This window comes from Fundulus heteroclitus, unplaced genomic scaffold, assembly GCF_011125445.2.
Source record: "Fundulus heteroclitus isolate FHET01 unplaced genomic scaffold, MU-UCD_Fhet_4.1 scaffold_241, whole genome shotgun sequence".
Taxonomy (NCBI): Eukaryota; Metazoa; Chordata; class Actinopteri; order Cyprinodontiformes; family Fundulidae; genus Fundulus; species Fundulus heteroclitus.
In genome coordinates, this window is record NW_023396652.1 from 20,483 (window position 1) to 164,661 (window position 144,179).

The window sequence follows — 144,179 nt, forward strand, 5'->3', positions numbered from 1 at the left end:
ACGCATTAATAACGAGTTAAAACGGACAGCCCTAATTTATATACATTTTTAAAAATCCATAATATTACTTATTCAGACCAGGGGGGGGGGGATGTATCCCCCCCAGGGATAAAACATGAATGACCAGAGGGGGGGTGGGGACGTCACAAACATAGGGGGGGTAAATCCCCCCCATCCCCCCTCAGCAAATCGCACCCAGGGTATGCGGTTCTGTGCTATAGAGGTGTAGTGTTGTTCTTACTTCTCTAGCAGGATGCAACAGATGGATGCCAACAGCAGGGGTTTTCCATCCACGTCAATTAGGAGGAGTTGGATGGAGGGTGTCAGAGCATTAACTCACCTAGAGCGGTGCCTGACCAGACCTTAGCTCCAAGTCACTCCATGGTTCCTTGTTCTTCTTAGCTAATGCTTCTTGTTCTTCTCTCAGGTACATAATCAATTAGGTCTGGCTTCCCTGTGACTCTATCAGAAGATTGTTCACTCTATGGGTCTGTTATGTGTTCCAGGAGCCTTACTGGTGCTCCAGTCGACTGATAAGCCAACGGTCCCACTGGCGTCCTTGGCTTCAGCCACCAGTGGGCCTGTCCACCCTCTAACATTGAGGATCCATCCAGCTCCAGACCACACCTCCATTCAAACCACTAGTAGCACCAGCTACCTATCTCATCACCTCCAGCTGTCCACTCTTCATCCTTCCCGCAAGTCAGCTTCTGCCTCACCATCTTTTGCCTCCCTCCTTGTTGTCGGTACTCACCTATATCTTTCACTTCCCTACAGTCTGTGACCAGACCTCTCTTCTCCATCACTCCCATCATCCAAACCTCCAATAAACCTTTTTTTCACTACAACTGTTGTCTCTGTGTTTGCTGCTTCTGGGTCGATCATGGGAAATATAAACTTGAAAGTCTTCTGAAACAAGACACCTTTTCAAGTTGGGGAAACTGCAGATTAAACTCAAAGTGGGAATCGCTCCATGGTTTAAAATTAATTTCTTTAACATACTTTTGTTCTGAAATATATTTCTTAGTTATAGTATGTTCTGGAAAGAATTGAAAAAAAAAAAAAAAAAACGTGCGCAAAAGCAGATTCAACACTTTGTGTAGTTTGTCACAGTAAATCTTTATTTTTAGTGCAGACAACAGTGCTCAAAAAGGTATTCCCTTTATTTGTAAGGGTGTACATCTGACTTCTTCTGTTACAAAACATTACAACACGGATAAGAAACAAAAGCAAAGCCAAAAATGAAAAAATGACCTCATAATCAGACAGAACCTGTAAGATGATTCCTGGCCATTGTCAAGGAAGACTGAGCTGTTGAAACATGGGTATACAATACATTACATGTCAAGAGTCATCAACATCAAGTCAACCATGCTGTTATTTGATGACTACAACAATGCTGACATCATACAGGGTTATGCAAACAAACATGTGAAAATGTTTAACCTAAAATATTTAACGGTGTTCTGCATCAGATTAACAATTATGTACTTTTACTTTTTATCCAAAGAGCCACAGAACATTACAGACCTGTTGAAGTTTTTAAATATCTGTCACATTGAATGGGTTAAAACAGGCAAGCGTAGAAAACATGTAGGGCAGTGAACTCCAAGGAAAAGACTGATTTTAAGATGTTTTCATCAAATTCACTTCAACAGACATTTTAGTCAGTGGGGCCAATGTTTTTTCATGGGGGCACAGAACAAAAGATTGGGAAAAAAATAAACATGTCAATATTTTATCGTTTAAAATATTAAGTGAGCCAATTGTGGCTCTTGAATTGCAGGTTTTTGACCCCTGATCCTATCTCAATATGGCTGGAGCTAAACATGAAACAGCTTCATTTTAAAATTATTGTTAGAGTAAAACTGTAAAGGTAAAAATACAATTGGTCCAATGACCAGTCAGTTACGGTATCTTTGTCAGCATACATCATCGTCAGAACTTTATTTAATATCATGTCTTTAGAACAGGGGCCCCGTTGGCCCCTGTCTAGAACCGCCCCTGATTTTAACGCCTTAAATTATACCAAGTTCAGACAGTCACTAGATTTATTTTCTGTTACTCTGGATACAAAAGATAAGGAAATTCAAAATTCAAGTGTTGATCTTAATTGGATATTTTAACACCACCTAGATTTAATTGCATGAGAACATTGCTGGACTGAAGACCAGAATTTGTAGTTGGTTATATGAAGATGAGACAGATTTACAAAAACACATTTGACTTAATGATGCATAGCTGTGCTAATCATGCATTTTCAGAGCTCTTTAAAATGTTGCTGATGATATTCTAAAACCTGAGTAAAAGTTTGTATTATGCTACAAACTTGAAATCTCTCATTGATAATGTGTTTACTGTAGCTGTAGCACATCAATTTGGCACTATAAAAACCTTGTGCTTGATAGCATATTGCACTTTTTAAACATCTCACCACACAAGGGGTCCTATAATGCACAGTAGTGCAATAACAGTCAAAATTCAGTTTGACCTTGTTTGGAAGCATAAGGTGTCACTTAAGAAAAATATTCATAGGCTTGTATAAGTACAACTTCATACAAAATGTATATACTTCTGTTAGGGTGGATCCAGAGTAATAAGCAAATATTACACAAACACACACCACAATTGTGTCTACTTAATCATGCACTGTTCACATATTGAACATACGCACGTGCTTTAAAACATTTCAGAGCGGTTTATGAGTGATCACACATTTTTAAAAGACTGTGTTAGAAAAAAGAAATAACAAATATAGACTTAAAATGTGTAAATCTCACAATTTAAATGGTGCAAAGCTTCACAAATGCTGGATCCAGACAATTCCAAATTTAAAAAAAATCTGAAATCACCACCTTCAGCAACGTAATATGTTTGAATAAAACTTTTTAAATCCTATTTAACCATCTCTTCAACAGATTAAAAAAATAATGTTTTCTTGTTTTCAGTTTTGCCCTTTTATATATTACTTTGCAGAGGAAATCAATATCTATCCTTTATACCTGCTTAGCTGTACAGGGTCATGGGGTGTTGGTGTTTGCCTATCCCAAGCGGTCGGAAATAAATAACTGATCATTTTTAAAATTATCTGAAAAGTACGGATTTCTTTAAGATATATTGGAGTACCTCTTATTTAGTAAATGTTGCCAATTGACAGGAGGTGAAAATATAAAAAATTTCTTTTTAACGGCACCCATACATAGACAAGAGATTGCGAACCCTTAACAGGTTAAGGAGGATCCTTTCCCAGCTGACAAGGTGTTGGATCTAAACAAAGTTATTGAAAGCTTTTTTATGCACATGAACTTATGGTATACAGCTCAAGACCCTTATGTCTATTCTTTTGTCGAAATTCAAAGGCAGTTGAGTCAAGGTAAGTTTTGTAATGGGTCTTTGCTCTGATGCAATGTTTTTTTTCTTATTAGAGTAAACTAAAATAACTGACACAAACAAAGATGAACCTATATGATTAAAACTGAGTATCCTTTTATTTTACATTGCTAACTGATGAGCCAATATGACCCTGAGATTTCATGCGATATAGCGTGCAGCTTTAAAGCATAAAGTGTATTCCACTAAGGATGAGCTTGTTTCTTGACAAAATATAACTGAGAAAAACACACATTTGACAAGTTATTTTTATCCTAAGCTATGTGGATCCTAAGTGATGTGGAGACTCTTTGAGGTTGTTTTAGGGTACAGCTGTTAGCATGAAGACCCAAACTTATACAGGTCATCTGTAAAGTGGGTGGAAGATTGCTAAAATGGCATCACAGCTAAACTGTAGTTTCATTCTTCCAAGGTCCAGTCCGTATATTTCCTGTATCATCTGAACCAAAAAGACCATCTTCTTGCAGACTTCTGTTTCGACCAATGACTCCTCTGCGGCTTACAGTAGAATGCTGCCGAGGTAGGGTATTTCTTGGGAAGCCTCTCTGCTCCACGTCCAGAGAATGGATCTCCTTCTCTTCACCTTCTGTCTTTAATGTGCAGCTGAATGGTTTGGGGTCTTGATTATATTGCATTGTACATGGATCAGGGTTTTCACAACAGGCTGCAGTAGAAGATGGATTGACTGAACCATACATGTGCCACTGGGAGGAATGGACCCCTTGAGAAGGCAGGAGGAGGCTGTGACAGGAAGTCATACTGTCATGCATGTTTCGGACATGGCCATAACAAGATGTCACTGAGTCTTGTACACTCTGGCAGGAGTTTTGGCGTTGTAAAGTGTGGCAGGAAGCCATCTGCTTATCCAAGTGGGGGCTAGAACAAGGAAGTTGAAGTCCAGGGAGTGGGCTGTTGGAAATCAACAGTATTCCTTCAAGATGATGTGCTGGCAGAGCACTGTCCCTTTGCGAGTGGTGCACGCCTCCATCCATACTCAGGGAAGTCATATGTGAGCGGTAGTCTTGTAGACAAGGACGTGGACGGTTAAAGGAGTGGGACTTTGCTCTTTCAGTAAGGCATCTCTGCAGTGGAAGAGTTGGACGAGGGAGCTCATCAGGAAGTGAATGTGGACGTGGTGAGGGCACTGGCTCAATGAGAGATGGAACGGGGGATGTTGGACTCATTACAGCCACACAACATGGGCCTGTGTTACTTGGAGTTGGACTATTAGGAGGTGGTGTCATTTTGTCAAAAGAAGTCTGCAAAACATGTGAAGAAAGCAGTGGGTGCTTGCCTGAACATGGAAAGCTAAAATGGCAGTGTGGCTTCTGCCTCTGACATTGGCCATTAGTATTCCCATCCTCTGTGTTTGACTTGGAATGGCAACAAACCCACCAACGATTCCATACATCATCCCGTTTGGCACAGTGTTGGATGAGAAGGAAGAGGCCCAGAGTGACACAAAATGCCCCATATAGGCAGCTGAATATCATATCAAGAAAATATCCCTGTGATACAGCCAATGCTCCTAAAGCCCAGCTTGCTAGGAGCAGAAACAGTGTGAAAATGGTGGCCCGGAGCTGGGATTTAAAAGAATGTTCATTAGCCAGTTCAGATACACCAGTAGAAAAAGGCAACAGGTCTCCAGAAGACCCTGAAGCTCCACCACTGTCACTTTGAGAATGATGGTTTGACTCACAGGATGACAGCATCTGCTGATCCTCACTCAGACGGTGCAATTCATATTTCCTCTCTGGGTGGCGCTTCAACTGAATGTAGGCTTTCAAAAAGTATATAGACATGACTAAGACCAAAAGACCCACTGGGGCATAAAAACCTCCCAGGCTAGGTTCCCATGCCATCCAGCAACTGCAAATGATAGATGGGGAAGTAAGACTCTTTTACCAGACAAACATAAAGTTATCAATGTAATGTACACTAAATCCATACTTACTACAAAGCCCCGTCCCTGCTGCCGTAGTTATCCATACTAAACATAGCCATAACACTGACAATTATGAGAGGTACGCCATCACTCAAGAGATAATATCTGCAGAAAAGAGTAAAAGGTTACTAAATAAATATTTAAAATAATTTTGACATCTGTTTATACACACACACACACACACACACACACACACACACACACACACACACACACACACACACACACACACACACACACATTATTTTGCTTATGTTTTTGTGAAAAAATAATAATAATAATTTACACAGCAAAATGTGATGCAAGAAGAGACATAATGTTTAAGACTCCCTCTTAAGGTTCTACCAGAAGAAAATTTCTATTGGTTTAAATTTAGGGAAAATCTGGTGTGTATAAAACTCAATGAATTATTCTCAATCATTAACTTGTATAGCCCTGTCAACGTTCACAATAATGGTGACCAAAGTTCTTTAAAAAAATTGTTTAACAAAAAATTTATAAAAAAAAAATTTTAATGCATAATTATGTATAATACACACCAGCTACACAATAGCTGTGCTGACTACCAACAAAGTATTAAGAAATTTTATTTTTAGTAACATTTAAAATTGCACCACAGTAAAAGTTTTGCTAAGCTGAGTAAACTGAATGACTTTGATCCTGTAAGCAAAAAGGTTGATTTATCACAAAAACAGGCATTACTAAATCGGCCTTTAGGTCCCCTCACATTTACATATAGCAGCGAGATTAGTCTGTTGTTTAGTTGTGTAGCGACACAAAGGCTTGGCTGGAGGATCACTTGAAATATATATCAAAATATAAGAAGTTGACTCAACACAAGTTATCTCTGAATCTGGTGAAAGATCCAGAGACCCAAAGAAAATAGTTTACATTATTTCAAACTCTTTCAATCACTTTCAGTCATTTAGTTCTTACAAATACTGTAAAACTATACCTCAGGATGGTTGGTTTGGAATGTTTCTGGGCTGGACCGCTCCTGTCCTGGGCTCGAATTGGATCTTTGCACACATCTTTATAAAGGTTTCTAGCAGTAAATGCCAGCCACAGCATGGTTGACAACGAAGCATAATGAAGCATAATGCCAACCTATCACATCAAAGAAGGAAACAAAGTTAAAAAGCTAGTCTTTTAATTTACAGGTCTTAGTAAAAACCACATCCCCAGAAGAATCTCAGTTCTGAAACATTTGCTTGATATTGCTCAGTGAGAGGTGATAATGTTCTGAAAATAGATTGTTTTACAAGACATTCACTGAACCACAAGGTAAACTTTGCTGCATTGAATTAATTAAACCTGTTTTGATTAGACTAAGAATGGGCTTAAGGAGGACTTGCTTGCTCACTGCTATAATAACTAAACTTAAATCCGTATTTTTCCATTAACACTTGTCAAGGTTGTATCCTTCATAAGTTTCAAAATAATATTTATATTATTTCTTGCAAACTTCTGGATGGGAAGTGGGCAATTTCCCCATTTTAGCACTGTGCTGTCATTGGTTAAAGAGACATTTTGACCACCATTACCACTTGTATTTATGCTCAGTAGGTTTAACATCTTATCGACATAAGAGCATCAATGCAGGTGAGTGGTGGTCTAGTGGTTAGGGACACATAAACTGCCACTCTGGGTCCATGAGCAAGTCCCTTAGCCCCAGAATGCTCTGTGGGCAGCACAAAGTGGCAGCCAACTGCTCCCTGAGGGATGGGTTAAATACAGAGTATGAATTTCATTGGAATGTATGTCCATCCATCCATCCATACATCCATCCATCCATCTTCTTCCGCTTATCCGGGGTCAGGTCGTGTAGCAGCCTTAGTAGGGAGGCCCACACTTCCCTCTCCCTAGCCACTTGTTCTAGCTCCTCCGGGGGATCCCCAAGGCTTTGCCAGACCAGCCAACCAATATAGTCCTTCCAGCGTGTTTGATCTAATATTATAATCATTATAGTTGTCTCAACACAGTCTGTTTCATTTCAGTGATGCATTATAATGTATGAAAAAATAGAGAAACTCATGAATATTTTCCTACAGAATTATTAGTGTGACAGAGAAAATAAAACAAAATATTTAATAACTGAGTACATTTATTATGTGGGGAAAAATCCACATTAGGAAATAGCTATTTTAACAGTCAGCAGGCACGTGCACAGACATTTCTGGGGACAGGTGCTCAAACCAACAATGGGCACCCATCCCCAAAATCCTTCATAAAAAACGTAAGTTTATATTTCTCTTATAGAAATGTTTTTGTTAACACAAACATTGCAAGTCTGATCAAACAGAATACTTCAAATTATTAAAATTACTAAACAAATAGTAGCAAAAACAGAGAAAAATCATATTTGTTTGTAAATTTCTCCAAGGGGCCTCCCATCTCTAAACTTTGGGTATTTGTCAAGTTTTACTTGGCAAAACAAAGAGGGTCCACGCATTTGCAGTGACCATTTAAAAAAAAAACTGCTGGCAGCTGTAGGGGGGGGGGGGGGGGGGGGTTTACAGGCTTCTTCATAGCTTGGATGAAGGATTCACGCATCTGAACTTGAGTCCGCTAACTTCAGACTGCTGTCTTATATCATGTCTCACTGTATAAAGAGGCAAGCGTTTTCAGCAGGTGTGATGCCTAGACCCCCTCCTCCCTACACAGTAAGTTCAAAAGTAAGCCTCCTTCTCTACATGTTCTGTTCAGACTCAAAACACAAATGGTTGTTTAAAGATGCAGTATTAAAAATAAATAAATTATAGCAATCCAAAAAGGTAACATTCATAAGTTACAGCAGTGTGAAAAAGTGTTTGCCCCTTTTTGATTTCTTGTTTTTTGCTTGTTTGTCACACTGAAGGTTTCAGAAGATCAAACAAATTGAAATATTATTCAAAGACATGACAAATAAACACAAAATTCAGTTTTTAATGAAGATATTTACTAAGGGGAGGAAAAAATCCTGTGTGACAAAGTGATTGATGCCTCCGTTTAAACATAACTCTGACCTGAGTTCACCTTTTCTAGCCTGACCTTGCTCTGTTCTCAATCAAGAAATCACTTAAATATGCCTGTCTGACAAAGTGGAGTACACCAAAAAGCTAGACATCATGCAGACATAATCCAAAGAAATTCAGGAATAAATGGGAAAGAAAGTCCTTGAGATCTATCAGTTGGCAAAGGGTTACTTTTTTGTGACCAGTCTGGATATTTGGCAATAATTATTGTTATCTTAATCCCAAAAAGAGTAAAACAGATTTTACTTTCACAAGTGGAGCCTTACTGCTTTCGCCATAGTGTTCCCATTAATTTATATATGCAAGAAGCTTTATTATTTATTCTGGGACTATTTCATGTTAAATGGAAAATGAAACAGGAAGGTAAGAGAGGAAATAAAGCAGAAAAAGAGATGAGCCTGTAGTGGAAAGTCCTATGTATGTAACTCTGATCATATCTTGTCTGGATGTACCTGCATAACCTTACAGTGTCAAAGAAGCTCACATGATTACAGATTTACTATTGTGTTTCCACATCCAAGGTCACAGCGAGGAGTTGAGTTAGATAGGAACTGGATCGTACCAGTGGCTGCACTCCTCTGAAGATTACTCCCACTTTCTATGTTAACCCAGAATGTAAAAAGGTTTAGTGTGCCCTTTTCCTCTTGCTCTGTTTCCTGACTGCGTTGGGGGACAGAGACATTAAAATGCTTCTCGCCTTTGAATTAAATAACTTACAAAGACAAAGATGCATCTTTTCTTTTCATGAGTTGTGTGCTCATTTAATTAATAATTATTGATGTCCACCACAGGGCAAAAAGCTAAAAGGGAGAAAAGGTGAAAGACAAAGTGGAGAAGAAAGAAAGAGAGCAATATAACATCAACTGAGTCTGCTTCTACACCTGTAAAGAGAGATATAAAAAGAACAATAAAACCAGCCGATAAGGTATTACAGGTACAAACAACCAATGCCTTGATACCATCCAGGAGAATTTACAATATGATATAATCCAAAATGTATAAAGTGACAGCTAAAGATAATAATATGGGTTTTCTGTATAGAAGTAAATGTGTAAGTACTTGAATCCAAGCACCTGTAGGTGTTTGTGAGAGTGCACTTGTGTATGTAAGGTTTTTCCATAAACATTTTTTTAATAGTGGTTGTGAAGAGCCAAAGACCCACACCCCAGAGCACTCCAACGCAGACTCCAAGTGAACCAAAACCCCAGATGCCCAAAGGGACCCCCGAGCAAAGGTGCCCAAGAGGGGCCAACACAGGGAAAGCTACCTCCCCCATCTAAAGGAAGAGCAGAGATGAGCCCTAAGAAACCCCCCAAAAGCCACGAAGAAATATTTTATTAAACCCACCCCAACATTAACATTCAAACAACTCCAACACCACATACGACAACAGACACCCAGGCTGGGCACACACAAACCCCCATCCCTCCAAGGTCTTCCAGTACACCACAGGCCCCGGGTATAGCCAGAGGGTTTCAAAGCCATTTCTACAGATCTGGGACTCCAGCAAACCACTTTTACATTCACTATGCACAAATGGTGACAACATGGAACAGTGGTGAACCTTCCCAGGAGATGGACCAGTGACAGAGAAGTTAAAGAAGCTTCAATTTCTTCAGACAGCAAGCTTGGATTTTGAATCGGAAGATAAGGAAATGCTTCTTAGAGACCAAGTTCAAGTGTAAGTTGTGTTGTAACTTTTTATTTCCAGTATCCTTACAGTACGTGTCTGCTATTTCAGAAAGAGGGCTCATGAATATAATACGAAATAATGCTGATCTTGTAATCAGAAAACTATGCAATGAATTTCTTAACCCCTCGCCGTCTTTCTCACACCACAATTGCAATCTGGAGTTTGGAGGACAAGTTGTTGGGAAGTTTCCTGGGGCTCCTCTCCACTCTTTCCTGGCATGGGGGGACAGCTGTGTCAGTCCCTATTTAGTACCTTTGCTCAGGGTGTTCCTTCAGGCATCTGCCTCAGCATTCTAGGGGGTGGGTCTTTGTCTCTTCACAACAACTATTGAGTATTTTACTTGTGTAAACACCCTTCTGTGGGCTGCCACCTAATCATGGTGGAGGGGTTTGAGTGTCCCATTGACCCTAGGAGCTGTCAGGGGCTTTATGCCCCAACTAGGGTCACACAAGGCAAACAGGTCCTAGGTGAGGGACCAGACAAACAGCAGCCCAAAGACAGCTTATGATGATTGAAATAAATTGACGCAATTCTCCCTTCGTCCGGACGCGGGTCACCGGGGTTCCACTCTGGAGCCAGGCCTGGAAGTGGGGCATGCTGGCGAGCGCAGGTGGGGCACGCTGGAGAGCGCCTGGTGGTCGGGCTTTTACCCATGGAGCCGGGTCGGGCACAGCCTGAAGGGGAAACATGGGTCCTCCTTACAATGAGTTCACCACCTGTCGGAGGGGCCAAAGGGGTCATGTGCGTTATGTGATAGGTGTCAGTTGAGGGCGGTGACCTTGGTGTTCTGATCCTCGGCTGAAGAAGCTGGCTCTTGGGACATGGAATGTCACCTCTCTGGTGGGAAAGGAACCTAAGCTTGTGCGTGAGGTTAAGAAGTTCCAGCTAGAGATAGTTGGACTCACCTTGATGCATGGCTCTGGCTCTGGAACCAGTCTTCTTGAGAGGGGTTCGACATTCTTGCACTCTGGAGTTGCCCCTGATGAGAGGCACCGAGCGGGAGTGGCCATACTTGTTACCCCTCATCCTGGTTGCTGAATGTTGGAGGTTACCCCAGTTAATGAGAGGGTGGCCGCCCTCCGCATATGAGTGGGGGGACGAGTTTTGACCGCTGTTTGTGCTTATGTGCCAAACAGCAGTTAAGTTTACCCACCCTTTTTGGATTCCTTTGAGAGGCAACTGAAGAGTGCCCCTCCTAGGGACTCCCTTGTACTGCTGGGGGCTTTGAACACGGGGGACATTGAGTCTGAGTGGACCATGTTCTGTGCCTCTAATGTCGAAGCGGAGAGTCGGAGCTGTGGCCACAAGGTTGTCGGTGCATGTCACTGTGACAACCCTCGAACGAGCTGTCCAGCAGCACGTTTGAGGTGAGGGAAGCTGTTAAGCTGAAAAAGAATCCTATCAGGATTTACTGGAATGTGGGACTCTGGAAGCAGCTGATATGTAGTGGCAGTCAAAGTGGCAGACGGCTCAGCTGGTTGCTGATGCAAAAACTCAGGCATGGGAATAGTTCGGAGAGGCCACCAACACATCTTGCATTGAGGAAGCAGAGCCCAGGGACTTCGGGTCGGGTTCTCCCATCACTGGTGCATGGTATTGCATTGACATCGGGTGCAGTTCCCCTGGATTGGTAGACTGGGGTGGTGGTCCACCTATTTAAAAAGGGGGCCGAAGGCAGTGTTCCAACTATAGAGGAATCACCCTCTTAAGCCTCCCTGGTAAACTCTATTCCGGGGTTCTGGAAATCTCAGATTCAGGAAGAGCAGTCCCCATCTTGGGACTTCTCAGGTCTCCACTAAGTATGGAACCCATCCTGCTCCCCTCCGTTGGCTGGTGCATTGGTGGTCCTCAGTGTCCGGGTCTAGGTGCTTGGGTGTGTGCCGGCTCACTACTGGCGGATTTGTTGGTCAAATCCAGAAAGGGGACATCAGGGCTGAGTGGAAAAAAATGGGAGGTGGATGCAGTCTGGACCAGTGTCTGGTGGTTTTGGGTTCTCTCTGGGAGTTAAAGGGGAGTCCACTTTTTGTCCTGTTGAAATCTGGAGTGAATCCTCCTGTAGTTCTGATGTAGTCTCTTTCTGTATGATCTTTCTGGCTATCTTTATCTTGGATTGTTTGGGCTGTGCTGGGCTTATGATTTGATTTTGTACTCGCTGTACTTTGTTTTGGGACAAAGCTGATGGTGCATGCTTCACTGAATAGAAGATGTTGGAAATGAGGTGCTTCACACCTGACCCATTTAGAGAGAAACAGTCTCTATTGAGCATATGTCTTCTCTCCCAAAATAGGTTAAAGTTGTCTATGAAGGTTGCAGCTGTTTGTTCGCATATTTTTTTAGCCATTTGCTAAGCATCAGAACTATTGATCTCAAAATCAATATTTCATCTCCACAATTAATAGGCACATGAGGAAACATTTTGATATCTAGATCCTCAACTGAATTTATCACACAAATGTAATCCTCCTTTAATACTTCTGATTTTCTTATCCTGACAACGTCACCCTATGCTTCAGTTTTTCCATAGTCAGGTGCTCTTTCATGATCCTTGGAAGCATGTCTCATACATTAGACACCAGGCCATAGTTTAAAGACTTATAGATCAACACCTCTATGCTCTTCTTGTTATATAAATGTTTAATCCCATTCACAGATCCATTGCACTATATTAAGGTATGTGGCTTTATTTTTTCTCTGGTAGCTTAGAATGAAGATTTATGACATACCTTCCTGGGTGTAATGTTAAGGGGGGGGGGGGGGGGGGGAGGTAGGTTTGTTTCATTTCCATATCCATATGGATTTTCAGCTCCATAATAGCTATTTTCTGTATAGGCTTGTCAAAGTCCTGTGTTGTGAAGGGAGGACTCCTGTGCTGATTAGTTGGATTAGAGTAGTTCTTCTCCATACTCACTTCATGTTGAATTCTTTCTATAACAGCGTTTTTCCTGAGAGGTCTTTCTAACTGCTCTGGGTTTAAACTTGTGTGGCAACTTGTGTGGATCTGCTGAAAACTAAAATAGTCCACACGGGAATAAATAAATAAATCATACTTTCTGTAGTTTTGGTTAGGAGATGAAAAGTTAATCGAAACAAGCAGGGAGCAGAGGAGCAGAGGAAAAAGCGTACGATCAGGCGGAGAGCAAGTTTAGAACAATCTAGAAGAAACTTAAGAATCTAAAGGGCACTGTAGGCAGATGATCGACCTTAAATGATGTATCAGTAGGGCTGAACAATAATTCAATAACAATATATATTGATCGATAGACGTGATGCTACAGTCACTACTTCCTCCCAACCAATCACAATTGCGGACCCAGGCACACTATCACAAAGTGCCACCCTCTCCAACTAGAACACAGAGCACATAAAGATATCACAGCAAGGAGAGGCAGAGGAAGAGGAAATTATCTCAAAAAAGGGATTTAGTAGTTCGCCAGCTTGGCAATATTTAGGTTATAGCAAGTCAGACAAAAAGCAAACCACAGTCATTTGTAAATGACTTTTGGAAATCGGTAAAAACAAAGCCTGGTAACACAACCAACTTATTTTATCACTTAAACCGCTCACATCCGCAAGGAGCACGAGCTGTGTCGGCCCAAGCGTGTCTCCACTTCGTCGGAAGAATCTTTGGGAACTTCTGGCAAAACAAGCTATTATAAAGCCACAAGTATTTATCTAACACAACGCTACCTAATTTGTACAATAAGTGTAGGGAATTAGTGCAAAATGAGATCCACTACAACGTCGGACCTCTGGTCATGTCGCACTTCGGGGCCCTACCTCAGCTTCTCAATTCACTACATAGACAGAGAATGCAACCTGAGAAAGAAATGTCTAGAAACAGCTTACTTTCTGGACAACCATACAGCACAGATGATTGCACAAGGCTTGGCAGAATTAGGGGAGTCATGGGGTCTGAATAAAGACAAACCAGTATGCATCACAACGGATAGCGGCTGTTATGGCTGTAAGTGTTTTCTCCTAGTGGTGCAGACTGGACTCCACACTTACTGGGAGGGCATGTTGCTCCCCAGTCCTTTCCTTCCCATCCCCGAACACCTCCCTCTGCCTTCTCCATCACGCTACCACACATGTAGGACCTTGGGTGGCAGGATTTTCCAGCCCTGCTGTCTGGTGACGTCCTGGACCCCTATTTTATAATACATCTTAGACACTTTCATTCATTTCGTGAATTTCTCCAACGTGAGATCAATAAAGCCTATCTTATCTAATCTTATCATAACACTGTCACAACACACATATATGTAAGGCATCAGTTGGGGTGGGGGGGGGGTAAGACATCTGGGAGGTTATTGTGTAGGCCTCACCCCTGGTGGCTTCTTCTGCCTCCATTAGCATTTAGACATTGAGGGTTTTGGGTAGGGTGCAAGGGGTGCGCTGGGGCGTGGACTGTGCCAGGTACCCCCCTCTTGGCCCTTTCAGTTTTAAATGCACTTGAGAACAACATGCAAAAACACAACATTTGAGCAGATGGAGGCAGGCTCGGGGTCTTTCTCAGACCCCTGTTCTCCAATTGCCACCCGGAGTCCAAGGCCTGGAGGAGGAGCGGGCCACCTGGTCGGGTTTTGGCTGGGGTGGACGTTGGGTCTCGGGGATCGACTGGGGCTGCCTCTTTTGCAATGTGATTTTCTGTTTGTCTATTTGTAAGGTTGGGTTTGAACTGCCACCTCTCCTGGGACATCTAAGGTCTCCACTAAAGGTGGAGCCCATACCCCCGTCCTGCTCTCCTCCATTGGATGGTGTCTTGGTGGTGCATTGGAGGTCCTTGGTGTCTGGGTGCTTGGGAGGACAAGGCTCATTCCTGGTGGCTGCTTCGTGGGGCCCGGCCTCCCATGACTTTGTCAGGGTCCCCTGACAGAGACTCTGTCAGGGACCCCTGATTTCTTGTGGCCGATCTCTGCTCTTTGCTCGGATGGGTGAGGCAGCTTTCCATGTGTTGGTCCCACTTGCACACCTTTACTCGGGGGTCCCTTCGGGCATCTGGGGTTCTGGGGGGGGGGGGGGTCTTTTGCTCCTCACAACCTCTAGCATGGAGAAAACCTTACATACAGAAGTGCACTCTCACAAACACCTACAGGTGCTTGGATTCAGGAACTTAAAGTTTCACTTCTATACAGAAGACCCCTATTATTATCTTTAGCTGTCACTTTATACATTTCGTACTAAGTCATACATTATATTCTTCAGTGATGGTATCAATGCATTGGTTGTTTGTACCTAAAAATGCTTCATCGGTAGTGTGAGGGACCGAGTCGCAAAATCAGAGAAGCATATAAAGTCTTTGAGGAAAAAATAGTAACAAATTTATTTACCACCAAACACCTAAGAACCATGACAATCAGTACCATACCAAATCAGCAAAATATGAGGAAAAGGACTTAAATAATTAAACTTTCCAAATATAAATACATAACAACAAAACTAAATAGATAACCCAAAATCCTTCCTGCACATCTTCTAAAACCAATTGGAAGAGTCCAACTAGGCCTCAGTGCCATTGAGGAGATCCTTTTGCAGCCGGGGACTCCTTTCCTTTACTGGCCTGGCCACAGCCACATGGCAGCCTAGGAATGGCAACTCAGATGAAAAGTGTATTAATTTAAAGTTAACCAAACAAGCAAGAAATGACAAAACGAGTCAATTAAATGTGTGCACCCAAATAATTAACCCATGCCAAATCCCCTAAGTAAAATAGTTAAATACAGTACAGTGAAATGTAAAAGATTTAAATAAACAAAAAGAGTTACCAGACAATTCACTGTGTGGCTGCACATGCTGCCATCACAGGTTAGTTTCGCTTTTCTTTTTATATCTCTCTTTGCAGTTGTAGAAGTATACTCAGAGGAAATAATATTGCTCTCTCCCTTTCCTCATTTTCTTTCACCATTTCTTTCTTTTGGCATTTTGTCTCATCTGTTTTTCTCCTTTTTAACTTCCCATTTCAGTGTCATGAAATAGTCCCATCATAAAATCTAGTAAAGCTTCTTGCATATTGTCATGATTTGTTCTTGGATGAACCTGGACAGAACACGCACACACAGAGCTAAAATAGAGAGTATATTGTAAGAAAGATGAATAATGGCAGGTGGAGCCAGAGATGCAGGACTGAACTGGAGCAGAGGTGTAGATGTGTGCAGGAGCTGGCAAGCAGGACCAGAAACACGGCAGAGAGTGTACTTGGAGACCAGAGTACAGCAGTTGGATCCACAGCACGGCAGAGAGGGAACCAGGCACAGTAGCAGGATCCACAGCACAGCAGAGAGGGAACCAGAGCACAGTAGCAGGATCCACAGCATGGCAGAGAAGGAACCAGAGCACAGTAGCAGGATCCACAGCTTGGCAAGAAGACTACTTGCTACTTGGATGAATACTTGCTGGTCAGAGTCACAACAGGATGGTCAGAGTCACAACAGGATATATAGCTTGGCTGGATGAATACTTGCTGGTCAGAGTCACAACGGGATATATAGCTTGGCTGGACGAATACTTGTAGGCCAGGATGACAGCAGGATAGCACCTAGGCAGGATGAATACTTGTAGGCCAGAATGACAGCAGGATAACAGCTGGGCAGGATGAATACTTGTAAGCCAGAATGACAGCAGGATAACAGCTGGGCAGGATGAATACTAGTAGACCAGAAACACAGCAGGATAGCAGCAAGGCATGGTGAATACTTGCAGGTAGAGTCACAACAGGATTAGAAGCTCCTCCTGAGGTTGAGAGGGGAGACGAGATAGATCCAGCAGAGGGCAGAGACTAACATCGTAAAACTGAGGCAGGAAACAAACAGCTAGCAAACCAGGCAGACAGGCGAGGAGTGAGTGTTGTCTGATGACGGACTGGCAGAGGAGTGAAAGCTGAGGAAGGCTTAAGTAGGAAGGCTGGCAGGTGAAGTGAGTCTGACTGATTAATGACCAACAGGTGTGACTGACTGCAGAGGGAGTGAAGGAGAGCTGAGTGAGGGGGAGGAGGAAACTGAAAACTAACAATAATTGAGGCCAGGGGCGTTTCCAGCTTTGAAGGACATCCAGGGCTTAGCCCAGACCATTTTATGTAAATGCAGGATCACTCAAAGTGTTTTTTTATTATTATTAAAGTAACAATTTACTTTCAGTCAAAATACATCTTTAACATTATGCACAAACACATACACACTCTCTCTCTCAGCACAGCAGGACTCTCAATACACACACACACAGTCAACATGCACTATTCACCTCTTGCTGTCTATCTGGTGTGTCCTTCTATATTTGTTATATTACTCTCATCACTTGCTGTTCTCTCTCTCTCATCACTTGCTGGGTATCATTAAAGGGTATTTTCTTGGTTTGAGCATTGCAAATCGGTTCATGACACTATTATGGTCTGTGACACCCACAATTCCCCTCTCAATGGACGTCTGCTGTGCATGTTCAGTGTTTTCTTATTACATTTTTTTAGAATTGTAATTTAAAGGACGATTAAATAAAATGATGCAGACAAAATAAAAATGTGGCACACTGCTTATGACTTGCGTGACAACAAAGCTTCACATTCTTCACAGCTTTACAAAATGCGGGACAGATTGTCTCCGTTTGATAATATTTAGCGAGTTTTTGATTTACACACTGTTTAATGTTTGATGATAATCATGTTATTTTATATTTGAGTGAGTGAGCAATCTTCTATCACTTGTTTCACCTTCTTCTTCTCCTGTGTTTTTATCCGGAGGAGATTCTGTATTAGAAGATGCCAGTACAAGTGCTAACGTATAACGTTAGCCTGTATGGTAATAATAACTAGCTAGTTAAACAAATAGGCCTACAGTGAATGATGATGATGATCTTCAGACTTTAAGGATATAAAAAATTAATTCTTGACTTACCCACTGACTTCTTTCCAAAAAATCCCCAAAGTCTTGTTTGCTTCATTTTCTATATTTCCTTCTTTCCTGCTCGCTCTGTCTCCGTTGTTAACTCACACTCATTCATACATCTGTTGACTGTAGCTGTAGCAGCAGCTCACACTGTAGCGCTTGACTGTGCTAGCTCCTCCCCTACCTGCTGCTGCTGCATATTTAACAGAGTGGAAGAAACGGAGTAGCCCATAGGCAAGGCAAGGCAAATTTATTTATATAGCACAATTCAGTACAGAGACAATGCAAAGTCCTTTACATGATTAAAATATAGCAATAAAAGCAAGTAGGGATAGAATGTAGAAACAAAAAAAGAACATTTGAAAACAGTAAAACAGTTTAACTTGAACATTCAAAGGCAATTTTAAACAAATGTGTTTTTAATCTCGATTTAAAGGAACTCAGGCTTTCAGCACTTTTACAGTTTTCTGGAAGTTTGTTCCAGATAAGTGGAGCATTGGAACTAAATGCTGCTTCTCCGTGTTTGGTTCGTGTTCTAGATATGCAGAGAAGGCTGGAGCCAGAAGACCTGAGTGGTCTGGAGGGTTTATACGCTGATAACAAGTCTGTGATGTATTTAGAGGTGCTAAGCCATTTAGGGATTTATAGACTAACAGAAGTATTTTAAAGTCTATTCTCTGAGATACAGGGAGCCAGTGTAATGACTTTAGAACTGGGGTGATGTGCTCTACTTTCTTAGTCTTAGTGAGGACGCGGGCAGCAGCGTTCTGGATCAGCTGCAGCTGTCTGATCCACTTTTTAGGCAGACCTGTGAAAACACCGTTGCAGTAATCAATTCTACTAAAAATAAACGCATGGATTAGTTTTTCCAGATCCTGCCGAGACAGTCCTTAAATCCTGTAAATGTTCCTCAGGTGATAAAAAGCCGACCTTGTAATTGTCTTTAGATGCTTTTGAAGGTTCAGGTCTAAGTCCATCACTACACCCAGGTTTAGGGCCTGATTAGTGGTTTTTAGCTGAAGCGACTGAAGCTGTGTGCTAACTTTTGATCTCTCCCATATTGGTCCAAAAATTATCACTTCTGTTTTGTTTTTATTCAACTGAAGAAAATTTTGGCACATCCACGTACTGATTTCTTCTAGGCATTTACTCAGTGCTTGAACTGGTTTATAGTCACCTGGTGACATGGTGATGTAAAGCTGTGTGTCGTCTGCATAGTTATGGTAGCTGATGTTGTTATTTTTTATTATCTGAGCTAGGGGGAGCATGTAGATATTGAAGAGGAGGGGACCCAGGTTGGACCCTTGGGGAACCCCACATGTGATTTTTGTCGTCTGGGATGTAAAGTTACCTACTGACACAAAAAAGTCCCTGTCCTTTAAGTAGGATTTAAACCAGTGGAGTGCTGTACCAGAGAGGCCGACCCAGTTCTCCAGGCGCTCTAACAGAATGGAGTGATCGACAGTATCAAATGCTGCACTAAGGTCCAATAGTACCAGCACGGTGGTCTTCCACAGTCTGTATTTATATGGATGTCATTAAACACCTTAATAAGGGCGGTCTCTGTACTGTGGTGAGCACGGAAGCCAGACTGGAATACGTCAAAGCGGCTGGTCGTTGTTAGGAAGGTGTTTAATTGTTGAAATACAGCTTTTTCAATAATCTTACCGATTAAGGGGAGGTTTGAGATGGGCCTGTAGTTCTGGAGTAGTAGTTTGTCTAAATTGTTCTTTTTCAGCAGTGGTTTGATAATTGCTGTTTTTAGGGACTGGGGGAAAACACCTGACAGAATTAACGTGTTTATTATCTGGGTCAAATCAGATGCTATGCCAGGTAAAACTTTTTTAAAGAAAGCTGTGGGTAGAACATCAAGGCAGCTGGAGGAGGAACTTAGCTGCTGAATGATCTGCTCTAAGCTTTTATGGTTTATTTCGCTGAAATGGGACATTTTGTCAGAAATAGTTCCAGCTGAATAAAGCATTGGTTCTGGTGTTGATATGGTAGTACAAAGTGATTCTCTAATTTTTAGGATTTTTTCAGTAAAGAAGTTAGCAAATTCATTGCAGGCCCTGGTGGAGTGGAGTTCTGAAGCCACGGACACAGGAGGATTTGTTAGCCTGTCAACTGTGGAAAATAAGACACGAGCATTATTAATGTTTTTCTTGATGATCTCTGAGAAGAAAGATTCCCTTGCATTTTTCAATTGTAAGTTATAACTGTTAAGTCTCTCTTTAAAGATGTCGTAGTGAACCTGGAGTCTGTTCTTTCTCCACCTGCGTTCAGCTTTCCGACATTCCCTTTTTTCACCTCCAACTGCTGGAGCATTTCTCCAAGGAGATTTATTCTTCCCGGAAAGAACTTTCACTTTAACTGGAGCAATGCAGTTAATGATGTCTGAGACTTTACAATGAAAGTTATCTACTAGCTCATCTACTGAGTTGCAGCCCAAGGTTGAAGTATCAGAGTAAGCTTGAATAAAAGTTTCCGCGGCATTGTCCTTAAAGGTGCGTTTTCTTACGATGTTCCTTTGGCTAAATGAGTCACTGGAAATGATGCTTTCAAAGGTAAAAGAAAAGTGATCAGATAGGGCAACATCAGTTACATTGACCTGTGAAATTTTTAGACCTTTAGTGATGATCAAGTCTAAAATATGTCCCTGTTTGTGTGTTGGCTGTTTAACATGTTGAGTTAAACCAAAGTTTCTAAGTGTGTCACACAGTTCTTTTGCACTTCTGTCTTCAGGGTTGTCAACATGAAAGTTGAAGTCTCCCACAATAATTAAACAGTCATAATCAACACATATCACAGACAGCAGGTCACTAAAATCATTTAAAAAGTTTGATGTTGACTTAGGAGGCCTGTACACATTCAGAAACATAGTTCGTACCGGGCTCTTTACCTGGAGAGCCAAATGTTCAAAAGAGTCAAATTTTCCCAAAAACACCTTTTTACATTTTAGTGAATCATTAAACAATGTTGCTACTCCTCCACCTTTCCTTTGCTGTCTGCTCTCACAAAGAAAATTGTAGTTTGGAGGTGTTAACTCCATCAGTATAGCTGCTTCACTAAATTCATGCAGCCATGTTTCTGTTAAAAACATTACATCAAGATTATTGTCAATAATGAAGTCATTAATTAAAAGGGATTTTGCTGACAGAGATCTAATATTTAATAAACCCAGTTTATATTACTTAGTGGTTGATGATGTCTCTGTGACAGGTTGCATCTGACAGTTTATGATTTTTAAGTATTTGTTCCTGTTTATCCATAGGCTACCAACAGCAAATAAATGTATTCTTTAGGCTAGATTATTTTTAAGATCTATTTTTACAGGCTGTATGCAGTATATGCAAAGCCAAAGCGCAATGAAATAAAGCAACTTATAATTCTGGGGTTTACATAGGCTATTGTCTAGAGGTGTGCGATACCGGGAATTTTTAATCGATCCGATACCAAGTAAATACAGGGGCAGTATCGCCAATATCGATCCGATACTGATAGTTTTAACATTTAAGCTTGATGTATCATGAAACTGTTGACCTTCAGGGTTTTGTGAATTTTATTTTATTATTACAATTAAATAATAATAATAATAATAATAATAATAATGTTATGTTCAGTGTTTTTTCCTAATCCACCTCTTATATCTTTCAATCCTTATGTAATTTTGTCTGTATTGTGTGCACCTGCCTGTTGCTATAATTTTCCCCGTCGTGGGACAAATAAAGGATTAGCTAATGTTATCTTAAATAACACTCTTTAATAGGATATATGTACCGGGTTCTTTCAAGGTCTCAATTACATTTTCTGTGTGGGCTCCAGTAACATATGACAAATAATATCTACTTTGAAATTTAACATGAACTGCTGCTGAAGAGGACCGCTCTGATCTATCTGGATGTTCTCTGGAGGACTGAAACGCCTCAGTCAGCGAAGTCAGTCTGTAGGTCTGGTCTGTCGGGGCAATGAGAGAAGTTTCCTGTCGCTCGACGTTTTTCACGTGCTTAGTTAAATTTGTAGTGTTTCCACTGAATTTAACCGGCTTTTTACAAACCATGCAGCTTAATTTAATTTACGGTATTAAAATATAGCCAAACAGGGCTTATTTCTCTCTTAATGTTTTTTTTTCTCTCTGCAGAGTGGGTGGGCCAGGCTGAGCCTGGTTGCTGATTGGCTGGCGTCGCTGAGCCATGTACGATAGGGGAGGGGGAGCAGCAGCCAGCAGAGTGCCGACACAGAAGGGGAGACTGGTGAATCTCTGCTGCAGTCAGCGCGCATGGGAGAGAATAAAAAGGATCGATCCTGTTAAAAGAATATTGTTCAATATCAATACCCACGTTGGAATCGATAGTATCTATCCTAGGATCGATCCGCCCACCTCTACTATTGTCCAGTTTCATACTTGCTCAGTGACAGTCCTTACATTTGGGGCTTGACTCAAAACATTCGAGGCTGAAGCCCCGGCAAAATCGGCTGGCGACGCCTTTGATTGAGGCCAGAACATAACTAAACCCTGACAAGGAGGAAGAACTGAAATAGTAGTGAACAAAAACCCGATCAAAACTGAACCTTGGCATGGTTCCGGTAATGGCGGCTTGCTGAGAGGACGCGCTCGCTTTGGCTCCGCTACTGTTCTGTATAATCCTGTAAAATACACGTTATAGGTGACACTGAACAATGTTTATAACAACTATGATGCCTCTCTCACAAAGGAAGCCCAGCAAAATCTCCGGCAAGTCGACTCAATCAAAGTTATCTAACTTCACTTCTAAGGTGAGCTCTGAAGCGAGCGGCGAAAGCAGCGAAGCTAGCAACAACACATGCGAACCAATGGAGGAGGAAAACTGTGAGTCGAACGAGAAGAATAAGATGGTTGACGCTGGTTCAGAGGCAATACTGGCCGCAATTGCAAATCTGAAATCCGATTTCTCCTCCAAACTGGATGGCATTCTGTCAGCAATAGAGGAGGTTAAAAAAGATATTAATGAGTGCGCAGAGCGGGTCGGTGAGGCGGAAGTGCGGATATCTGCAGCGGAGGATAACATCACCAGTCTACAAGCTAGGGTCCAAATCCTCGAAAATAAAAATAAAGAACTCGAAGGAAGAGCGTTGGACTTGGAGACCAGATCGCGACGATCTAACCTAAGACTTTTTAACCTTCCCGAGGGTGAGGAGGGAGAGGACGCCTGCGCCTTTCTGGAAAAGTGGCTACCTGAGGCTCTGAACCTGGCACTGCTTCGCACAACTCTGACCCTGGAGAAAGCGCACCGGCTTGGCCAGAAAAGCACAGCAAACACCGCTGCACCAAGAACTCTTATTATGAAGTTCTTAAACTACAGGGATAAAGTAAAGGTGATAAGAGCCGCCAGAGCAAAGGGACAAATTTTGTTCAAGAATCATCCAGTGAGATTTTATGAGGACCTCGCAGCCGATGTGCACAAAAAACAGAAAGAGTTTGATGGTGTGAGACGACAACTCCGTGCCAAGAGGATACGATATGGTATGATTCCTCCCACCCGACTGCTGGTGACACACAACGGTCAGTCCCGCATCTTTAACCAACCAGCTGAAGCAGAGAACTTTATAAGGACTCTGAATGCAGAAAGCGGATCTGGGTGAGACAATGAAGACACCATTGCATCGCAACATCTTAACAGGGAGCAACGAATATGGTACCTAAAGATGAGTAATATAAGTGAGAGATATAAATAAAAAATAAAAATGTGGTCATTATAGCCTATGTTTGCTATCCTGAAAGCTCATAACCAACAACCTAATTTTAATTTTATTGTTTGGACGCAATCAGTGACGAGTTTTTCAAGTAGTGGGGTGAGATAAGAGGAAAAATACTCAGACACAGTCGGCTGATCCCCACTTTGGTGTGGAACAACCTTTAGCTGTTAGATGGGTACGAGAGTATTAAAGGGGGAGGGGGTGGGCAACAAAGCTCAAAAGGGGTTTATTGTTCAGTGTTTATTGTTATTATGGATGTTGCTTCTGACATCCAGATGTTATTGGTTTCCATGTCTTTAAACAATTCGAAAATATTAGGAAGCCCATTAAGTGTTGCACGATATGTCGGGTGGGTTAAAAATTAAGGTGTCTTCGTGGAACTGCAGGGGATTACAGAAACAAAAAAAAGTTAAACAGATAATGAATAGGGTGAAATCTTTGCACTCTGATGTTGTGCTGTTTCAGGAAACTCACCTGTTGTCTGGTCAGGGGGTGAGGATTGGCAGGAGGTGGCAGGGCAGCGTATATTCGGCACCCTTTACCTCCCAGGCTAGAGAGGTTATGATTTTGATTCATAAATCCACACCATTCCATGTGACAAAGGTTATTAAAGACAAGGCTGGGAGGTACATTATCCTACAGGGCACACTTATCTCAGAAGAAATAAACCTGATAAATATTTATGCCCCAAATGTTGATGACCCAAAGTTTTTCCAAAATCTCTGTCTTACAATTTCATCTTTGGCTGGCAGCTATATTATAGCAGGAGATTTTAACTGCACAATGAACCCAGAACTGGACAGAAGCTCAGGTAGTGACATCTCTCACTCTAAAAGTAGAAAAACAATTCAATACTTTATGAAGGAGCTTAATTTGATGGATATTTGGAGAGATATGAATCCCAAAAGTCTAAAATACTCATGTTATTCAAATACACATAAATCATATTCACGTATTGATTACTTTCTAATTTCTACCAATTTGAGGCACAAAATAAGAGACTGTCAGTATGATAGCACCGTAGTTTCAGATCATGCCCCAAATTCACTCATCTATGAAGACGTAAAATTAAGGAGAGACCCTCCTGCGTGGAGATTTAAACAAAAATGGCTCACAGACCCAGAATTTATATTTTTTGTAGATGATCAAATTAACATTTACTTCGAAACAAATACGGATGAAACGTCACCCTCTTCAAGGTGGGAAGCCTTTAAGGCGTATATAAGGGGTCAAATAATTAGCTTTACGAGTTACAAGGCAAAGAAAACCTATCAAAAAACAAAAGAATTGGCAGCTGAGATTGAGCTGCTTGAGAGGGATTGCTATCAAACGCTATGTCCAAACACCCATAAAAAAGTTTTGATACTAAGAACGCAGTATAATGAACTTTCTGCATCCAAGGCTGCCTCACAACTCTTACGTCTTAAGCAATCATTTTATGATCAAGGGGAAAAGCCTGGGAAATTACTAGCCTGGCAACTTAAACAATTACAAAATGAGAAAAATATCACTTCACTCGAAAATAATAAGGGACAGATTACTACAGATCCATTAGAAATCAATGAGATTCTTAAGGGCTTTTTTGAAAAATTATACAGCTCGGACATGATGCATAAGGAACAAGAGTTAAATGTCTTCTTAGAATCCCTTCATATAACCAATATCTCAGCTTCAATGAGTACAGGTCTCAGTGCAGCTATTACTAAGGAGGAAATCTCTATAGCAATAGATCACCTGAAAAAAGGTAAAGCTCCAGGGCCAGATGGGCTGCCAACAGAATTCTATAAGAAATTTAAAGCTAAATTGATAAACCCCCTTTTTGACATGTATCTAGACTCGTTTGAAAAGGAAATTCTTCCCACCTCACTAAGAGGAGCCCTGATTACTTTACTGCCCAAACCTGGCAAACCTTGCAACAAATGTGAAAATCTAAGGCCAATAAGTCTTCTTAATGTTGATTTAAAGATTCTCTGTAAAATCCTGGCTCGAAGACTGGAGAGAATTTTGCCCGAAATAATTACCTGTGACCAAAACGGGTTTATTGTAGGAAGACAGGGATTTCACAATGTGAGACGAGTACTGGATATCATTTATAATATGGAAGAAAAGCCAGACACTGCTCTGTTATCATTGGACGCAGAAAAAGCCTTTGATAGAGTTGAATGGCCCTATCTATTTGAGATACTGAAAAGGTATAGCTGTGGGGACAACTTTTGTCGATAGGTTAACATTTTATACAACAAGCCTTATGCAGAAATTGTAACAAATGGAGTTAGATCTAAACCATTCCAAATTAAACGGGGTTGTAGGCAGGGGTGTCCCCTTTCCCCTTTATTATTTATTTTAGCAATAGAACCATTTGCCATTGCGGTGCGGTCTCATAAAAACATAACTGGCTTGACACTAGGTCAACAAGAACATAGAATTGCCTTATTTGCTGATGACGTCATTCTTTTTATGGAAAAACTGAAAGACACTATTCAAGCCTTGTCAGATCTAATAAACACATTTGGAAAAATATCAGGTTATAAAGTAAATAAAAATAAGTCTTCGTTAATGTTACTTAATTCAGCAGAAAGAAACAAGGCTGGAATTTCCAATTCAAAAAGGTAGACTGCTTTACATATTTGGGGGTCAAGATAGTACCACGTATAAATGACACTGTCGCGATTAATTATAACCCCATGATGGACTCAATTGCTGCCTCTGTCGATAGATGGAATTATCTGCCTTTGTCACTCATAGCACGAATCAATGTCCTGAAATCCAATATCATGCTCAAACTTCTGTATTTGTTTCAGAACATCCCACTGCCACCTCCTGCCGGTTTATTTTCGACCCTAAAAAATATTTTCACACGATTTCTTTGGAATAATAGACGACCAAGGCTCCGTTTAACACTTCTATATCTACCGTATGATAGAGGAGGCCTCAGGTGCCCCAACCCACTTTGGTACTAGTGGGCTGCTCAACTGAGGACTATGATGTACTATTTTACAGATAAATGTCTCTTGCCTTGGGTAAATATTGAAAACTGTTCGATACCTCTCCCTCTACCCCATTATATTTACTCAACAAATATCAGAATGCTGGAAAAAAAAGACAAAAAACCCTATTGTCAGAAATATGATCATGGTCTGGTATCAGGTTAAGAAATATTTAGGCGATCCCTCCTCTTTAACACGCTTCAGCCCGATATGGGGAAACCAGTCCTTCCCACCAGGCAGAGCAGATTCTGGTTTTAGGAAATGGGCTGAAAAAGGTTTAAAGACAATAGGAGACCTTGTGGATTCAGAGAAGGGGGTCTGGATGTTATTTGAAGAGTTGAAGGCCAGGTATGATATCCCAAATAAACATTATTTTAAATATCTACAGGTAAGACATTTTATTAGATCATCTCAAAATCAACGTGAATTCATCCCTCCACTATCCACTTTGGAAACTGAAATAAGGAATAATTGCTTTGGAAAGGGAATCATCTCCAAACTATACAATATGTTGGTGAAGGGATCTTCTGAGTCTTCTTTGCGGAAGCTTAATGCCTGGAGGGAGGATTTACAGGAAAATGTATCTTCAGAGGATTGGGAGAAGGCGTGTACTGTAGCACAAACACAAACTATCAATACATGCCTCAAAGTACTGCAATATATTTGGCTGATGAGAACATATGTGACGCCAGAAAAGCTTAATAAGTACAATGGGGCCATCCCAGACCTTTGTAATAGATGTGGGGAAGAGAAGGGAACATTTATTCATTGTATCTGGAAATGCAAGAAGGTGGCACAATCTTGGAAGGAGATTAAACAAGCTCTAGAAACTATACTAGGTATAAAACTAGCTTTTGATCCCAAATTGTTTATTCTAGGATTATACCCAAATAGACATCATATATCCAGGAAAATTATCAATGCCATGGATCTATGTCTATTACTTGCAAAAAGAGTTACAGCACTTTCATGGAAGAGTACCAGTAAACCAAAATTCATTAATTGGATTAAAGAAATATCCATAACTTTGCCAATGGAAAAGATTACTTTCAATTGTCGCTATTTCAAAACATTTGGGGTCCTTTTTTGGAATATATAAAAAACATGGATAAGAGGGATTTTGAGGGTGGATTATAGTTGCAGTTGATCTCCTGGAGTGTCCTGAAATAACTTTCGTTATTTGTATACCCGACTATTCTACTCTGAATTATACATTTGAGTTTATATTTTCTGTAGACTACTGAAACAATTTGGGCTAATCTTTTGGAAATTAGAGAAACCATTATTGTTGGAACCTTTTTCTGTTTTTCTTTTAGGGGATTTGGGGTTGGGGGAGTGTTTCTGTTTTTTTTCTGTTTTCTTTTTTACATGCTCTGTATGTAATAAGTGTTGCTTTAAAACATCCCGTAACGATCTTACATGCAAGAAGAGTCAAGCTGAATGTTGGACAATAGTCAACTACCCTGACCTTTTCCCTTAATGTGAGAGCACACTTATGTTCTGTATATTGCTGGAAGTATTGTTAAAAGAAATAAATAAAGATAATGTTGGAAAAAAAACTGAACCTTGGCAAAAGCAGTAAGGCTCCACTTGTGAAAGTAAAAGCCATTGTTTTTTTGTTTTTTTTGGCATTAAGACAACAATTGTTATTGCCATATTGCCAGACAGGACTGAAAAAAGTAATCCACTTTAAATTGCCTGATACCATCCTAACTTTCCCTGCTCATGTCTACCAAACCTCTGTCTTTATGTCTGGTAGTGATGACAAGGGATCCAAGGTGAAAGTAGTTCAGGCTGGCGGCTAGCTGAGGGTGAAAGCCCTCGTTTCAGAACCAGGCCTGGGTGAGGTTTACACGGGTCTTCGGTGGGTTGATCTTGGCCTTTGGAGTGTGGGGATCTCTGCACGGACTGCAGGAGTGTGGCTCTGCTTCCGGGTCAGCTTTATCTTGTATATCTTAGGCAAATAGAGAGATTGGCCCAGGTGGCACCCTGCTATCAGGACAGTTTCTCAGGGAGAGTCTTCCATATTTCTTGTGGCTTCACCCTTACTTTTATTGTCCTCTTGGCTGATTTCCCAACAGTGTGTGTTCAATTACATCTCGTGTAAAGGTAAAACGGCATTTCAGAAAAAGTACATCATACCCTCAGTAAAATATGGTGGAGGTAGTGTAATGATCTGGGGCTGTTTTGCTGCTGCAGGACCTGGAAGACATGCTGTGATGAATAGACCTATGGATTCTGCTCTTCACCAAAAGATCCTGAAGGAGAATGTCGGACCATCTATTTGTGCCCTCAAGCTGAAACGTACTTGGGTTCAGCAGCAGGACAATCATCCAAAACACACTTGCAGGTCCACCTCTGAATGGCTGCAGAAAAAATAAAACAAAGACTTTGGAGCGGTCTAGTCAAAATCCTGAGCCGGTAAAGTGGCATGACCTTATAAAGGCCACTCATACTGGTAAACCCTCCAATGTGACAGAATGACAACAATTTTGCAAAGATGAGTGGACAAACATCCCTCCACAGCACTGGAAAAGACTTTTTGCAAGTTATTATAAATACTTGATTGCAGTTGTTACTACTAAGTAGTGATGGGTAGATGAGGCGTCATGAAGCATTTCGACATGTTGCCAAACTGTATTGATACTGTGTCACTGAATACTGACACCTGCTGGATCTTATAACACTGATTTGATGACCTAGTATACACAATAATACAATTTCAATCATTGCGTGTTGCATTGTATCATTTCATATTTTGATTTAAATTTAAAATATCTATCATATTTTTAGATACAGTTAATATATAATGTGAACCTGTATCATAAAGCAATAACCTCTAAGTGATGTTGTGAATTAGGATGCTTGTGGACTGGTATTTCATTTTTACAAATTTTTATTCAAAAAATTAGTTGTTCCAACATTTTGAAATTGAGTCTGTTATGCTTTTTTGATACCAATCCTCCAGCTGTAGAAAACACCCGCTAACACGGCAGAGCTGAGGCTGGAGTGCAGATAAATTGTAATGAAAGGCAGAAGAGGTATGGATAGATTGTCTTTTGGTTTTTCTAGTATATCATAAGATCCTGGGACCTAGCAATATTGCCCTCTGCCAAGTATCTGTGCACCTCATGGATAGCATCTGCTGTGGCACTTTTGGTCTGTCTGCCCACTTTGATGTCAAGATGTTGCCAAAGGTTTTTGTTTTTTTTGCCCGGGTTGACTGCGTCGAGGACTAAGGCCTCCGTATATGGGTCGCGCTACCTGCTGCGCCACAAGCGTGCCCAAGATGTTGCCAAAGGTTATCTATAAAGAACAAATTGGTATTTTAGTACATGATTTACAAACAACATACAAATAATGCTGAATAACATGCCTGAAGTGGGGGCAGACAGCTGTTGTGAAGATGGTCCTAGCTGGAGCTCATTTGTGCTTCCGATTACAGATGCACATTCTGACCGCAGTATGCTGATGGCCTCATTGCACTTGGAGGAACTGCTGAACCCAAGTGATTTAAATCTGGGGTCTTTGCAACCTTCCAGCGGCGCCCCTGGCGGCAGCAGCCGAACACAGCTCCTGTACCAACTCGCGGACTTTTTGCATAAAAATGCCGCCAAACTCGCTGGAAACCACTCATCTACCCAGCCGATCAGTACTTGACCGCGAGCGCCTGTTGGAGTTACAATCAAGTTGTGTTTTTGGACTTTTAAATACCACGCTCCACTGTTTACGTGACTGTGGCGTCCTACGGAGACCAGCCCCGGAGGCCTGTGAAGCGGCGGCCTCGACGAGCAGCTCACGCCGGAGGAGAGCGACGCGGAAGCGGTGTAGCCGGCTGAAGAAGCGCGGGTGCCGAGGAGGCTTAGCAGCGAGGCTAAAGGCTAACCCATTCAGACCGCCGCTACCATCCATCTGGCTTTCCAACGTTCGCTCACTGGACAACAAAATGGACCATTTACAACTCGAGCTCTCTGCAAAGAGGGAGCTCAGGGACTGCTGTGCTCTCATTCTGACCGAAACATGGCTCACCTCAACAATCCCAGACAACGCCGTTAGCCTGGAGGGGCTAGCTACTTTCCGCGCCGACAGACAGACAGAACTCTGCGGTAAGTCCCGAGGAGGCGGACTCTGCGTTTACACCAATAACACCTGGTGTAAAAATGCTAGATTAGTCACAAGTCTCTGCTCTCCGGACATTGAGCTTTTGATTATTAGCTGCAGACCTTTTTATCTCCCTAGAGAGTTCACTGTTGTTATCATCGCAGCGGTTTATGTTCCTCCCAGCGCTAATACTAAAGATGCTATGAGTGTTCTCTATCGGACTATCTCTGAGCTGCAATCTGCACACACAGAGGGTGTTTTCATCATTGCTGGGGATTTTAACCAGGCAAATATGAAAACTGTTCTCCCTCATTTCTACCAACACGTGGATTTTGCAACTCGGGGAGAGAACACTCTAGACTTAGTCTACACAAACATTAAAGGAGCATTCAGGGCAGCCCCCCGCCCCCACCTGGGCTCTTCAGACCACCTTTCTGTGATGCTAATTCCTGCATACAGGCCCCTGCTGATCAGAGCAAAACCAACAGCGAGGCAGGTGAGGGTGTGGACTGAGGGAGCAATGGAGGCGCTCCAGGACTGTTTTGAGTGCTCTGACTGGAACATGTTCAAAGCTGCTGCAACTTATGAGGACAAGATCAACATTGATGAGTACGCCATGACTGTGTCAGCCTACATCAACAAATGCATTGAGGACGTCAGCACCACCAAGACCATCATCACCCGAGCCAACCAACGACCCTGGATTACTGCGGAGGTCCGTCAAGCGCTAAAAGCACGGAACTCAGCCTTCAAGTCTGGTGACAAGGAGGCATTGAGGACAGCGAGAGCCAACCTGAACCGTGCCATCAGGCTAGCAAAGCGGAACCACAGTCAGAAAATCCAGGAGCTTTTCCACGACGCCAGCAACACCAGGAGCATGTGGAAAGGCATCCGGGCGATCACTGAATACAACACGCCCTCCCCCCCGGTGGGTGAAGTTGATGCTGACTTCCTCATTGGACTAAATAACTTCTTTGGGAGGTTTGAGGCACTAAACAGCACTCCAGCAGTGAAAGCTGTTCCCCATCAGGAAGAGGAGGTCCTCTGCCTTGACACCGCCGACGTGTGGAAGACTCTGAGGAGAGTCAACCCGCGGCAGGCCCCAGGCCCCGACAACATACCTGGGCGGGTGCTCAAGGAGTGTGCAGGTCAGCTGGCTGGTGTCCTCACGGACATTTTTAACACCTCGCTGGACCAAGCCATAGTGCCAGCACGCTTCAAGTCTGCCTCTATCATTCCGGTGCCAAAGAAACCTCAAGTCACCTGTTTCAACGACTACCGGCCTGTTGCACTGACTCCCATCATGATGAAGTGCTTTGAAAGGCTGGTAAAGGAACACATTGTCTCCAGTCTCCCCCCAACACTCGACCCGTTCCAGTTTGCCTACCGACGGAACCGCTCCACTGAGGACGCCATCTCCTCTGCTCTTCACCTGAGCCTGGCACACCTGGAGGAGAAGAACACGCACGTGCGGATGCTGTTCCTGGACTTCAGTTCAGCGTTCAACACCATCATCCCACAACATCTGGTGGGAAAACTGGAGCATCTGGGCTTCAACACACCCCTACGAAACTGGCTGCTAGACTTCCTCACCAACAGACCTCAGTTGGTCCGGGTCGGACAGAACACCTCTGATGTCATCACCCTCAGCACGGGCTCCCCTCAGGGCTGCGTCCTGAGCCCCCTGCTGTTCACCCTGATGACACACGACTGCGTCCCCAGGTTCACCACCAATCACATCGTGAAGTTTGCAGACGACACAACGGTGGTGGGCCTGATCAGAGACGACCACGACCAGGACTACAGAGAGGAGGTGGAGCAGCTGGTGGACTGGTGCAGAGACAACAGCCTGATCCTGAACGTGGAGAAGACGAAGGAGATCATCGTCGACTTCAAGAAAAACCGGCCTCACCATGCTCCACTGCTCATCAACAACTCAGCGGTGGAGGTGGTCAGCAGCACCAAGTTCCTGGGGGTGCACATCACGGACAACCTCACCTGCACTGTGAACACCACGTCACTGGTGAAGAGGGCACAGAAGCGACTGTACTTTCTGCGGAGGATGAGGAGAGCCCGCCTGCCCCCACCCATCCTCACGACCTTCTACAGAAGCACCATAGAGAGTATTCTGACCAGCTGTCTCTCTGTGTGGTGTGGAGGCTGCAGTGCCTCCGACTGGAAGAACGTGAGGAAAGTGGTGAGGACAGCAGAAGGGATCATCGGGGCTCCTCTTCCCTCCATTAAAGACATTTCATCGCAGCGCTGTGTGTCTTGAGCCCGTAACATCATCAGGGACCCCTCACACCCACACCATAGACTATTCTCCCTGCTGCCCTCTGGAAAGAGGTTCCGCAGCATCCGCTGCAGGTCCATCAGGTCCAGCAAAAGCTTTTTCCCTGCTGCCATCAGACTGTTGAACTGCTAAACTGCTGAAGTATAAAAACGGACTGTGTACCACACTCGACTCGCTGATTTGCACATTTGCACATTTGTATCGTATCCTGCAAAACTGCTGCTGCACCTTACCCAGAAACGTACTGCAAAACTGTTTACAATGCAACTGTCTACTTTTAAATCACTGCTGCACCTTACTGCATATTTGTTTACATTTGTTTTACATTGTTTACATTTCAACTGCCTACTGTTCACTGCTGCACTTTATCCGGAAGTCAATTGAAACTTATCCTGTAAGTGACTGCGATTTATCACTGCACTTTATCCTGTACTGTAATTCACTGTCAGGTATCCTGTAGAGTTACTGCAATCTTTCTGAGCTGTGTGAAAACGAAATTTCGTTCTGTATGCACTCTGTGTATACAAAATGACAATAAAGAAAGTCTAAGTCTAAGTCTAAGTCTAGAGGTGTTACCAGGGTCAACACACTAAATGACTCCAGATTGGAAGCAGTGTCTGTGACTTGACCCTTCATATGTTAATGTAGGTGTATTGCTGCCTCTCTGTGCAAGGTTGAAGCATTGCGCTTTAGTGCAATATAGAACATTTTCATCATTTGGATGACCTTTGACCCAGACACGCGCCTCTCTTCAGACAACTCCACTGTAGCTTGAGCAAGCTTCTCCTTGGCTGTAAATGCTTGATCTGAATTATGTGATAATGTGCCTGGCTTTGTGTTTCATGGATGTAAGAGTGGGGATCTGATCACATGATTTTCTAACAAATAAATTGAGACTATGTGCAATGCAAATTGAGTGCCGAATTATGTTTGGTGCTACGTCGGTCACAAGACTACTTTATTAGTTATGGCCCAGTCCTCCATCATGGAGCGTTTTACTTGGGCCTATTCCTCTTAGTACTTTTTGGCCAACATTTGTTTGATGGCCTGAAAACCACACCTAGTCAAACCAAAAGCAAGGCAATAAATTTAAATTAAAGATAAAATAAATTGGATGAATAAACTACTACTTTAGATAATTTCCACACAAATCTTTCTGTTTGGCAAATTATATGAGGGCTGAGGGACCTATACCAGTTCCCTGAACCCCCCCATTCTCCGCAATGCTGAGGGGCTGGCAGTCCTTGAGGATGAAATTCAGCAGAGCGTCATCCAGTTTGGCCCTATAATTTCTCAGCAATGAGGAGGTGCTTTTTTTTAAACAAGAAATGTTGTTTAAACAAGAAAGTTCTGTTTAAAGAAAGTTTCTGTTTAAGTTCTGCATTTATCCTGCAGAAAATAATCCAAACGGTAAACTAAAAGTCACTTTGAAATCAATTTCAATTCAGATAGATCAAGTGGATGCTTGAGATAGGCACCAGCAACCCCCGCGACCCCATAAGGGATTAAGCGAGTTAGAAAGTGAATGGATGGATGGATAGATCAAGTGGAAACTTTGAGAGGAACAGGATGACACGACAAGTAAATTAACACAAATGCCTTATTTTCCGATACACGATCAAAATGGTCCCATACGGCTTAAACCTTTCGTTTGGTTTGAGGAAGCGCCATAATTCTTGATGAATTTGATTAACCACTAAAGTTCAAAGATTCTTTTGGCAGATGCATCCCATTGACAGATACCCTTCCTTATAAACACAGTTTGGCACGTCACAGTTCCTGTATTGGTCACATGACTTTCTGATAGTAATACGCACATTGACATGGGTTTTGCTGTATGAGCTCAACGCATGCGCCAACGCATTGGTGTTGCCAGACCCATCACTTCTACTAAGGGTGGCCCAAGCAGTTATTTGGCTTAAGGAGTAATCACCATGTATGTAGGTAAAAACCTTCATTTAAAGACTGCAGTGTGTGTTTATATGTGTTGCCTTTGAGTAATAGTTGAATTTGTTGATGTTCTGAAACACTTGAGTGTCACGAACATGCAAAAAATGTTTGGTCAAAATTAATTAGAGAGCAGACACTTTTTAAACACCACGTTTTTTAAACAATATGTGTAACATGTTACATTATGTAAACTAAACTACATAATGAGTACATAATCTACTCAAAGTAGAACATACATACATACATACTATTTTGTGAATACAGTTCTTAATAACTGAAATATTAATACTGATAATCTGACAAAAGATGAGAATCAAGGAAAGCTCCAGGATGAGGCTTTGTGTTATATTTTAAACCCCTAAAATGAACATCCTTTTCTCTAAATAAAGTATAGTAAATAATAATAGTGTGTTAATGGCTCAGGAGAACAGCAGACAATGTTGTTAAATGTTTTGTTTAATATTTTTGCAATAGTTTCTTTGTAACTGGAACGAGGGCTTGGAAAGACGCAGTAAAACAAAACAGGTTCATAAAAGAAGAAATATGTTTAGAGAATCAATTTTAATCAAATGTAAGCGTTGTGCCATTAAGCCATGAGGAAAAATCGGAACCGAGTTGAAACATGACACTGCCTCCCTCAGCAGGGTGCTCTGCTATGAAGCCAGGCTACACCTCATTTATCTTTTTTCTTGCCTGTGGACTCACAAAGAGAGGGTTCGCACTGGGGAGACCAGCCACCCATGTGGGCCGCCTGTGACTCAAAGACTCACAAGCATCTGCAGGGTCGACCAAGCTGAGTGAAATGGGCTTTCTGTGAAACTCATTTCCTGCTGTTTCATTGAAAATGCAAAGGGGAAATTCTCTTTGTCCAGAGGACCTGACTGGGCTCGGAGAACTGCAGGCTGGATCGCAGCTTAGTCTGCAGTCTAACTTCTGCGTAACCAGACGCCGAAGTAAAAGAATGAGACGGCCTGGAGCGGTCTCCTTTCCTCACCAGGCCAAGCTGAAATGAGGGGCTGATCTCAATTCGCCCGCTGCAGCCTTTAGTTTCAGAGGGCGGATTCCAGATGCCCACCAATGTCCTGTCAGGAAAAAAAAAAGAAAACAACCCGGCCAGGGCGGGCGGAGGAGGTCTAGGACGGAGGTAACAAAGTCAACACGGAGTTCGGAGGGTAACCCCGGGGCAGCAGAGCCAGAGGCGGGCGTTGCGGTGGGCGACCCTTGCGGCGGGGCAGCAGAGCCAGCGGCAGGCATCGTGGAGGGTGCGAAGGCCGGCCGCAGGACCTTGGGGCCTCCTCTGAGGCACACTGGAGAGCGCTGGAGGACTCTAGTGGCTTGAGAACACTGGAGAACTCTAGAGGCTTGAGAACGCTGGAGAACTCTGGAAGCTTGAGAACGCTGGAGAATTCTGGAGGCTTGAGAACACTGGAGAATTCTGGAGGCTTGAGAACACTGGAGAATTCTGGAGGCTTGAGAACGCTGGAGAATTCTGGAGGCTTGAGAACGCTGGAGAATTCCGGAGGCTTGAGAATGCTGGAGAACTCTGGAGGCTTGAGAACGCTGGAGAACTCTGGAGGCTTGAGAACGCTGGAGAACTCTGGAGGCTTGAATGGAGGTGGGTCCCCTTGGGCCCGTTCCCCTACTCTTCCCTCCGCTTTTCCGTCTCTGTCTAAGACTCCCCCTTTCTCCTGCTTTCTGTGTCAGATGTTTAGTTATTCCTCTGCCTCCTTTAGTGATAATGGTAGATGTAATAAATGTTGTGTTTTTGTAGCTTTGGAGGCGAGGGTGTCTGAAGTCGACCCTGATTATTGGGAGCTCTATAGTCAGAAATGTGGCACTAGAGACACCAGGGATCATAGTCAAATACCTGCCAGGGGCCAGAATGGGCGACATCGAATCCTACCTGAAACTGCTGGCTAAGGGTAAGCGGAAATACAGTAAGATTGTTATTCACGCTGGCGGTAATGACACCTGGTCACGCCGATCGGAGGTCACTAAAGTTGGTCCCCTGCCTGATTTGACCAGTGAAGACATGTTTAGCTGCATGTCATCATTCAACCTGGAAAACCTGGTCTGATCCGGAGAGACTGCATCCATCCCACTTTGGATGGTGCAGCTCTTCTTTCTAGGAATCTGGACGGATTTATTAGTTCTCTGAAATCCTGACAACCTGGAGTCCAGACCAGGAAGCAGAGCTGTAATTTAACACACGTCTCTGCTGCTTCTGTACTGTTACCCACCCATTACTCTATTGAGACAGTGTCTTTCTCATGGCCAAAACTGAATAGATCAAAAACTGATCTAAAAGGAACAAATCATAAAAATCTGATAAAAATAAATACGGCTCACCTTGAAACAAAAAATTAAACAATTAAATGTGGTCTATTAAATACAAGGTCTCTCCCTCCAAAGACTTTGTTAGTTAATTAATTGATTTTCGATAATCATATTGATTTATTTTGTCTCACAGAAACCTGGCTGCAAGAGGACTACGTTAGTATAAATGAGTCAACTCCCTCCAATTATTAAAATTTACACATTCCCAGATCTGTGGGAAGAAGAGAAAGAGAGGCAACCATCTTTCAAGTCTGATTTATTTATTAGTTCCAGGCCAATTAATAACTACAGTTCTTTTGAAAATTTAAAATTTGGATCAGTTGTCAGACTTATTATTTGATTTGGTAATAAACACTGACAAGGTTATTATAGTGGGGATTTCAACTTTCATGTTGACACAGAATGTGATAACCTTAGTGTAGCCATTAAAACTATCCTAGATTAAATTGGTTTTGCTCACAATGTGCATAAAGCGATGCACTCTTGGCTCAATACTTTAGACCTTGTGCTGACATATGGCATCGATTGTGAAGAATTAACAGTATTTCCTCACAACCCTGTTTTATCTGATAATTTTTTAATAACATTTAAGTTTAATCTAACTGAGTTCTCCACCCCCAAAAGAGGGTTCCATTACAGTAGATCTTTATTGGATAATGCTGCATCAAACTTTAAAGAATCTGTCCCCCTTTTAATATCCACCAGCACCCCCGGCGGCAGCGGCTGCGTACAGCGTACAGCTCCGACCAACTGTCGGCATTTTTCACAAAAAATGCCGTCAAACCCGCTAGAAATCTCTCATCTACCCAGCCAATCAGTACTTGATCGCGATTGCCTGTTGGAGTTACGATCATGTAGTGTTTTTGGACTTCTAAATACTGCTACGCTCGACTGTTTACGTGGCTGCGGCGTTCTACGGAGACTAGCCCCGGAGGCCTGTAAAAGCAGTGGCCTCGACGAGCAGCTCACGCCAGTGGAGAGCGACGCGGAAGCGGTGTAGCCGGAGAGCGACGCGGAAGCAGTGTAGCCGGCCGAAGAAGCGCGGCTGCCATGGAGGGTTGGCAGCGAAGCTAAAGGCAAACCCATTCAGATCGCCGCTCCCGTCCATCTGGCTTTCCAACGTCCGCTCACTGGACAACAAAAGAGACCATTTACAACTTGTGCTCTGTGCAAAGAGAGAGTTCAGGGACTGCTGCGCTCTCATCCTTACCGAGACATGGCAAACACAAAAGAGGCTATGAGTGTTCTCTATCGGACAATCTCTGAGATCAGCCTGATCCTGAACGTGGAGAAGACGAAGGAGATCATCGTCGACTTCAGGAAGAACCAGCCTCACCACGCTCCACTGCTCATCAACAGCTCAGCTGTGGAGGTGGTCAGCAGCACCAAGTTCCTTGGGGTGCACATCACGGACAATCTCAGCTGGTCTGAGAACACCACATCACTGGTGAAGAGGGCACAGAAACGCTTGTACTTCCTGCGGAGGATGAGGAGAGCCCACCTGCCCCCGCCCATCCTCACGACATTCAACAGAAGCACTATAGAGAGAATTCTGACCAGCTGTCTCTCTGTGTAGTGTGGAGGTTGCAGCGCCTCCGACCGGAGGAACGTGAGGAGAGTGGTGAGGACAGCAGAAGGGATTATCGGGGCTCCTCTCCCCTCCATTAAGGACATTTCATCCCAGCACTGCATGTCCCGAGCCCATAACATCATCAGAGACCCTCACACCCCCACCATGGACTGTTCTTCCTGCTGCCTTCTGGGAAGAGGTTTCACAGCATCCGCTGCAGGTCCACCAGGTTCTGCTAAAGATTTTTCCCTGCTGCCAACAGACTGTTGAACTGCTGTTGAACGGCTGAACTACAACCCATAAACTCTGCACAACATTTGCATATTTGCACACTTTGCATCATTGCATCTCCATCTAGCATTATAAATGCTACCGAACTCTTAGACCTTAAAAGCATCCTTGCACAAATGCCCTTGCACAACCCAATTCTGCACATTCAATGGTTTGTATACTGTGACCTTCTTCTGCATTGTTTACATTTCAATTGTTTTTATAGAGTATTTTAAATCTATGTTTACTTTTAAATCTCTGCTGCACCTAAAACTGTAATCTAACTTTCACTGCAATTTACAAAGCTGTATGCAACAAAATTTCATTCTGTACGCACTCTGTGCATACAAAATGACAAATAAAGTTGTCTAAGTCTAAGTCTCTAATATCTTCTGTATTGCAGAAATACCCTGCAGATAGCAGCAATGTTATCAATATTAGTGCTGTCAGTTAAACGCGTTATTAACGGCGTTAACGCAAACCCATTTTAACGCCGACAATTTTTTTGTCGCCGTTAACGCGCGTCGCGTCAAAACACACACACTGTTCCCTAATGTTTTTTCCCCCGCCGCGCTCTCCGGACTGTGTTTCCTCGGCGCTTTCCGTAGTTTCAAGAGTGCTAGAAAACTGTAGCAAAACCAGTGTTGTAGTACTCGAGTCCGAGACTCGAACTCGAGTCCGAGACATTAGCTAAATTTAGAGACTCGTGACTTGACTTGGACTTGAGCACTGATGACTCGAACTTGGACTCGGACTCCTACATTCAGATCATTCTGACTCGGAAATTGAGAAAAAGACTTGACTTTTTTTTATATCATTAGGCTATAACTTTAATATGTCATTAGAATATTATTTGGTGTATGATTTTAATATCTAAATGTCGTGCCGCGCACGTGACGTCACCATCTCATGAGCAACGCCCCATGCCGCTAAGGTTGGGCAAACAGTGTGAGAGCGCACGTAGCAACCAGCCATTACACATGCAACAGACACAACGATATGACCGACTTTTCCGCTGTTAAACTTACACAAGAGGATGTCCAGGCGCCCATTTTACTGGTAGAACTGTGGAACAACATACCAACGTTCAGCTCAAACAATGGCTTGAGTGTCGAGGGCTCGGAAAGACTGGGAAACTGGCCAAGTTGATAGAAAAGTAAGTCGTTGTTTTTCTCCTGCTCGGCGTTCATAGCGTCATCGGCCGTTTTTTTTTTTCTGTTTGTAGTCACCGTCCAGGAATCGGTATAAATTTTCCGGCCCGCCGAACAATTTAGTCCGGTCCGGTGGCCAAATGCATTATCATTATCCAACGGCTGTATCTCCTCGCTGCATCGACCGATCCACACCAGATTTGTTGTGAGTCATGGGGGAGGGCTGCCGAACGCGTTTGTGTGAATCGCCCGGTGGACGGGCGAGGAAAATGCGTAACAGCATCTGCGGTGGCGGGCGGACCCCGCCCGCCGGCCGGCACCGCGGCGGTGCGCGAACACCGCCCGCCGGCCGGCACCGCGGCGGTGGCCAATAGGCCGGAGTGCGCTTGGCTGCGAGGATCCGATCGACGCCGCTTGCGGCTTTAACATCCTTCATATGCCGCCTATCAGCGTACCTCGAGTCGCTGTTGCACGTTCCATAACAACAATGTTTAAAAACCATGGTTAGGAGACGTCTTAGACTTGGAAAAAGCGGTAGTTTTACCGAGTAAAACCAAGGGTAACTACAGCGAAAGAGTTATTAGTGCAATGGAATGTTACTGCTTCATGTCATACATCACACGTCAATAGTGACTCGACTCGGACTTGACTCGGATGAGTAGTGGACTCGACTCTGACTCGACTCGGATTTTTTTTTTAATGACTTGGACTTGACTCGGACTTGAACACTGGTGACTCGAACCTGGACTCGGACTCGAGGCATAGTGACTTGACTACAACACTGAGCAAAACACACCCGCCCTGAAGGGTTTCTTTTACCCTCGGACACATGCGACTTTGGGCTTCTTTTTTCTAAAAGCGCTTCTTCTAATGTATAAAGCCCTTAATAATCAAACTCCATCATATATCAGAGCTCTGATTACCTTGTATGTTCCTAACAGAGCACTTCGCTCTAAGACTGCAGGTCTGCTGGTGGTTCATAGAGTCTCTAAAAGTAGAATGGGAGGCAGATCCTTTAGCTATCAGGCTCCTCTCCTGTGGAACCAACTCCCAGTTTTGGTCCGTGAGGCAGACACCCTCTCTACTTTTAAGACTAGGCTTAAAACTTTTCTTTTTGACAAAAATTATAACTAGTGGCTTTTGTTACTCTGAGCTACCTTTATAGTTTTACTGCTATAGGCTTAGGCTACTGGAGTATATCAGGATCTAATTCTACTGTTCTTCAATTATGCATTATGTGTTGTCATTTCTGCTTTAACTTTCTCTTCTCTCTCTTATCTTCATAGTAGGTACACCTGGTCTGGCGTTCTGTTAACTGTGACATCATCCAGAGAAGACGGCTCACCCGCTACTACCATCTAATGTAGAACAGATTACTAGATCAATGTGTGCTTCTGTGCTTTTTTGTTTCTCTTGTTGTGTCTCTGTTCTGTCTTCTGTAACCCCAGTCGGTCGAGGCAGATGACCGTTCATACTGAGCCCGGTTCTGCCGGAGGTTTTTCCTTCCCGCTAATGGGTGGTTTTTCTTCCCACTGTCGCTTCATGCTTGCTCAGTATGAGGGATTGCAGCAAAGCCATGTACAATGCAGATGACTCTTCCTGTGGCTCTACGCTTCCCCAGGAGTGAATGCTGCTTGTCGGGACTTTGATGCAATCAACTGGTTTCCTTATATAGGACATTTTTGACCAATCTGTATAATCTGACCCAATCTGTATAATATGATTGAACTTGACTTTGTAAAGTGCCTTGAGATGACATGTTTCATAAATTGGCGCTATATAAATAAAATTGAATTGAACTGAATTGAATCACACAGATAAAACATTATCTCTGTGATCAAAAGGGTGGAATGTTATGTTATTCTGAAGTCACTATGGCTTCACGCCACTCGGACATGTGAGCACGGACCTGCTGATTAAAAGGCCAAATGCTGCCTAGCTATTATGCGGGATGATGATTGTCTAGGATAGACTGTCTTTTTTTGTCTCATGCCAAGGCCACTATCGAGTATTAGGGAGATGTGAAAGCGAGGAAGGACAGAAACAGGCAGACGCAGACTGCAGCGGGACCACGGTGCGATTACTTTCCATCTTTGTGATCTCTGCTCTGTTTCTCAATAAAATTACTGGAACTTCATCACTCCACTGTTTCCTTATTCAATAACTCTAGGAAGTCAGTTATTGTTTAGAATTCCGACCACAACTTGTCACTTAAATTGAATGTTTATCATTATTTTCCAATGTGAAGAGGGGCTAAGGGAAAAAGGCCTCTGTCTAACATTATGGATACTTCAAGGAAAGTTACTTGACATTTTTTAAGATTAAAGAGGGTATGCACAAACAATGCACACAACAGGCCATTATTACTGTGCTCAATAGCAAATATGTGAATAAATATTACCAACTTACAATCTGACAACCCAAAGGAAAGTGGATCTGATTGATGCCTCCAGCAAACACCCCAAAAGTCAGTCCTGTGTGAAAGAGGAAATTGAGGAGTGTGTGCCATCCCCTTCTGCTGATGCGGATGACACTGGAAACAGTCAATAAAGAAAGTTATTATGAAGCTGTACAGCTGGTTAAACAGCAGAGGTTTATGGAAAAGAACACAGTAATCTCAACATTTAATGTATGTTTGGTGATGTTTCCAAAAGAAAATCTGCATGCAACAGACAGTCCTTCAATTCTGATGAGCAACAATGAGATTCATACTTTCTGAATGGAGTTTGCATGTTTTCCCTATGTATGCATGGGTTTCTCTCCGGGTACTCCAGCTTCTTCCCACAGTCCAAAAACATGACTGTTAGGTTAATTGGCCTCTCTTAATTCTCCTTAGGTGTGTGTGTGTGCGAGAATGGTTGTTTGTCCTGTTTGTCTCTGTGTTGCCCTGCGATAGACTGGCGACCTGTCCAGGCTGTACCCCGCCTCTCAGCCATTTACAGCTGGAGATAGGCACCAACACCCCTCACGACCCCACAAGGGATAGACATGTTAGAAAATGACAGTACAACTTCCTGCAGGAACAGGCATATGATGTCAGATTATAAGTCCACATTATTTTGGGCATTTTGAGGCTTGGTAATTATTTTTTTACCAATACTATTAACAATATTTAAGTATTGCATGTGCTAACATTTTTCTCAGTTAATATATTTCTATTATTTGTATTGACGAGAAATGTACACCAGATGAGAACAGCAACCTATGAAATGCACACATAAAGAAATCAAAACAGTATGTGTAATGAAATTAAATAGTACAGGGAATAGGCATTAGACATAATGTACAAAATGGCATAGAAACCAGCTGAAATTGGTCAGTATTTAGAACGAATCCCAGCTGCAGAAGGGATAATTATTAGCTTGTTTAAAAATAACTGATGGACTACAAATAGGTTTCTCATTAACAAAGTTTTGCAGAGGGGTACAATTGGTAAAAGCCAGCATATCTTCACAAGAAAGTCTTCCTGTGGCAAAATGTACCGATGGCAATAGTTACAGCTGTAACTGTTGACCTTAAAATGATCCTGTGATGCTGTTAGTGCCAAAATCCTAGTTTGGATTAGTGTTATTTGACTCTAAACCAGCCACTGCCATCAATCGATTTCTGACTAAATGGGTCAAAAGCATAAGCAAACAAGAGCCAACAATCACAGACTGCTCCAACAAAACAGGAAATAATAGGTACAGGTTGTCTTATCAAAACAACAAATATTGCACTTAATTTCAAGACCAGTGCTTCTGTGGGTTTTGTGTATGCTCAGACTTCTCAAAACCACAGTTAGTTTTGGCAGATGTTTGCTCATACTAAGCAAGTGTCTTGAGAGCTGTTGTGATCTGACATTATATAAATAAATTTAATTGGACCCGAATGGTCTCAATGCACACTTACTGTGCAAAACTATACTGCTGCAGAAAGACAACTTTGAATTTTGTTGATGAAGATTTGGACAATCCAATTAAATGTTGAAAGATGTGACCAAAGTTTAATTATCTGAAAGCCATCGTCACACACCCCGTTAGGAGGAAGAATATTTCTGCACATCACTTCAAACCCACTATGGCAAAAGTGAAGATTGCATGTAAGAATATTGAGGTGTGACCTGTCTCAAAGCACATGATACTCGTAGACTTCATATAACTGAAGGATGAGTGAAGAAATGGACTGGGACATACTTGATAAGATTCCGAAGATGAAAGGAGTGTCCATTTCCAAGCAACACATTAGTCCCCAAAACACAGCCAAGGAAACACGTAATTGGTTACAGAGAAAGAAATTAAAAGCGCTATAAAGGCTACTATTTTCAAAGATGAAAATCTATGAAAAACAACTGAAGATTGGAAGAAAGAAAGAAATCATTATTTGTTATTGCAAATGTACATTCCAACAAAATTTGTTATATGCGTTTAATAGTGGGCAGCTGTACAATGCCCTGGGAGCAATCTGGGGCTAAAGGCCTTGCTCAGTGACCTATAGTGGCAATTTGCGGGGTTCGAACGGGGGAGTTGGTGCTTTCTCAGAATGCAAGAGCGCTGCCACTTGGCCACCACTCCACACAAGACAGTTTGTATGGAAAAATGGGTCAAAATCACATGTCAGCAATGCATGAAATATATTTCTCCAGACAGGATATGCCTTGAAGTTGACATTACCAAAAAATGTGTATCCAAAAAGTACTTAATAAAGTTGTATATGTGTATAAAGTACTTATTCCCTGTGTCATTCCAATTAGATTGATCGATCAATAGATAGATATTTTTTATTTTTTTAACTGAGATTAAGACAGTATAAAAGCTCAAAATTTATTTGGAAGCTTTTTTATCAAGAATTTGAGATATGGCAGAGGAATTAGATCTAAGTCAATAATTGATAAGGGTGTCTGGATTGGGAGTATGTTTTTTCATTAAAGCTTTAATCATAGCAACTTTAAAAGTCTGTGGGACATATCTTTCACACAGAATCAAAAATCTTCGTTCTCATCATGTAACCATAAGGAAAGTTTGGTGAGACACGGGCTCAGAATTCACAGAGATTAACACATAACACACTGACACAACAAAGCTCAACAACTATTTGAACAAATGTTCAAATAGTTGAACAACACGTTCTGGGAAGCTACAAGTGTGAAAATACTTCTTAGGATCTGATAAGCTTTAAACGTTTTAGTCAAAAAAGATAGCGCACTCACTTTACACAACCATGTAAAATACTGTACAATTGCATGAAAATATAGGATACACATTCCCAGAAAAGCCACAAGCATGCAAATAATCCTTAGCATCTGGTAAGATTTATTTCCAAATCAGAACAGACAGATAGCAGTCACAACATGAACAAAACACTAGAATAAATATAATGAGCCAAGAGCCTCGGGCATCTGCGGGCCCCCACGCCGCCACCTTGGATCTATAAGAATAGACTAATCATAACAAGAATTGGGCTGTAATCAAATGGAACACTTCCTTAAATAGTTTTGGGATGGGGTTTATTATATAGTTTGAAGGGTTAGATGAAGCCAAAACATTTAATAATTCAGAAAGTTTAATTGGATAAAAAATCTTTAGATTGATCCTCTTACCTGTGGTGTACAATGTAAGTCATGATGGAGACAAGCAAACAGAGCAGCATAACTGCAGTGCAGGCATACACCACAGGATGTAGATAATCCCCAGGGTACGGAGGGAAGGATACTCTCTTTAGATCCTGGTAAATATACAAATAGAAAAATTCACACTTGCAATAAATTCATTGGTTGTCTGTTTTTTTTATGAAAAAAGAAGCTTGAAGAAAAAAAACATAAGGAAACGTTAACTTTTCGGTAATAATTTGAGTACATTGTCCAGGAACAGTGATTTGGAGGACAGATGGACATAAGAGCTTCTTATTTGTTGATAGTAAAGTCTCAACACCCAGTTTAGAAAAATACAGTTTAAACAAGTAGAATTAGCTATAAGAATGGTGAGTGATTCTATTTGGTAGAATCACCAAATATTGCCACAAAAGACTTGGTGTTGGGTCTGCATCTTCGCAACAATGGAACTGACAACATCACATGCATTGTTGGCAACAGCTGAGGGTGCAATGTAAACAACCACCAAAACAGCACTGGTGAAGTGAAGAAATAATATGGATGAAAACTAACTGCCAATAGTTCAATGTCTTCACTGCAGAGATGACACTTCACAGTAATGTGGGTAACACTTTATTTGAAGGGGTGTACATAAGACTGACATTACACTGTCATAAACATGACATAACACCTGTTATGAACAAATGACTCATTATGAATGTTTAGGACTGTTGTCATTAATCGTCATTCGGTAAATTATGACACTATTAAAGCAAAGTTGACATTGTTTAACATGTCTTTGTTATGACAAGCCCTTAACTTAACAAAACCCCAAACCAGGCCCTTAATTTAACCAAATCCCAAATCAAGCCCTTAATTTAACCTAATCCCAAAAAAGACCTTAATTTAACCTAATCCCAAATAAAGTCCTTAATTTAACCTAATCCCAAATCAAGCCCTAAAATTACCCTTGTCTCTGTTAATGTCAAGTTGTCATAACAAAGACATTTTAAACAATGCCAATTTTGCTTTAATAGTGTCATAATTTACCGAATGACAATTAATGACAACATTCATAAAGAGTCATTTATGTTCATAACAGTTGTTATTTCAAGTTTATGACAGTGTAATGTCAGTCTTATGGACACCCCTTCAAATAAGGTGTAACCGTAATGTGTGCTGGGTGACACCATCTGTTGTTGACAAACATTTAACATCCTTTCATTTTCCTGCTACTCTTTAAATCACTGTCTGTTCGTATAGTCATGAAGTCCAGCAGGGAGACGTTGGAGTCGGCAGTATGATCCTGCAGCCATGTCCCAATAAAAAAAACACATATTACTGCATTCCCGATTCTCTTGCTGAGTCCTTGTCAGGGATTGAAGTTCATCCAACTCTTTAGCTAACAATCTCACATTGTCCATGATATGGTTGGCAGAGATAATTTGAAAAAAAAATTCAATCAAAGTTACAGAGCTACATCAACAGGCTGCCACCCTGAGCAGCACAATTGCAGAATAGAGAGTTGCAATTCTATAAAAGGTCTAATATAGTGCTAGTTCACAAGATCTCAATGAACTTTACAAAAGTTTGTTCTATCAAATGATACAGACAGATTGGTTAAAAAGTTTTCTAAGGAAACCCAACAGAGGTTTGGTGACAGTAGAAACAGCAACAACTACAATAGCTGTGTGAGGCAAATGTTCGCGATGTCAGAACTTATTTGGTAAATGCGTTGCCATCTCCCGTTTTATGCATTAACTCCTTTTTGGCAAAGCCAAAAACCACCTCAAGGGAGAATAAAAACCTTTAAGTGAAATTTTGGAAGTATTACATTTCAGCATTTCCATCAACCTTTTCTGTTGCAATACTTCACATAAAAAACTGATGGAAATGGGGGTTTTTTTTAGGCTACAACTGTTTTAGGAAGAATTTATTTCAGTTTGCGCTTAGTTTTCACAAATGGTGCATTATTATTAAAATGAAATGAAGACTGTTACTGCTGCATCCTCGATGCTCAGAGAAGCGCTTCCACAGAATATTCTTCTCAGATGCTGTTAGACTTTATAATCTCTAATTCCACCCTCTTTCTGGCCTCAAGTTAATAAATGAACATCAACCAAACACAACAAAAGATACTGGCACAGGCTACTAAACACAAACCAAAATGGATAACCATAAACTTCAACGAGCCACTCCACTAAGCACAAATGCATCCGCTAACTAACAATTTCACACGAGGCACACAAGTCAACTGGCTGTGACAAGCTGCCTACTTAGTAGAAATGAGAAAGAAAAAGGGGGAAACATAAATGTGACGGCAACAGCCGTGATACTCCCCCCATAAAAACAAACTCCCCAGTTTGTAAATTTGAAAAGTCTAGACTTAACCACCCCTTTTTTTATTCATGAGTGCAGTCTAGATAAGGCATCTGCAATAACGTTTTCTGAACCTTTCTTATGATGCATCTCCAGATTGTATTCTTGTACAATTAACGCCCACCTCATGAGCCTCTGATTATGGTTATACATTCGAGACAAGAACACAAGTGGGTTGTGGTCTGTGTAAACCACCACTGGCAAAGAGCTGGAACCAACATGGACCTCACAATGCTGTAAGGCCAACAACAGAGCAAGGGTTTCTTTTTCGATGGTCGAATAGTTAAGCTGATGGTGGTTATACTTCTTTGAGAAGTAACATACAGGATGGTCTATACCCTCTACATCTTCCAGCAAAAGCACGGCACCAGCTCCTTTGTTGGGCTTGCTTAGCAAGTCCCTCCACTTTAGACAGACTAATCTTCAAGCTTTTGTTGTCCTCTTGCAGTCCAGCCAATCCTGCTTTCAGTTCCCTCATCTCCTCTGATTCCTGACTGTAGTTTCGGCGCTCCGACTCCAGCATGCTCTGAAGAAGCAGGAGCTCCTTCTCCTGCTAGGACTTCTCTCCATCTGCTGCCCGGCTCCTCTCCTGCAGGTCATGGTTCAAAGTCTCCAGCTGGCTCATTGACTTTGCCATTTCCGTGTGGCTCTTATTAGGGGGTTCTTTTTTCACAAAACCAACACCTTTAGTCTGTTGTGAATTTGGCTGTGTTTTGCGTTTTAAAGCTAAACAATCAGCAATGACATGTCTAGGTTTGTGACAATAGAAACATAAACGGCTTTCTTTTGAAACAGTGGTTGCAGCTGTAAAATGTATAAAATGCATGAAAATAGAGCATAAGATTAGTCTTTACGCGGATGATGTATTACTTTATCTCCAGCATTCAAATAATTCTCTTTCACAAGTAATTAGAATACTAGAATCTGTCTCTAAAGTATCAGATTACTCTTTAAACTGGTCTAAGTCTACAGTACTGTCATTTAATTGCTCTCTCGAAAACTCCCTAGATTTACAAATGCAATCAGGAAATATTAAATATTTAGGTATTACTGTGTCATCTAAATTAACGGATTTACTAAAACTTAACCACACCACACTTTTAAACAGGATAGAAGAGGACCTTAAAAGATGGAAATCGCTTCCAATTTCACTTATGGGTAGGGTAGCTTCAATAAAAATGATGGTCCTACCCAGAAATAATTATTTATTTTCAATGATCCCCAATAAACCATCATCCGACTGGTTTAAATCTCTAGACTCTGCCATTTCTGAATTTCTTTGGAAAGATAAACCCCCACGTATTAGCTTAAACACAATACAGAAGACTAAAGACGAAGGAGGATTAGATTTGCCTAACTTCCATAACTATTACAGGCTACAATACATCTCTAAATGGATAAAAAATAGTCATCTAGATGAGACTTGGTTAGATATAGAACAGGAAATGTGCAATAATATCATGATTTCAGATTTGCCGTTTATTAGCTCAAATATAAAACGGCATACATGCTTCAAAAATATCAACATTAGTTTTACTCTGACAGCATGGTGGGAGTTCCTTAAAATGACAAAGTCATCCCTTATCCCATGCAGTCGTACACCTATCTGGAATAACCCTGATATCCTACAAAATAATAAAATGATAAACTTTACATACTGGAAGAATAAAGGTATTAAATATCTGGAATATCTACTTGACGGAACAGAGTTCATCAATTTTGCTAAACTAAATATGCAATATGGCATTAGTAAAAATATATTCTTGGAATATGAACAACTTAAATCTATAATTAGAAATAAATTTAAGCATATTAAAAGGTGGTTTACAAATCCCAACTAATATATTAGAGTTCCTAGATTTAACCCCCACCCCCACCCCCAAAAGTACTTTCTAAATCATACAGGACACTGACTAAAATAGATGATTCAATATCTCTTCCTATTATGAAATGGGAAGAGGATTTATCAGTCAGCTTTGAACAAAACTTCTGGGCTCAGATATGTCTAAGAACTTTCAAATTGACTAGAAACACCAACTTACAACTAATACAATACAAAATCCTTCACAGAGTACACTACACAGGACAAAGATTATTAAAGATGGGTTTGGCACAATCTAATATCTGTCCACACTGCATAGGCAATCATCCTGATAATTACATTCATGCGTTATGGTTATGCACACCAGTCCAGAGGTTCTGGACACAGATATGTAAGGACTTATCAAAGTGCTTGAGTTGTAAAATTTCACCTTCCCCATCAGTTTGCTTGCTTGGTAATTTTGAGGAAAGCCCTCTGGGGAATAAAATAGTTTACATGGTTTTCACTGCATTATGTATCGCAAAGAAAACTATCCTCATGAATTGGAAAAGTAAGGAGAATCTCAGTATCAATCAGTATAGAGATCTTAGTTTGGATCATATTAATCTTGAGACAGCATCTGCTTCCACATCTGATCGATCTCTTTGGGCTCCTTTGATTAGCACCATCACTTAGTGTAATGGGGGGCGGTGGGTTGCGTCCTGCAGGGCGCGGTGGCTGGGTGGAGGGGTTCCTGGGGCTCTGGGGGCACTCGGAGTGGGGCGCTTGGTGGGTCTGACTCCAGGGTCTGTTGCCCCCATCTGGGAGGAGCTTGGGAGGCCTACGGGTGGCCTACAGCGCCGCTTGCGTCGCTCTTGGGGAGCTACGCGGTGACGGACGTGGGTTACTGACCTGGTAGCTGTGCTGTCGCTGGGTGGGTCCTGGGTGGGTCTGGGGGCCTGGGGTCCCTGGGGCACGCCGCCCTCGGGCGGGGGCCCCGGCGGGGCCTTGGGGGTTCAGGTTCCGGGGGGTGTGCCGTTTGGGGTCTGGGCCGACGTGCGCCCGGGTGTCTGCCCCTGCACGGGGCCTCTGGTGCGCTGGGGGGCCTCGGGGTAGTTGCTTGGAGGGGGGGCGCTGGCACCAGCTTCCTTCCGGAGGGGGGGGTGGGCTGTGCTGTGCACCCCCTTCGGTGCTCCCAGTTTTAAACACACCTGAGATCAACATGCAACAACACAACATCTGAGCGGGCGTAGGGAGGATCGGGGGTCTTTTGCACACCCCCGATCTCCGATCGCGGCACAGAGTCTGGGGCCTGGAGGAGGTGCGGACCACTGGGTCCGGGGTCTTGGCGGGGGGCTGCTGCGGGTAGCCGGCGGCTTGCCGGGTCTGGGGCTGACGCCTCTGCTCTCCCCAGGAAGGGATGGGGGGCAGGGGTGGCTAGGATAAGGTCAGGGTGGGAGGGGGTTTATTAGGTATATAGTGGGTGAGGGGGGGTTCTGGTCGGGTGGCCCGTATGGGTCATGTTGGCCCCCCCTCTTTGGGGGCCTGATCCGGGGGGCGTCTGGTCCAGGGGCGGGGCCGGGGGTTGGGCACAGGCAGTCGTATAGTTGATTTGTGGTGACCCCCCACTTGGGATTTTTGGATGTGAATGTTATGTGGGAATGTGTGTACAGCATCCTTTTTTTTGTCTGTGTGTGGTGAGTGGGGCACTAAGGAGGGATGGTGTGAATGAGATTTATTATTTTTTTTCCAGGTTCGGGTCCGGTCCGCTCCCTCTCCCTGGGCCAGAGGCCCCCAGGGCCCATGTCTCCGCATCTCTATACTGATTGATACTGAGATTCATCTCTATATTGATTGATACTGAGATTCCTGAACAGAAGAAACAATCAGATGCATTTTGTTTTTAATATATTACATTTTCGATACTGGCTATCCGTTTTTTTTGCAATAAGCAGGGATGCAATAAGGAATTTTTATTTTAAAAGGAAACCACAATATCGCCTGCTTACGATTGCATTCTCTACACGAAACAAGATCGCATCTCAGGGCCCATGTCTCCGCATCCCATGGCCAGGACCACTTCAGCGCGGCTGGCTCCCGGCGGAGCCCACGGGCTCGTCCCCGCGGCTCTTGGGGACGTCTGCATTGCGGTGGCTGGGGGATTTCCTCGGGGTCGTCTCTCCTCTTTCCTGGGGGGGGGGGGGTTGCAGATTTCCTGTGATGGCCCCTCTCGGGCGCACTGCTTTGGGGGCCCCTTTGGGAGTCCGGGGTTATGGGTCCCCTGACCCCTGCCTCTGTGCTCGGGGAAGGCGGGTCTTTGGTTCTCCACAACCACTATCGAGCTATTTCCTTCTGTATAATTTTCACCTAAACTAGTGCACTCTCACAAACTCCCAGAGGTGCTGGGTCCCAGGTATTAAATGTTCACTTATATACAGAAAGCCTATAATTTATTTATTTTCTTTCACTTTCTTTTTTAAGGTATCACATTACACATGTCAGCTTAAATAATAATACATATGATTTAGCAATGGTATCAAGGTGTTACTCGATTGTATCTGTTGCTTTATGTCCGTTGGTTGTGCTGTTCTTTTTGCGTCTCTTTCCAGGTGATTGAGCAGACAGAGGACGTTTTATCATTCTCTTCCTTTTATCTCTTCTTTCTTTCACCTCTTCTCTTTCTTTTTTTCTCTCTTCTTGTTCTTCCTTTACTCTCCCACTTTCCCATTGTAGTGTCCATATAATTTGAAATTCTCCCTGCAGGAATCACAATAAAGCTATTTACATGAACAAATCAAGCGGAGCATTATGGCGAAAGCTGTTTGCTCCACTTGTGAAAGCAAAATCTGTCGAGCTCTATTTGGCATTAAGACATCAATTCTTAGTGCCACATTGCCAGACAGGACACTGGGAAAAAAAAAAAAAGAAGGAGTGCATATCTGCTTACTGTGATTACATTTCTAAGTTGAAGCATAAAGATCGCTCCTCCTCTCAATCTCTCATGCCTTTTATCTAGCAAGCAGTCGTAATAATATTATTCTCTCAGCTCGTCATGTTTCCGGCGGTTCTAATTCTGCTGCTCATGCTCTTTCCCATTTCAAATTGCTATGTTTAGTTTTGTTCAAAAGGCACAAAATGTCCTCGCATTCCAAAGCTCTTTTCATTACACCAGAGGGTTTTCCCATGTTAGCACACTGGTTTCAAAAACATCTAAGAGAACTGTTAGAATAATGTGGCCTTCCATCTAGCCATTATTCCAGCAATTCCTTCAGGATAGGAGCAGCCACAACAGAAGCTGTTTGTGGAGTCTCAGTTGCTTCTCTCCAACAACTGGGCCGATGACAATCATCAGGCTATGCCTTATATATCCGTCCTGAGCATTCACTCATCCTAGCTGTTCAACGCTCTCTCAGCCTTTAGAGTAAGCTATCTGCGAATATTGGTGGTGGATTTGAAACTCATTCATATCTCTCGCCAGACCCTGTATGCTTGACTCTTTCAATTTTGTGTTTTATAAATCATCCTCACATCACCCATCACACTCCTGTAACTTCTCAGCTTTTGCATTGCAAAACTAGAGAACAGTAGAACTCAGTAGAGTGGCCACTAAGTTGAGATCTTTTGGTACGGGATCAGCACCACCTGCTGGTTTGGAGCTGATCCATTAATGACATCTGGGACCAATGCTGGAGCTGATGCTGGTGAAGAGCCAATGCTGGAGCTGATGCTGGTGTAGAGTTGAGAAGGAGAGGGAGCTGTGTTCGAGCTGAGAAATTCCATCGAGAATAGCCTGCTTACCTTGTCAGCCAAGGAACTCTTCGAGGTCGCCAAAAATGTGGGTCCAGCTCCAGGACAGAACCAGCCCGAGCTCGAGGAGGGAGACCAGGAGGGTTGCTTTGACTACATCAGTTCTTTCATGTATAGTAAGCATTTACTCGAGTCAGAGGACAGTGGGATGGATGAGTTATTGATTCTAAAGGATGGTATTGATGCTGTAATTAAGGACAGAGATGTATCACCGGTGTCTGATGATGGAGCAGATTTAGATTTACCGACCATCCATGTTCCCAATCAAACATTGTACACATCCCACAACACAGTTGTAACAGTTACTGGTCCCCCAGAAACTATCCAAGTAACCAACACTGATAATGCAACCAGGCCACCACAGGCTGCAGGTGTAGTCAGTCACCCTTTGCCTAGACAGTCTAACACCTCTGTAGCTCGCTCCATGAGTCCAGGCAAGGCTGTATCTGACACCACAAATGACCCGGGAAGGGGTCATCTCTTTAAGAGATCTTTCTTATCTGCAGAGGAGAGAGTTCAAAATACAAGAGGGGCAAGTTGGAGATCATTCCTCAGACATAAGCTACAATAACATATGCAAGCAGGTTGATGAAGGACTCAGAGAAGGCCTCCATGACACTGAGGTAGTTCGAGGTTTGCTCAGAATAATCAGGCCAGGGACTTTTAAAGATATGCTTATGAATAAGGATAACCTGACTGTAACAGAACTAAAAGGATTCATTCAAGCCCACCTAAGAGAGAAAAACAGCACTGAGTTATTTCAGGAGCTAATGTGTGCCAGACAGGATGAGAACGAGACACCACAACAATTCCTCTGTCGTGTAATTGGCTTAAAGCAGCATGTTCTATTCACATCCAAACTTCCAGACACAGGCATACAGTATAGTCCGGCTACTGTTCAGGATGTTTTTCAGCACACAATTTATCAGGACCTTGGAAATAAGTAGAGTGACATACGAAGGGAACTGAAACCGCTCCTGTCAAGTGGTAAAGTAATTGATGAGACAATACTGCGTCACGTGATGAGGATCACTAATGAGGAAAATGAGAGGCCGCTGGAGTCAGCTTTATCTAAAGGTCTAAAGTATGGAGCCAAGAGTGTGTCGGTTTATGCACATTTTGAGCAAAACCAATGGGACTGGGACTGGAACTAATTAATAAATCAGACTGAAAGATGGTTGCCACTCCTCCTCCTCTTCCCACAGATCTGGGAATGTGGAAATGTGAATAATTGGAGGGAGTTGACTCATTTATACTAATGTAGTCGTCTTGTAGCCAGGTTTCTGTGAGACAAAATAAATCAATCTGTTTATCAGAAATCTATTCATTAACTAACAAAGTCTTTGGAGGGAGAGACCTTATATTTAATAGACCACATTTAATTGTTTTATTCTTTGGTTCAAGGTGAACCGTATTGATTTTTCTTAGATTTTTATGATTTGTTCCTTTTAGATCAGTTTTTGATCTGTTAAGGTTTGGCCGCAAGAAAGACACAGTCTCAATAGGATAATGGGTGGGTAACAGCACAGAAGCTGCAGAGAGGTGTGTTAAACTATGGCTCTGCTTCCTGGTCTGGACCCTGGGTTGTCAGCATTTAGGAGAAGTAATAAATCCGGCCAGATTCCTAGAAAGAAGAGCTGCACCATCCAAAGTAGGATGGATGCCATCTCTCCGGATCAGACCAGGTTTTCCTCAGAAAGTTCGCCGGTTATCAATGTAGCCCATGTCGTTTTCAGGACACCACCTAGACAACCAGCGGTTGAATGATGACATGCGGCTAAACATGTCATCACTGGTCAGATCAGGCAGGGGACCAGAGAAAATTACGGTGTCCGACATTGTTTTAGCAAACTCACACACCGAAGCAACACCAACTTTAGTGACCTCCGATCGGCGTGACCGGGTGTCATTACCACCAGCGTGAATAACAATCTTACTGTATTTCGCTTATCCTTAGACAGCAGTTTCAGGCAAGATTCTATGTCGCCCGTTCTGGCCCCTGGCAGGCATTTAACTATGGTCCCTGGTGTCTCTAGTGCCACGTTTTTGACTATTGAGCTCCCAATCACCAGGATCGCCTTCTCAGCGGGTGTGTCGCTAAGTGGGGAAAATTTGTTAGAAACGCAGACGGGTTGGTGGTGAACTGGGGGCTGAAATCTAGAGCTATGCTTCCTACGAACTGTCACCCAGCCTGGTTACTCGGCTGCTCGGGTGCTTCTGGAGACCACTAAGTGAAGTAACGCTAGGTCTATGTGGCTCCGTGCTAGCAAAGGGGGGGGGGGGGGGGGCTATCAGCTGGTTTTTCCATAGCACGGAGCCGGGTCTCTAATTCTGACACCCTCGCCTCCAAAGCTACAAAAACACTACATTTATTACAAGTACCATTATCACTAAAGGAGGCAGAGGAATAGCTAAACATCTGACACAGAGAGCAGGAGATAGGGGAGACTTAGTCAGAGATGGAGAAGCTGAAGTAATAGTAGGAGAGGAAGCCATTGTGGAGCTAAAGCTCGGCTAGGCTAAAGTTAGGCTAGCGCCCTTTTACCACGCCAAGAGAGCAAACCGTGAAACACGAGGAGTTCCCAAGCGCGATGTACAGCAACAGAAAATGTTTGAAAAGTGCTAATGTGTTAGAAACAGATGTTACACCAAAGAGATTAAAGATAAAAGCGAGAGAATCTTGAGCAACAGACCGTTGCTCACACTGTGAAAACAGGAAGTGACACAATACGCCTTACCACAAACAGGAAGTGACGTCAGCAGATAACAGGCAGTTAGATAACAAGAATGCTGGGAAACTCTTACCAGACAGGTGAATGAGAAAATACGTTCTAGAGTTTGTGATGTTATTTTATTTCTCACATCGATTTCGTTCATGTTATTTTGCTTTGCACATTGATATGCTAGGAACGGTCTCTGTTTTGGAAACATGTTTTGGGAAATGGATCGGCTGTGGGGAGAGAAAATGGCCATTCTTTCGCCACACCTGGCCCTTTGTTTGTAAGTATATAAAGGGGAGACTTCCCTCAGTCTGGTGAAGTCTGCCGTGGGTTTTGTGCGGACACCCGGCCGCGTTGATGATGCTCTAACTGGACTGACCGGCTTCCCAGTCCTGTGCCATGGTAAGAGATCTGTTGAACATCACGCATGTTTGAAAGCTTGTCAGCTTTAATGCTTGCTACTTTGTGTGTGCAAAGTGCTTCCTGTTTGTTTGTTTGTTGTATTCTGTGGGGAATAATAAATATGGGCACTATTATTCTAGCAGAAACAGTGTTTGTGTTTTTATTCATGTTTTTGCCGATCTATTCCGAACCTGAATAAAAAATTTCATAAAACAATTATTAACGTGTTCTCCTCGCCACCACCATAGCTGAGACAAAAGATCTCATATAAAGGTGTACATATTAACTCTGTGACAGAAAACATTCGTAAGAAGGACCTGTCTGTCCCTGGCACCTACAGCGGATAGGAAACTCGAGCTCGGTTAATGCCTGCTGCCCTCATTGGTGCCCACATTCTGTGAGTCACGCAAAATTGAACTGATAAAAATGATTTCACTATGGTTAAAATCTTGTTTATTAATGTTTTCTTCGAGCCACCATCATAGCTGAGACAAAAGATCTCATATAAAGGTGTAAATATTAACTCTGTCACTGAAAAAAGCCTAGAAGGGGCGGTTTGCCCTGGGAACCTGCAGCTCAGTTTTAAAGGCATACTATGCAAGATTTTTCAGTTAATTAATGTGTTCCATACCGTTTCGGATGATTAAATTAGTCATTTCAGGTCGAACTAAAGTTTTCTCGGCCGCCTTGGTGGTCTGTGGGGGAAATACCGCACTTGCAATTGCAAGAGCCCTCGGCCCGCACACACAGGCTCAGAAGTCTCGTGCAAGACCACGAGAGTCGGTCTTGCTTTACGGCGAGAACTGTTTTTGCCCTGCCATTCACTATATGCACGCGCGAAAGCAACAACAAAGAACCGCGTGTTAATGTCAAATAAACATGCAAGCATATCGAGTTTTAATATTATTATTATTATTATTTTTTTTTGCGAGACGCTACCGCGGTGGCGGCGGTGGCAGCGGTGGCGGCTGCGGCGGCTGTGGCTTGGCGAGGCGGCGGCCGCGGCTTGGCGAGGCGGTGGCCGCAGCTTGGCGAGGCGGCGGCCGTGGCGGTAGCGTCTCGTCAACATAAAAATAATAATAATAAAACTGGTGAGGCCGCGTCAGCTTGGCGAGGCCGCGGCGGCGGCTTGGCGAGGCCGCGGCGGCCGCCTCGCCAAGCCGCGGCCGCCGCCTCGCCAAGCCATTTGGCAAACTAGCCAAATGGTTCAAACTTAGTTTGAACCATTTGTTTCTTTGATTTGGGATATCCCACATTTGTTTTCCGCTCTCAGTACTTTTAGTGCCTGTTTGAACACAGTAAGCACCAAGTCTCACTTTCACTATTACAAAAGTCTGATATGTAGCACTCACATGTACGAGTTTAGGATTCACTTCCAATTGCTAATAAAAGACTGTCACATGGGTACAATCAGAAAAGATTACATTTCAGGTCCTTAATGTAATACTTAGAAACAGAGGTGGATAATCCAGGTTCAGCAAGTAAAAACCCTGTACCTTTTGCATTTCTAGCTCCACGGCATAGACAGGACTGTCTTAAATATGAGGATATGTCGCATGCATAGCTGTCTTCTTGTGAGGAGAGTAATCTCATCATTAGACACATCTAACAGTCTTACAACTGTTAGATGTGTCTTTGCTTCAACACACCTGACTCCAGTATAAGTTTATTAGCAGAACTCTGCAAAGCTAGATTACATGATGAGGGGTAGTTTAGTCATTTGTTTCTGGTTTATAGGGCAAGGGACATCTAAAAGTTGCAGGACACTGGCCCTTGATGATTTAAATTTGAGACGTCTGGTTTAAAATCACCTGTTAATTAAAAGTGAATAGGATAAAGGAATTTTTTTCTGAAGCCAAATTTACACACCTCTACTTGGAAATTATTAATTGCTGAATGATTGTATGACTAAATATGTAACTCTAATAAAGACAGTTTTTTTTCACCTAATGTCCTTAAATATACAATTTTGTGTGTTTTTTCCTGTTTTCCTGGATTCTGGAGCTTTACTCTGCATCAGAACCAGTTAAATCAAGCCAAGAAAGCAACTGATGGTTTGATTTGCAACTTTTTAATTTGACTTATTAAGAAACTGGTGTTCACATTCTGATGCTATGCCTGTGTTTGGAGAGAATATTTTTTCCTCTATATAAGGAATATGATCAACATTCTACTGACATTTTACTGACTAGAAAAAAACAACACAGAGATACTTACCATCAGCTTTAGTATAGTTGCATTTCAGCTGTGAACTGAGAACCACAGGACCACACCCTTCCCTAATCTACATGTGCCAGATCCATGGATCACGAGAGTCTCAGCAGCGAGTTGGTGTTCTGTCTCCTGATGATGAAGATGAAACACAGGATTCTCTGATCACAGACGCCTGTCGTTGTTTGTCCAGTGCCACTGCTCCGGGAGCTGCTTGCTACATCGGCCTTGTTCTCCCGACTTCATCCGGATCTGATCAGGGCAGAACATCCATGCCCAGTTTACATCTTCTATCGAGCTTTGCGTGACACACGAGCGTGGGTGGATAGTTGAGCGGATGTTCACGCTCAGAAAACATGCTTTAAAACCAAAGTGGTTTCTGGTTAAAAATAGCTGCGGGATAATAAGCACCAGTATAGTTGTTTGCAGCTTTTTGCTTTTCTTATTTCTATTTAGGCTACGTTACCTAAAATGTGGCTATTTAACCCTATGTATTCCAATTATCTGCAAAACGAGCATGGCTTTCGCCCATGTGATCAGATGCCACTATTAAAGATCCTGCTTTTAAAGTGTAAACAAAGACGGGATTTACCTGCGGTCGTGTCTTCCCCTCTCAGTTGAGCACCCCTTCATCCAGGTCAGGATTGTAGTTCCGCTCACTTCTGTGAGAAGTGACGCAGAGCACCGAGGAGCGGGTTGAGAGCTGAGGATATATATATATATATATATATATATATATATATACATAAAATAAAGAGTTGTGAGGAGTTTCATCTCAGCGACAGCTCCGCCCCCTCTAAGCAAGTGTTCCTTGCGACTCGCGCAAACCACGTTTTCAGTCGTCATTTAATTTGCATTCCACAAATATAAAGATGTTGTGGTGTAGTACGAGACTGATCAATCCGTCTTTCATGCATGTTACCTAAACACAAAAAGTGTCCACATTGTAAATGTTCTTCCTAAGTATTAGTCTCCCTGGTTGGGAATTTATTTCATTAAAAAAAGGAAGAAAACAAAATTAGCTGTGCTACATGTAGAAAAAAATAGCAAATATTAAACAAAAAGAATACACTGATCATTATTTCTTCCTTATTTGAAGGACTTCCCCTTTAAGGAAGAACATCGCCAATTCGACAGCCCGTTGCCACGACGACCGTAATGTCAACATGTCCGGCGAAGTAGCACAGCTTAAGGAAATTAGACAGCTAAAAGTCAACAAGGTCAATATTTGTGCATGTGCTGATTAGTTGCTTATTTATGTCACTTTTGTCTCAAAAAGTTTGTCTTTCTCACAGAAACAAGAAGCAGGGTTCCTGCAGGACATGTTGCCACTGCATCTAATTCGGGAGCTGCAGAAACACAGTGCTGAGGAGCTTCTGCAGTAAGTGACGTTCCTCACAGCCTGCCAGAGGTCACCCATACACACAGCCTTTTCATGTTAACCTCTCATGATAACAGAAATTATTCAAGAAAATGTGCCCATGAATTGTCAAATCAATTACAGTTATTGTATTGCATTATATTATTATTTTACAAAAAATATATAGTCAGTGCGACAAAATCAACAGTATAATTTCTATTGACTTAATATTTTTGCAGTAACCAACATGCTGTCTGTATATGCTACTAACATTAAGATCAATGCACACTTTACTTTGCATTTATGATAGGTGACTTGCAGTTTTGATCAAACCCTGGTTTTCCATGGTATAAATGTTTATAGTTCAGTAGTCAATGGGGGGGGGGGGGGCGTTTACTTCATGCCTAAGGGGCATCAAAACCCGGCTTAACGCTGTGCAATATTTGACCTTCTTAAGCCCAGCACTCACTAAGACTCCATTTGTCAGGCTAGAGAGGATGTGCTGCATGCATACGTGTCAAATGAATTCACATTTAATACTCCGGTAGAAGTATAGATACCAGGGTTCAAACATAAAATTAAAAAATAATGATGTATCAACTTAAACTTTTTACTCAAGTAAAAGTATAAAAGTAGCAGTTTCCAAAACACTTAAAGTAGGCCTTTAAAATTAAAAAGTAATTTAAGGAGACTTGCAATGAATGTTCACTAAAATGTACATTGTAAAATGTGCAGTTGACTAAAATTGAGCACGAAAACACGCAACGCCCGCACCACAACGGCCTGTAGTGCACTAACCCACCTGCCCAAAAAATATATTTTTAAAGGCCTTAATGATTGTAACGTTACATAAAGATGTTAATGTTGCAAAATCTGTGATAGGCCAGCGCTGTCACTCAAATAAATATATCCATTCATTGTCTTCTGTTTATCTAAGATCAGGTTGCAAGAGCAACAGTTCCAGGAGAGAAACCCAGGCATCCTTTTCTCTAATGACATCCTCCATCTTATTCTGGGGGACCCCAAGGCAGTTCTATGGATATACTATAGTCCCTCCAGCAAGTTCCCCGCGGCTTGGCGAGGCGGCGGCCGTGACGGTAGCGTCTCGTCAACATAAAAATAATAATAATAATAATAAAACTGGTGAGGCGACGGCGGCTTGGCTAGGCCGCGGGGTCTCCTCCTAGTGGGATGCACCTGGATGCCCAAATTACATCAACTGGCTAATCTTGATGTTTAGAAGAAGATAAGATAGACTTTATTGATCTCACAGTGGAGAAATTCACATGTCTCATCGGCTCAATAATCAAAAGATGGTGCCAAAAGGAGGAAAAGGTGCATGAGGTATATAAAGTGCGTCCACATATATACAGTGGATTGAGAGAAAAAAATAAAGCAGAGATTTAAGATGACTTATGTACATTTAAGGTGACTTATATACATATGGATTTGACATTGTACATTAAAGTGGTACCAGCTAAAGAACAACAAGCCACCACAGAATCATAAAAGGTTTAAGCAGGGGTCTCCTCAGGAGGTGGAGGGCTTCCTCACTGATCGCTCTCAGTGGCCCTTCTTGTACAGAGCTTCGGTGTTATGAGTCCAGTCCAGTTTATTATTAATTTGAACACCCAGGTATTTGAAACTTTCCACAGTTTCAATATCCTGCCCCTGGATGTTCACCGGAGAGTGAAGTGGGGGACTTCTCCTGAAGTCGATCACCATCTCCTTGGTCTTACTGGTGTTTAGACACAGATGGTTCTTTTCACACCAGTCCACATGATGACCAACCAGTACTCCAGCTTGTTCCCCTCAGATACACAGCCCACAATGGCTGAGTCATCGGAGAACTTCTGAAGATGGTAGCTGTCCGTGTTGTAGGTGAAGTCCGAGGTGTAGAGGGTAAAGAGAAATGGAGACAGAACGGTGCCCTGGGGGGCCCCGGTGCTGCAGACTGCCACCTCTGACTGACAGCTGTGCAACCGCATGAGAGCGGTCAGTGAGGTAGTTGATGGTCCAGGTCCAGGTGAGTGCCCACCCCACCCTGGTCCATGGTGGGGCCCACCACGGTGCGTAGGTGTGCAAGGATGAGGCGCACTGTGGTCTTCATCAGATGGGAGGTCATGATGACTGGTATAAAGTGGGCTGGTTCCCTGGCGTGCGGCGTTTTCGGAACCGGTACCACACAGGAGGTCTTCCACAGGGTGGGGACCACCCCCAGGCTGAGGCTCAGGTTGTAGATGTAGCTGAGGACCTCACAGAGCTCATCAGCACAGGTCCTCAGCAGCCTTGTGGGGATGCCGTCCGGTCCTGAAGCTTTCCTCTGTTTCAGCCTCATCAGCTGGCCTCTCACCTGCATTGAAGTGACTGTGAAGGGGGAGGAAGGAAGGACTGAGGGTGTGGATGGGTTGGTGGTTGGTGAGAGTGGCGGCGGGGGGAGGGTAGGTCTCTGGTGGGCTGGGGGTTGGAGATGTGTGGAGAGTTGAGGGCAGGGAGGGGGCCAGTGTGGGGGGAGTCAAACCGTGTGAAGAACCTGTTTAGCTCATCTGTAAAGTTGGTGTCCCCGTCTATAGCCCTGCGGGTCCTCTGCCCAAAGCCGGAGATGTTCTTGAGACCTCTCCATACATCTCTGATGTTGTTCTGCGCCAGCTGCTCCTTCATCTTCCTCCCATAGTCTTTCTTTGCCACCCTGATCCTCCACTGGAGCTCCTGCTGAACTCTACGTTGCTCCTCTCTGTCTCCTGAGTTGAAAGACCTTTTCTCCTGGTTCAGGAGGACTTTCAGCTCAGGGGTCACCCAGGGTGGGGTTGTTTGGAAAGCACTGTAGCCTTCGTGTAGGCACAATGCACTCTACACAGAAGGTAATTTAGCCAGTGATACATTCAGTCAGGCTGTTGATGTCATCACCATCAGAGCTTTGGAACATGCTCCAATCGGTGTCCCTTGTTGTACTGTACTGAAGAGAAATCTAGGATTATTCTTATTCTCCTCAATTAATGATGAAAAATATGCTGCTCTAACTCTGCGAAGGGTCTTGTTATACAACAATGGACTGCCCCTCCAGATTAGGTAGGATTCCTCTTGGTGTGTAGAGCGCCATTTTCTCTCCAATTTCCTAACATTGTGCTTCAAGGTACGCAGCTCTGAATTAAACCAAGGAGCCAGCTTCCTGTGAATAATCACCTTCTTTTTCAAGGGAGCTACATTGTCTAATGCAGAACGCAATGACAAAGTCATACCGTTTACAAAGACATCTATTTGTGAATTGGAAGAAACAAGATTGCTGCCATCTACAGGGCATTTCTGCAATACGGAGGATATTAAAAAGGGGACAGACTCTTTAAGTTTTGATACAGCATTATCCGATAAAGATCTACTATAATGGAACCCTCTTTTGGGGGTGGAGAACTCAGTTAGATTAAACTCAAATGTTATTAAAAAATTATCAGATAGGACAGGGTTGTGAGGAAATACTGTTAATTCTTCACAATCAATGACATATGTCAGCACAAGGTCTAAAGTATGGAGCCAAGAGTGCGTTGGTTTATGCACATTTTGAGCAAAACCAATTGAATCTAGGATAGTTTTAAAGGCTACACTAAGGTTATCACATTCTGTGTCAACATGGATGTTAAAATCACCCACTATAATAACCTTATCAGTATTTAACACCAAATCAGATAAGAAATCTGACAACTCATCCAAAAACTGAGTGTAAGGGCCTGGTGGACGATACAAAACAACAAACAGAAGAGGTTTTATTGCTTTGCAGTTTGGATGAGGGAAACTGAGGGTTAAATGTTCAAAAGAACTGTAGTTATTAATTGGCCTGGGACTAATTAATAAATCAGACTGAAAGATGATTGCCACTCCTCCTCCTCTTCCCACAGATCTGGGAATGTGGAAATTTGAATAATTGGAGGGAGTTGACTCATTTATACTAACGTAGTCCTCTTGTAGCCAGGTTTCTGTGAGACAAAACAAATCAATCTGTTTTTCAGAAATCAATTCGTTAACCAACAAAGTCTTTCACTGACCTCTTCTGCGGCATTGGCCTTCTCACCATTGGTATGTAATGGGGGAGCAGGTAGACAAGGTTGTGATCTGAACGTCCAAGTGGGGGGAGGGGGGTGGAGGTGTAGGCGTCCTTAACATTCGCGTAGAAAAGGTTTTATTGTCCCTTGTTGACATACTGGGTGAGCGTGGAACAAAGGGAGGTTCGACTGAAATCTCCTGTGATGAGCAGGAGAGCGCGGGGGTGCTGTGTCTGCAGCCTGGTCACCACGCCGTGGACCCGCTCGCACGCAGCAGTGGCGTCTGCGGAGAGAAGGATGTAAACACAGAGCACGAGCACGTGACCAAACTCTCCTGGAAGATAGTACGATCTGATGCTTACCGCCAGTAGCTCCACATCTGAGGAGCATATCTACTCCCTCATGTGAGCAGGGATGTCTGATTTCTCAGCGTGGTGGGGAGCCACGGGACAACAGTGCATAGAGTCCCGAAGTCCGAGGAGCTGGTTCCGGGTGTAAACAATGGGACGTCCAGAGTCGAGGACAAAGAGGTCTCCCCTTGCAGCATCAAAAAGTGCCGAAAATAAGAGAAAGCTCACCACTACAGTCCCAAAAGTTGGCTTCCTCTGTGCACATATGTTCAGAATACCAGATACGGTGTTCACTAACAGAAAAACATTCCAGAATACACTATAAAGAAGAGAAAGTAGGGAAAGAGAAGACAGAGCCGATGTCACAGGCAGCTGCGTGTGCAGCGCCATCTTGGAGCCCTACTTTGAGCTCCCCCTGAATAACAGAACTCTTCACCCTATCTCTAAGGGTGAGCCTGGTTACCCTATGTAGGAAGGTAACTTTGGCCGCTTTTGTTGCATTAATGCTTTCCATGTGAGGACCCAGAGGCAACAAACACAGTGTTCTGCCATCAGGCCATGGGCAGGGATCGGATTGTAACGTGGAGAAATTATAATGGGTTGTAAGCAGGGGAATTTCGCAAATCCACTGTCGTGCTGTTATACACTGTTTAAAAGTTATTTAATGTTTAATAAATAACTCTCTGCCTGTTAGGTATTGTCTGGTGAATATCAGCTCTATGATGATGATCAACCACTTTTGTTTTGTCTTTTGTGTTCTTTCACATGTACATAGTTCCTTAGCTTAGCTTCTTTTTATCTTCATTTGGCTTAGTAGTTTTAGTTAAGTTTCACTACCCTAGTAGAGAGGATTTGTTGATTGAAATATAGTGTTAATTTAGATAAACAGCATTCTATAGTGATGTTCTCTGGATGTTAATTTTATTTCTGTTATTAAATTCTTGAACTTGAGAAGTGTTCACTCATTTATTCTACATGTGTGCAGAGTTTGCTGTTAAAAGAACGGCAGTGCTCAAATCATCCCTTTCAACTACTATCCTGATATCAGCTCTTGGGCTGATATTCACCAGACAATACCTAACAGACAGAGAGTTATTTATTAAACATTAAATAACTTTAAAACAGTGTGTAATTGCACAACAACGGACACAGTGAGACAGTTTAAATTATTTATTGACTGGATTCCTGGAGCAATTTGTGTGCTCTGCCTTTTTCTGTCTCTGCTCTGTCTTCTCAAACCTACAGTCGGTCGAGGCAGATGGCTAGTCACACTGAGCCTGGATCTGCTGGAGGTTTTATCTTCTTGTTAAAGGAGAGTTTTTTCCTCCACTGTCGCTTCATTCATGCTCGGTATGAGTGATTGCTGCAAAACCAACGACAATCCAGACGACTGCCCACCATGGCTACACGCTCTTTCAGGAGTGAATGCTGCTTGTCAAGACTCGATGGAATCTGCTGGGTTTCCTTAGATAGGAAACTATTTGACCAGATCCACTGTGGAGGCTGGATCGGAAAGGTAGTGAATAGAGGACACCAGCGGAATGGAGGAGCAATGGTTGACTGGAATTCCCAAAAGGCTCTATGGATTTGGAAGGCCAATTAGATTGGATGTTGTTGATCAAGGAGAATCTTGAGAGACATGGATTGGTGAGCTAATGCTCTGACACCTTCCATCTGTCTTAAGTCACCTTAAGTACTCCTCCTAATCAGCCTAAATGGAAAACACCTGCGACTGGCATCCACCGGCTGCTCTGTAGGTTGAGTGACTTCTTTTTTGGGGGTTGCAAATATTTTAATTATCCATTAATATCCCACACTACAGCTTTAAATGAGCTGCCAGATTCTGTCTCTCTCCATCTTTCTTTTATTTATCCATCTTTCTGTTCCTCTTTTTATGTTTTTGTCTGACTCCATCATGTAGTTTTATAACGTTATATTTTAAAAAATACCTTCCTTCCTTCTTATACTTCATGATTGATACTCTTTACATTTAGATCTGCTAGAGATAATTTTGAGCGTAATCAGTGTTTATTTTTTACATTTGGGCTCTGTTTCAAATTATCTATTCATGGGGTCTATCTAGCAACAAAAATGCACTTTCCAAGGACAAAGCTGCCATTTCTTTTCAGCGATGTGCTCAGGAAGGTGGATTTTTGTTTCCAACAGAGAGACCTTTGGTGATGTGCAACAATCAAAGCAAATGCTATTTTTGTAGGACAACTGGAGATGACTACACAAAATAGGTCCTGTTTACTTGTTGAGAATGTGCTCTATTGTGCATTAATGTTTAAACAAACACAATCATCCTCGTATTTGTATTACGCAAACATTCTCAGTATCTTCGAATAATTATGTTCGGTAACACATGAAAACCAGAAGCACATCCTTTTCTGTTGTAACGCACAACAAAAAAGACACATTTATCCTGCTGTATCCTGCTCTCATGACACATAACTTCTTAGTCATTTAAAGCAGCACTGTGTAATGTTGGCCACTAGGGGCGCTAGATCTGTAACTTCTAGGTTTACCGCCCATGAAGGCCACTGGCAACACTGCATTGTTGCAAAGTTAAACAGCCTTCCTCCATCTTTTGGAATCTGATAGCGGACCAATTTGGATCAGCAGATTGAGAAGTCATGGAGTTACTTGTAAAGACTAAGCCACATTCAACCATCTAGATTAAATTCTATATCAGAGAACCAAAAATATGTCTGATCAGGTAAGTGTCATATCTGCGGTTTTGTTGTTACCAGACTAATGTAACAAAGAATGAACAGTAAGTATTCAAGTGTTTACTATCTAAAGGTGGACATATTATATGAGCAGACCACATTTAGTTGATCTGATCACAGACTCGCCATAGGTCCGTTTTACGAAGCAAGTTTAATGAAAACTCTAAAGGTGGGCATACACTGTGCTAGTTTTTCAGTCGTGGTATTTATATACATCTCAAACTGTACGACGGAACCACGGGGTTTAAAAGTTCCCCGCTCACGATATGTGTTCTCACACTGTACGGCCCGACGCTCTGAAACGACCGCAGTGCTCACACAATACGTATGAAAACCACACGTCGGACTCAGCCCCATAAAGAGAAGGCGCTAATCGACTTCATCTACCTGGAAGCCAAACGTAAACAGAAGAAGAAGAAAAAGGCGGAAGTGTCGATGCTCACTGTTAAATATGAGACTTACTAGAACAAAATGCGCTGCTTTGGAAATTCTAACAGTTGCTCCTCCGTAGTTTGACTCCATGTCACACGCACCGCCATCATGCTTCTCTCCGCTCCTATGTTTTTGTTTGAGTAGACGAAGAAGAATCTACCTGTTTGTGCGTGCGCAATGTGCGAGGTTGGGGGAAATTTGCTCGTAGCTCTGCTTCAACAGCAGGACGCGCTCACCATCACTCAACTGAATTTCAAACATGTTTTATTTTCAACTGACCGTCCGACTCGTGATTGGGAGGTGGTCGTGAGAGGCCAATCGCCCCTCGTTACCCCCTGTACACTACACGACGCAGGACGCACGATCAAGCTGAAATTCAGAATCCAAAAATTACTCGCGCGACTGAAGAATCGGCCCGAAAAGGGCAAAAACTCATACAGTGTATGCCCGGCTTTAGTCTGTTAACTATGAAATCAGGGAAACTCTGAGTTTTCCTTTTCACAAAGATGGGTCAATCAACCACTGTGTCTGTTACCATTCTCCCTAGGACTAACCTGTTTCAAAGCATTACTCTCTCCTGCTCTCTGTGTCTATTTAGGTGCAATCCTACAGGGGAGAAGCGCACATGGCAGCAGGTGACTGATAAAGACTTCTGGATAGCTGTCGAAATATTTTCAGAAAGAACTGAATGAAAGTCCAGTTGCCTCTGATTAAAGCCTGTTTGCTGTAACGTCCTTAGACTTCATCTTCACCTGTTGCACTGTGCATTTCAACCCCATAGGATTGCACCTAAATAGACTAAATACATTAATACACTACCATTCAAGCAGAAAACTAGTTTTCCCTAGTAACTACATATAAACTTACGCATTAACTCGAACAGCAATCCTCTCCCACTCCATCTCTCTCTTTCCTTTGCAGCTTTAGCGCTGTTGCTCTTTCTTTTAAAAACGTGCTCCAACTCACCATATGCCTGTAATAAAATCTTTTGCTCCAGTGGTGTGACATAGTAGGACCTCCTCTAGCGTGTTTATTGATTATGGCTTTTTATAGCTGTTACTCACACGATTGACTCTGAGTGAACGTACTGAGAGTTGATTAAACTAACCAAAAATATACCTTCACTAAACTGTTTTTCAGTCTTTCAATCAAAAAAAAGAAATTTCACGTATTGCTCTTTTTATCCTTCCATCTCTGTCTAAGTCTCCCCCTCTCTCTTGCTCTCTGTGTCTGATGTTTAGTTAATACTCTACCTCCTTTAGTGATTATGGTACATGTAAAAAATGTAGTGTTTTTGTAGCTTTGGAGGCAATGGTGTCAGAATTGGAGGCCGGCTCCGTGCTGTTGAAAAACCAGCTTCAGTTCTCTGTAGCTAGCGCGGAGCTACAGAGCTTCATGTAGTGGTCCCCGAGCAGCACCTGAGCAGCCGGGTAACCAGGCCCAAGGTCACCACCAGCCCGTCTACATTTCTAACAGATTTTCGCCACTCAGCGAGACTCCTACTGAGAAGCCGACTCTGGTAATTGGCAGTTTCATAGTCAGAAACGTGACACTAGAGACACCAATGACCATAGTCAAATGCCTGCCAGGGGACAGAACTGGTGACATCAAATCCTACCAGAAACTGCTGGCTAAGGATAAGCATAAATACAGTAAGATTGTTATTCACACTGGCGGTAATGACACCCAATTACACCTGTCGGATTTCACTAAAGTTAATATTGCTTCGATGTATAAATTTGCTAAAACAATGTGGGACTCTGTAATTTAGCAGATTGCACTGTGTCATGCTTGTACTTTTGTCTACTTAGTAAAATTGGATCTCAGTGCTTAATTTATACAGTTGATCACAATATTCTCCTAGAAAGACTGAACATACTTTAAGGATTAAGAGAAAAGCATTAGGCTGGTTTAAATCTTATCTGTCAGACAGATTCCTGTTTGTTCATGTTAATAATAAATCTTTAAACTCTAGGGTCACTCGTGGAGTACCACAGGGTTCAGTCCTTGGGCCAATTCTCTTTACTATATATATGCTTCCGATTTTCAAAATTATCAGAAAGCATGGGATTAATTTCCACTGTTATGCTGATGACGCTCAGCTATATTTATCCATAATTCCTGGTGAATCCAATTAATTAATTCGACTAGAAGCATGTCTTGATGACATCAAAAGCTAGATGTCATCAAGGCATGCATTACATTTCCTGCATTTAAATTCTAACAGAAGTTGTAATCTTTGGACCAGAGTCCTCAAAAAATAAGCTTCTTAATCAATCACTTAATCTGGTTGGCATTAACTTGGCCTCTGGTAATGAAGTAAAAAATATTGGTGTTATTTTTTATCAAGACGTGTCATTTAAATCCCATATTAAACAGGTTTCCAGGGTTTCCTTTTTTCACCTCCGGAATATTGCCAAAATTAGAAATATTCTGTCCAGGGGTGATGCTGAAAGAGTAGTCCATGCATTTGTTACTGCAAGACTGGACTATTGTAATTCTTTACTATCTGTCATGGTTTTTATATGTCTTGCCCACATGCAGACACAATACGGAAGACAGAGTGCAGTTTAAAGGTGTTTATTAAAGGGTTCAGGTACAGGGATCGCACGGGTGTGGAGACCCGTCGAGGTCTGAACGTCAATGCTGGAGGAACTCTGGGAAGAGGAGGAGAGTGTTTACGAAACACTAAACCAGATAGAAAATCACAGAAGCCGAGCCGCTTACCGTTTAGTTGGGCGAACCTAACCGGGGAGGGGAAGGTGAGGGAAACTCTGAGGCCGAGTGTTCACGAGGATGGCCGGTGGTTAGCAGCTGGAGGGCAGACTGATGGCAAGGCGGCGAGGGATCCGGAGCGAGCCACAACAGACAGGGGAGACAGACGGTTTGACCACAGATCAGAGGGAACCAGCAGAATCCAGGGAAGGGAAACCTCGAGCCCAGCTGGGTAACATCCAGAGAGTTCGAGGGGAAATGCCAGAGCAACATCTGAGCTTCGGGGATTCTTGGAAGCTGGTTCGTCGAGCAAGACGTCAAGACGGGTGAGTAATCCAAACACAAAACTACAAGAAAGGCAGGAGATCCAAAATTAGTCAGGTTCCAAAGATACGAAAAAACTGACAAGTTCAGGTTTGCAGGATCAGGTCAGACGCCACGTCGTACCACGACTGGGTAAGGCTCTGGCGTCTTCCATCTGTCTGTGCCTTCCTTAAGACGCCAGTGAACAGTGCTCCAAATGAGCCGCAGGTGTGGGCCACCCCCCCCCCCCCAGCAAACTAGAACCACCTGTGAAGCAGAATTAGAGCACCGGCCAAACAGAGAACCCTGACACTATTAGGAAGTCCACAAAATGCAGTTCAAAGCCTTCAGCTGATCCAAAATTCAGCAGCAAGAGTTCTGATGAAAAACTACAAGAGAGATCATGTTTCTACAATTTTAATTTCCCTCCATTGGCTTCCTGTTAAATCAAGAATTTAATTTAAAATTCTTCTTCTCACTTATAAAGCACTTAAATCAAGCTCCATCATATATCAGAGCTTTGATTACCCGTATGTTCCTAACAGAGCACTTCGCTATCAGAGTGCAGGTTTACTGGTAGTTCTTAGAGTCTAAAAGTAGAATGGGAGATAGGTCCTTTAGTTATCAGGTTCCTCTCCTATGAACTAACTCCCAATTCTGGTCCGTGAGGCAGACACCCTATCTACTTTTAAGACTTATAACTTTCCAAGGCTTATAACTTTCCATTTTGACACAGCTTATAGTTAGAGTGGCTTAGCTTATGCTGAGCTATAGCTACAGTTATGTAGTTGCCAATCCCAGTTCAGATCTCCAATTAGTATAGTCTCAATTGAGTCAAGCTTAAGCAGGAGATCCTTTAGTGATTGAAGTGCATTTTGGGTGGCTGAAGGTGGCCTATAGCATCCTACAACATTTACATGCAAGCCTTTAGAAATTTCAATGTTAAGTGCTAACAGTTCAAATTGTTTACAGAAAGATTCAGCCTGAATTAATTTTACATTGAAGGATGAGTTTATATAGATGGCAACCCCACCACCTTTAGATGGTCTATCAGCACGATACATTTGAAAGCCATTTATGCAAACATCATTGTCAGATATAGATTTTGTTAGCCAGGTTTCTGAGATAACCACTATATCAGCTTTTGTTGATTTTACCCAAATCCGTACTTGATCAATTTTAGGCTTCAGACTTCGGACATTGAGATGAATAATTTTAAGGCCAGATAACATGGAGTCTGAGCCTCTGGGCCAGGGTTTGGCTGTATGTTTCCAGACATTAAAAGCAGCATAAGAATTAATCGCCTTTGTTTTCCGAAAGTATAAGATTTAACATTTTTGGACAAGACTTCAATCGAAAGTAACATAATAGAGGTTTCATTCAGTGAAAAATAATCATGCAACATTGAAAGACTGAGAAGTTGATTTATGACCAAACGTTTTAAGACAAACATATTTTTACATTTTGAAACTGGTATTCTGTACATTGGAGCAGTTGATTTGTTATGATCATATGTCGCATCAATTTTAATTTGTTCAGAGATATGAGCATTCAGTTTCTGTCCAACATTTTTGTGATTATTGTGAAAACAGCAAATGAGCAAAAAGCACAATAATACACGTGAAAAATGCATGTTTAAATGATAAGTCATACCAGTTAAAAGCAGCGTGTTTAGTATGGTGAAAAATGCAGTTTGCTAGCAGATCAAGTGCAGGATTGGAGAAGCAGGTAGTAGCCAAGCAGTGCAGGCCCAGGATGGAGGAGCAGCTAGCAGCCAGGCAGTGCAGGCAATTCAGGCCCAGGATGGAGAAGCAGCCAGGCAGTGCAGGCCCAGGATGGAGGAGTAGCCAGGCAGTGCAGGCAGTGCAGGTAGTGCAGGCCCAGGGTGGAGGAGCAGCCAGGCAGAGCAGGCAGTGCAGGCCCAGGATGGAGGAGCAGCCAGGCAGTGCAGGCAGTGCAGGTAGTGCAGGCCCAGGGTGGAGGAGCAGCCAGGCAGTGCAGGCAATGCAGGCCCAGGATGGTGAAGCAGCCAAGCAGTGCAGGCAGTGCAGGCCCAGAATGGAAGAGTAAGCCATTTGTTTAGCATCAGAACTCAAAATATCTCATTTCAATTAATGGGCATTTCAACTGGAAAGCAAAGGACCGGGAAGAGTGCCTGTCCCGACGGAACTTTTTTTGCAGGATACATCTTGGACCCGTGGGAGAAATGGTCCACGGTGTGCCTCTCAATTCTTTCTGTTGAGGACATCGAAGATGTCTACTTATTCGGATTTACGATACTTGGATTCCTTTTTTTTTGGTCTCGGAGGATATCTAATGTATCAGCACCTTCAGAAGCTGCTGGCGGTCAACATGGCCTTGATGAGACTGCCGGTGGCAGTCGACGTGATCACTAAGGCGATTAATGAACAAAACTGTAAGCTTGATAAGCTGACTGCGGTGGTGGTACACAGAGGTGAGATGGGATAAAACCTGGAAGTGTGAACGTTAACTAGCCCATCGATTGGAATATTGAAATATTGTGCAATGAGGTTTTTTGTCAGATGCTTCACATTATATGTGGAAACAGGACAAGAGCAGACTGCAGCGTGTCATCCGGTCTGCAGAGAAGGTGATTGGCTGCAATCTTCCATCTTTCCAGGACCTGTACGACTCCAGGACTCTGAGGCGTGCAAGGAAGATTGTGACTTATCCCTTGCACCCCAGTCACAGACTATTTCAGTCACTTCCCTCGGGCAGGACCAGAACTTCATGCCACAAGAACAGTTTTTTCCCATCTGCTACCGGCCTTATGAACAAGGCCAAGAGCTGCCCATGAAACTGGACACTGTCTCTCTCCCCCGTTCAGGACTTACAAGCTTCTGCGTTACATTGACGCATTGACGTCTGCTGAGTGTATACAGCTTCTGTGTATATTTCCTTTTACTTCTTATTTTACTGTATTCTTATTTTTTGTCTGCACCATCCATACCAAGTCAAATTCCTTCTAAGTGCAAACCTACTTGCCGATTAAACTTGATTCTGATTCTGATAAATCGTGAAGCACCTGTCTTTTTTATCTCCCTCCACTTCCCCCATGTAAAATCTTTCTTCAACAGATTTCAAGGGCAGCGCCTGTGGACTCCGTGTAAGGCGGGGTCCGGGGCAGTTTGGAAGAACGCACCTAATGGCTGCACTGAAATAGCAGCGGCCGACTGGCTGCGTTCCTTGGCAACGCAAGGCCTCAGTCAATCGTTCCCCCAAAATTTTTGTTAAGTGTATGTGATGGACGGTTGTACTGGAACTGAATTTTTGATTGCAATGCAAATTGTAGTTGACAATAAAATTGATTGATTGATGGATTGATTGATTTCATGTTCCTTGGAAGGATGTCTGATACATTAGACACCAGGCCATATTTCAAAGACTTATAAATCAACACCTTTGTGCTGTTCTTGTTACAGATGTGTAATCCCTTACAGATACATTGTAAAATATTAGGGTCCCTGTGAATCGTTTGTTTTTTCTCTAGTAGCTTAGCGCGAAGATTGTTGACATACCTTTGATTGTTGTCCTGATCCTCCTGGGTGTCATGCTGGAGCGGACAAATCTGTTTTGTAACCGAATTCCAACATTTCCAGCAGGTTTACTCCTATCATTTGTTGTGAGAACAGCCCGTTGTTGTTTCACTTTTCTTAGGACACTACTCTGTAATGTGCCTGTAATATGCCAGAAACCTGTTTGATTATGAATGTTATTATTAATTATAATTAGCTATTATAATTTTAATAATCATTGAAACTCAAATGGTAGCTATGACAAATGTAATTCAAATGGTTGCGATCCAAAGGCTACAAGCCTGTAATGACTAACACCAACAATGCAGTTATTAATTACTTGTTATGAATTTATTTATGCTGGAAAAGTGTGATCTGATTGGTTGTTGTCTGATCGGACTTATCCAGCAAACGCTGATAACACAAATTATAACTGCAATTGGAGTTTTAACCCTTGCTTCTTTATCACAAACCAATGAAAATGTCTCAGTTGATTCAGTTGTTAACTCAAAAGGAGGTAATTCTTTACTCTTAGAGACCATAGAACTTCTGGTTCGAAATAAACACAAACAATTACTATTCAATTCAATTCAATTTTATTTATATAGCTCCAATTCATGAAACATGTCATCTTGAAGCACTTTACAAAGTCAAATTCAATTATATTATACAGATTGGTCAAAAAATTCCTATATAACGGAACCAGTTGATTGATTCAAAGTCCCGACAAGCAGCATTCACTCCTGGAGAAGCGTAGAGCTACAGGGAGAGTCGTCTGCATTGTCCATGGCTTTGCAGCATTCCCTCATACTGAGCAAGCATGAAGCGACAGTGGAAAGAAAAACTCCCCATTAACGGGAAGGAAAAACCTCCTGCAGAACCGGCCTCAGTCAACTGCCTTGACCCACTGGGGGTTACAGAACACAAAGCAGAGACACAACAAGACAGACAAAAGCACAGAAGCACACATTGATCCAGTAATCTGTTCTACATTAGATGGTAATAGCGGGTGATCTGTCTTCCTTGGATGATGTCACAGCTAACAGAACGTCAGACCAGGTGTACCTACTATGAAGAAAAAAGACAGAGAGAGAGAGAGAGAGAGAGCAAAAAGTTAAAAGCTGAAATGACAACAGTTATTTCAATGCAATGCAATGCAAAACAAGGGAACAGTAGACTGGAGAACAGTAGAAATCAGTAGAGTGAGAAAAATAGGCCCTGATGTCCTCCAGTAGCCTAAGCCTATAGCAGCATAACCATACAGGTAGCTCAGGGTAACATGAGCCACTCTAACTAGAAGCTTTGTCAAAAAGGAAAGTTTTAAGATTAGTCTTAAAAGTAGACGGGGTGTCTGCCTCACGGACCAAAACTGGGAGTTGGTTCCACAGGAGAGGAGTCTGATAGCTAAAGGATCTGCCTCCCATTCTACTTTTAGAGACTCTAGGAACCACCAGCAGACCTGCAGCCTGAGAGCGAAGTGCTCTGTTAGGAGCATACGGGGTAATCAGAGCTCTGATATATGATGGAGCTTGATTATTAAGGGCTTTATATGTTAGAAGAAGAATTTTAAATTCTATTCTTGATTTAACAGGAAGCCAATGAAGGGAAGCTAAAATTGGAGAAATATGATCCCTGTTGTTGATTTACATCAGAACTTTTGCTGCAGCGTTTTGGATCAGCTGAAGACTTTGAACTGCATTTTGTGGACTTCCTGATAGTAAAGAATTACAATAGTCCACACGTTATTATTTGTTAAACCAAAATAATTCCCTGTTACAGTAATTATTATGTCTAATGAATACTAGGAAATTACTCGCTACTCAAGGAACATGCATGCAAGGAACATGAGGAGGAGGTCTTAGCGACGTATTCAGTGCACACGCTAGTGTGGGGCGGGCTTTGACCAAGAGGTGGTTTTACTCCGTAGGACTTCAAAGAAAGTGCTTCCTCCTTTTGGCACATTCTTTTGATTGTGATGTGACAATGCCAATCATTGTCACATCACAATCCAATGTGACACGTGAATTTCTCCACTGTGAGATCAATAAAGTCTATCTTATTCTTATCTTATTTTATATTATCTTAATTTAGTCAAACAGAAAACAGTGGTCAATATGACCTATTTATTATTAACCTGTTTATTGTATATATATATATATATATATATATATATATATATATATATATATATATATATATATATATATATATATATATATATATATATAACCCTGAAAGACATCTCACTAGGTCAGATAAAAACAAATAATTTTAAAATGCAAATAACATTTCAAGACCACTTCAGCTTTTTTATTTAACTATCATAGTGCTGCTATATGGTGAAAACATCTGAAGGTGGAGGGGGATAAAACCCACACAATACTATCCATTGTCCAGTGGAGCAAGGTTAAGCGTCCACAGCTCCAATTTCACTGACACTTCCAAAAAAACATGAACAATGGTCTTAGTTTTTACAAAAACAATACAATCAATAAAATAACATATAACTAATATTAAGAGCAAAAATAAATTATAATTAGTTAACTGAATTGATGACTAACTTTCCTACTGGTCCATCTCCACATTCTGCAGTCCGAGCATGACATGGAGATTAATGGTTTTGAGCATGACAGGAGAAGAGGGACTTAGCTTGGATGCTGAGGATAGCCCAAAGAATTGTACAATGCCTACTACAAGAACTGGACTCAGTTTATGCTGCACAATTCCAGAGAAGGGCCAGACACATTGCCACATATCCTACCCACTTGGGCTATGCACTGTTTTCTTATCTTCCATCAGGGAAACGCTTCAGGAACATCCTCTCCAAAACAAAACAGACAGACACAGCTTCTTTGCAAAAGCTGTAAGGGCTATCGCCCCCTGCTGAGAAGACTGAGTCTGTATATGTTGAAATATCACTACTGTGAATGCATATTTTTTGCACACTCTTAACCATCAGGAATGTTTCATTTTTCTAGTTCATGCATAGATCTGTATATTAAGGCTTAAGAATATTAACTATCAGGAATGTGCATTGTACAGTTTCATATTTAAATAGGACGGACTTTTTGAAATTAGTGTGATTCCTTGAAGATCCTGAAGATTGTTATTTGTTTTGCATGCTTTAATCTCTTAAAAAAAACCTGTACACCTGTTCCCATTGTTTATTTTTTGCTTGTTGTTTATTGTGTGTACCCTAAACCGGAGTATGTCCCAGAAATTTTCACCACGGTAACACGCAGTGACAATGAAAATAATACAATTCTTGATTCTTGAAATAATTTTCCACCCCCAAAAGGTGTCTCGCAACCTTCACTTTGGGAGCCCCTGATCTAGAGAAATAGGGCGCATCAGTGACACAGTGTCAGATTACTGTCTCAAGCAGCAGAAACCTAGTACGTGGACGATGAGAAACCAGAGAAACCATCATGTAAGGATAACATACACCTCTGGCAGATTAAGAACATGGTTTTATGAATGGCAGCACAGGGGCTCAGCATAGGACACTATGCAACGAAGATACACATTGATTGAGACCAGGGTCTAACACACCAGACACGATTCAAGATGTGTACAGTCCCATTGTTCAAAGGTCCCCCTGAGAAAGTCCAGCTCACATGGGCTAGGAGTAGGAATCTGGCAAATATATACAGAATATCATAACCAAGACCCTGGAACAGGAACATCTGTGTAAGTTTGGTACATAAGTCCCTATAGGAGGGGTTCTTTTTATGTAAGCTTTTTTAGTAGGTAGGGAGTTCTAGCACTCCAACATTGTGTTTTAGCAATATTATTCCTTATTGTTTATCACTGCCACATCATATTCTAAATCAATTCTCTGTTTGTAGTAAAATGGAGAACATTCTGGGCTTTACAAACCATCGTACCTGTATCAAAGAGGCTGTTCTCTTTCATTACTATTTGTCTGGATTCTCATGGGCTACAGAGGTCCAGTTTACCCATACGCAGACCTGTTTCACCATGGCTGTGCTCCACATGCTGCTGAAAAACCTAACAGGTGGGAGTGACAGACTATTTGTTCTACAAGTTGATGAATTATGTTGTATTCATTACTGTTCATCTTCCACCAGAGAAACAGATGAATTCAGTGGATAATATGGTGGCATTTATGGAAGCCATGGCTGCTGCCTGGCACCCTTCACCTTCTGATGAAGATACATGTTCAGTTCTGGACAATGATGAAGCTACAGAACTGATAGGCTATGTTACAAAAAGGTAAGTCTGTTCAGGCCACCCAGCTAATCACCAAGCAACTTTAAATAAACTTCAAAACTAGACTAACCATATTCATAATTGATATTCAGAATTTACAGCAAAAGTCACAACAGTTTTTGAACATTAACAGTTTAACAATGACTCTTCTGCTTGACTCTTACCTCTTGTGGTTGTTGAAAAGAAAAACAGCTGTTTGTCAATGATTAACTTTTTATTTGCTATATAAGAAAAATAACTAAGCTTTTGCTCCCTTAGTGCGCCAATAGTCGTTGCGAGATCAACATAAGCATAAAAGCAGGGCATCTGTTAAATTAAATGCTGCAATCACTGGCAAATTTTAAATTTTGTATTTTTTTTGTGTTTCTTATAGGTTTTTTTAGTTATCAGGTTACGCAACGGACACAATAATTCACCTTTTCTATTGCAGTACTTCTACAAACAAAAGGATAGATTGAAAAATCAGATAAACCAAAACAAATTACAGAACAAATACAGCAAATCAAAAAACAGCAACTTCCTGTAAGCAAAGTTAATAAAATATTAGGGAGGAGGTAGCCAACACAGTATGCCCAAGAAACTTCTAAAAGCAACTCTTGACACCAGGAAGTTGTTTAAAAATGTGTTATTGATATTGTGTTGTGACTATCGAAAACTTGATCAAATTTGTTCTCAAGCTACAGAAAGTGAAGAATTTGGAATATAAGAGTTTCTAACAATACCTGTATCTGCCTTATTTAAATCAAATACGTACTCTGTAAACTGAAAAAATATTGAAGATCTAGCTTTTCTGTGCCAGTTCTCTTTTATTGAGTCAACCAACTTCTTGCCCCGGTAACGGTATTCAAGCTCAGGACAATTGCACCACTTCCTAGAGTTGCATTATTTCATGGTTTTGTGACAGAAATGGGCTGTTTGATTTGAAATTACAATTTCCTCTTGGATTAATCCCTGGGGATTGCGCTCAATGCTCAATAACGTTCAATTCAATTCAATTTTATTTATATAGCGCCAAATCATGAAACATGTCATCTCAAGGCACTTTACAAAGTCAAGTTCAATCAAATTATACAGATTGGGTCAGATTATACAGATTGGTCAAAAATGTCCTATATAAGGAAACCAGTTGATTGCATCAAAGTCCCGACAAGCAACATTCACTCCTGGGGAAGCGTAGAGCCACAGGGAGAGTCGTCTGCATTGTAAATGACTTTGCTGCAATCCCTCATACTGAGCAAGCATGAAGCGACAGTGGGAAGAAAAACTCCCCATTAACGGGAAGGAAAACCTCCGGTAGAACCGGGCTCAGTATGAACGGTCATCTGCCTCGACCGACTGGGGGTTACAGAAGACAGAGCAGAGACACAACAAGAGAGACAAAAAAGCACAGAAGCACACATTGATCCAGTAATCTGTTCTACATTAGATGGTAGTAGCGGGTGAGCCATCTTCTCTGGATGATGTCACAGTTAACAGAACGCCAGACCAGGTGTACCTACTATGAAGATAAAAGAGAGATAACAGAAAGTTAAAGCAGAAATGACAACACATAATGCATAATTGAAGAACAGTAGAACTCAGTAGAATAAGAAAAATAGGCCCTGATGTCCTCCAGTAGCCTAAACCTATAGCAGCATAACTATAGAGATAGCTCAGAGTAACATGAGCCACTCTAGTTATAAGTTTTGTCAAAAAGGAAAGTTTTAAGATTAGTCTTAAAAGTAGACAGGGTGTCTGCCTCACGGACCACAACTGGGAGTTGATTCCACAGGAGAGGAGCCTGATAGCTAAAGGATCTGCCTCCCATTCTACTTTTAGAGACTCTAGGAACCACCAGCAGACCTGCAGTCTGAGAGCGAAGTGCTCTGTTAGGAATATATGGGGTAATCAGAGCTCTGATATATGATGGAGCTTGATTATTAAGGGCTTTATACGTTAGAAGGAGAATTTTAAATTTAATTCTTGATTTAAAAGGAAGCCAATGAAGGGAAGCTAAAATTGGAGAAATATGATCCCTGTTGTTGATTTTCATCAGAACTCTTGCTGCAGCATTTTGGATCAGCTGAAGACTTCGAACTGCATTTTGTGGACTTCCTGATGGTAAAAAATTACAATAGTCCAGCCTTGAAGTAACAAATGCATGGACTAGTTTTTCAGCATCACCCCTGGACAGAATGTTTCTAATTTTGGCGATTTTCCTGAGGTGAAAAAAGGAAACTCTGGAAACCTGTCTAATATGGGATTTAAATGACATGTCTTGGTCGAAAACAACACCAAGATTTTTAACTTTATTACCAGAGGCCAAGTTAATGCCATCCAGATTAAGTGATTGATTAAGAACTTTATTTTTTGAAGACTCTGGCCCAAAGATTACAACTTCTGTCTTGTCAGAATTTAAATGCAGGAAATTTAAAGTCATCCAGCTTTTAATGTCATCAAGACATGACTGCAGTCAAAGTAACTGATTGGATTCATCAGGATTTATGGATAAATATAGCTGAGTGTCATCAGCATAACAATGGAAATTAATCCAATGCTGTCTGATAATTTTGCCAATCGGAAGCATATATATAGTAAATAGAATTGGTCCAAGGACTGAACCCTGTGGTACTCCACAAGTGACCCTAGAGTTTGAGGAAGATTTATTATTAACATGAACAAACTGGAATCTGTCCGACAGATAAGATTTAAACCAGCCTAATGCTTTTCCCTTAATCCCTACAGTATGCTCAAGTCTTTGTAGGAGAATATTGTGATCAAATGTATCAAATGCAGCACTGAGATCTAACAGGACAAGTATAGACACAAGTCCATTATCTGAGGCCATGAGAATGTCATTAGTGACCTTCACCAGAGCTTTTTCAGTGCTATGATGAGCTCTGAAGCCTGACTGAAACTCCTCAAGTAGGTCATTACTTTGTAAATGTTCACATAGTTGATTAGCAACTACTTTCTCAAGAATTTTAGATAAGAAAAGAAGATTAGATATAGGTCTGTAATTTACTAACTCATCTTGATCAAGAGATGGTTTCTTAAGTAAAGGTTTAATAACAGCTACTTTAAAAGCCTGTGGTACATATCCATTTACTAAGGATAGATTAATCATGTCTAAAATAGGACCACTGATCAAAGGGAATACCTCCTTAAACAACTTGGTTGGGATTGGGTCTAACATACAGGTAGAAGGTTTAGATGAAGCTAAAATTTTAGATAGCTCAGAAAGCTCTACGGCTTTTAAACAGTTCAGACACTGCGCAGGTTCTAAGGATTCCTCCAATGCTGCCTCACTTGCTGAGGACGAGGTAATCATGTTTGGGAGGATGCCAATTATTTTATTTTTAATGGAAACAATTTTATTTATGAAGAATCCCATAAAATCATTACTGCTAAGAGCTAAGGGATTGGATGGATCGACAGAGCTGTGGCTCTGGGTAAATTTGGCAACTGTACTGAAGAGAAATCTAGGATTATTCTTATTCTCCTCGATTAATGATGAAAAATATGCTGCTTTAACTCTGCGAAGGGTCTTGTTATACAACAATAGACTGTCCTTCCAGATTAGGTAGGATTCCTCTTGGTGTGTAGAGCGCCATTTTCTCTCCAATTTCCTAACATTGTGCTTCAAGGAACGCAGCTCTGAATTAAACCAAGGAGCCAGCTTCCTGTGAATAATCACCTTCTTTTTCAAGGGAGCTACATTGTCTATCCAAAGCAACAGAAAAGAGAGAAGAAAGGAAAGGGGTTATCGAGATTCTAACAATACCGTCAGGGCTCTCAACTCTCACGCATTGACTGTGTGACACACACATTTCACTGACTTCACACGCTCACATGCCATTTCTCACGCATAAAAATGACAAATCCCATATGGGCTGCAGATGATCCATTCACAGCTCTATCCATCCTGAGCTCATTCTAAATCCCACCCTCTACAGAGCTGTTTCTGCTTCTTTCACAACTTGTGGCCATCAGTAATTCCTGCTGCAGTTCGTTTTAACAGAGGAGCAGGAAGAGCAATCAGTTATAAATAATTTTGGTCTTAACCAGTGGTGAAAGTCAGTGTCGTATAGTAACAAAGTAAAAATACTTCACTGCTGTACTTAAGTATATTTTGGAGTACTTTATACTTTCCTCAAGTATAATTTTTTTTAAAGCGAGAGAGTGAGTGAGTGAGTGAGTGAGTGAGTGAGTGAGAGAGAGAGAAAGAGAGATTTTTTTGATTTTTAAAAACTCATTTATTCACTCAGTGGTGATACATTTGGAACATTCAACATATTGTCAAATTAACATATTCATAAATGAAAGTTCGGAATTATTAAAAGTAAATAAAACACCTTCATAATTTCAAATATTCTGAAAAATATTTAGTTCATCTACATTTAAATAATATTTATATTCTAGCATCACTCTTGCTCTAACCATACTCTTAAATAGTATTACACAATCAGTATTCTGTTTGTTATTAATCTTAAATGTCCTACTCAAATATATTGCAAAGTTTGCTTGTCCAAGAAAAAAATTTAACAACTGTCCAATTTTCTTCTTTCTCTTGCCATATAAAAAAACAAAAATAAAAGACTGTTCTGTAAAACATTCTCCAAATGATTTTCAAATATCTCTTAATAATGTAAATAAATCCATTATTCTAAAACATTGAACAAAACAATGAAAGATAGTTTCTCTTGATAAACAAAAAGGACATTTATCTGAAACAGCAGGATTAATAATAGAAACAAAAGCATTAACCGCAATAATACCATGCAAAATTCTCCATTGTAAATCACCAACATTTTTAGTCAATGGTGGTTTATAAAGTAATCCCCATACCGGTTTCACCTCAAAATCAACTTTAAAAAAATCTCTCCAAGGAGTATCTTTTTTTACTTTTTTTATTTTACCTTGTTCAAAGCCTTTACACATTTCATATATATTATCTTTCCATTCACAGAATCCAAACGTGTCCATTTATGTTTTTCTTCCTCCAAAAAAGGTCCAGGACATTCAAGATCTTCCAATTGTGGCTTAAAACACAGCTTAACAAAATGATCTGCTTTATCAGGAGTTAAAAGCCCAACAAACCATCCTTTTATGAGTCTTTTGTCGTCTTCTGATAATATCCGCTTAAATGTTGCCAGCATAATGCCTACAGTTCTTAAAGAGTGAATCTCCAATCATCGAGCCAAAGAAACGACATTATCCATCCCTGTTCCAACAAGTTCAAGCAGATGTTTCAATGTAACCACTTCCCTTTTCATCATCAGTTCAGAAATCATAGCCATATTGTCCCAAGCTGAACCCAAACGAGATCCCTTGAGGACAGGTTCGAGTAACAACCAATTTAACGATGTGGATGTTCCAACTCTCTTCGTTTCCATAAAGTTCCATGATTTTAATACACTAACATAAAAAGATGACAAACACTTTACACTATATTTTGAAAAGTCAACAATAAACAAAGTTTTACCATAACCTAAATTACCAACTTTGGAAAAAAAAACATTCGGTAACTTGTCTCCACAAAACATTTTGATCACCATACAAAAAACTCTGTAAGAACTGTAGTCTGAAGGCTGCTCTCCTATCTAAATGAATCAAACCTTGCCCTCCTTCTTCCTTTGGTAAAAACAAAACACTCTGAGGGACCCAATGTAATCTGTCCTAAAAGAAATTTAAAATAATAGTCTAATTTTACCAGAAGACCTGGCGGGGGTTCAAGAACAGATAAGCGATGCCACAAAGTTGAAGCAACCAGATTATTAATAATTAGTGTACAACCTCTATAAGAACATTGTGGCAAAAGCCAGTGCCATTTCTTTAATCTACCTTCCATCAGTTCAACAAAACCCTCCCAATTTTTCATTACCTTTATTCGATCCCCTAAATAAACACCCAAATATTTAAAACCATTTTTGATCACTTTAATTCATCAGGTAATTTAGGTTCTTGTTTTGTCCACTTACCAATTGACAAAGCTTTACTCTTGCTCCAATTAACTTTGGATAAAGAAATTTTACCAAAACACTCAATAATTTCTATTAAAGTAACGGCATCTGACTAATTAGTGATTGCCACAACAATATCATCTGCATATGCAGAAAGTTGAAAAGGTATAGAAACTTCATTTAACCTTACACCCTGCAACTTTTTCCTGATTCGACATAACAAAGGTTCAATGCTCATTGAATATAACATTCCTGACATTGCACAGCCCTGGCGAATACCTCTCTTTACATTAAAAGGTGCACTTAAACCACCATTGACTTTCAATACACTTTCAATGTCACAATAAAGGGTTTTAATCATAGCAATGAATCCAGAGGAGAAACCAAAAGCTCTCAAACAATTCCATAAATACTGGTGCTCCACTCGATCAAATGCCTTTTCTTGGTCAATAGAAATCAGACCGAAGTTTAAACCCAATAAATTAGAGACGTCCAAATAATCTTGAATTAATGTTATGTTATCTCTTATTGATCTGCCAGGGATACAATAAGACTGATCAACATGTATAACTTGATCAATCACTTTCCTCAATCTGCATGCCAGAATCTTTGAGAAAATCTTATAATCAGTACACAGTAAACTGACAGGTCTCCAATTCCTTATTTCATAAAGATCCCCTTTCTTAGGAATAAGAGTGAGCACAGCTGTACGACAGCTAAGGGGTAACATTCCCCTTGCCACACTATTATTGAGGACTTCCAACAGATCTTCAGCCAACACAGGCCAACACGATTTATAAAACTCCACAGGTAAGCCATCTATTCCTGGAGCTTTGCCATTTTCCATGCTCAACAGTGCCACCTGCAGTTCTTCCAACGTTAGAGCATGCTCCAAGAAGACATTGTTTTGGTCTGACACCCTTGGCAAGTCATCAAGAAACTCTTTTGTTGTCAAAGAATCTTGTTTAAACTCACTTGCGTATAACGTTGAAAAAAAATCCACAGCTCTTTTCTTCAGTTCAGTGGAATCCGTCAACTCTTTTCCATCTTCAGAACAAATGCAATGAATGAGACAATTTTGTCCATTTTTCTTCTCCAAACTGAAGAAGAATTTTGAGGGAGCATCCATTTCAGAGACACTTTAAAAACGTGAACGTGCCAAAGCTCCCTGTGCTCTGATCCCAAGCAGATCAGTCAATGCCGCTTTTTTACGTTTGAGTGCCTGAAAATGGCCTCGATTTCCTGTGGACTCACAACAACTTGTCAGGGTTCCTGTGTGAGAGTGTGTGTGTGCGAGTGATGCATCTCTTCCAGCGAGGATCTTGGTGGAGAGCCAGGGCAGCCCTCACAGGTGCAGCTCATTGGCCTCATCAGAGTGCTGGAGATAAAGGAGCAGCAGAGCCTTCACTCAGTGCTGGATGATTAACGTCTATTGGTAGTTTCTCCGGCCTCCACCTGTAGTCAGCTATCACAAGTCTTTGCTAGTCACTTGATTACTTGCCAGAAACTGATTGCACTGTGTTTCCCGTCTTCAGGTTATTTTTTGTCGCTGGTGCTTCCTAGAAGGATCAATTTTGTCGCCAACTCCATCTGTGTGACCACTCTGCAAGTGCCTGCCTGCTCGCTCCATTGCCCTCTCATCTCACTCCACCCAACTTCCGGATCTCGGACTCACCCCAGGAGGTTCCACCTACCGCTCACCACACAGGACCCCTGAGCACTATTCTCCAACACTTTAACCAAGAGCCTTCTAACGTAAGCTTGTCTCTTATTACACCAGACCGATTCATCTCTGGCCATCAATAACCCAACTCTCATTCCAGGCCAGGCACCAAGGATTACATGACTGAACCACTCCCAGAGACACCAAGGAAGCCTGTCTTGCTGTTTGTTCTTTAAAAATAAACTAATTCTTTGCACTAACCAGTTGAGTCTGCATGTGGGTCAAGAGGTTAAATCCGAACATGTCAGAATCATCCAGCCAGTCTGACCCAGCAGAACCTTAATAACGTTATTGGTGCCCTTTCCTGGGAGATTAGAGACCAAGTACTGGCAGCCCAACAGACTGAACCTGATCCCGGCAATGGACCACCCAACCGTCTCTACGTCCCTTCTGCTGTTAGAGCTAGCCTCATTCATTGGGCCCATACGGCAAGATTTTCATGTCATCCCGGCATTAACAGAACTGTCTCTCTGATCAGACGTGGGTTTTGGTGGCCATCTTTATATAAAGACGTCAAAGACTATGTGCTGGCCTGTCCCATTTGTGCCCGCAATAAGACCCGCAATCAACCTCCCAGTGGGCTACTTCAACCCCTTCCCGTTCCCACGCGTCCTTGGTCTCATATTGCTTTAGACTTTGTGACTGGACTACCACCTTCAAAGGGCTTCACCACCATTTTAACAATCACCTTGTTCCATTACGTAAACTTCCCACCGCCATGCAGACAGCACATCTCCTGACAAAACATGTATTTCGTCTGCATGGTATCCCCACTGAGATCCTGTCAGACAGAGGGCCACAGTTTGTCTCTAGGGTCTGGAAGGAGTTTGGCACCGCTCTTGGAGCAAAGGTAACCCTCAGTTCAGGGTTTCATCCCCAAACTAATGGTCAGACGGAGCGCCTGAACCAGTAGCTGGAGGCTACCCTTCGCTGTCTTTGTTCATCACACCCTTCATCCTGGAGTGTACACCTGCCTTGGGTAGAGTACGCCCACAACAGTCACACCTCAACAGCCACTGGTCTATCACCTTTTGAGTCCTCTCTTGGTTACCAGCCGCCTCTGTTCCCGTCGGATGAACAACAAGCGTCCGTCACCTCTGTCCGCCATCACCTCCGCCGTTGCAGACACATCTGGACCCAAACTAAAGCTGCTCTCGACCGGACAGCGGAGGGGAACCGCAGGTGGGCTGATCGTAAAAGAACCCCTGCACCTTCATACTCACCTGGACAAAGGGTTTGGCTCTCCACTCGTGACATCAATCTCAAATCATCCAATCGCAAACTGTCACCTCGCTTTATTGGTCCCTTTGAAGTAACTTCTGTCCTCAGCCCTTCAGCCGTACGCCTTAAGCTTCCTGATGGGTTAAAGATCCACCCTGTATTTCATGTCTCTCTCCTTAAACCAGTCCGTTCCAGTCCTTTTTGCCCTCCTTCCAGACCCCCGCCACCCGCCCGGGATATCGATGGTCACCCTGCCTATGACGTCACAAAGATTCTGGCTATTCGCCGTCGGGGAAGAGGGTTCCAGTACTTAGTGGACTGGCGAGGTTATGGACCTGAGGAACGGTCATGGGTTCCCCGTTCGTTCATCCTGGACCCTGACCTCATTAGAGATTTTGAGGCTTCTCGTGGGTCGTCTTCATCCCGACCGCCAGGGGGCGGTCTTTAATGGGGGGGTAGTGTCAGGGTTCCTGTGTGAGAGTGTGTGTGTGCGAGTGATGCATCTCTTCCAGCGAGGATCTTGGTGGAGAGCCAGGGCAGCCCTCACAGGTGCAGCTCATTGGCCTCATCAGAGTGCTGGAGATAAAGGAGCAGCAGAGCCTTCACTCAGTGCTGGATGATTAACGTCTATTGGTAGTTTCTCCGGCCTCCACCTGTAGTCAGCTATCACAAGTCTTTGCTAGTCACTTGATTACTTGCCAGAAACTGATTGCACTGTGTTTCCCGTCTTCAGGTTATTTTTTGTCGCTGGTGCTTCCTAGAAGGATCAATTTTGTCGCCAACTCCATCTGTGTGACCACTCTGCAAGTGCCTGCCTGCTCGCTCCATTGCCCTCTCATCTCACTCCACCCAACTTCCGGATCTCGGACTCACCCCAGGAGGTTCCACCTACCGCTCACCACACAGGACCCCTGAGCACTATTCTCCAACACTTTAACCAAGAGCCTTCTAACGTAAGCTTGTCTCTTATTACACCAGACCGATTCATCTCTGGCCATCAATAACCCAACTCTCATTCCAGGCCAGGCGCCAAGGATTACATGACTGAACCACTCCCAGAGACACCAAGGAAGCCTGTCTTGCTGTTTGTTCTTTAAAAGAAATAAACTAATTCTTTGCACTAACCAGTTGAGTCTGCATGTGGGTCAAGAGGTTAAATCCGAACATGTCAGAATCATCCAGCCAGTCTGACCCAGCAGAACCTTCTCCAGATCCCAATCAGGATCATGCAGTACTTCTCCGTCATGATACCATGCTTACGTCTTTATACGAGCAACAAATAAGAACTAACCAACGATTAGAGCAATTTTCTGAGATTCTCAAGGATCTTCGCCAAGGACTCGCATCTGCAGGTTCCCCTCCCGCTGGTCCGCCTCCTGTCGCAGTTCCCCCTCCTTCACAGGTCAGTGCCTCTGCCAGTTCTGCTCAAACACCCCCTGTCTCCGTACGTTTCAGAGAGATCTCGCCACCCACACCTGAGCCCTATTCAGGAGAGATAGGTAAATGTGGGGGTTTTCTGTTGCAATGCTCTTTAGTTTATTCTTTTTCACCTCAGAGTTTTCAGACAGATGCAGCGAAGATCTCTTACGTCATTGGCTTATTAAGGGGAAGAGCGCTAAAATGGGCAGAGGCTAAGCTTGGACAGCAAGTCCTTTTCCAGGGCACCTATGACTCGTTTGTATGTGCATTTAAACAAACATTTGGGTATACTGAGTCACAGTCGGATGTCACCCGCAAGTTGTGGAACTTAAGGCAGGGACGTCAAGCTGTAGCCGATTTTGCCATTGACTTCAGAACTCTGGCTGCCTCTTCTGGTTGGGACACAGAGGCATTGAAAGGAGCTTTTCTACAAGCTTTGAATGAGAATATAAAGGATGAACTGGCTTACCGAGATGAACCAGGGACATTGGAAGATCTCATTACTTTAGCCATTAGAATCGACAATAGAATCAGAAACAGAACACGACCTAAGAGAGAACTGAGTTTGTGGCCAAGCCGAGTCGAATCAGATACTAACTCTGTAGGTTTGAGCCCCGAGGAACCTATGCAAATAGGAAGAACCAGACTCACTCCCGAAGAGCGACAGCGTCGCATGAGATCTGGAGCCTGTCTTTACTGTGGTCAGACAGGACACTACATTGCTAACTGTAAAAACCTGCCAAAAGACAAGGCCCACCATTAGCTACGGGAGGAGTGGTGGGCAACTCAAAGAAGATTTCCCGTCTAACTCTTCCTTGTTCTCTGATTACTAGCAACGGCTCCTTCCAGACATTTGTTTTAATTGATTCTGGATGTGAACAAAACCTTATAGATGACAACCTGGTTAATCAACTCCAAATACCCACATTGCCTCTTCCAGCTCCAGTCTTGGTCTCTGCACTGGATGGAAAGTCCTTACCTGTCATTACTCAGTGCACAACTCCCATAGAACTTTTAGTTTCAGGAAATCATCGTGAAATGATAACCTTTTTTGTTTTTCCTTCACCTCAGTCTCCAGTGGTTCTAGGATATCCATGGCTGATCCGCCATAATCCACACCTTGATTGGAGAAACAGTCGGGTTGAATCCTGGAGTACATACTGTTTATCATCATGTCTTCACTCTGCTCTTCCCCCAGTAGCCACTCATTCTGCAGATGAACCCTCCCCAGCTGACTTGGCCAACGTACCATCTGAATACCATGACCTTCACATGGTTTTCAGTAAGTCACGAGCTCTATCTCTTCCCCCTCACCGTCCCTATGATTGTGCTATTGACCTTCTTCCAGGAGCACCACTTCCTACTAGTCGTTTGTACAGTATTTCCAAACCGGAGAGGGAGAGCATGGAGAGATACATCAGTGAGTCCTTGGCAGCTGGCATTATTCGTTCTTCAACTTCACCTGTGGGAGCTGGGTTTTTCTTCGTCGGTAAGAAGGATGGCACACTCAGACCATGTATTGACTACAGAGCCTTAAACCAGATCACGATAAAGAATAAATATCCACTGCCATTACTTGCATCAGCTTTTGAACTCGTACAGGGAGCCACTATATTCACCAAACTTGACCTCCGTAATGCCTATCACTTGATCAGAATGCGAGAAGGAGACGAGTGGAAAACAGCGTTTAGGACACCACTCGGCCATTTTGAGTATTTGGTTATGCCCTTTGGCCTCATGAATGCACCAGCAGTGTTCCAGTCATTAGTCAATGATGTCCTTAGGGACTATCTTAATCAGTTTGTTTTTGTTTATCTCGATGATATTCTTATTTTTTCAAGATCTCTAGAGGAACATAAGAGTCATGTCCGCCTAGTCCTTCAGCGTCTTTTAGAGAATCAGTTGTTCATCAAGGCAGAGAAATGCGAGTTCCACACCTCATCAGTCACTTTTTTGGGCTTTGTGTTGGGGAGCGGGCAGGTGAAGACGGATCCAGCAAAGGTTCAAGCAGTGTTGGACTGGCCAACTCCCACATCTCGCAAGCAACTTCAACGCTTTTTGGGGTTTGCAAATTTCTATCGCCGTTTCATCAAGAACTATAGCCAGACTGTTCTTCCCCTCACCAGCCTCACCTCCACCAAGGTTAGTTTCAGTTGGTCACCTGAAGCTGAACAAAGTTTTCTAGAACTAAAAAGGAGGTTTGCCACTGCACCCATCCTCATACAACCAGATCCATTAAGACAGTTTATTATTGAAGTGGATGCCTCTGATTCAGGGGTGGGGGCAGTCCTGTCACAGATATCTTCCATTGATGACAAGCTGCACCCCTGTGCATTCTTCTCCCGTCGTCTTTCATCAGCAGAGAGAAACTACAATGTAGGGGACAGAGAACTTCTAGCCATAAAGATGGCTTTTGATGAATGGCGTCACTGGTTAGAAGGGGCCGAGCATTCCATTGTTGTCTGGACCGATCATAAGAATCTAGCATATCTTCAACAAGCCAAGAGATTGAATCCCAGACAGTCTCGCTGGTCCCTCTTTTTCTCCAGGTTCAACTTTACAATTACTTACCGGCCAGGGTCCAAGAACATCAAACCTGATGCACTTTCAAGACAGTTTTCCTCTGATCTAGAGACACCTGCTGCCACCATCATCCCACCATCATGCGTTATTGGTGCCCTTTCCTGGGAGATTAGAGACCAAGTACTGGCAGCCCAACAGACTGAACCTGATCCCGGCAATGGACCACCCAACCGTCTCTACGTCCCTTCTGCTGTTAGAGCTAGCCTCATTCATTGGGCCCATACGGCAAGATTTTCATGTCATCCCGGCATTAACAGAACTGTCTCTCTGATCAGACGTGGGTTTTGGTGGCCATCTTTATATAAAGACGTCAAAGACTATGTGCTGGCCTGTCCCATCTGTGCCCGCAATAAGACCCGCAATCAACCTCCCAGTGGGCTACTTCAACCCCTTCCAGTTCCCACGCGTCCTTGGTCTCATATTGCTTTAGACTTTGTGACTGGACTACCACCTTCAAAGGGCTTCACCACCATTTTAACAATCATTGACCGTTTCTCTAAGGCTTGCCACCTTGTTCCATTACGTAAACTTCCCACCGCCATGCAGACAGCACATCTCCTGACAAAACATGTATTTCGTCTGCATGGTATCCCCACTGAGATCCTGTCAGACAGAGGGCCACAGTTTGTCTCTAGAGTCTGGAAGGAGTTTGGCACTGCTCTTGGAGCGAAGGTAACCCTCAGTTCAGGGTTTCATCCTCAAACTAATGGTCAAACGGAGCGCCTGAACCAGGAGCTGGAGGCTACCCTTCGCTGTCTTTGTTCATCACACCCTTCATCCTGGAGTGTACACCTGCCTTGGGTAGAGTACGCCCACAACAGTCACACCTCAACAGCCACTGGTCTATCACCTTTTGAGTCCTCTCTTGGTTACCAGCCGCCTCTGTTCCCGTCGGATGAACAACAAGCGTCCGTCACCTCTGTCCGCCATCACCTCCGCCGTTGCAGACACATCTGGACCCAAACTAAAGCTGCTCTCGACCGGACAGCGGAGGGAAACCGCAGGTGGGCTGATCGTAAAAGAACCCCTGCACCTTCATACTCACCTGGACAAAGGGTTTGGCTCTCCACTCGTGACATCAATCTCAAATCATCCAATCGCAAACTGTCCCCTCGCTTTATTGGTCCCTTTGAAGTAACTTCTGTCCTCAGCCCTTCAGCCGTACGCCTTAAGCTTCCTGATGGGTTAAAGATCCACCCTGTATTTCATGTCTCTCTCCTTAAACCAGTCCGTTCCAGTCCTTTTTGCCCTCCTTCCAGACCCCCGCCACCCGCCCGGGATATCGATGGTCACCCTGCCTATGACGTCACAAAGATTCTGGCTATTCGCCGTCGGGGAAGAGGGTTCCAGTACTTAGTGGACTGGCGAGGTTATGGACCTGAGGAACGGTCATGGGTTCCCCGTTCGTTTATCCTGGACCCTGACCTCATTAGAGATTTTGAGGCTTCTCATGGGTCGTCTTCATCCCGACCGCCAGGGGGCGGTCTTTAATGGGGGGGTAGTGTCAGGGTTCCTGTGTGAGTGTGTGCGTGCGAGTGATGCATCTCTTCCAGCGAGGATCTTGGTGGTGAGCAAGGGCAGCCCTCACAGGTGCAGCTCATTGGCCTCATCAGAGTGCTGGAGATAAAGGAGCAGCAGAGCCTTCACTCAGTGCTGGATGATTAACGTCTATTGGTAGTTTCTCCGGCCTCCACCTGTAGTCAGCTATCACAAGTCTTTGCTAGTCACTTGATTACTTGCCAGAAACTGATTGCACTGTGTTTCCCGTCTTCAGGTTATTTTTTGTCGCTGGTGCTTCCTAGAAGGATCAATTTTGTCGCCAACTCCATCTGTGTGACCACTCTGCAAGTGCCTGCCTGCTCGCTCCATTGCCCTCTCATCTCACTCCACCCAACTTCCGGATCTCGGACTCACCCCAGGAGGTTCCACCTACCGCTCACCACACAGGACCCCTGAGCACTATTCTCCAACACTTTAACCAAGAGCCTTCTAACGTAAGCTTGTCTCTTATTACACCAGACCGATTCATCTCTGGCCATCAATAACCCAACTCTCATTCCAGGCCAGGCGCCAAGGATTACATGACTGAACCACTCCCAGAGACACCAAGGAAGCCTGTCTTGCTGTTTGTTCTTTAAAAATAAACTAATTCTTTGCACTAACCAGTTGAGTCTGCATGTGGGTCAAGAGGTTAAATCCGAACATGTCACAACTCTGAATATCCACAATTTCAGTCTCTAATTCTTCAATAGATTTTACCATTTCTCCTGTAACATTGTAAGTGTATTGATTACAAAACTGCTGAATTTTAATTTTACCAATATCCCACCACTGCTGTACAGATGAAAACTGACATTTCATTAGTCTCCACTGTTTCCAAAAAAAAGAAAATCCCTTTTTAAAACAACCATCATTTAACAAAACAGTATTGAAATGCCAATATGCACTTTTAGGTCTTAAATTATTTATAAACACACTCCCTATGATCATACTATGATCAGAAAAGCCCACTGGACACAAAGTGCATGATCTAAATATTTGTAAATGATGCCCAAAATAATAAAACCTATCTAATCTTGCCAAAGTAATATAATTCTCTTTACATTGAGCCCATGAATATTGCCTTATCTTTCCATTTTTAAAACGCCACACATCCGCCAAATCATAAGTTTCAATAGTACGTTTCAATAATCTCCTTGAATGTATATGTGGTTCTAAATGATTCCTATCTAAATCATCTATTGTACAATTTAAATCATCACCTAAAATTAAATAATCTGTTGACCCACAATTTAATAGTGTATTTGCTAACTTTTCTAAGAAAACACAGGAGCATATACAATTCAGTAGAATTATCTTTATAATTTCATACTTAACAATAACCTTTAACAATCTTCCAGCTACAACATCTTCAATTTCAATAAAAACTGGAAGAAAATTCCTTGAGAAAAAAATAGCTACTCCTGCACTTAGCGAAGTTTTATGACTCAGAACAAGATTCCCATACCATTCTTTCTTCCAATCAACCTCATTATCAACATTGCTATGAGTTTTTTGAGCAAAAGCTATATCAATGCATTTAGATTTTAAGAGTTCAAAAAAACAACCCTTTTTTTCATATCCCTTTCCCCGTTAAGGTTCAAAGATGAGATTTAAAATCTACTCATAATCACACAAAAAAAGATCCAAAGAAAAAAACAATACAGCGTCTTATCAGCTGGTTTTTAGCTTTCATGTACCTCACTTAAAGCGAGCTCTGATCTTTTGCACCAGTTTTCGAAGTCTATAAACTTCAGTATCCCTCCTTCCCTCCTTCCTCCGCGTCAGCCACCTGAGCTCCCTCCCCAGTTGCCCCCGCTGTGGCTCCATTCACACTATCCGCTGATGTCCCTGGCTCTGGATTTTCGTTAACCCGAACATTCTCTTTTTGAATATTTACAGGGCAATTACGAACTGAATGGCCCTCCTGGTTACATCCAAAACACCTCATAGTTTCCAATGTCGCAAAAATAGTGTAATCAAAGCCGTCAACCTTAAATTTCATCACTATGCTCAGTTCCTCTATATCATTTTTGAGAATTATAAACACCTGTCTTCTAAAAGAAACAACGTGTTTCAACTTTGCTGATTTGCAACCCGACGGGAGCATTTTCATTGCCGATACTATCTGACCATGACGTGACAATTCCTTCAGCAACACCTCATCGCTGATGAACGGTGGCAAATTAGACAGGATGACCTTTTTAGCAGGGTTCATTAAAGGAAAAACCGTAGTTTTGCGTATTTCTCAAAACAATCCCCCTCTCAACTATGCTGTTCACCTTATCAATCGAGTCCAAAAACATAACCACTGCATTGTTCATCCTGGACGCTGCCTTCACACTTTCACACCCAACAAGTTCCCCAACAGCCAAACCACACTCCTCAACCGAAAAATCCACGGCAACCGGTATTTTTATACCATGTCGACGTGACAGGCTCCTAAAGCCTTCAGCACCATAACCTTTTCCAGCAATCGCACCAAGCTAAAAAGCTTGGCGCTGCCGGAAAAGACACTAAACACCAGTGAAAACCGAAATGTGTTAAAGTGCGAAACAAGTGAAAACCCACTGTAAAAAGTGACGTTCAAACCTTTAGAAAACATCACACTCGTTCTCCTTCCACCCCACACATGCAGCAGACGCTCACACATGCGCACTCGAGAGAGAGAGAGAGAGAGAGAGAGAGAGAGAGAGAGAGAGAGAGAGAGAGAGAGAGAGAGAGAGAGAGAGAGAGAGAGAGAGAGAGAGAGAGAGAGAGAGAGAGAGAGAGAGAGAGAGAGAGAGACGCAAGTGTTTTGACCCCACCTACTGATTGACTGCAACAAAGTCGTGTCTTGCCTGGGGTTGTTCATCACCACCAATAGGATGCACCTGTTTCGCTTCTCTGCAAGCTGTCTGTCAAGCTCAACACACCCCTCCCAGCATCTGCAGCATGCGAACGGCTATTCAGCATAGCAAGTCTTGTTTTCAGCCCATGAAGAGTACGGCTTAATTCTAGCCACTTCGAAAGCCAGCTGTTTTTGAAGATGAACAGAAGGCTTTACAGTTTCACGTGACAATGGGGTTATGTGCAAGGATGACCACAAGGGGAGGTTAAGATTTTGAGCGGAAGAAAAAAGTCAAGACCAAAAGTGTGGAGGGGATGGGATGAGGGGCTCTTCTCCAGGAGTGAATGCTGCTTGTTGGGACTTTGAAGCAATCAAATGCTTCCCTCACTGCAAAAACAGAACTAAAAATAAGTAATATTTTCTTAAAATTAGCATATATGTCCTTGATTTGAGCAGGTAAATAAGATCATCTGCCAATGGAATAAGATTTTTGCACTTAAAATAGGAACAACTCATTTCCATCATCTTATTTCAAGTGCAGGATGTCTATTTATCTTATTTTAGGGGTCAAAATACTCATTCCATTGGCAGATAATATTTTTTCCCTGCTTAAATCAAGGACAAATACACAATTTTTTAGAACATTTTACTTATTTTTAGATCTGTTTTTGCTGTGCTTATATAGGACATTTTTGACCAATCTGTATAATATGATTGATTTTGACTTTGTAAAGTGCCTCGAGATGACATGTTTCATGAATTGCCGCTATATAAATAAAATTGAATTTAATTGAATTGTGTTTGCAAAGTGTTTAAGATTTAGTAAATAGGGCTAAAGTGAAATAACACTAGCATCTTTTTTTCTTTGGTGTAATGTACACCTCATTTCAGCACTGCCTTTTTTACGTTTTAAGGTAGTTTTACAAAAAAGGTCTCCCTCTTGAAATGCCAAATAAGCTGCAGTTACCTCCCAATTATTTTTCTTTTGTATAATGACCAGTTGTGTGTTTGCCTATAGTTTATGAAGTACAGTAATCGTAACAGCTTTTTTTCCTACATGTTGCATTTTCTGTACTGACTATTTATTTTTTGAAAGGTTTACAAAAGGGGTTTCAAACTGGACTCCCTCTTTAGATGCCAGATAAGCTACCGGTTTTATTTTTTTCAGTAATGATGGCAATAACAGTAGCAACCTTTTTTGTTTCATATTCTTGAAGTGGTGTAATGTACTTATGACCTTACTTGAAGGAAAAACTGAAGGCTTACAAAAACTATGTATTTTCTGTCTAAACCAGCTAAGAAGCTGGTTCAGTAGTAAAGCAGGTTTTAAGTTAACCTTGTGGTATAGGTAAAGCATCTAATAGCAGAGCCAGGAGTCCTAATTTTCTTAGGACTCCTGGCTAAATTATAAATTATACCCGCAGATGTATCTATTACCAGTTTTACCACTTCCTGTAGGTTAACTAAGCCTGGTTTATCACTTAACCATGTCCTTAGTATACACCCCCTGGTCTAAATTTTGCCTGCACTTGGTTGTGTACAATTTTAAAGTGTATAGCACTGACCTTACTTGAAGAAGGAAAACTGAAGTCTTACAAAAAGGTTGTATTTTCTGTCTAAACTTGGTCTAAATTTCTCCTGCACTTGGTTGTGTATATTATTTTAAGTGAATTTGACCGTCAAAGTTTACAAAAATATAAAAAATGCCATTCACACTGCATTTGCCTTGTTTTACGTTTTACTTCTGAGATTTTCAGTACAACACTGGTGAAAGTAAGCCATCACCAGTGTGTACGCAGTACCATCCGGTACTGCGTACACAGAAGGCAAAGGGGGAGAGCGGCTGCTAGATAAAGACTTCATTCAGAACCAGTCATGGCTGCACGCTGGTTCAGAAAACAGTTCTGCTTAACCAGATGCAGTCTAAAATGCCGTTTAGTCTGTTTATAAGTTTCGTTTTTAATAATTGCTCTCTGTTGCCTGAGACGGGACGTCAGGATCTAGGGGGAGATGGTGACTGAGAGGCAGGGAGGCAGGCAGAGGATGGAGGGTGAACAAAGAGCAAACGGCGTGACAGGTGGGAGCAGCGGCCGGCGGTCAGCTGAAGGAACCAGGGGAGATCCAACGAGGCAGTCAGGCTTAGGCTTCATGGGGCCACAGAAGCCTTCGAGCGGGATCTGAGCCAGTACTTGAGAGAAGCTTAGCTGGAGACTACACAGGTCGGAGAGAGAGCTTTGAAGCGGGATCCGAACTGGCTTGGCTTGAGGCTTCGCAGGTCCAAGAGAGCGCTCTGGAGTGGGATTCAGAGCGTGAGGAAACCTAGGACACAAGAGAGACAGGTTTAGCGAAGGGAGAGAGTAAACTGCCAGTTGACAGCAGCCAACTAAGGCATACCGCACAAGATAAACACTCTGGCGACATCCAGCTGACAGCCTGCTGTTAAAATGCTCCTGTGCCACGCCGCTGAACGAGCCGCAGGTGTGCGCCACGCCCCCCTGCCAAACTATAGCCACCTGAGGGAGAAAGGGAGAGGGAAAAAAAGGCAGAGCCGGCAGAGATCTGCTTGGCGCTGCCTGCTGAGTCCTGACAGCTATTATAATTTAATAATATATCATTCAAATTCAAATGGTGGCTATAACAAATTTAATTCAAATGGTTTTGATCCAGAGGCTATGAACCTGTAATGATTAACACTAACAATTTGTTTATTAATTAGATATCATGAACTTATTTACCCTGGAAAAACATTATTTTAACCAGTTGTTGACTGGTTAGAATTATCCAACAAATGTTGATAACTCAAATTATAATTGCAATTGGAGTTTTAATCCTTACTTCTTTACCATAAACCAATGAAAATGTCTCAGTTTATTCAGTTATTAACTCAGAAGGAGGTACTTCGATAGCTCTTAGAGACCATTCAATTTCTGGACCAAAATAATCACAAACAAGTATGATTTTGCAAGTTATTATTTATTAAACTAATAATTCCCTGTTAGAGCACATATTCTACTTAATGAAACACTAGGAAACACTACTCACTACCCAAGAGAACATGCAAAAGGAAATAAATTCAAGTCAAAATGGATTAAACGAGAGGTAGCAATGCATAAATCAATTCACAGTTGATTATGACTTATTGACATCACACTCAAGAACACAATCAACAAGTCAGCGCTTTGACATAGCACCACTGAAAGGCATGGGCTAAATAGCTTTGAGGTAGCAAAACTGGAATACCGAAACTTAGCTGAAGCCAGATGGGGAACGCTTCTTGCACAAACTAGTTGCGATCAATATCCATGCACGGTTAGCTTCTAACTCCTTCAAGTACCGGTGGCACTTGGCTATGGGAAGCAAGCTGGTATTACTTGTGTGTGTGTTGTTGGCACACACACAAGTAATACCAGCTTGCTTCCCATAGCCAAGTGCCACCACACACACACACACACACACACACACACACACACACACACACACACACACACACACACACACACACACACACACACACACATACAGAGAGAGAGAGAGAGAGAGAGCTCGTTTTATTTAAGGAAGATGGATTGTGGGGTAGAAAACCAGAGTCTGTTACCGGACTGGAGCTGATGGGAGATGAGTGCAGGAGCAGGCTGACGGGAGGAAGCTGGAGGACCGAGGGTGAGCCTTGGGGCGGAACCCAAGACTGGCAGAAGAGCGTCGTAGTGGAATCCGAGCTGGGTCTTGGGAGAGTTCTTGGAGGTGCAAGGGCTGCTGTAGAACCAGAGGTGCAGCGAGAGAGTTCTTTGGACGTGGGGGCTGCAGAACGACCAGGAGAGCAGCAGAGAGAGAGTCCATAGAACGCAGGGGCTGCAGTAGATCCAGCAGCACAACGGAGAGAGTTCCTGGAGGCGCTGGGGCTGCTGTAGAACCAGAGGTGCAGTAGAGAGACTTATTTGGACATGGGGCTGCAGAACGACCAGGAGAGCAGCAGAGAGATTCCTTAGAACGCAGGGACTGCAGTAGATTCAGCAGCACAGCGGAGCGGAGAGAGTTCCTGGCTGACAAACGTGGTGTGAGTGGAGACTGATGATGATCCAGTGGCAAAGAGAAGACTGAGGGAGGCTTATAAAGGAGACTTGACAGGTGAGCTGAGTCCGTGTTGATTGAGATGGCAGGTGGAAATAATCTAGCAGAGTGGAATCAGGGCTACACTGGAGGAGGAAGGAGTCAGGAAATGTTCAGGGTGCAGCAGGCAAAACTGCACCCTGACACCAAGAATTATACAAATTCACTTCAAAAGGGGGATACAAACCTGATACATTTTTCCAAATATATTTTTTTTTGTCTGTGTTCTTAAAGAAAATGTAAACTTTTCCAATTTGTAAATGTCTAAAACAATGCTAAACCAATCTTCTAATGTTGGGGGCGCTGGATTAAACATTTTCTTGTTATTGATTTTTTTTACTGGCTGCTAGTAGAGTCTGGAGCAGCTTTATATCCCCTCCTCCATTCAGACCAAGCTCTTTGCTTACAAAATTATTATTAATATGAACCTTAAACGCCTCCTTTTAAAGCCTTGTGTTTTTCCAACAATGCTCCTTACAAGTTAATGAACCAGTGGAAGTCCACTGGAAACAACATGTTTTCTCCTAGTTCCCATTAGAAATAGCTACTCCCGCTTAAATTTTCCACTTTTTCTTAATGTGAAGAGTAGTCTTTTCTTGCAAGTAAGAGCTCATTATATAACTTTGAGATTGCTTTTCTCAAGGAGCCTTCATATGACGCTTTAATGATTTGGAAAATGTTGTACTATTCTGGTTCAAATTTAACAATGTGCACTGTTTGTTAAAATAGCCTTGCATCTGTAGGAACCTGAAGAAATCAGTCTGCTTCAAACCATTGTTTGTTTGTAGTGACTAGAAACTGTGGCATATCTCCTTGTGTGTAAAAGACAGAAAAGTTGTTAGCCCCTTTTTTGTCTATAATATGAATCTCCCATCATTTGAGTATTGTTTGGACACAATCTAAAGATTTTTAGCATATTTTCTGTCAGGGTTTTTGCCTGCTGCACCCCGAACATTTTCCATACCTTCCTCCACCCATCCAGCCCTCATTCCACTCTCCCTTGATCACCTACACCTGTCATCAATCAACCCGGACTCAAGCCACCTGTCAGTCAACCTATTTAAAGTCACCTCAGTCTCCTCTTCCCCGTCGGTTCGTCTCTCGTCCTCCTTCGCCAGAAGGACTCTCCTCTCATCGTCCTCTAAAACAACTGACGCCCTGCTCACGCAGCTGTCCTCTCCTGACTGCATGACCTGCGAAGCAAAGTAATAATATTGTATATGTTACAAACAGAACCAGAGGACCCATAATTCAGACACAGGTCAGCATTTCAGGCAGCACAAAAATCAGGTCAGACGAGCTAGGCAGGCTCAGAAGGTCAGAATGCAGAAACAGCTCAGGAAACAGGCTAGCAGGCAGACAGGATTCAGGACGTTGGATTAAACTCACCGGTGGCTTGTGATAATCTGGCCCTGATGATGGCTGGAGCTAGACGGCGAAGCTGAGGCTTGGCAGGCGCTGGGAGCATAGGCTTGGCAGATGTAGGGAGCAGGCAGGCTTGGCAGAAGCAGGGAGCAGAGGCTTGGCAGACTTAGAGAGCAGGCAGCAGGTGTGAGGAAAGGGCGAAGACGAGGTCCACATGAAGGTGAGGACTGAGAAACTCTGTCAGGCAGACGTGGGAAAACTCTGTCAGGCAGACAAGGTTTAGGTGAAGACGAACCGGTGGGGAATGGCTGACTGAGGTAGGCTTTTATAGAGCGGTTGGCAGGTGGAATGAGTCCAGATCTGATTTGGCACGGCAGATGAAACTAATGAGGACGTGGAGAGTGAACTGCCTGAGAGGTGTAAAGGAGAAAATTCATGAGCAAGCAGGCAGGTCAAAATTGCACCATGACAATTGGCATTCTTTCAAACATGATTACCTCGTCCTCAGTAAGTGAGGCAGTGTTGGAGGAATGTTTAGAACCTGATCGGTGTTTGAACAGTTTAGACACAGTAGAGCTTTCTCAGCTATCTAAAATTTTAGGTTCATCTAGACTTTCTACTTGTATGTTAGACCCAATCCCAACCAACTTATTTAAGAAAGTATTCCCTTTGATTAATGCCCCTATTTTATACATGACTAATCTATCCTTAGTAAATGGATATGTACCACGGGCTTTTAAAGTAGCTGTTATTAAACCTTTACTTAAGAAATAATTTTTTGATCAAGATGACTTAATAATCTATTTAATAACAGACCTATATCTAATCTTCTTTTCCTATCTAAAATTCTTGAGAAAGTAATTGCTAATCAAGTATGTGAACACTTACAAAGATATGACCTATTTGAAGAGTTTCAGTCAGGCTTCAGAGCTCATCATAGCACTAATACAGTTCTTGTGAACGTGACTAATGATATTTTCATGGCCTCAGATAATGGACTTGTGTCTGTACTTCTGCTGTTAGATCTCAGTGCTGTATTTGATACAGTTGATCACAACGTTCTCCAAGAAAGAGTTGAACATACTGTAGGTATTAAGGGGAAAGCATTAAACTGGTTTTCTGATGAATCCAATCAATTACTTTGATGCTTTATGTCTTTAAATGTTCTGCTTTTAAATTCTGACAAGACAGAAGTTGTAATCTTTAGACCAGAGTCCTCAAAAATAAACGTTTTAATCAATCATTTAATCTGGATGGCGGTAAATTGGCCTGTGGTAATAAAGCAAAAAAAAATCTTGGTGTTATTTTTGACCTAGGCATGTCATTTAAATCCCATATTAAACAGGTTTCCAGGGTTTCTTTTTTTCAGCTCCAGAATATTGCCAAAATTAGAAATATTCTGTCCAGGGGTGATGCTGAAAAACTAGTCCATGCATTTGTAACTTCAAGGGTGGACTATTATAATTATTTATTAACAGGAAGTCCAAAACATGCAGTTCAAAGCCTTCAGCTGATCCAAAATGCTGCTGCAAGAGTCCTGATGAAAATAAACAAAAGGCATCATATTTCTCCAGGTTTAGCTTCCCTTCATTGGCTTGCTGTTAAATCAAGAATATAATTTACAATTCTGCTTCACACGTATAAATCCCTTAGTAATCAAGCTCCGTCATATATTAGAGCTCTGATTACCCCATATATTCCTAAAAGAGCACTTCGCTCTCAGAGTGCACGTTTACTGGTGGTAGAGTCTAAAAAAGTAGAATGGGAGGCAGATCCTTTAGCTATCAGGCTCCTCTCCTGTGGAACAAACTCCTAGTTTTGGTTTGTGAGACAGACACTCTTTCTTCTTTTTATACAGAGTCTTAGGCTTAAAACTTTCATTTTTGACAAAGCTTCTAGTTAGAGTGGCTTAGGTTATCTTGATCTATATCTTTAGTTATGCTGCTATATGCTTAGGCCGCTGGAGGACATCAGGATCTATTTCTCTCACTCTACTGAGTTATCCTACTGTTCTCCAATTTTTGATTATTTGTCATCATTTCAACTTTTAACTTTATGTTTCTCTTCATAGTAGGTACATCTGGTCTGGCATTCTCTTGGCAGCAAACAGGGGGCAGATAATCTGCCAATACCCTTCTGACATAGAAAATATTCCTGGATCAGTGTGTGCTTCTGTGCTTTTTTTGTGTCTGCTCTGTCTTCGCAAATCCCCAGTTGGTCGTGGCAGAAGACCTTTCACACTGAGCTTGGATCTGCTGAAGATTTTTTTTCCAGTTAAAGGGGAGTTTATCTATCCACCGTCACTTTATGTATGCTCAGTATGAGGGATTGCTGCAAAGCCAGTGACAATGCAGACGACTGTCCACTGTTGCTACACACTTTCAGTAGGAGTGAAAGCACCTTGTCAGGACTCGATGTAGTCTGCTGGGTTTCCTTAGATAGGAAACTTTTTGACCAATCTGTCTGGATGATTTGATTAAATTGACTTTGTAAAGTGCCTTGAGATGACATGTGTTGTGAATAGGCGCTATATAAACAAAATTGAAGTACATGGGTGTTCCCCTGAACAACAAACTAGACTGGAGTCACACCACTGATGTTCTTTATAAGAAGGGTCAGAGTAGACTCTCCCTGCTGAGGAGACTGACGTCTTTGTGAGTGCAAGGGGTGCTCCTGAAGACCTTCTTTGACTCTCTGGTGTCATCAGCCATCTTCTATTGTGTGGTATGTTGGACAATGTCCCCCACCCTATGCATTGAGCTGTTGTAGAGCTGGAGAGATTTTTCAGTGACACACTACTGCGTCCTAGATGCTCAAAGGAGCACTTCCGCTGGTCCTTCAGCTGCTGTTAGACTTTATAATATTTAATGCTCACAACACACTCAGTATATGTTTACAACCATACTAATGGTTGCATGAGTTCTGATGTGATCAAAAATAATTTACACTTTCTCTCAGATACTAATGTGTATTTGCACATGCTTTAACTACTCTGGGGTGTTGCTTTTACATGCTAGTTGCATATAATGTTTTTCTCACATTGTTGTGGTATTTTCGGCAATAAGATTTTGTTTTAATAAAATTGATTCTGTAAACATTTGTTGTGCAGTCTGATCCTGAAAAACAGACTCTACGGATGTCTCTTCACCATATCCACACAGAGTCATCTGACAGGAATGGAGGTGAGGCAGCCTCTTACAGTTCTTTTGTGTCTGTAACTAACGCAGCCTATATCCTGTTCTGTTAACATGTTAACATGCTGTGTTTCAGAGGACCATGCAGAGGTTAAATGGTCAAGATACATTTACCCCACTAGAGGAAAGTATTTTCATCCACTTGTCCTACAAACTAAACCAAAGAAATTGAGAAGATGTCATGGATTTAAAGTTTTACATAAGTTGAATAAACATATGTAGACTTTGTTTGGGTGTCTCAAAATATAGAGCTGGCTAGATATGCTCAGAAATTGCTTTACAATAAACATATAATTTTTTGAGCTTCAAGTCTAGTGTGACGGATCGGTCTTTGTTGCTCACATTTCTGAATGCAAAATTCCTGATATTCCTGCTCCATTTATAAAAGAAATATCAGGTTTCTTCCCAAACATCTTCAGATATTAATAATATCCAGGACCAGTGAATTAAGTAAATGCCATGTTTGTTACTGGACCGGAACGCATATGAGCTCGGGAGTTGCATGTTGAAAATTATGATTATTAAAGATAGCAGGCTTGTAGAATCACAGAAACCAGAACACAACAGGGATAAGATCTGAAAAGAGTAGCATGATGGATGACGATGAAGGACCTGACGATGTGTCTAACAGCGTGGACTGAACTTAAAGGAGAAGAGATGAAGGGAAATAATAGGGTGATAATTAGGTGCAGGTGAACTGAGGGATACAATCAGGCTGAAGGAAAGGAGGGGCAATGAACTGGTGGGTGCAAGGAATTGACATAACCTAACATAAAAAATATAAAATGGCCTGACATTGTTAAAACCCAACTAATAAGGAACAGATGTAACACATATGTAATGATCAGAACTGACACACCCAAAATTCGAACAGACAAGAGAGAGTAGCAGATTTACACAGTTTATTGGATGTGTACTGCCACGGATCGTAGAATTCGCCAGCTTTGGGAATCAGAGCCACTGGAATCAGAGATGCTAGGTTGGTGACCAGTATTTGCGGGTGAAACAGTTCAATGATAACTCGGTCACTAACCTTCTCATAAAACGAAGTCCAAGCTGAGACAACTCTAGGGGAGTCCTTCCAGGGACTGGAAGTGCGGTAGTCGGCAGGCAGGCAAAGGGTCGGAACCGTGGTGGCATGGACAGGAGATCCCAGGGGATAATCAGAGTCTGTAGTCCATGAGCAGGGTCCGGGTAAGAGCTACGTAATCCGAGGTCCAATTATGATCTGAGACAGAATCCAAAGGCAGGGTCAGGGCACAAAATCAGGTCAAGTAATCTGGTGGGCAAATCATGGCCAAACAGGAATGAGGCAGGCTCAGAGAATCAGAAGGCAGATCAGATCAGACAACAGGCAAGGAGTCAAGTCCGACAAGGGCAAGGCAGAATCAGAGAATCCGAAGCCAAAACAGGTCAGGTAACAGGCAGGCAGGATACAGGAAAACGCTGGATTTAACTCACCAAAGGCTCGTAATAATCTGCCGTTATTACTGGACAATGCAGACGACTCTCCCTGTGGCTCTCCGCTTCTCCAGGAGTGAATGCTGCTTGTCGGGACTTTGATGCAAACAACTGGGTTCCCTTATATAGGAATTTTTTGACCAATCTGTATAATCTGACCTATTCTGTATAATCTGATTGAATTTGATTTTGTAAAGTGCCTTGAGATGAGATGTTTCATGAATTGGTGCTATAAAAATAAAATGTAATTGAATTGAAATTGAATTGAATTTAATTATTGTCTGGTCTGAGGGCTGGTAATATAGTAGACGGAGCAGGTGAATCTAATGAGCATTGACGAGACCAGGGCAGAGCTTCACAGGTGTGTCAGGTGGTAATCAGACCAGCACTAGTGCCGAGATCATGACAAGATAACTGACTACGAACAGAAGTAAACTTAAAACAGGAGCTGAATATAATCATAAGAATGTCAAACATAATGCTGAACAGAAATAAAGGAAGGCAAACATTAAATAAGGATCTAACATAACTAATAATAAAATAAGAAGAACAAACTAACATGATACTGAACAGTTAACACAAATGAGGACTTCTAACTAAATTAATACAAAGAAGGGACTGATCAAACAAACTACAGAACTAATAAGGAACATAGGTAACCAGTCAGGAACTAATGTAACCAATACCCAAATATGTAATTAATATAAATGCTCAACAGAAAACTAAACAAATGATAACATGAGGATCTAGGGATGAAAATAATAAGATTGCAGGATCCCCAGTGACCTTGTTTCCACCCCCAGGTGCTTTATGCAAAAAAAGACGGGCAGGCAGCAGGGAAAGGGATGGGTGGACTTTTCAGAGACAAAATGTTATATCTTTCAGTTTGATATGAGAGAAAGCTGTTATGGTTAGTTTTGTACAGACTCAAATGCAGACTCAGACTCAGGATGTAAAAATAAATAATAATTTATTTTAACATAAGGCGCTTCCAAAAAGGGAAGGAAAACAAAGGGATGCAAGACTCTCCAGTTAACTTGCACATGGAAACTCACAGGACTAGACTCTTCAAGAACTTGCAAACTTGGACTTGGAAAAAAGGCAAAAACTCTCCAGTTTACTTGCATGAATCTTCGGCTGTGGGTTTGGCTGGCTGTTTGGCTGGCAGGCAGGCAGAGTGATCTGAGCAGAATCCAACTTCTCCAAACGAAATCAAGAAGAACAAACTGGCGCCTGCTGTCTGGTTTCAGGGGGTTAAATACTGTCAGGTTGATTTCAGGATTGCCAGCAGCTGCACCACAAAACCAGGAAGGAACCACCACTATGCCACGCCCACTTGCACTGCATAAGATCACAACAGAACCCCCCCCCCCCCTCAATGGGCGCCTCCTGGCGTCCAGCCAGGGCGATCAGGATGGAGCCGGTAGAAGTCCTCCAGGACGGACTGGTCCAGAATGAAGGAGCGGGGTATCCACGACCGCTCCTCAGGACCATAACCCTCCCAGTCAACGAGATACTGGAACCCACGTCCACGCCGGCGTACCTCCATAATCCTCTTCACAGTGAAAACCGGGCCGCCATCGATGATATGGGGGGGTGAAGGGGGGTCGGCCGGACGGCTTAAGGGAGAATTTGAGACAGGCTTTAGCAGAGACACGTGAAACACAGGATGCACTTTCAAAGCTGCAGGCAACTTTAGACGAACAGCTGATGAATTGATGACCTTCTCCACTACGTATGGTCCAAAGTAACAAGACGACAGTTTACGGGATTCGACTTGAAGGGGTAAGTCCCGTGACGATAACCAAACCTTCATACCAGGTGTGTAAAGAGGAGCAGGAATTCTTCGCCTGTTTGCACCCACTCTCATGCAATCACCTGCCTTCATTAGTGATGAACGAGTCTCCTTCCAGATCTCCCGACATCGGGAGATGTTGGCCTGGACCGAGGGGACCGCCACTTTCATCTCCTGTTCCGGAAATAGTGGCGGCTGATAGCCAAACATCACGAGAAACGGGGGCCTTCCCGTTGCAGAGCTGGGGAGAGAGTTGCAGGCATATTCAACCCATGGCAGGTAATATGACCAACCCAGAGGGTTCTTTGCCGACACACAGCGTAACGCCGCTTCCAAGCTTTGGTTAGCTCTTTCCGTCTGGCCGTTACTCTGGGGATGGTAACCAGACGTCAGACTAACAGTAGCCCCCACTGAGTGACAAAAAGCTTTCCAAACCATGGATGAGAACTGGGGTCCGCGATCTGACACGATGTCCACCGGTAATCCATGAATACGGAAGACATGCTGCACTATTAGATCAGCGGTCTCCGTAGCCGAAGGCAGCTTCTCGAGGGCGACAAAGTTAACTGCTTTAGAAAAACGATCGACAATTGTTAAAACGACAGTTTTACCTGCCGAGCATGGAAGTCCAGTCACAAAGTCCAACGCGATGTGGGACCAAGGCCTGCTGGGGACCAGGAGGGGGCGCAGAAGACCTGTTGTCGGGCGATGTGATGCCTTGCCCCTGGCGCACACTGAACAGGCTGAAACGTAGGTCTTGGTGTCAGATGATATGGAAGGCCACCAGAAGCGTTGACGGATGAATGACAGAGTTCTCGAAAATCCAGGATGGCAGGTAAGTTTAGAGTCATGACCCCACTGCAGGACTCGGGAACGTAAATCCACAGGAACAAACAGACAGCCCTCCGGAACTCCATCAGGAACAGTCTGGTCGGCAAGAGCAGCCTTAACTGCAGTTTCCACATCCCATGTGGTAGCACCAATAATACACGATGTAGGAAGAACAGTGCCAACTTCAGTAGCAACCTCCTCCGACTGGAACTGGCGGGACATACTCAGGTTTAGTATTCTTTGATCCAGGTCTGTAAGTAAGCGTAAAGTTAAATCTTCCCAAAAACAGAGACCACCTAGCCTGACGAGAGTTAAGTCTCTTAGCGGTTCTCAGGTAAGACAGATTCTTATGGTCAGTGAACACAACAAAAGGCTCCACAGTACCTTCCAGCCAGTGCCTCCATTCTTGAAGTGCCATTACCACAGCCAAAAGTTCTCGGTCCCCTACATCATAATTTCTTTCCGCGGTAGTGAGCCGCCTGGAAAAAAAAGCACATGGACGTAATTTACTTTCTCCAGATGTCCGTTGAGAGAGTACAGCACCCACACCAGAATCTGACGCATCAACCTCCACCACAAATGGAGTCTCGGGATCTGGATGCGCCAAAACGGGTGCTGAGGAGAACAGAGTCTTCAGTCTAGCGAATGCCTCATCCGCCTGTGGACTCCAAGTGAAAGACTTGACAGGTGAAGTGAGAGTAGTCAGAGGTGCAGCCACCTTACTGTAGTCTCGAATGAATCGACGATAGAAATTTGCGAAACCTAGAAAACGTTGGAGCTGTTTTCTGGAGTTAGGAACAGGCCACTCAGTCACCGCTTGGATTTTGCTTTCATCAGGTTTTAGCTCTCCCTTCTGGATAACATAACTCAGGAATTTAATGGATGACGTGTGAAACTCACATTTCTCAGCTTTCACATATATTTTATTCTCCAAAAGTCTCTGAAGAACCATCGGAACGTGTCTCACATGTTCCTCCATGTTGCGTGAGAAAATCAGGATGTCGTCCAAGTAGACAAAGATAAACTGGTTAAGCATATCTCTCAAAACGTCGTTCACTAGTGCCTGAAAAACAGCAGGAGCATTAGTCAATCCAAACGGCATCACTAAATATTCAAAGTGCCCTAGGGGAGTGTTAAATGCAGTTTTCCATTCGTCACCAGCCTTGATACGCACAAGGTGATATGCATTACGCAAGTCGAGCTTACTGAAGACTGTGGCCTTGCATATAGGTTCCACAACTGAATCCATCAGGGGCAGAGAATATTTGTTCTTCACAGTGATATTGTTGAGACCTCGGTAATCAATACAGGGTCTTAGACTAGAGTCTTTCTTCTTAACAAAAAAGAATCCTGCTCCAACAGGGGCTGATGAACGGCGTATAAGACCAGCCGCTAGGGACTCGGATAAATATTTCTCCATAGCCTCACGTTCAGGACGAGAAAGGTTAAACAACCTAATTGATGGTAAGGGGGCTCCAGACAGTAATTCAATGGAGCAATCATAAGGCCGATGAGGAGGAAGAGAGAGAGCCTTGGCCTTACTGAATGCCTCACTCAGGTCATGGTACTCTGGAGGAATTGTGGAGAGATCAGGTGGTTTATGTGGTGTTCTTGGGACATAATTGGTGGGTGAAATAGCTGAGCGTAGACAATGGAAGAGACAGAACGGGCTCCAGCTAGCGACAGTACACAAAGACCAGTCAATGTGTGGATTATGAATCTTCAACCAGGTGTGACCGAGAACTATGGGAACATTGGGTGAGGAAATAACCAGGAATTGAATTTCCTCCCTATGGTTGCCAGACAGTAGCAGGGTAAGAGGTGTAGTAATCCGTGTGATGCGAGCCAAGTGCCGTCCATCCAGGGCATTGACCTCACGAGGATCCTTTATTTCCTCTGTCTGTAGATTGGCAGTCTCAACCAGTCTCTCATCAATAAAATTATCATCTGCTCCAGAGTCCACTAAGGCTCGCAGATTGATGGGGCCTTCAGACCTGATGAGTGTGGCATCCAATTCCATCCGGTCAAAATTGGAGGATTTATTGATAGCATGACTCACCCATAATCCTCCCTTTATTGATGAGTCTGCTCGTTTAACGCTGGGCAATTGTTGCGTAGATGTCCCGCTTTTCCACAGTAGAGACATAGTTTATATCGAAAACGTCGGCTTCTTTCCGCCATGGTCAACTTGGTTCTTCCCAGCTGCATGGGTTCACTGGTATCCTGGGGAGACCAATGGTTAAGGGATGCCACCTGGTGGTTATATGTATCTGATGACTCAATGGATGTCCTGTAAGGTGGATTCTCAAGTTTATTGGTCTTTCTCTGGCTGGGATTCTCTCTTAATGCCATGGCCCATCTAGCCGCTCTACCAGACAACAAGCTCAATATCAGATTAACCTTGGCTTTATCTGAAGCATAGGTGGAAGGCTGTTGTTGGAACACTAGGTCACACTGGAATAGGAATTGGTCACAATTTCCTACATCACCTGAGTATCGTTTTGGCAGCGGAAAAGATGGCTCTCGGGATGGTACCTGATCCACAGGAGCAGCAGCGGAAGTGGTGGTGGAGGGTGACGCTCCAGTGGCAGGAGAAGTGGTTGTAGCGGCGTTACTGGTGTTGAGGTGATTAACCACCTGATCCAATTTCTGGGTTAACTCCTCCATTTGTTGGTTGAGTAACTGCAATGAATGTCTAGATTCCTTAATCTCTTGTTCATGGCTACCAATTAACACCCCCTAGGAGTTTAGTGCCTGACGGAAAAAAAAACTGAGTCTGCTGAGTCCATGATGGCCAGTTTGTTCTGTTATGGTTAGTTTTGTACAGACTCAAATGCAGACTCAGACTCAGGATGTAAAAATAAATAATAATTTATTTTAACATAAGGCGCTTCCAAAAAGGGAAGGAAAACAAAGGGATGCAAGACTCTCCAGTTAACTTGCACATGGAAACTCACAGGACTAGACTCTTCAAGAACTTGCAAACTTGGACTTGGAAAAAAGGCAAAAACTCTCCAGTTTACTTGCATGAATCTTCGGCTGTGGGTTTGGCTGGCTGTTTGGCTGGCAGGCAGGCAGCGTGATCTGAGCAGAATCCAACTTCTCCAAACGAAATCAAGAAGAACAAACTGGCGCCTGCTGTCTGGTTTCAGGGGGTTAAATACTGCCAGGTTGATTTCAGGATTGACAGCAGCTGCACCACAAAACCAGGAAGGAACCACCACTATGCCACGCCCACTTGCACTGCATAAGATCACAACAAAAGCCTCAATAAATCAAGAAATAAGAAATCTTGGTATAGAAAGCTGAACTGTCTTTTTTAAAAAATTTTACCCTTCAGGCATGATTCATGGTTTATAAATAATGAAATCGTATTTCAGATTGACCCACCCTGTTTATAGTGGTCCTTAATATTAATCTTGTCACTCTTCAGTCTTTCTGGACTTCCTCTGAGAGAACCTTTTCATTTCTCCTCGCCCCACAGCCAATCACTTAAAAGAGGGGCATTCACTCAAAACTCCTCTTGAGTTAGCTCACATTGGCCTTACTCCTCAGCAGAGCCGCAAAAACCAGTGCTGGTCCTGAAAAAAACTGCCCCTGGAAAGTGAGCGGAGCCGTGCGGTGCGCAGCCATTATGACCCAGTGGAACTGGCCCTAATAAAAGGTTTTCAAGCCCCCCATCCCAACAAAATGGGTCAAAATGCAATTTGTATTGTTATTTGTTTAATGCATTAAAGCCGTCGATCTGAAGATAAGTCAGAATCCCCTCAAAAATGTATAAAAGTTAAGTGCATTATATAAGAATGTTTTCCAACAACTAGAATTTTTCGACATTGCCACTTTTTTAAACTCTATAATGTTAATAACAATATCAAGGAGAGGAGCCTGATAGCTAAATTTAGCTATGTTTTTAGCCCAACTCGTACTTGCAGTCAAAAAAGGAGGAAACAAAAATGTTAACTGGACATGTTGACATCAGTTAACCCAGACACGATGCCTCTACACCCTAGAGGAGTCAGACAGACCTCTCATAGAAAGGCTGTTATAGAAAGAATTCAACATGAAGTAAATATGGAGAACAACCACCTGATCCCAGCTAATTAGCACAAGATGCCTACCTTCACTAAAGAGGACTTTGACACGTTCTTCAGAAAATAGCTGTTGTGGAAATGAAAATACACCGTAAATGTGGAGGTAAATGCTGGATATGGGAATGACACTCTGCCTGTGATTCTAAACAGTGATAGCCAGTTCAGTGACTCAGCTAAGATGCAGATCACTGATGGAAATGAGAAAGAAAAAACTCCTTTCAGCCCACCTGGAACTGTCTGAGCACAAGGCCAAGAGATCAGAGAAGACAGCTTATGGGTAGAACTCCATACCTATATAACAGGGCCATGCAGAGCCCACTTAAGGGGAAGGTACTCAAAGTAAAGAAATTGCACATTTGACTGGATTCTAGAGCTGAATATTTTCACATAACATCACATTATGAATAATTTCACATAACTTTTACAGTTCAATTTACAATGATTGTCAGGGTAAACACTCCTGACCTTGCCATAAAGATCAAACAGAACACAAGTTATGAGGTACGTCACTTTGCAAAGGGGAGAGAGTGTTCAAGAATCAGACATCACGGGAGAAGTCAACTTCAAAGCCTCACCGTCTGCAGCTTCCTTTTATTGCTTTGAGAAGCATAGGTGTGATTACATAGTCATCAATTTTACAACATAGTGAGGTATCTGACACAACCAGATGTGTGAGTGAGGTAAGGAAAAAAAACCTAATGGGACCAAAATATTCAAGTCAAGTTTGGTTTACAACAAATTATAAGAAAAGTAGTCTGAAATCCTTAACAACAATGTGTTACAAAATACTTAAGAGAGTTATGAAATAGATTCAAGTCTAAGTAAAATGATCTGGAGGAGAGGAGGTGGCTGGACCACCATGGGGCCTCACAGGGCCCAAAAGACACACAAGCCAGCACAGGGGAGAAATCTCTCTTCGCCTGGGAGATATGACCGGGCAAATCAGAGTTAAGTCTGCTGTCTTAACTTCAGTGTCAGGTGCAGGAGGAGAGAATCTCTCCATGCCAAAAACAGCTTTGTTTATTTCTCCTCAGCTGTTACAGGAAAGGTGACATGAGACGGCGCGGATTGGCCTCCTTTCCCCACTTCCCAAGCTGAGAGAAAAAGGGAGCTGAAATTGTGACTGCAACCAGGTCAGAGAATGCTGCAGAGCCTCGGACCAGGCCTCCCCTCAACCACGTTTTGGCTAGCTCATAGCCGCATCTCTGCTGCTGCTACCCCTTACAGCAGTGGGCTAAGAACCCATGGTTTCCCTTTTCCATTGTTCTTCCTTGGATGGCCAAGCGGTTCGTAGTCTAATCAGCTTGTGGCCTTTGAGGAGCTGATGTTACGAACCTGGGGGCGACGAAGGTGAGGGTGTCAATCCTGGTTTGCAACTGTTTGATCTGCTTGTATGCTGCATATGCCATCACAGTAGTAATGGCCCATCCAAATACAAGGAGAACCACAATAATGATCATAATGTGAGTGTCGGTCGACTCTGTAGCTCTGGGGAAGCGAAGCAGAGGGACCGAGCTCAACTCTGATGGAGTGAGACTGAATTTAATCAGCTGGGTGCCTGCAAGTAAAAGCTGTCTTTCTTTTTTTTTTTTTTTTTTTTTTTTTTCCCAGTGTCCTGTCTAGCAATATGGCAATAGGAATTGATGTCTCAATGCCAGATAGAGCTCGACAGATTTTGCTTTTACAAGTGGAGCAAACAGCTTTCGCCATAGTGCTCCACTTGATTTATGCTTGTAAATAGCTTTATTATGATTCCTGCAAGGAGAATTTCAAATTATATGGACATGACAATGGGAGAGTAAAGGAAGAACAAAAAGTGAAAGAAAAGAAAAAAAAGAGTAGAGGTGAAAGAAAGAGGAGATAAAAGGGAGAGAATGATAAAACCTTCTTTGTCTGCTTCATCACCTGGAAAGAGACACAAAAAGAACAGCACAACCAACAGACATAAAGCAACAGATACACTCGAATAACACCTAGATGCCATTGCTAAATCATATATATTATTATGTAAGCTGACATGTGTAATGTGATATTTGAAAAAAGAAAGTGAAAAAACATAAATAAATAAATAAATAAATAAATAAATTATAAGATTACTGTATATAAGTGAACACTTAATACCTGGGACCCAGCACCTGTGGGAGATGTGAAAGTGCACTAGTTTAGGTGAAGATTATCCAGAAATAGCTTGATAGTGATTGTGGAGAACCGAAGACCCACCTTCCCCGAGCACAGAGGCAGGCGTCAGAGGACCCGTAACCCCGGACTCCCAAAGGGGTCCCTAAAGCAGGTCGCCCAGGAGGGGCCGACACAGGATATCTGCAACCCCCCCCCCCAAGGAAGGAGCAGAGACGACCCCGAGGAAATCCCCCAGCCACCGCAATGCCGACGCCCTCAAGAGCCGCGGAGACGAGCCTGTGGGCTCCGCCGGCAGCTAGCCCCGCTGAAGTGGTCCCGGCCATGGGCCCTGAGGGCCAGAGGCCCCAGGGGCGCCCCGCCCCCGCGACGAGGGCCCCGGCCGCCCCCCGGGGGGCCAGGCCCCGCGAAGAGGCCGCCGGGAGTGGGTTGGCGCACGCCCGGGAACCCTCCCCAAACCCGAAGCCAACCAATGCGCCAGGGGGCCAAGGCTCCCGCCAACGAAGTGGAGGAGGGCAGGACGTGGGGGGATGGGCTCCGCACCTAGCGGAGACTTGAGATGTTCTTGGGAGAGGGAGCGGACCACACCCATACCTGGAAAAAAAAAAAAAAAAAAAACTCATTCACCCCATCCCTCCCTTGTGCCCCACTCACCACACACAGAGAGAAAAAAAAAAAAAAAAAAAAAAAAAGACACTGTACACACATTCCCACATAACACTCACATCCAACACTGACCAAAGGGGGGGGGGGGGGGGGTCACCCCAAATCGACTATACGACTGCTTGTGCCCGACCCCCGGCCCCGGCCCCAGACCAGACGCCCCCCGGACCGGGCCCCCCCAAGAGGGCGGGCCAACACGACCCGCACGAGCCACCCGACCAGAGCCCCCCCTCCCCCTATATACCTAATAAACCCACTCCCTCCCCCCACCTTACCCTTGCCATCCCTGCCCCCCGCCCCCTAGGGGGAGCAGAGGCATCAGCCCCAGACCTGGCAAGCCGCTGACTGCACACCGCAGCCCCCCGCCAAGACCCCAGACACAGTGGCCCGCACCTCCTCCAGGCCCCAGACTCCTTGCCGCCATCGGAGAACGGGGGTGTGCAGAAGACCCCGACCCTCCCTACGCCTGCTCAAATGTTGTGTTGTTGCATGTTGTTCTCAAGTGCGTTTAAAAACTGGGAGCGCCGAAGGGGATGCACGGCACAGCCCACCCCCCTTCCGGAAGGTAGCTGTTGCCAGCGCACCCCCTCCGTGTGACTGCCCAGAACCCTCAATGTCTAAGTGGGAGAGGAGGTGAAGGGAGCTGTCCGAGGTGAGGCCCACACAACATAAGCCCCCCCCCCAGACGTCTTCCCCCCACCCCCCCCCCCTACCATGGCCTATATGAGTGTGCGATGTGAAAAATGTTTGAAGTGAAAGTGTCTAAGATGCATGATAAAATTGGGGAGAGGGGCGTCACCAGAAAGTGGCAACCTCCAGTAACGCCCCCTCCCTCATGACCTACATGTGTGGCGGCGTGATGGAGCAGGCAGAGGGAGGAGTCCGGGGATGGGGAGCAAATGACTGGGAAGCCAACCCAGGGAGCCAGCTCCCCTACTGACTCCAATAGGCACCCCCGCCCCCCAAAAGCCCCACCCAGAGAAGGGGGCCTCGCCAGCGGCACCACCGTAGCCCGGGGGACAGGGGGAGGCCGCAGGGCCCGCCAGCCAACCACCCACCAGGACCAACACCTCAACCCCCCCAGCCCACCCACCAAGCCTACTTAAACTAAATAAATAAATAAATAAATAAATAAATAATAATAATAATAATAATAATAATAATAATATTAATAATAATAAGAGGGGGGGACACTGGCCAGCCGGCCCGCACGAGCCATCCCAAACCCCACCCCCCAGGTGAAACCCGCACCAGAAGACGACACGGACCGGGACCGGGACAGGGGGCCGGACACAAGCCCACCAGAACGTCAACCCCCCCCCCCCCGTAGATTTAATCCCTCCCCAACACTAACGTTCAAACAACTCACCATACATTCGACAGTAGACATCCAGGCTGGGTAGGTCCCTACTCCCCCTCCTTTCCCCCTCCCCCCACTGGCAGAGTGCCTATCCAATGAAGGAGAAGAGCATCTGCCCAGAGGTGTTAATGACCATGCCCCCCTACCAGCTCAACGGGCCCCGAGGCCCCCCAGCGCACCAGAGGCCCCGTGCAGGGGCGGACACCCGGGCGCGCGCCGGCCCACACCAAAAGCGGCACCCCCCCCCCTGGAACCGGAACCCCCGAGGCCCCGCCGGGGCCCACGCCCGAGGGCGGCGCGCCCCAGGGACCCCAGACCCACCCCGGCCCCACCCAGCGGCAGCACAGCTACCAGGTCAGTAACCCACGTCCGTCAACACGCAGCTCCCAAAGAGCGCCGCAAGCGGCTGCTGTAGGCCACCCGTAGGCCTCCCAAACTCCTCCCAGATGGGGGCAACAGACCCCGGAGCCGGATCCACCAGGCGCCCTACTCCAAGTGCCCCCAGGGCCCCAGGAACCCCTCCATCCAGCCACTGCGCCCTGCAGGAAGCAACCCACCGCCCCCTATTCCACTAAGTGATGGTGTTGATCAGAGGAGCCCAAAGAGACCAATCAGATGTGGAAGCAGATGCTGTCTCTAGATTAATATGATCCAACAAAAGATCTCTATACTGATTGATACTGAGATGTTGTTTACGTTTCCAATTCATGAGGATAGTTTTCTTTGCGATGCATAAAGCAGTAAAAACCATGTAAACTATTTCTTTTTTCAGAGGACTTTCCTCAAAATTACCGAGCAGGCAAACTGATGGGGAAGGTGTAATTTTACAGCTCAAGCACTTTGATAAGTCCTTACATATCTGTGTCCAGAACCTCTGGACTGGTGTGCATAACCATAACGCATGAAAATAATTATCAGGATGATTGCCTATGCAGTATGGGCAGATATTAGATTGTGCCAGACCCATCTTGAATAATCTTTGTCCTGTGTAGTGTACTCTGTGAAGGATTTTGTATTGTATTAGTTGTAAGTTGGTGTTTCTAGTCAATTTGAAAGTTCTTAGACATGTCTGAGCCCAGAAATTTTGTTCAAAGGTGCCTGATAAATCTTTTTCCCACTTTATTATAGGAAGAGATATCGAATCATCTATTTTAATCAGTGTCCTGTATGATTTAGACAGTAGTTTGGGGGGGGGGGGGTTTAAATCTAAGAACTCTATTATACTATTATATTAGTTGGGACTTGTAAACCACCATTAATATGCTTATATTTATTTTTAATTATAGATTTAAGTTGTTCATATTCCAAGAATTTATTTTTACTAATGCCATATTGCATATTTAGTTTAGCAAACTTGATGAACTCGGTTCCGTCAAGTAGATGTTCCAGATATTTAATACCTTTATTCTTCCAGTATGTAAAGTTTATCATTTTATTATTTTGTAGGATATCAGGGTTATTCCAGATAGGTGTACGACTGCATGGGATAAGGGATGACTTTGTCATTTTGAGGAACTCCCACCATGCTGTCAGAGTAGAACTAATGTTGATATTTTTGAAGCATGTATGCCGTTTTATATTTGAGCTAATAAACGGCAGATCTGAAATCATGATATTATTGCACATTTCCTGTTCTATATCTAACCAAGGCTCATCTAAAAGACTATTTTTTATCCATTTAGAGATGTATTGTACCCCATTTGCTAAGTAATAGTTATGGAAGTTAGGCAGATCTAATCCTCCCCTGTCTTTAGTCTTCTGTATTGTCTTTAAGCTAATACGTGGGGGTTTATCTTTCCAAAGAAATTTAGAAATGGCAGAGTCTAGAGATTTAAACCAGTCAGATGATGGTTTATTGGGGACCATTGAAAATTAATAATTAATTCTAGGTAGGACCATCATTTTTATTGAAGCTACCCTACCCATAAGTGTGATTGGAAGCGATTTCCATCTTTCAAGGTCCTCTTCTATCCTGTTTAAAAGTGGGGCATGGTTAAGTTTAAGTAAATCTGTTAATTTATTCGACACAGTAATACCTAAATATTTAATATTTCCTGATTGCATTTGTAAATTTAGGGAGTTTCCGAGAGAGCAATTAATTGACAGTACCGTAGATTTAGACCAGTTTAACGAGTAATCTGATACTTTAGAGAAAGATTCTAGTATTCTAATTACTTGTAAAAGAGAATTATTTGAATGCTGGAGATAAAGTAATACATCATCCGCGTACAGACTAATCTTTTGCTCTATTTTCATGCATTTTATACCTTTTACAGCTTTTGTTTGTCTGATTGTTGCTGCTAGAGGTTCTATAAAGATGGCAAAAAGTGGTGGAGAAAGAGCTGTCTTTCAATGCCGACATCAATGCTGAAATTGTATCCCTTAAAGACATCTATTATTTCAATCTCTGAGTCATATTTGTCAACGTCAAGGTGATGCAGAACCATGTTTCCAATGTGGACTACAGCACCTTGAGGTGGGGAACAGAAAATGGTTTGGTTGGGCAGTTTTAGTCTAGTAACTGTGTCATGCTGCTCGTAAGATAACAGGGCTTCTGCCTCTGGGGTGCTAACGAGCCAGCGGTTACCTGCCCGCTCAATTTTGGTTTCCACACCTGCATCTTTAAGGGTCATTCTAGCCTGACAGTTCTGTTCAGGAGATTCATTCCTTAGACCACACAGGTAATTGGTAACGTCTCTGATAAATGGGTTGCTTGGGCATACCCAGTGGATGTCTTTGGTTTTGGTACACAAATCCAAATTAGGGACTAAATAAAGTTTGGGGTCAGCATCATGATAGGCCAATTTTGAGGGGGTTTGTAGGTGTACGTGGGTCTCACCTTGCCAAAAACTGACATTCAATAATGATTTAAGCCTATACACATTAGCTCTTTCAATGATGGGAAGGTTTAGCATAAATCCTATCTCCAAGTTGTCAGGATTTACAAATATTGGAATTGCACGCCAGGTGTGTTTGTGGTGGTTGCAGTGTTTCACTAGAGGCAGATTTGAGAACCTTTTCGACCAAATCTACTGGTACCAGGTACGGAGGAATCCGTCCTTCAGCAAGGCTATTTATGGATGAACTAACCCCTCGAGTGAGGTCCTGCATTAAATCTCTAACAACCTGAGTATACATCATGTCATTCTTTACCACTTCTGTGAGCGTTTCCAAAGCATGCATGGTGTTATTGAGGAGTGCAGAGTGTAGATTTACAGTAACCATTGTACCCTGAAGTGTTTTAGTTATGATATTTAACAAGGTCTGTTGTAGGAGGAGTCTCTGTTGGATTTCTGGCATTTCTTCTTCTAGCTCTTGTACGTGTCTCTGGACGGTCTTCAGGCTGACGGAATTCGCTGCTGAAAGACCAACTGAGAAAAGCGATCCGATCGCTGCTACGGAAGCTATCAGTCCTCCTAAAAATCTTTTAGGGCGTTTACTGACACCAAGGTCTTCTTCGGTTACCATGAATTTCTGCAGTTCTCTGAGAATAAGGATGGTAACCTGTTTGGTGTGTTCTACAGCGTCGTGGACCTGAGTTCCGTGCGGTCTTCCTTCACTGAGCTGTGGGGGGAGTTGTACGTGTTTTCTGTACACATCCCATGGATCTAGTCGTACAAAAACTCTTTGAGTGTGAAGTCTGGCGTGTCCTGGAGGGCCGTACCGGTCGGGGGTCCCATTTCCACCACGTTAGTCGATCGGCTCACTGATGATCCGACAAGGATTATAACCATCCAGATGATCTCCATCCTGCAACAGAGAGGTCTGAATTACAGAGGTTAAATTGTATATGGGCGCTTATTTGTTTATTGGTGCATGTTTAAAATGCCCTAGTTGAACATGCACTTGTCCTATGTAATGCTATGCATTGTTCTCTTCGCTGGGGGTGGAGTTAGGCTCCATTCCCTGTGAGGAGAGTTTGGTGGACGGCTGAAGCGGAGCTCGGTTGAGCGGTCGTGTAGGTTGAAATTGGCAGCAGGTCAAACAGCCCTGTACGTACTCCTGGGTGTCTTGCGCTATTGAAGGCCAGTACGCCACCTGTTGGAGGGTTTTTACAGTAGCTTTGTAGCCTCTGTGTCCTCCTACTGGTGGGCGTGTGCCAATATGATCCCGCGATGGTTCACCGGAACGACCCATTGGGGTGGGCCATTTCCATTTTGGAAGTAAACCAATAGGTTTTTTCCAGCTTCAGGTGAGGTAAGCTGCGGCGGAACGCCCTCAGTTCTTTAGTTCCTCCGTTTGGTGGCGGTGTTATTCCTGTTGGTGGACCGTTAGCCATCAGACCTCGGAGGACGTGAAGGGTCGGGTCATGGCCCTGCATCGTACACAGGTCCTTGTCGTCTGGTTTGCGTCCCAGGCAGAGGATTTCCCCGGAGTTTTGGGGGTTCTCCTGTCTTTCCCTGGTCTGTCGCCTGGTGATGGCGCAGACGGTCTGTGGATCTGGAGAAGAGCTGACATCTTCTTGGAATTCCCATGGGGTTATGCTTTCGGCTCCCAGTCTGGCCAAACGGTCTGCTTCGTCGTTTCCGTCTTTGTCTGGTCACAGAGTGCGGGAGTGTCCCTTTACCTTCTTCCAGTAGACGATCATGCCGTTGTTGGTGGTTAGACGGTCACACGCCAGGAATAGCTTCGAGTGCCTCACCTCCTTGTTTCTGGCGTTTTTCATCCCGTTTCCTTTCCACAATGGGAGGTGGGAGACAAAACTGAGCCGAGCATAGTTGGAGTCGGAGCAGATCACCAATTGTTTCACATCCATGGCTGCTGCCTGCTGGATGGTGCTGAGCACTGCTGCGACTTCAGCATACTGGCTGGTTTTGGGTCCCAACCGGTAGTGGTTAGGTTCGGTGGAGTCGCGTCCCACCCAGACAATCCCTACTCCGGCTCAGAGTTGGTGTTCATGCATGTAAGCGCAGCCATCTGTGTAGACTCTTGGGAGCCCATGACACACGTTTTCGTCAAAGTAACGGTGGGTCGATGGAGGGCTCCCAAAGGTGGCTGGGACGGTGAGGGTCATGGCTTCTGTGTCGCACTTGCAGTGTTTGCACTCTGCTAACCCCTGCCCCAGCACCATTCTGTTGTTCTGGCTGTACTTTAACTTAACGTTGTAGCCTTGGAGTGCCATCATCCATGTTGCAATGCGACTGTTGGACACCCTGCCTTCTCTTAAACGTTCGGTGTTCAGGAAGGTAACTGGCTGATGACATGTCTCGATGATCACTTTCTGACCTCTGATGTAGCTGCGGAAATGTTCCACTGCCCAAACTGTTGATAGAAGGGCTTTCTCACAGTCTGAGAACTTGACCTCTACATTGCTCAGTGGTCTACTCGCGTATGCCACTACCCGTGTGTCTTGATCGTATTTCTGTTTTAGCGCGGCGCTCAGGCACTGTGAAGAGAAACCGGCTTCCAGATAAAACTCTTTGTCTTTGTCTGGGTATGCCAGGCAGGGGGCAGAAACGAGTTTCTGCTTTAAGAGCTGGAATGCCAGTTCTTGAGGCTCCCCCCAGTTGAACGGCACGTCTTTACATAGCAGTTCAGTGAGTGGCCTGGCCATTTCGGCATAATCCTCAATGAACCCCTAAGAAGCTTCGGAGCTCGGAGACATTTCCTGGAGCGGTAATGTCTTGGATGGCTCGGATCCTATTAGCTTGGGGTTCAATGCCATTTGGGCCTACTGTTAGACCCACATAGTCGACTTTCGTCCTGCACCACTGGCCTTTGGTAAGAGCTAGCTTAGCTCCTGCAGCGGTCAGTTGTCTTAGGACGTGTCTGAGTTCTGCCAAATGTTCTTCAAACGTTCGGCTTCTCATAAGGATGTCGTCAACATAAATGAGGTTCCCGCGTGTTGCAGCATCTGACATGGCTTTATGGAGAAAGATGTTGAACTCGGCTGGGGAGTTAGAGTACCCAAACGGGCATCTGTTCCAGGTGTACTGGTGGCTCCCGAAAGAGAATGCTAGCTTGTACTGGTCAGCCTGACCCACCTTCATTGTCCAAAAGCCATTAGCCACGTCCACTGTGGAAAAGAAATGCGCGTCTTTCACCTTCGCTAGTTCTTGGTCTAAATCAGTGCTTCTCAATTATTTTCTGTTACGCCCCCCCTAGCAAGAAGAAAACTGTTCGCGCCCCCCACTGCCCACCGTGACTATCCATCCCTGCATAACATTTTATCCTTATTAACATTAAAGAAAAAAAGAAAGACATATGGTCAAACTTACAAAGAATAACTTTATTAAATCGTGTTTTAAGTCTGCAACAGAAAAGATTTTAAATGCATCAATGCCTGAAATTAAAAAAAAATAAATCCTTGTTTAAACTGTAAACATGTTTGACCAACAAATTGTACCATTGCAAAATTAAATCAGATCAATAAATATTTAATAATTATAATAACTAATAAACTACAAAAACTAAAAAAATAACAACTAATATATATTCAGTTCAGCTGAATATAACTGCAATTAGAGTTTAAATCCTGAATGCACCGGAGCGGGCAGCAGCAGGGACGGGCGAGGAGGCTCTTTCATTAGAGTTTAAATCCTTATTCCTTATCACCATCCAATGATATTGTCTCTGTATTAATGTCAGATGTTAACTCCAAAGGAGATTAGCTCTGATTTCTGAATAACCATGCAACTGTGAATTGGATTGAACACAAAACAATTTCTATTCCGCAGTTGTTGGTTTTATTGAACCAAAAGCAATTCCCTGTTACAGTAATTCTCTGATTCAAAAACTTTGGAATTCTTACTCGCTACTAAAAACTAAACATGCAAAACATATATGTGGAAATAAAAGAACAAAACAAAAATAAACAATGGATTAAAATGTGCGGTTAGCAGATCTTAACTCAACTCACAGTTGTTTAACACCGCCCTCAAAACACTGGCATTTGACGTATCAGCATTGACAGACAGAACAGCTTCGAGAGTCCCACTGGATGCCTTGATGTCTTACAAAAGCTAGTTCAGCTAAGCTCCCTACAGTTCAGTCGTACGACACCCTCCCAAGATGGCTGCTACGATGACGTATGGTCTACCAATTTGTGTGATGCGTGAGGGGAGGTCCTAATGACGTAACCACGCTTACGCTGATGGGGTAATGCCTCGCTTTGAGAGGGCGCGGCTAACTGGGAGTTTAAGCAAAGACCGCGAATTGAGCTCGGACAAAAAGATTGCACTGATAAGGAGAAGCGAAAAGAGAGGGGGGAAAAGCAGGGAAGAAGATGGAAACTGAAGCAGTGACCCACGGCGGGGTTATTGATAAACCACAATCAACACAGCAAAATCAGTTGTAAAATGCATGCACATACAAAGAAAATATTCAGCAAAATAAACCTAAACTCCGTCTTGGAGTAACAGAAGCATTAACCTACACCTACAAAGTTCCTACATCTGCCGAGGCACTTCTAAACACCTTGTGGATGAAAAAGAAATAAAAAGGGAGAACCCCGTTACTTTGAGGGGATTCTGAGTGAAGTCCTGGTTGGATCCGTGAGTGCTCCGGATCATGCGGCATCCTGAATGCACCGCAGCGGGCAGCAGCAGGGACGGGCGAGGAGGCTCTTTCGTTTCTTCCTCCGGGCTCACAGTCGCTTTGCTCGGCCCAGCAAAAGCGTTGTCCTCTTTCGATCACTGGGAGATAAGGCGGCTTCCAGTATTTGATCAGAGGGAATTAAAAGTACCTTTTAGAGTCGACCTCCTGCTATAATTAATGCACGGATAAGCTTGCTTCAAAAAATCTCGGCCCAGCGAGAAACTCGAGCACGTGGCGTGTGGGTAATTAATCAACGTAGTACAGCTGTGTGTCTTCTCAGGTTGGCGGTGTGCCAGAGAAAGAAGGCAGATTTTCGTGCGTGAACGAGTTTTATCAACTTTGCCTAGCAACGTTATCTCTCCGCTCCGTTGTTAGGGCGGCGGCCATTTTAGGCCGTGTTGCATGATGGGAGTTGGTGGCCATTTTGACCACATTGCATCATGGGAAACGCAGTCCGTCATGTCCCGAATTAATGCAGTCTCGTCACGTTTGAACTGGCATTACATTATGCAATGGATCTGTAAGTGAAATTAAAAATTTCTGTAACCAGAAAAACACACAGGTGTTGATTTATTTAAACTGTTTGAACTCTGACCTGGTGTCTAATGTATTAGACATACTTCGAAGGATCATGAGAGAATGCCAGACCCTGGAAAAACTCATAGTACAAACTGAGGCCTTGGGCGACACCATCCGGATAAAAAAATCAGAAGTATTGAAAGAGGATTACATTTGTCTGCTAAATTTAGTTGATGGCCTTAATGTCAAGGTGTTTCTCAGTGGCCCTCACATGCACAATAATTGTAGAGATGAGATTTTTTCAAGAGTTCTGATGCTAAACCAATGGCTGAAAAAACATGAAAACAAACATCTGTAACCTTCATAGACAACTTTACACATGCTTTGGGAGAGGAGACATCTGCTTAAGATGGTTTCGCTCTAAATAGATCAGGTGCAAAACGCCTGATTTCAAACATCTTGTATTTTGTGAACCATGCACCATCAGCTTTGTCCCAAAACAAAGCTCAACCAGTGCCAAAACAAATGATAAGCCCAGCACAGCCAAGACAAGCCAAGATAAAGATAAGCAGAAAGATGACACAGAAAGAGACTACATCACAATTACAGGAGAATTCATCCCAGATCTCAACAAGACAAAAAGAGGACTCCCCTTTTGTCAGTATTCAGCTTGTAGGCTGCATAATGAGCCTCCCTGCCTCTCTCCCTTCCCTGCGCAGCCTGATTGGTTCCACCTGTCAGGCTGCAATTGTCTCTGATTTATTTCCACCTGTTGTCACCACTATATGTACTTACCTCAGTCTGTTCTCGTTGCCGGTCCGTAGTGTTCAACTCCTGCTCAGTCTCAGCCAGTAATCCTATGTGAGCTCTGTTTTTGCTCAGTGAGCCAGAGACTTTGCTTCAGCTCTGTTTTTGCTCAGTCACAGCCAGAGACTTTATTTCAGCTCTGTTCCTGCTCAGTCAGCCAGAGACTTTTCTTCAGCTCTGTTTTTGCTCAGTCACAGCCAGAGATTTTATTTCAGCTCTGTTCCTGCTTAGCCATAGCCAGAGACTCTGCTTCAGCTCTGTTCTAGCTCAGTCACAGCCTGAAGCTCCGTTCCAGCTCGGCTCCTGTCATCGGCTCTGCCTCAGCTCCAGTCATCGGCTCTGCCTCGGCTCCTGTCATCGGCTCTGCCTCGGCTCCAGTCATCGGCGCGGCCTCGGCTCCAGTCATCGGCGCTGCCTCGGCTCCAGTCGGCGGCGCTGCCTCGGCTCCCAGTCTTCGGCTCTGTCACTCTGCCTCGGCTTCCAGTCTTCGGGTCAGGCACTCCGCCCTGATCTCCAGTCTCCTGCTCCGACGCTCTGCCTTCGTCTCCAGTCTTCGGCTCAGGCAATCCGTCTAGGTCTCCAGCCACCCGCTCCGACGCTCTGCTTTTCGTTTCCTGCGACTTCAAGTGAAGTCATCAGGTCCTGGTCAGTTCTCTCTGCACTACTCCTGTCAGCCAGCTTCTGCACCCAACAACTCTGCTTGGAAACAGACTTTGGTTTATTCATGTCATTCCACATCCAACTGTAAAATAAACTCTTAACATCTTTCCCTTGTGTGTGCAAGCTATGTCCGGGTTCATCCTAAAAAAATATCATGACACCTTTAACTTCTAAAGAGAACCCAAAACCTCCATCCCCACGGACACCGGTCCAGACTGCACACACCTCCCCTTTTTCGCCACAAAGCCCAGATGTACCCTTTCTGGAATTCACTCATAACATGAACAAAGTTTTTAAGATTAGCCTACAGTTGACATCCTCTCCACATAGCCATTCTGATAACCCTATCTCTGTGACTAAACCAGCATCCTCCAAAGACAGCAGATCCGCCGAGCCTTCCAGGTCCTAGCAGCAACCTTATCAGACATCATAGTTTCCAGCATCAGCTTTGACCTTCTGTCGGAGAATATGGAATATTTGTGATGATATGTGGCAGAAATAAGAAAAACAAATGATAACAAACAGGAATAAACAATCATACTTAAAGGTCAAACTGTCAGATGCAACCTGCCACAGAGACAATATTAACCACTAAGTCATATAAACTGGCTATATTAAACATTAGATTTCAGTGAGGGAAATTAATTTTAAATAATGACTTCATTACTGACAATAATGTTGATTTTATGTTTTTAACAGAAACATGGTTAAATTAATTTAATGAAGAAGCTATTCTGATTGAGTCAACTCCTCCAAACTACAATTTTCTTTGAGAGAGCAGACAGCAAAGGAAAGGTATAAAAGGAATGAAAAAAAACTTCTAAAGTCTAAAATATCATCTTTACACCTTCATTCACCAAATCAAAAACTTAGAATGAAAGTTGTGATCTTCACTTTTGTCTCAGAATCAGATGCTTTGTAGTTATTTTGAACACAGGGCATAAATTAGGCTCTGTGCAGCTGCATAAAGCACTTGGGTGTCAACAGAAGTTGACCTTCAACATGGTACACAGAAATGGGTAAACTGTCAATTAGTTCTAATATGTTTTTTGACAGTTAAATTTCTAGGGTAAAGTTTGTACGCTCTCAAGTGCTCAATGTAACATGACTTGTGTTGTCGGCACAGAAACAGTACATCACTGTACAAGTAAAATCTGCTCAATTCTGCTAAACTGAGGCAGTCCTCCTTCTTGTCCCACCCACAGACACAAACCTTCCAATATCATACATGGTGCCATCTAAAGTGATGTTTGACGTGCTGTATATCATACTGCTATCTGTCTTCTGTCTTATGTACTGTTTAGCAACATCTTGAAGCACTGAGACCAAGACAGAAGAGAGGTAGAGGAAGATGAGGAAATGGAGTGCGGCGACTGGAATCTAGTAGCTAACAGGGGAGGAGGAACATGGGTAAGCAGAGGAGATGGAGGATACATGTTGAGCCAAAGAAGTAAACATAGTTTGGAAGAGAACAGTTCTGATGAAGGAAGTGGGCTTGTGCGGAAAAGGGTTGTGAGAAAGGAATTTAAAATTATCCCCAAATTTAGGAAAGAAGATGAGCATGTGAGTTTAAGTCCAATAGCAGTGTCTAGGGAGTTAAAAAGGAAGCTGGGAGATGTGGAAATGGCAAAGATTTTGAGAGGTGGAAGCTTGTTGATAACATGTAAGACGGAGGAACAGAAAAACAAAGCCTGGGAAGTTGAAAGTGTGTGTAAGAAAATAGTTAGTGAGAGAAAGAACGTGGGTTACAGTAGAGTTACAAGGGGGTGATAACAGGGAAACCTGTAGATGAAGTCAAGTGCAGTATAATTGGAGGCGAAGTGAGCAGAATTAAGAGACTGTTGAGAAGAGTAAATGGAGAAAGGGTTGAGAGCTTGTCAGTGCTTCTGGAGTTTCAGGAGTCCGTACTTGAAGAGAAAGTGAAAATAGGTTGCATGAGCTTTCCAGTTAGGCCCTACATTCCTCCACCGCTACGGTGTTACAAATGCCAGATATATGGCATACAGCAGTAGTCTGGAAAGGGAAGCAGAGATGTCCTAAATGCGGAGGTGAGCATAGAGTGGAAGAATGTAAGGAAAATGTCCAGGATAAATGTTGTAATTGTGGTGGCCAACACAGGGTAACATATGGTGGATGTGAAGTCAGGAAGAGGGCTGTGGAAATACAGCAGGTTAGAACAGTTAACAACATAAGTTATGCAGAAGCAGTGAAGAAAGTACAAGGACAAAAAGGAAGGGTGGATACTGACAATGTTATCCAGGTGTCGAGAATAGAACCAGGTGAAAACAAATCCAGGAATGTCAGTAGATAAGATTATTTTGTTTGTAGCATATGTGATCAACTTTTCCGATCAAGTTAAACACAAAACCGAGAAAATTAAAATAATAGTTAAAAGAGCTGAGAAGTTTTTGGGCATAAAAGATATATCTTGGGAGCATATCAAAACAACACTTGAAGCAGATGGAAAAGCGGGAGGCCCAGGTGATAAGGCAAACTGATTATTGTATGATAGAATGCAAGAAGCTTAATAGCAAATGGTCAGGAGTTTAAATGATTTATTAGAGATTTAAAAAATAAACCAGATATCATATGTGTTCAAGAAACATGGCTTAAATCAAAATTAGAGTTTGTTATTAAAGGATATGATAGCATCCGTAGAGATAGGGGGGATGGTAGTGGAGGAGGATGTATAATATTTATAAAACAAGGAATACAACATAGAGTTTTAGGGAAAGGAAGAGAGTTGAAATATTTAATAATTGAATTATGGACTAAAGAAGGAAATAATAAAGTTGTTAATTTTTATAATCCATGTAAAACAATGTCATTAGAGTTGCTGGAGGAACTGGTGGTACAGTTAGGAGGGAAGGTGATTTGTTGTGGGGATTTGAATGCCCATAGCACTTTATGGGGTAACAGTAATGATGCTAATGGGATGTTGATTGAGGAGTTGATGGATATGACACATTTAGTGTGTTTAAATGATGGAAGTGGAACAAGATTTAATATCAGAGCGGGTACAGAAACAGCACTAGATCTCACATTGGTGTCACACTCATTAGCAGGCATTTGTACATGGGAAGTAGTCAGAGGAACAACAGTAGGAAGTGACCATTATCCTATTGTAACAGTAGTAGGATTGAATCTAGAGAAATATGAAACAGTTGGGTTGAAAAAAATGGTAATTTAGTAGTGCTGATTGGGATAAATTTAGAAATATTAGTGATCAAGGTATTGGAAAAATTGATAGAAATGAAGATGTTGAAAATTTAAATATTTCATTTTGTAAAGTAGTTCTAGAGGCTGCAGAGAAGTCAATAAAGAAGAATGCAGGTAAGCGTAAAAGTAAGATTGTACCATGGTGGACAAAGGAATGTGAAAGAGCTATAAAATCTCGAAATAAAGCTTTTAAATTGTTAAAATGGAATCGTTGTTTTCAGAATCTTATTGAATATAAAAAATCACCAGCAAATGGTGATGTTACTTCCGGCGGCGCCCCTGGCGGCAGCAGCCGAACACAGCTCTTGCCTACCGACGGAACCGCTCCACTGAGGACGCCATCTCCTCTGCTCTTCACCTGAGCCTGGCACACCTGGAGGAGAAGAACACGCACGTGCGGATGCTGTTCCTGGACTTCAGTTCAGCGTTCAACACCATCATCCCACAACATCTGGTGGGAAAAACTGGAGCATCTGGGCTTCAACACACCCCTACGAAACTGGCTGCTAGACTTCCTCACCAACAGACCTCAGTCAGTCCGGTTCGGACAGAACACCTCTGATGTCGTCACCCTCAGCACGGGCTCCCCTCAGGGCTGCGTCCTGAGCCCCCTGCTGTTCACCCTGATGACACACGACTGCGTCCCCAGGTTCACCACCAATCACATCGTGAAGTTTGCAGACGACACAACGGTGGTGGGCCTGATCAGAGACGACAACGACCAGGACTACAGAGAGGAGGTGGAGCAGCTGGTGGGCTGGTGCAGAGACAACAGCCTGATCCTGAACGTGGAGAAGACGAAGGAGCTCATCGTCGACTTCAGGAAAAACCGGCCTCACCATGCTCCACTGCTCATCAACAACTCAGCGGTGGAGGTGGTCAGCAGCACCAAGTTCCTGGGGGTGCACATCACGGACAACCTCACCTGGACTGTGAACACCACGTCACTGGTGAAGAGGGCAAAGAAGCGACTGTACTTTCTGCGGAGGATGAGGAGAGCCCGCCTGCCCCCGCCCATCCTCACGACCTTCTACAGAAGCACCATAGAGAGTATTCTGACCAGCTGTCTCTCTGTGTGGTGTGGAGGCTGCAGTGCCTCCGACTGGAAGAACGTGAGGAGAGTGGTGAGGACAGCAGAAGGGATCATCGGGGCTCCTCTTCCCTCCATTAAAGACATTTCATCGCAGCGCTGTGTGTCTCGAGCCCGTAACATCATCAGGGACCCCTCACACCCCCACCATAGACTATTCTCCCTGCTGCCCTCTGGAAAGAGGTTCCGCAGCATCCGCTGCAGGTCCACTAGGTTCTGCAAAAGCTTTTTCCCTGCTGCCATCAGACTGTTGAACTGCTGAAGTACAAAAGTGTACCACACTAGATTCGCTGATTTGCACATTTGCACATTGCATTGTATCCTGCAAAATTGATGCTGCACCTTAACCGGAAACGTACTGCAAAACTGTGTACAATGCAACTGTCTACTTTTAAATCACTGCTGCACCCTACTGCATATTTGTCTACATTTGGTTTACATTGTTTACATTTCAACTGCCTACTGTTCACTGCTGCACTTTATCCGGAAGTAAATTGAAATTTATCCTGTAAGTGACTGCGATTGATCACTGCACTTTATCCTGTACTGTAATTCACTGCAAGGTATCCTGTAGAGTTACTGCAATATTTCTGAGCTGTGTGAAAACGAAATTTCGTTCTGTATGCACTCTGTGTATACAAAATGACAATAAAGAAAGTCTAAGTCTAAGTCTAAGTCTAAATGTAAGGAGAATCATAAAAAGTGCAAAGAAAGTATACTGGAGGAAGCTTTGTTGTTCAGTAAGGAGGGAGACAGACATTGGTAAAGTGTGGGGGATGATAAAAAGAATCAATGGGATAAAAAGGGAGTATGGATACCCAGTCTTAGATGATGGTGTAATGTTCTGGCTTTTGTTTATTATTTGGTTAAGTTAGCTCTTCCCTGTCTCAGGGTTTATTTGTGTTTTTATTTTTGGTTCTGGAGTCTTGTTTATAGTTTGTTATCTGGTCTCTGTATTTGTTCTGTTTTTAGTTCTGTGCTTTGTTTAGTTTCATTATTATTCTCGGTCTTAGGTTTATTTTTCAGTTCATGTCAGCTCTGTAATTGCTTCCACCTGCCTAAGACTAATTAGTTTCACTCCGCTCACCTGTTTGTCCGTTTATTTAAACCTCACTCAGTCCTCAGCTACCTGGGGCCTGTTTCAATAAGGAGGTTAAACCAACTCTGAGTTAAAACTTGAACTCTCAGTTAACTTAGCCTGAGATGGGAAACTTTGAGTTTTGGGTTTCAGAACAGCTGAAATTAGTTAGTTCAATCAACTCTGAGTTGGCTGACTCTGAGTTAAGTGCATGCACCACAACTATAAAAAGCCATTATCAATGGAGCGCAGATATTACGAGTCACCATGGCAACAGCGTCAGACAAAAAAAGGTGTGCATATTTCTCACCAGCAGAACTGGATGTGCTTATGCAAGCATATGCAGAATTTGAGCATGTATTTAAAAAAAAAAAGCAACACGGCTGCAGCGGCGAAGGAGAGAGAGTTAGCTTGGGTGAAAATAGCTGCTTGAGTCAGTGCGTAAGTTTACATTTTAATTACTTTTATACAGTGTTGGGTGTAATGAATTAAGTTACTAAGTCATCTAAATACTGTCTGGACAGAAATGACCAGACACAGACAATACCAAGCTTTCAGGGAGTACAGTTCTCCGTTTGGGTTCATCTTCTGTCCTCTTCTATAGAACAGTCTAAAACTTGTGTTGTGTGGTTTTTGTTCTAGGATAAAAGGGGTTATCTTTAATAACCCTATCAATTATTTATCATGGCGTTATTGCACAACACTCCCCCCTTTAAATCAGAAAACGGCAGATCCGATTCTCCATTTTCGGATTTACCACAAGTCCATACACCATGATCTGGAATGACAAAAGTCACTTTGGTTCCTGTCGACGAGAGGATAGTCATTGAAAGTTCAGTTCCATGGGAAAGAGTGTGTCTTGGAAGGATTGAGGCATGTTGGGCAGGGAGCTGTCCCTAACTATAAAATATTCAGACATCCATCCCTTGGATGTGCTACAAATATTTAGACATACACACTAAAATTCCAACCCAAGGAGGAAAAAATACAAAAAAAAAACAAAAGCAATTTGGTACAAATTCTAAACACCGTGGTAAACTGATGGTTAACCTCCACTTCTTAAATCCTAGAACAATAAGAAAGGGTTAAAACAGAATAAACCGTGCTAGAAATAAATTTTGACCTCATCACGCTGAGGCATGATAAGTTGCGTGGTTGCTTTGGACTCAATCAGCTTGCCGTTTAATCTCGTTAAACATGCGACAAATTCGGTCAGAAAATCTCGGCAGATACTTTCAAAGTTTTCCTTTGTGATAATTTCTTTGGAACGGTTCCACCTTTTACCAATATGTCTTTGGGATCTTGCATTGTAAAAGAGTTGGCCTTCATCTGGCTGCCTAGGCTTTCGTGGCAACCTGTCTTCAAACCTTTTGGTCTGCTGGATCACTGGAGAACTGACTTTGTGTCTTTTCTTAGGCCTGTTTCCTGTCTGAAGGTTTAAGACTCTACACTCTGGCAGCACTCACTCTGTCTAAAACAATCTGATGCTCAGCCTGTAACTGAAGAAGCTGTTTAGCTTTCAGTTGGGATCTTTGCTGATGCAGCAGGGTGATCTGGCAAAGAACATCTGTAATCAGAGCATCTGTAGTTGGGTTTGCAATAAAAATCCATTAGTTCCTTAATCATTTTATCGCATTTAGCAAGGTTAAGACTGTTTAAATTATTTAACTTATCTGCAGATAAGTTGATGATGTCGGCAACGACAACCTTCTGCCTCTCTATGTCTGCATGGTCCACCACAGGTGCAGCTTCAGATGTGAGACGTTCTGGCTCCATCTTGCTAACACAAAACAAACAAAAGTTATGACAAAACTTTCAAAATAACATAACATCCAGCCGGTGCATGCTTAGCTATGCATTTATGTTGAAACATACATTTTGCAAATACTTATTTGTGTGTGTAGAAACAGTTGCGCAGGTTGACCGTTCAACGTGCGACTTATGACAACACTATTCTTTCAGTGTTAAGATGCTAAACCTTTAGGACTTACGAGCTCTGGAGCGACTGCATACCTTTCTTTAGGGTTTACTAGCTTTTGGGCAAGGCTTCACCTTTTAAGGAATTACTAGCTTTTTAGCTTGTGCTTCTCACCTTTCTTTTAAGGGAAATTAGCACTTTTAGCTTTAAGAGCATCACCCCCCTTTCCACATAAATAGGGTGACACATCAGATTAACAAGGAGTTAAATCTGGAGACAAATATGTTCTACACAACACAAGTAAGCTTTTAAAATGTCTTGTTAGACAAATATGCAAAGCACCTTAGGTTAGATATTTGAGCATCTAACTTTCCTGGACGTTAATTTTGAAAGCGCATAACTTTGGACTTTCCATTTAAGACATGTGGTTTAAGCAAACATGAGGATAAATCACAGCATCTGGAGACAGGTGTGCAACAAATTTTTCGGATCAGTTAGTAAGCTTAACTTTATAGTTAAATCTACTCTGGGACTGTTGGTTATAACAGATACCTTGATTGATTCAAGCATCTGAATTTAAGCTCTTTGTAGTAAAGTTTATTATCACTAGCTGAGAAATTTTTTTGTTAACTTTTATTTTCCTAAAGGTCTAAAAACGTTACAGGTTATATTCTGATATGTGTGCAGTTCAAGCTGTATTTACGAAGGCTCACAGAAGGGACGTCATTACTGTTGTGCAATTATACACTGTTTAAAGTTATTTAATTGTTTATTAAATAACCCTCTGTCTCTTAAGTATTGTCTGGTGATTATCAGCTCTTAAGCTGATATCAAGACAATGGTTGAAAGGGATGAATTCGAGCACTAGCGATCTTTTTAACAGCAAAACCTGCACACACACAGAATAAAGGAGTGGCAACTTCTTTTCAAGTTCAAGAATTTAACAATATAAATAAAATGAACATCCAGAAAACATCACTATGTAATGCTGTTTACCTGAATTAACACAATATTTCGATTAATGAATCCTCTGTACTAGGCTAGTGAAACTTAACTAAACTACCAAGCAAAATGAAGATAAAAGAAGCTAAGCTAAGGAACTATTTACATGCAAAAAAAACAAAACAAAAGACAAAACAAGAGTGGTTGATCATAACCAGAATACTTCAGTGAATCCTTGTTCACTGAAGATCTGATAAAAAAAAACATGGAATGGAGTTAGAAAAAAACATTTGTCATATGTTTCGTCATATGTCATTTGTCATATATTTCAACCCATGAAAGTTAGAGAACCAAATGTCACCTTAGACAATGTGAATCGTGGTTAAATTAGCTTAACTAATTCAGAACAACATTTGAGATGTGTTTCAACCCATTCACAATGCAAAGCACAAGTTAACCAGAACATTATTTTATGAAATAATATTCTGAGGACTGGTTTGTCCTGTAAAATCATTTAATTCAGAATCGCTTGCCTTTGTTTATGCAATTCTACCTCTGGGCACTAGGGGTCGCTGTAGCAACTCTGTGGCTAAGAAGTTACAACATAAAGTTACCAAATTCCCTTAAAAACAGGCATTAATATACCATATTGATGCGGGAATAAGGCTCATAACACCATCGAAGGATGGCGAAGCAAAACAGTGTTGTATTAATCTTTGCCCTACAGTCAAAGTGACCTGTTGCCTCTCGGACGCAGAGCCAGGAGACAAGATGTCTGTGTATGTAATCCACTGTTACTGAGTGCAAGGCCAAATGCTGCAGCATAACACTGTATGGCTGACGACTGTCTAGGATGGGCTGTCTTACTTTTGTCTCCTGCCAAGGCCACGGTGCAGTATTAGGGAGAGCCGAAAGCGAGGTCGGGCAGAGACAGGGGCAGACGCTAGGCTGCAGCCGCGCAGTGCGAATGCTTTGTCCATGTATTGCTCTGTTCTGTTTCTCAATAAAGTGCTGGAACTGTATCACTCCAACGTCTCCTTCTTCAGTAACTCAGGGAAGTCAGTTATCTGTTCAGAACTCCCATAACAATTTGGCGTCAACGAACAACATCTCCGACCGGCGGGCCAGGGGATCCGGGGACAGGAGCACTTTAGGCCGGCCCGGAGAAGTTTATCCAGTCTCTGTTACCCCGAACGGATTTTCAAGGGACGAGGACGGGCTCCTGATCTCGGGGCGGCTCTGGAGCGTCGGCGCGGGATCCGATTCGAACCTTTCTTTTCATGAGACGGTAAGAGAGTTACTTTCCAGCATTTTCTTTAAATGCAATTGCTTAAGGGGAAAATGCTTGGTAGCTCATTGTTGTTAGAGAAAAAATACTGAATTTTTTTTAGATAACAGTGCCAATACTGCAAAACTTTAACCTACAAAATAGAAATTAAGGAAACCTATAGAAATATTGAATAATGTTTAATCTTTAGAGCAAATAAAGTAGGACTCACAATCCAGACCAGTTTTAAAGCTTTAACATTAAACTAAAATTCAAATTTTCAATTAAAATACGTTTTCAGCTGTGATACGGACTCTCCCGCTGGGGGGAGGAGGGGCAGTACGATTTTCACCTGGAGAACGGGTGACCGGGCTGAGTAGTTTGCAGCTGGTCAATTAAAGTCCTCTTGTCTTGGTTTTGTGCAAGAGGCTGTCCACTTCTGTTGTGGATGAAAGCGGCAGGGATGCTTAAGTCCTTGACTGTTGCGAAGACGTTCGCAGCTTAGTTGGTCGATCGTGCTAAGGACAAGTAGATAATAATAATAAAAAAAAGAAAAGAAATAAGTCTGGAAGCAGAAGAGTCCGTGTAATGGGTCAAAGGCAGAGTTCTCAGGGTCAAGCCTTGCCCCAGGGTGAGACGTTCGATTTCATGCTGAAAAAGTATGGGCCCGGAAGCATGACATGCATAAATGATTGGATTAAACATGCAGATTTCCCACAAGGGGGGTAATTTAATATGGCAGTACTAAAAAATATTGAAGACAAAATAAAAGAACAAGAAAATAAATTAGAAACAAAAAAGACAGTCAAACAAAAAGAACTATTGGGAATACGGAGACAACGGGCATGCCTTAAATGTTGGAAAGATGAAGCTGAGAGACGGCAAAGAAAACAAAATAGTAAACGGTTGGCTGGGAGACTGGATGTGACAGGAAGCGTGTGTGGTCATGAAGACAATTGCTCTGTCCCCTCCGCTCTGGCGTTTCTGCAACGTACACACGCGCACACACTAGAGAGAAAACACCTCCTCTATACAAAGCTTCTGAAAAACAGGATTTGTCTAATAACCCTCCTTCCTCTTCTACTTCCATGTATCCTGATCTGAGCGCCCTCACAAGCGTGATGGACCAAGACCTCAAATCGTACGCCTTTGGCCCGGGGCAACCACAAGCCAAACCACAACCCCAGCATGTGAGCAGCAGCAGCCACCCAGACGACACATCTTCTGAGGCGGGGGGATCTGCATCAGCATCGGCCCCCACGCAGCGGGCAGCCTTAAAGACTGAGGCCGATACACCAAGAGGGGTTGCTGGGGCGGGTCGCTCCTACGGACTGAGACAAGACATCAAACATCCTGACAGCTACACGGACATCAGTGCCCCGATGGTTGAAGTTATGGGCCCGAATGGACGAGACCTGGTTTTCAGGGCCTGGACACCACATGACATTGAAGACAACGCTAAGTCTCTCCCTGATCCCACCCTGTGTGGTGAGAAGTTTGCCACTGCTTTCACTGACTTCTGCAAGGAACTGTGTCTAACGGGTGCTGAGAATCGCAGGGTTCTCACACGCAAACTAAGAGCAACTGAACTGGCAAAGATTCATAACAAACTGCCTGAAATGGGACTGCGAGTTCTTAACCCAGATTGGGATCATGCGGACAATCAAGGGTTCGTGATTGCAGTCAACGGCCTGGCCGAAGAAATTAAGAAGACTTTCCCTACAAAAATCAACATGACAAGCATCTACACCTGCAAGCAGAAGGCTAACGAGTCCAAAGTCCCTTTCTGTCCACTGTGACGTGTGACAGAAAGGGTGATAGAGTGTGTCACACGTCACAGTGGACAGGAAAAACCTTCCACACTGGGGGTGGACGGTAACATCACAGTTTGGGAAACCCTGGTTTGTGATTCGGTCATTAAAGGACTTCTCCCACAAGTTGCCGAGGCATTCAAAGCAGCCTATGTGGGGTGGGCTGAGGAACCAAAACTGTCTGAAGTCCGGAAGTACGCCAGACATGCAGCCAGTCTGGTGGATGAGCAAAAAAGAACAAAAAAGGACAAGATGAGAAAGAACTGCATCTGGCTGCCATCTCCACATATCAATACATCGGCAAAGGAGAAAGAGGCCAAAAAGGGAGAGGCAGAGGAGGAAGAAACCGAGAAAGATCCTGGCCAGATGAGGGGAACCCGGGGCAAGAGGATGTCTGTCATCGCTGTGGGAAAAGAGGCCATTGGTAGAGGGACTGTCGGGTTCGTAAGGGTCGCCCTTCGCGGCGTCAGGAAGCAGATTAACGCTGTAAGCCGGAGGGGGGCGAGCCGTCACGCTTGTGGGGTCAACAGATTGGTAAAGTACCCCAATAGGGGATCTGAAAATGATCTTTCTTTTCCCTCTCCTTCTTTTCCTCACAGTGCTTCCACACATAGAAACACTGAGAGCACACATACACACACACAAGCAGATAACAAGCTGCAAGCTCTTGCAGACACAAACACAGCTGGGAGTGTTGCCTCTCTGCCTGATACAGAGACACACTCGCTGGACAATATCAACATGCACACACATTTGGAATCCTCTGCTTTTCGCAATGAGGTACCTGCTTTCAAATCTTTTGCGGCTGTGTGGAGTCTTGAAAGTGCAGAAAATGAGTGTGTGGACAGGAACATTTTGACTGAACCATTTTTGAAGAAAAGGGTTGAGGAGGTGGTTCCGACTTATGCTCACTTAAGATCTGAAGCATATAGGGTTTTTCCAACTCTGGAACTTGTGGTTGATGGACACAGAATATCCTTTATGGTTAATTCTGGAGCGACATTCTGAGTGATCAGAGCAGAGGAGTTTGAAATTCCTCCACGGCTCAGTGGAAACCATGTTTTCTCATTGTCTGCCTCGGGTCAGGTGACAAAAGAGCAGTTTACAAAACCCCTCACCTGCGTAACTCCGGAGGGGAGTTCTTTCAAACACAGTTTTCTGCTATCGTCTCTGTGCCCTGTGAATCTGTTGGGAAGAGATTTGATGATTGAGTTGGGAATCGTGCTGATCTCCACACCAGAAGGTGTTCTGGTGAGCACCGGAGATCGGACAGTGGTCAGTGCTGTGAAATACAGCCCGCAGAACTTGCTTTATGCTTACCAGTGGAAATTTCAGAACTCTCTGTTTAGCGGGCAGCTGATGGAGGAAGTCAAACAGCTTGTAAATCCTCTTTCAGAGACTAAGAGCTCTACTGATTTGAGCTGCACAGCACACATGTCATGGGGCCCAGATGCGGACTCGGAGGAGGCGTGGTTCCGGGTGTCATCTGAGAAACTAACCTTTTCCACACTGTATTGGAGTTCCCAATACGCTGTGCTTGTGATCAATTTGCTACCTCAACAGCTAGCATTTTTCAGAGAAAATGGAATCCCTCACATTCCATTAGCAAAGCCCGTTAAAGGGAAATGGAGTGATTTAACAAATTTTGTCTCACAATGTCAAACGATTGGTGATTGGACTGTGGTACCACAACATCCTAACATTCTGTTTTCACAAAGACTATCTGCTTACAAAAGGCCTTTCACCGGTACTGTTCACTGTCAAAGAACAGTTCATTTGGTTCCAGAAAATAAAACATTCCTTTCTCATGGTCTGTTTCCAGAAGTAGACGTCACTTCACATCCCCTGCTGTCCCAGGTTCCTTCTGAACTGTGGGCAAAAAGTAAACATGATGTTGGTCTCATCAAAGGGTGTGAACCAGTCATCGTAACCCCTAAATCAGATTACAGACCCTGTCAGAAACAGTACCCTCTGAAGCAGGAAGCAGTTGAGGGGATCAGACCTGTTTTCGAATCCCTTTTAAAAGAAGGGGTGATCATTGAATGTCCAAATTCACCCGTGAGCTCGCCTTTATTCCCTGTGAAAAAGGTGAGAGACCAGGGCAAGCCAGTTGAATGGAGATTCATCCTAAATTTGCAAAGGGTGAATTCAGCTGTAATTGGTCGAACGCCCGTACTACCGAACCCTACCACGATCTTGTTGCAGATTCCTTTGAATGCTGCATTTTTCTCTGTCGTTGACTTGTCCAACGCTTTCTTCAGTGTGCCAGTCCACAAGGACTCACAGTACTGGTTTGATTTCCAATTCCAATTACACTTTCATGCGTTTGGTCCAAGGCTACACAGAGAGTCCGACTATCTTTAATGCAGCTCTGAAGGCTAGTCTGGACTCTCTGCAGCTACCAGGTACTTCGCTGGTCCAGTATGTTGACGACATTCTTCTCTGTAGTCCCACAAAACAGCAATGTGAGGAGGACACAGTTGCTCTTTTGAAACACCTCCATTCTGAGAGACACAAAGCCTCTCTATCTAAGCTGCAGTTTGTGTAGCCTCAAGTGACCTTTTTGGGTCACCACATCTCCTCAGAGGGCAGGACCCTATCACCTAAACGTGTGGCTGCAGTTCAAAACATCCCTAAGCCTGTCACGAAGAAGCACCTTCTGTCTTTCTTGGGAATAACATCTTACTGCAGAAACTTTGTTCCAAACTACTCATTGCTGGAAGCTCCTCTGAGTGCCATCATGCATGGTAAAGGTCTTCAACCTGCTGATAAGCTTACTTGGACATCTGAAGCCGAGTCTGCTTTCTCTCAGCTTAAATTAGCTTTACAGCAGGCCCCTACCTTAGGTCTTTGGACCCCAGAAAACCTTTTGTTCAGGCTGTTAATGAGAAACATGGATGCATGACCTTTGTCCTCATGCAGGACCATGGTGGGAAGTTGAGAACAGTAGCCTATTATTCTGGGAAACTGGATCCAGTTGCGGCAGGACTGCCTGACTGTCTTAGGGCAGTGGCTGCAGCTGAGCGGGCTGTTTTAGCATCGCATGACATTGTGGACTATTCTGAAATAACAGTGCTTGTGCCTCACAACGTTGCCATCATTCTTCTAGAACAAAAGACTTCACATCTTTCTGCAGTGCGCTGGCTGAGGTACGCTTCCATCTTGCTGGACTTGCCAAACATCACCGTGAAGAGGTGCAATGTGTTAAATCCAGCTACACTTCTTCCCACTCTTGAGGATGGGGAACTGCATAACTGTGTGTCGGTGCTGGAGGACGTTTGCACACCCCAACCTGATCTTTCTGATGTTCCAGTGGAGAACCCAGATTTGCAGTTGTTGATGGTTCGGCTTACAGGGATCCCACCACTGGTGTGGATCGTGTGGGATTCGCTGTTTGCTCATCGCATGAGACCCTGTTTTCGGGTTCTCTTCCAAAACACTTTTCAGCGCAAGTGGCTGAACTGGTGGCTCTGACTGAGGCCTGTATGTTGGCAAAGGGGAAGATGGTAAACATCTTTACGGATTCCCGGTATGGATTTGGTGTGGTTCATGACTTTGGTGCCCTATGGAAACATAGGAAGTTCTTCAAATCAGATGGAAAGCCAATTCTGAACTCTAAGCAGGTTGCACACTTGTTAGAGGCCATCTTGTTGCCCAAGGTCATTTGAGTGTGCCGGTGCGCAGCTCACTCCGCGTCTTGTGATGTTATCTCGCAGGGAAACAGGAGGGCCGATGCAGCTGTGAAACGTGCGGCTGGGAAAGCTCCTCTGTTCACTGCCTTTTCCTCTTCTGAGGGCAAGGAGGACGGTACACCCCCATGTTCTTCTTCACTCACAGACTTGAGTGGGATGCAGAGTTTTGCGTCTGCTGGTGAGAGGCGACCGTGGGCTTCTTCTGGAGCGAAGTGCAGAAATAACATTTGGTATGGACCAAATGAGTTACCATGCTTGCCAAAACACTTCTTCCCACACTTTGCAAAGCTAACCCATGGCTTAGACCATTCCTCATACACCAGCATGACTGCTGCTTTAACATCTCAGTGGTTCACTAGAGGCTTCAGCTTTTATGCAAAAAGGTTTTGTCAATCATGCATGATCTGCTGTTCATTCAATGCAGGGCGTGCCCCTCAGAGAACTCTAGGTGCACACCCTCCTCCTGGTAAGCCATTTGACCACATCATGATGGACTTCATTGAACTGACTCCTTCTGAAGGTAAGAAGTTTGTCCTTGTCATCGTGGATATGTTCAGTAAATGGACTGAGGCTTTCACTTCTAAAAAGGCTGACAGCCATGCTGTCACAAAAGCCCTTTTGACTGAGATTATTCCTCGTTGGGGGATCCCGGCTAGGATTTCAAGTGACAATGGATCCGACTTTGTCAACGAGGCTGTGACTGAGGTGGGTAAGTTCTTGGGCTGTGACTTAAAGACACACTGCGCATATCATCCCCAGAGCTCCGGTGCGGTTGAACGGGAGAATGGAACTTTGAACTCTGTGAAGAAACAGGTCTTTCCTGGCCCAAAGCTTTGCCTATTGTCCTTACTTATATGAGGATGAGGAAAAGGGCGAAAGTTAACCTCAGTCCATTTGAAATTCTGTTTGGAAGGCCGCCAAACTTGGGCTTTGAACCTACAAACCGTCACTTGCCCTCCATTTCTTTGTGTGATGATGACATGTTATCATATTGTGTTAGGCTCTCAAAGGTGATTTCTGAAATCTCTCAGACAGTGAAGGAAGCATTGCCTGTGGCAGCCGAAAGAACCCTCCATTCGTTCCGTCCAGGAGACTGGGTTCTGATTCGGGACTTCCGCAGAAAGCATTGGAGATCCAAACGCTGGCTGGGTCCATTCCAGGTGCTCCTCACGACGCACACGGCAGTGAAGGTCGAACAGTGAGTTCCTTGGATCCACGCATCGTACTGCAGGAAGGTGCCACCGCCGCCGGGGACCAACCAATCGCAGGACAAGAAGGATCAAACACTGGCATCATCATCATCCACCTGAGCCACCGAGCTGGCTGTGAGGACAGGGGCCCACCACATGAGTTGTTTCTAGTAAGAAGAGGTGGGTGAAGAACACTGCTCCGACGGAATCACAATAACATTCCGGGCAGTGATTTGCGTTGCTTGTCTCCAGAGACAGATACAACAGAGTTTGTTTTGACACAGCTAATCTGTGGAACACAGCGGTTCCAAAAATTAGATTAGTTTGCTCATTGCTTATGCTCCCTACATATCAGAGAACTGACTGACTTGAAAAAAAAGAGGAGGAGAGAAGAGGACAGAAGGACGACACGTTGCCATCGTTTTATTCATCATCATTCTACATTCTACATCATTCTACATCATCATTCTAAACGGCGCATCAACATGACCTTCTTCAGGACGGCTGAGAAGCTAGCAATATGGTGCCTTATGGTTGCATTTTTACCTATATTAATTACATGGTTTTGTGATCAAAATGATTCTAATGTCCTTAAGCATGTTTGTACTGTTACTGTGTTAAATTCAGCTGATCCAACCATCACTCAGGCTTTTAAGACACCTCATTTGCAAAGAGGGGTAAAACGACATGTTATTGCTCATCATGGCGTGACTGACAATCTCTGGTGGTAATTAGCAGCTACTACTGCTCGAAAGGTTACAAATGGTAGTTGTTATGTTTGCACCCGCTTGCCGCATGCAACTCAGGGGTCATCTTTACTCCAACCATGGCCAGTTAACATCACCACTGTGTTATCATTTCTTTTCTGCCTGTACAACAGCGCCCCGTAACAGGTCCCATATCCTGGGGGCTTCTAAACCCCTGAAACATTTTCCCTGGGCAATTATTTTTTCTCATCATTCTGTGCGCTTCCCTTATGGTTTCTCAAATGCTACAAATGTTAGTGTTGAAGGTTCTGTTATGACCCATTCAGTGTCATCACATATGCAGTCAGCACCCTTGTTTTGTTCTTCCCTGCGTCAGATCCAGTTTTAATTTGGGCAATGCAGTTAACTGTGACAATACTGTGCCAGCTTCTTGTGCGCTTACAGATAATAGACCTTTATGTGCAGATGACCCATTGAAACCATGGCTAAGACTTTTTAATTTGACCAAATGGGGTTCAAGGGGTGGTGCGTTTTCTTCCCTCCAGGTGTATACTCCATCTCCTGATGGGTATCCGTGTCCTACTAATATGG

General features: G+C 43.2%; 2 protein-coding genes across 8 annotated transcripts; one reads left to right on the forward strand and one right to left on the reverse strand.

Moving 5' to 3' along the window:
- Positions 1-1,100: 1,100 nt before the first annotated feature.
- Positions 1,101-59,897, reverse strand: adgra1a (adhesion G protein-coupled receptor A1a). Of its 7 annotated transcripts, none has more exons than XM_036129862.1 (7): positions 59,790-59,897; positions 59,204-59,329; positions 45,887-46,011; positions 42,718-42,841; positions 6,291-6,442; positions 5,345-5,440; positions 1,101-5,259 (listed from the first exon to the last, which is right to left on the reverse strand). In XM_036129862.1, exons 2-7 carry the CDS (start codon positions 59,204-59,206, stop codon positions 3,777-3,779), a joined length of 1,983 nt encoding a protein of 660 aa, XP_035985755.1. In that variant the 5' UTR covers positions 59,207-59,329; positions 59,790-59,897; the 3' UTR covers positions 1,101-3,776. The 7 variants fall into 7 exon arrangements, with proteins under 7 accessions (XP_035985755.1, XP_021169023.2, XP_035985758.1 ...); XM_021313348.2 differs by having other exon boundaries at positions 59,204-59,449; XM_036129865.1 differs by lacking the exon at positions 59,204-59,329 and having other exon boundaries at positions 42,718-42,782.
- Positions 59,898-60,240: 343 nt separating this feature from the next.
- Positions 60,241-106,211, forward strand: cabcoco1 (ciliary associated calcium binding coiled-coil 1). The gene is made up of 6 exons (XM_021313346.2): positions 60,241-60,417; positions 60,493-60,578; positions 78,508-78,677; positions 78,751-78,895; positions 104,731-104,803; positions 104,892-106,211. Exons 1-6 carry the CDS (start codon positions 60,364-60,366, stop codon positions 104,985-104,987), a joined length of 624 nt encoding a protein of 207 aa, XP_021169021.1. The 5' UTR covers positions 60,241-60,363; the 3' UTR covers positions 104,988-106,211.
- The last annotated feature ends 37,968 nt before the right edge of the window (positions 106,212-144,179 follow it).

Coding starts and splice junctions, on each gene's coding strand:
- cabcoco1 (XM_021313346.2), top strand. CDS start 60,364: ATGTCCGGCGAAGTAGCACAGCTTAAGGAAATTAGACAGCTAAAAGTC. Junction 60,418..60,492: donor GACAGCTAAAAGTCAACAAG/GTCAATATTTGT, acceptor TCTTTCTCACAG/AAACAAGAAGCAGGGTTCCT. Junction 60,579..78,507: donor AGTGCTGAGGAGCTTCTGCA/GTAAGTGACGTT, acceptor CTCTGTTTGTAG/TAAAATGGAGAACATTCTGG.
- adgra1a (XM_036129862.1), bottom strand. Junction 5,441..6,290: donor TCCAAACCAACCATCCTGAG/GTATAGTTTTAC, acceptor TCTTTTCTGCAG/ATATTATCTCTTGAGTGATG. Junction 5,260..5,344: donor AGCAGGGACGGGGCTTTGTA/GTAAGTATGGAT, acceptor TATCATTTGCAG/TTGCTGGATGGCATGGGAAC.